The sequence below is a fragment of the Amblyomma mixtum genome, chromosome 4 (assembly GCF_055824585.1).
Source record: "Amblyomma mixtum isolate Tamu chromosome 4, ASM5582458v1, whole genome shotgun sequence".
Taxonomy (NCBI): Eukaryota; Metazoa; Arthropoda; class Arachnida; order Ixodida; family Ixodidae; genus Amblyomma; species Amblyomma mixtum.
In genome coordinates, this window is record NC_143015.1 from 105,691,587 (window position 1) to 105,829,599 (window position 138,013).

Here is a 138,013-nt window from a genome sequence, read left to right on the forward strand (position 1 = left end):
GAGCAGCGTCTCCGGCGGACGCAGTTTTGCTGCGACGCGCGTCTTTCCTTTCCTCTCTCTCCTTCCTCTGATCTTTTAACTCTCCTCTATCTGCACGTGGCAGCGGTGGTGGCTTGGCTCGAGCCAGTAGCAGGCCCGTGCAATTTCCTTTTCATCCTTCTCTCAGTCACAACAACACAACAACAGCTCTCCGGGCAGTCCCCTAGAGGGAAAGCTGGCAAGCCGTCTATGGGAGTTTGCATGGAGACCCCACGTGACCACTTCAGCCACCATGGGCGCTCAAAGCATCATGGGGCGGTGAGCTACTTGTTGCGGAACTGCAACTTTTGGCAAAAAATAATAGAAAAATTAAGCTGTTTGATAACTACAAACGTCATAACATTCAATATCTTGTCTAATGATTGCAACAAGCGAGCAGAAAAGCATTTAAGTGCAAAGTTTGCCCAAAATAAGAGACGACTCGCTCTCCGATTGGCCAAGTAATGAACACTATAAAAACTAATATTTCGTAATTAACAGGCGCACTTTTAAAAGTAAATATGTTTTCAGAAAAGATGTTGTTTAATGGCATTTCGGAAAAGTGAAATCTTTTATTGGCGTTGTGTGTCGTCGCGTTTTCACTACTATGGCTTTTGCACACTGCGCTCGCGCGAAAGTCGTCTGCGCACACACAAACAGCGTTTTCGGAATGAAACACCTCAGTAAAGCCACTCCGTGTTCCCGAAAAAAATACGACTGTTCCGCAACAAGTAGCTCACCGCCCCATGATGCTTTGGGCGTCCACGGTGGCTGAAGTGCAGCGCCGCCAGCTTTCCCTCTAGAAACTCTATGGGGCAGTCTGACACAGTAGGGTCATTTCTTTAACCTACACCAGCTACACCAGTGTAGCAAACGTCCAATACCTCCAATGAAGCTTTGCTACACTGGTGTAGCTGGTGTAGGTTAAAGAAATGACCCTAGTGTATCTGTTCTCGCTTCGGCGAGCGCGGCTTCGGCCGCTTATCTGTTTTTTGAGCAGCGTCCGCTCCGGCGGACGCAGTTGTTGCTGCGACGCGCGTCTTTCCTTTCCTCTCTCTCCTTCCTCTGATCTTTTAACTCTCCTCTATCTGCACGTGGCAGCGGTGGTGGCTTGGCTCGAGCCAGTAGCAGGCCCGTGCAATTTCCTTTTCATCCTTCTCTCAGTCACAACAACAGCTCACCGGGCACTTACGAGACGGCCAGGTGTTGGGATGCCGCCTAGAAGCAGGGCTGATTTGAACGAGAAGCGAAAGCTTCAGCGTGCCACAGAGACCGATGAAGAGCGGGATGAACGTCAACCAAGGAAAGCCATGTATTACCAAGCCTAGCCATCAATATGCTTCGCATCTGACTAGGCTTAACCTTAGCTAAGCCTCAGCCATTTTTTTAGCAGCTTTGCGTTGTTAGCCTTTGCGTGCTACCCTGCATATTGTGTATAGGCCAGATTTGTGTATCTGCAGTACCTATCTGCGTCTTGCAGTTTTTATCAGTGCTTTTGTATCAACCCCTTCCAAGTGGGTTGGGGGGGGGGCGCTCTGACGGTACACAATAAACTTCTCTTTGTGTGTTCAGTAGGCCAGGCCATAGGTCGCCACACTGATCATCATGATGATGCACACTGATCATCATGATGATGGCGCAAGGGCATCTACGGCCGAAGAGCGCCTTGACACAAGGTTTTTCTTTTACTCAAGGTGGGGTCAAAGACCCACTTCCCAAGCGTTTCACCCTGAATAAGCCGAGGATCAGGCCAGGAGAAAGCTTGTACCCCTGTATCACCGGTGGGTACCCGGCGGCACTGGGTATCGAACCCCGCTCCTCCCGCATGCAAGGAGGATGCTCAAACGACTAGGCCACTGCTGCGGTGGTCGGCACACTGCCTCATAAGTGCACTCAAGATTCGCCTCACTCACACCGACATCCGTGAGCACGTGCGAGTGGAGGGGGGTGTGGGCGGAGAAGAGTATGGGTGGAGAGTGGATTTGAGGCATGAGCTGCTAAAAAAATTTCATTTGCCTCTGTACGCATGCCAAGGTTACCGGATACATTGGCATTTACAAGAAGACATGATACTAAGCATGTATGATAAGCCAATTAAAGAGGTACTATAAACATCTTTAAGTCATTAAGAACCCCAGGTGGTCGAAATATCTGGAACCCTTCACTACGGCGTCCCTCATAGCCTGAGTCGCTTTGGGACGTTAAACCCCATAAACTAAACCAAACCTAAACATCTTTAAGTAACAGGAATTTCTCGTGGGCGATGCAAAACAGGATAGCATACATATTGACAGAAAAGAGTAAAGGAAATAATTTGACACGGAAAAAAAGACCTTAGCGCCAGTTTTCCCTCACTGGTTATGGTGCTCGGCTGCTGACCCGAAAGACGCGGGCACGATCCCGGCCGCCGCGGACGAATTTCGATGGAGGCGAAATTCTAGAGGTCCGTGTGTCGAAATTTCCGGAGCTCTTCACTACGGCGTCTCTCATAGCCGCTTTGGGACGTTAAATCCGATAAACTAAACCAAACCTAAAAAACAAAACAAGAGTATCGTTGTTTGCAGAAATGAATGGGCATGACCATTGCCGGAGAGTCTTCCGCAGCAAAGGAAAAGCGTTCCTCATACAAAAAAAAAAATTTCAGTGGCTTTAGGTGTGGTTAAGCCTGGATATACAAACGAAAAGCTTCAGTTACGCTTGGATTGACGTCATGGCTGTCGCAGTTCGCGCACAATGGACTGGGAGCACCACGTTAACTGTGGAGGCGTTCGGCCGTCCACACAATGCCTGTACGGAAGCGGAGGAGGAGCCGCACGTGTATTGAATACGGTGCTGTCTTAGAAGGTTGCTTTAGAGACATGTACTGTGGCGTCCATTCCTTTCGGGTGTACACCAAGATATGAGCGACAGTCATTTCATTTCCTTAAAACCAATTTTCATTTCATTTCATTTTCCTTAAGGTCCTTACGGCGCGGTTCAGGTATCCACCGAGATATGATAGAGACAGGCTTGGTTTCCTTTCCTTGAAACCAATTTTCTTTTCATTTTCCTTCCCTTTTACGGCGCGGTTCGGGTGTCCACCGATATGAGTGTTTCCTGGCGCACTATTTCTTTCTTTTATTTATTTTTTTTAACTTCTATTTTGTTTCTTTCATTTCTTTTTTATTCTCGTTTCCGTGCTTTTCATTTTTTTTACAGAGTCGGCGGCCACCTGCGCTGCGCGTGACGTCGCTCGGTTTCGCGCATGCGCCTAAGTGGCAAATCTGGCCTCCGGCTCGCACGAAGCGCGGTGTCGACTAGTCTAGTAAAGCTTTCCACTCCAAAACTGATCAGCTCCCGTCGGAAACGGCCGAGAATTGGCCACACAGCACGGCGTTGAAATTCTAGTTCACTATAGTTGAAAGCCACCAGCGACCGCGGCTGCGCCATAAACTAAACAGACCCGAAACAATTAACACACGAGCAAAACGGCCGCTGGGGAAGCGGCCGCGAGAGACGAAGCACGAAATGCCCTGCCCACGGAATCCCGCACTGCAACGTGCCGATCAGACTCCGGGAGCGGGCAGTTCGGACAGGTACGCGTATGTACATAAGAGAAGTTTATTTGGACTCTCGATCAAAAAATTCAGGGGGCACTTTGGCTCTCTAAAGTGCTGCAAGGCGAAAGCCTTTCCTGGCGCACTGTTTGTTTTTATTTACTTTTCTATTTTTCATATTTTTATTTTTGCTCCTTTTCTTGTTTTCTTGTTTTTTATTTTTATTTTAATATCTATTTTTATTTTGTTTTTATTTTTGATTATTTTCTTATTTTTATTCTTTTACTTTATTCCTTTTATTCATTTTATGAAACCTATGCATTCACTAGATGCGCCTTTATTCATGCTGGAACCTTGGGCCTTCGTGGCGGAGTGGTAGCGTTTCCTCTTCAAATGCCAAAGGCCCTGGTTCGATTCCCACCCTCGGCGCAGTTTCTTTTAAAGCAGTGACGCCGAAAGACGGACAAATCTGCCGACATTCCTGTCGACGCGTCTGTCGATATTCCTGCCGACGCGTCTGCTAACGACAGTATGAGGCATTAAAGGCTTTCGCCTTAAAAGGGACATCCGTCCCTCTACAAAAACAAAGATACACAGCCGCAACTGATGTCGCCCTATGCACACACACTCACAGGGAACGTAAGTGTACTCATGCCTGCGAAGATGTGAATGGTGAGTGGCTGCAAGCGAATGCGTGTAGTTGGTTGGTTTAGGAGGGATTTACGTCCCAAAGCGACTCCGGTTATGAGAGACACCATAGTGAAGGTCACTAAAAATTTCGATCACCTGGGGTTTTTTAACGCGCTCTGACATTGCACAGTACATGGGCCTCGAATTTGTTTTGTTGTTGTTAGTGGCTATTTATTGGTAACAAAAATTGAACAGATCTTGCAAGCCGCGGCGTCTGCCATCGAAACTTGAAGCACCCGAGCTGCGGCTATCGGGAATAAAATGAGAGGGAGAAGACAGACAGAAGGAAAGGAAAGGGGAGCGATAGAAGAAAGGATAGGGGTAGGGCAGCAGTAGGTTGGTCGGTTAGTTGGTTTTCGAGGAAAGGAAATGGCGCAGTATCTACCACACACATCTCGGCGGACACCCGAACCGCGCCGTAAGGGAAGGCAGGAAGGTGGGAGAGAAAGAAGAAAGAGAGAAGGAGGTGCCGTAGTGGAGGTCTCCAGAATAATTTCGACCACCTGGGGATCTTTAAAGGCCGATTCACACGACGGTCCGTTCGCCCGCGGCCCGCGCACTACGTGTTCATGCGTCATTTAGAGAGTTTTAGCTGAGCGTTTTTACGGCCAGCGGAGCGGAGCGGACGAGCGCGGACGCCACTGCGCATGCGCAGTGCGCTGGGGCGGCGAGCGCGTTTACGGCGCCCCGCTGGGAGGCCTTCCTCAGCGGAGCGCGCGAGCGTGCGTAAGCGCGCGCGGGCGTGTATGGGTATTCAAGATGGCGGCCGCCAGCACGACCGCTGGCAACGCTGTTTCGTCGGTTACGACCGCGGCGCAGGCCCGTTTGCAAGCCAAGAAGCCTCGCAAATGCTTTACTCCATATGAAGACATTTGTATTCTGCGGGAAGTAGCAGCAATGAGGCCTTTTGGCGACGAGATTAAATGGATATTAGTGATCACGAACCTGAAGAAAGTGATCAACAGAGACCTCACGCTGCGTGGTGTGAAGGACAGGGTTGATCTTCTTCTGGGATACTGGAGGCAACAGGATACGAAGAATTTGAAGAAGTAAGTTCTGTTTGCGTATACTGCTAAAACAGTTGTACACTATCGTTCACTTGTTTATGAGACGTGTGTATTTTGCCATATTCAGGTCGGGCACGGAAGAGGAATACGCGGAAAAGGAACAGATCCTGCAGGATTTGTCAGATTATGCCCGCACTGTTAACTATGAGCCCCGAATATTTCCGCGAAGCGGGGGCATTGTTGTTTAGCAGAAAGAGGCAGCAACTGGCAAGCAACTGCACTACCTCCGTGAAGAGGACCGCGATTGACGCGGGAACAAGTAGCAGTAATTCGGCGCAGGAAGAGGCTCCTTACTGCAGCGATTCTGCGGCGGTGGCTTCCCAGAGTTGCGTGTTAGGAGCAGTGGATGGTAAGTTTTGACATGTGTGGGTCCGTGTCGCGTGTTTGTGCTTTTGATCTTCGGCACGGAAATTAGAAAATGCATGCAGAACTTGGAACATGTTATGGGTGTTCTCGCGCTATGCGTTTCTACAAATGAACCACTGCAATACGAAATGTAACTAATAATGTAGAAAAAGAACGCACAAAAGGGTTAAGGTTTCTTATAATAGTTTTAAGTGTACTTCAGTTAATGCCTGATTAACAAGAGCTAACTTGCCCTCAATAAGTCAAAGCAATCATGTCAGCAGATTGAAGTTCTTATTTCAATAAATAATGTACACTGTAAAACCGATCCATGAAACTATCTCCTTTTCAACTGGTTACGCTACTAGACAAAGGCATGTTCCATATCAGCCGCGTAGTAACTGTTATATGTATTCCTTTTCTCCAAGAATGGTGACTGACTAGAATAACCTAAGTTACCTGAAGTGCTGCAGTCGTCACTATTATTTGCTTCCATCATTCGATGGCATGTAGGAAATGGATATTTTTCTTTTTATGCTTTAACTTGTCAATTTTTACTTGTTTTGTCATTGCACTGTCTGGTGTATTGTTATTTTTCCCCATCTCGTTAAAATTCCAAAATGTGGGATTTCAGTATCTACGAACAAATAAAATAATTCCTAGATTGTTACTACTGTAGATTGGCAAGATATTTAAAAGTAAAAATATATACCCCAATACTAATAGAAAGTAAGCCAGCTTAAGGCAGTGGTTCAGAAGGCGACATGTAATGATCATACTTACTATCAATCAACTTGGCGGCACCTTGTGCATTATCGATAGTGAAAAAAAGCGCACTGGAGCCTGAAATGCACATTTAGGGACAGCAGAGGACCCATGTGTTATTCAGAATGTTGGCCGCTTATACGCACGTTGACAACACGACACAGCAATGCAAGTGATTGTAATTATGGTATTGATTAGCCTTCAGTTTATTTACAAAGCATGAGAGGAGGAGGCTCAAAAGGACCTCCTGTACAGGATTTGATAAATAAAAAGTAACAACAACCCCTGCCTTTAATTATAAAAACTACATAAATGCTCAAAATACGCATTGATTAGAGCGAACAAGCAGGATCATTGTTTTAATTTAACCCTGAGAATACAGATAAAAATATATGCATGAACAAGAGCAGTGGTAATTTGATAAGCAAAACAAAGTCTGGATTGCAACAATAACAATGCAGTACTCAACATGAAATGCAATATAATACTGAGAAGGAAAATTATTATGACATCCGTAGATCTTATTCTCGACTGCTGAGGCTTGTAAAAATTAATAGTCAGATGTGAGTGTTTATTTTCACATGGATCCAGTTGCGGGAAAAGGTGCTATCGGACTGACTGCTATGTTTTTCTCTCTCTCCATTTTTTTTCTTTGTTGATGCATTAGAGTCACAATCTCCTGCTGCTCAGGCCCTCCTCAGCATATACAACCCAGATCCTCCAGTAACCCCATCTGCTGCTGCTTCTGATGGAGAGGTTGACCAGGAAGAGCAAGCTTCTCAATCAGCAAATGACCATCAGCCGCTGCCCCAAGTCTCTGCAGGACAGCCACACCAGCAGTCGACGACTGTGACTGGACAAGATCTGCGCCAACCTGCAGCTAGGCGACAACTCCTGCCTCTCATTACTACAGGCGAGATTTCAAGAACTGTTTATGCATTCACATGCGTAGTCAGTGTCAAAAATCTCTGGATAGCTAACAAGGAAATTTATAGACATTGCCTGCACATTGTTCAACAACTACAATAATTCCAGTACCACAGATTACTGGCATTAGTTTCTTTTTCCTCGGCACAAATGTAGTCTTGTCTTGGTGGATAGTAAGGAAGCAACCATATAGTTTGCTCACACATCCAGAGACATTTTTTCTGAACTCTGCAAGATAGAATGACGTCCACAGAGCTAAAAACACAAGCTTTAAAGCCGCCTTTAGTGTTTATGCATTTAGCACTGAAGAGACATTTCAAGAGAAACTCTGTTCTTTCTTTCTTTTCTCATATTTTCAGACACAGACAAAGAGGTGACTGGGGTAAAGGTGATGACAGAACACCTAACAAAAGCTCCAACCCCTTACACAATTTTTTTATAAAACAAGATAAGACAAAGTTTGGCCCATGGCTTATATATTGGCTAACAACAGAGAATTAGATGTTGCATAGCGACATGTCAACACTTGCAGATACACATTAAAAGAGCTATACACATTCGGAACATGATTGCAAGGCAATTACAGCATAACAACATCCAGTCATAGTTGAAAAGTCATAATGAAAAAAGAAAAAAAAGAGATTTCTAAATGTTCTACTCTTCTTGCTATGGGTTCTTTTTCCCATTTGTGTGCAAATTAGTACTTCAACATTGATTTCATAAAAATCAGTCAGCTTCAGTTGTGAAATGCCAATTCATTATGTTTTGTGGAAAAATGCAATGCTGACTTTTGTGCTTTAGTAGATGCTCTTACATGAATTATTTTTTTTATTCGAGAAGTTTTTCACAAGGCATAAGCTGAGAAAGGGGGAATGGAATTCAGGAGATAGAAAGTTAAAAGAAGGAGTAAAGTCCAGTTTCACAAAGGTTGTCGCAGAGGTATGAATTAAATTTAAAAATAGCCTTCTGTGCCTGTCTTTGCAGGAGGCAGAGGACCACAACATATGGGCCTCCAGCTGCTGACCATGCGTGAGACGCACGAATATGAAATACGCCTGAAGGAGATGGAAATTGAGAAAGAAAAGATGAAAATTGAAAATGCAAAAGTGGAAAATGAGGCACGGCGACTCGCTCTTGAGGAGCGGAAGCTGGATCTAGAAGAAAAAAAACACCAGCTTGAAGTCTCTCGCCATGAAAGAGAGCATGAAAAACTACTTGAAAGCCTTCAGAAAATGATCAACGCGCAAAGCCAAGCAATTTTTCACTTTTTGAATAAAAATATGTGACTCCTGTGCTAGGTGTTTGCGTTTAGTCTGTATTTTAGGATAAGGTTTTGCAAAAATTCAGAATATGTCTGGTTTGCTAGAACTACAGAGGAGTGAGGTAAGCTTCAAGATCTGGTGGATCAAGTCCGAAATATTGCGATACCTGGGCACTGTATAAACAGGTATGGCAGTTTGCAAGAAGAGCACTCGCTTTGTAGATTCGGGGCAAGTTCTGGAAGTACATCTTTCGGTTCTTCTTAAAGTCTACGAAAGCAAACAGCCCTGCAATTTTACCGAAACCCCACTCCACGGCCTGCCTCACACTACTCATAGCCTTATTAAATTCGCACTGCTCCGGAGTCAAGGATGCACCGCCATAGGGCTTGAGCAGAAGGGGCCGCAGTGGGTAGGCAGGGTCTCCATAAATGCAGTAATCATGCCCTTGAACAAGCTTTTCCAGTTTAGAGTACACTTTGCTGATCCCAAAGTTACCTGAAAGAGTAAAAAAATATAGTATTATATGAGTCAGCAGCACTTGGTTAGGACAGCTGGGCTCATTTGTTTTTGCTGAAGTTGGTTATTCACTCACCAGCATCATGCTTACTGCCGGGATATGACCCATCCAATTGGCAAATGATTCCATTGGGGCACATTATGGCTTGATACTTCAGGGCATGGAATCGTTTGTGGCCGCTGAAATAAAGTTTTTGGTCCCTTGAGGGTCGGCAAATTGCCCGTGCTGTGCCATCGATGAAAGCCCAGCAGTTCGTCAGAGGGGCTCCTTTGGAATGAATGGCCTGAAAGAACAAACAAGTGGGTTCAAAATTTCTACAAATTGATCTGTGATCCTAGTTATGATGTACAGCCCCGCCGTGCTGGCGCAGTGGTTAGGGCGCTCGACTAGTGTGCCTGAGGATGCGGGATCGAATCTCGGCCAAGGCGGCCGTTTTTCCTAGCCTGAGTAGGTTTCAAACCTAATTATGATGTATTAGCCACTTACCTGCGAGAATTTCTCCAGTGTGTCGATGTTGAGCCAGCTGTGATTATTTACGTCATCCAGCAAGTGAAAGAAACATTCGTCGATGTGCCGGAGAACTTGATTTGCCAAGGAGGACACCGTCGAACTGTGCCGCCCGAAAAGGTCCTCGAGATCCATTAACCGGTTTGGATAAGCCAGCCGTCTAAGCGTTATGCACAGAGCCTCGTCGCCAGGTACTGAAACCCTCTGCGGGGTTACCACGTGTTCGGGGATGCGCAAGGCCACCCTTAGTCGCCGCACATCATCCTTTTCAAAACGAAAATAGGTCCTGAAAACACCACTGTCCATCGCGTCAATGTTGAGAAGTCCACGTACGGAAAGTGGGTCACGGCGCGTCTGTCCAAACACTTCCAGGCACAACAAATCTTCTATCTCGGACCATTTAAGTCTCGACAGGAGTAGCGGATCTTGCAATATGCTTTTCGGCATCTTGGAAACGGATATAAGCAGAGCAGAAGCAACTAAAAAAGCGCGCGAAAGAACAACTGACCTGGCGGTTAGCACTTGGCTTCATTTTCGTAGCGTCGCAGTCGCAAACATTTTTTCTAACACAAATATTCCTCTACTGCATCCAAAACACCCCTATTTTAAACTAATATAGAGAAAACAAAAGAAAATTACATTTATTCCGCAGTTATAGCATAATAAAAACAAGCGCGACGCGTACTCATATTACGCTAGCTCCAATTCTGACCACGAGATGGCGCAACAGAGCGCGCCGATCTAGGGTGCCTCGATGCGCGCGCTCCTCCCGCCGCCGCCGTGCAGGGTGGAGACAACCGCGTCGTCTGCTACGACGTCCGCCATTAGGATGCCCGCTCCGTACGCAGCCAAGGGCGGCGAGCCAGCCAGTGTCACATTCACGGTTTTTGTAATTTCGCGACATCGGCTGTTATGAAGCCGTGGTGGAGGACATCGGAAATTTCGTCCACCTCAGGTTTTTATTAACATGCACCGATATCGACCTAGTACAAGGCACTGTGTTTTTCAGCTCTATCGAAACTCGGCCGCCGCGGCTGTGTCGCGCCCGTGCAGCCGAGCGCCATATACCGCCCAGCGAACACATCCGGGCCACTTTTAATGTTTCTTTGTAGTTTCAAACGTGATTTATAATTTTTGCGGAGCATTACTCGCTAATACTACAAAATAAACGACTTCTGGAACATTTTTGTGTTAAGCTTGAGTATACATATAGGCATGTTCTTTCATTTTACATTACACAATATAGTACTTTACGGCTATTTTATGCTCAGAAAAGCATTCCCATAGCTATTCTGAATTTCGTTTTCCTTTCTTTCGCGTTACTTTCGATATGCAGATGGAGATAAAGAAACTTTTTAATACATGCCAGATTACTTGGTGCTTCACACATATGGTTTCTATAGCATTAAATTTTGACTCACGCAGTCACGGACTATAAGCCCTGTTTAGCATATCTTATGCAGCAATATAATGTAAACTGCTCACTACTATAAATCAGATATCGATGCCGCTAAAATAAAGCAGCCACACGGTTTCTGAACAATGAAAAAAGAAACTGCATCCGATAATTAGCGATTTCCGATGTGATAGCTTGTTTATTTGGTCGGAAACCTTAAAATGTCAAAAACAAGCGCTACAACTCACTGCAAATTAACTGCAGCGCATGTCTTGCTTCCATGCCCATTGACTCTCGCAGCTTCGAGCTGACGCAGGTGAATGCGTAGCCGTACTCTTGCATAACTTGATATCAGTATGTTTGCCAGAGAATCCTTGTGTTGCTGACAGGCCTCCATAGTGAATCGTGTGTTCTTGTTTAAATATTCTGTGACAGCCTTTAGAGGGGACTTAAGGGTGAACAGATTGTCTGTCCAGGACGTGATTCCTTTAAAGTGCTCTTCGCAGGATTGAAGAAGGCTCATAACCGCACCACTCGGATAACACAAGTTCTCACCATCTTGGACGTACTCTTTCAGTGCAGTTAAATATGCATGCTCATGGTTCGTCGAGCCAAGCATTGCAGCCTTGCACTGCTCGCAGTTCGTTTTCTTCAAAATTCCTTTCACAACAAATCCGCCAATATGATGCAAAATACTGCACTCAATTGAAGTCAGTGCTTCAATGAACAGAATTTCCCCATCGTCAATTTCCTCTTCAACATCTCCAACGTACTCTTTTTTTCCTTGTGAAATCATATCAAGCAGGTACTCAGAATCATCCGTTTCATAGCTTGAGGTTGCTGGTGTGTGCAAAAACTGACTGACGCATACAAGTTTCAAAGCACATTTCATGTCATACGCGTTTGGAACGGGTTTCCTGTGACGCACAACAGAAAAAAGATTCTCCAGGCAGTCCTGTAGCAGTCTCCCGGTGAGAAAGAATTTGTAGCCATCCATTTTAAGCACAATATCTTGCAAACGAAGGACAACTGTTGTTGCAATCATGAGACCTGCCTGTGAGGGCTTCCACTGGGATGTGCTGCCCATCTGCATGCCTTGAATTGTGTCCACTGCCAGGCGCAACATGTGCAAGGCTTCATGGTACTTTGCCATATCTTGCCAACTAAGTGCAACTGACGGATGTCGTGAGGACATCAGTTTGTACCATTTTGCGATGAGCTCCAGGAACCATGCTGTGGTTTCAGCTTCTGGTTCGAGCACTTTCTCTCTTATTAGGCAACGAATGGCGGCTGGGGATTCCTTGAAGAACTGAACTGCTATGCCGACCTTCATTTTTGTGAAGTGGCCTTTGCTGACATGAGCTTCAGAAAGTTTGGGTGCAATTTTCAGCTCTTTGCTAGAGTCGTATTCTACGACAGCGCGCACGTGCTCCAGCTTGACTTTGTTTGAGGGTAAGCTATGTTGGCAGACAGTTGCATCGCTCAGCGTAAAGTCAATAGAGTTTAAAAGCTGACCTCGGATATTTTTTATCACGTGAGCCGCGTCCGCAGTGAAAAAGAGTTCCTTTCCCTGAAGCATCGGATGAGGGATTGAGCACACAGTGTTAGAATTCCTATGGCTAGAAAAACCTAACTCGCGCCACATAGCTCTGTTGGACGCTCCCATATCAGAGGTTACCACAAGCACTCTAAGAGAAATGTCAGCGCAAAGCTGCACGATTTCCAGAACAAAACTCTTAAGCAGACCCCCGTCGACAGAGCTTCCTGTAAAATGGTATGCGATTACCTGCTTCCACCTTGTGTTCAATCCTCCGACCATAAACACTAAGCAATGACATGCAGGTTCATCTGGAACTGCTGGAAATGTTTTCCCTCCAAACACAATGTCTTCAGCACGATCGAGGTCATACCCTTGTGCAATTTCCATTTCATCGAGATAAAGCACACAATCTTTTTCAATATCTTCCATGCCCTCTGCTTTTACTCTGAGAATGTCAATCACTTCAGTTAAGATTCCTGGTAGGAACTTGAGTCCCTGAAGACGACGGACAAGAGTCCTATTAGAAGGCAGTGGGTACCCAAGTCTTCTTAGGGTTTCGTAGCCTGAAGTTCCACTCGCAAATTTGATCTGAAGGGCTTGTTTAATTGTTTTGGACGACCAGGTGGAACCTTTGTTGCTGTTCCGAGACAGGGCTCGCATTTGGTCTTGATTTAGGAACTTCAGTTTTTTTCGTAACATTTCGCTGGCCTTTTCCATTTTTTGAAGCTTCCTTTTAATTGACTTATTTGTAGCACTTGTTTTGCTGTGAACTTCGCTAAGTTTCGCGTATTTTTTCTTCATGTCCTCTAGCTGTTTATTAAGTGTAGCACATGAGCTGTTACTGCACTTCTCTGCACGGGTTGCACGAAGTGCGCAGGCAACTTGCAGGGAATCATCTGTGGCGGGTATTGAAGTTTCTGGAATGGAACTTGGGCGAGGTGAGTTGTTCATCTGACTTTGAGCCGTCTTCCTGTCGTCACTGGGCAATGGCTGCAGTTCTTGATTTGCCGTGTGTGGCATATCAGCCATGTCGTTGACGTATTGGTCCTGAATTTCTGTTGATGTGGTATCAGAAGCACTCTGTTGATGCTGCAGAGTGCCCCTTTGCTCTGCTGCCGCAGGCACCCCTTGTAACCTTTCCTTTGGTGGCTTCCTGTGCTTAGGCATCGCTGAAAAAAGAGAGGCCACACATGCTGCAAATCAGATGGTGCATTATTTTATCATTACGAACGAGCATGCTCCAAGTCTTGCTACGTTTAGACATAAAATTAAATAAAATGCAAAATTGTCAGCATCATGCTTCTGGGCGGAAGGCGCGGCTGATTTACCTCCCTGTAAAAAATGAAAACGAGCTATTCTATTGACCGGAGGTATGAAGAGTCTTACTGTAATGTGAGCCGCCTAATTCTCTGAAGAAACATTTGTGTGAATTTTATGTTCGTGTTTTTGCACTTTATGCTTTTGTGTTTTGTTCTGAAATTGTTACCCCTCTTGCTAGGACCCTTCACTGGGTCTGCAGTATGATGAAAAAAAAAAAATAATCGCTCCACGTGAGTCTACAAATGGCCGGTCATTACAGTACTAAGTTAGAACAATCAGGCTAAGAATGAAAGAAGCAATAGGATTAGGAAAGAAGCGTTGCAAACTTTCGTTAATGTAGAAATATGTGGCTTATTATACCTCTGAAGGAAAAAAGCGTTGGCACAGCATTGGGCTTCAATTTTTTCCACCCGTCAGCCCTATTCTGCTCAAAGGCGCTTTCTTCAAAATGTGCCTGTAACACAGAAACATGCAATGATCAGACAAACTTATTAATGTTTAAATTGAGAGGGCTTCACACTAACATTCTAAACAGCTAAAAATAAGTAACACAAACAGGGATATGCCCAAACAGTTATAAGTGAAATTCAGGTGCTTGTTAAGATATACTAAGAAAGAGGCAAAAGACCGTCGACTTCTTTCTGAAAAAAAAAAAAAAAAACGGGGAGAGTGCGAGGAAATTATTGGACACTGAAGAGATGTGTGCTTCCCATGTTAAGATACTAAAGGTTCTTGCCTTTGCTGCTAGGTGGAACATGGGCAGTGAGCTAAGAAATTCCTTTAAAAATAAAACGTTGCACTCATATATGTGCGCGCAAGAAGGCAATGCTGTAAGTCAATCCTGGATTTTTCACGACTTCCCGCTTTCGATCATGCTGTCCACAAATTTTGTGGAGCTTCAATGAAACAGCTTTCTCTTTCGTCTGATCCTGTCATCACCATTAAGAAATTTCCGTTGTTAAAGGGCTCCGTAGTCATGAAATCCTCGTCACTCATCTCCAGTCAGATGTTCAGATAATTCACCGGTCATCGAATGGGGAAAGAAAAGCGAATGTCTAGACAAGCGTGATCACAAAACACATATCGATCACCAAGTTAAGCGTGCCTTTATACATGCAGTAACTACCAATTAGCCGTTAGTAAACTAGTCATAACGAGTCCTGACATGATTGTCATGGCCACACATGCGTCTTGCTTGGTCATACGCCTCATTTCTTTTTCTCTCTCACACACACACACACACACAAACGGGCGCGCGCACGCACGCACACCGTCTGAGTTGGACAGCGGCACAAGAATACAACGCCGAGAAAATTCCTCAAAGCGCTCTGTATGTCATAGCATAAAAGGTAACTTAGAGCTCCCCTTACGTTCCACTGCGCACAAAAAAGAAATTGCACAAGGATCCGGTAGCAAAGAGCGCACATCTTTACGCGCTCGCAGTACTACATGTACAACAAGAGATTATAAGAACTAAGCATGTCGTGTTGCCCAGAAATAAACGAGTTAAACACGCAAGCATATGCGCCAGATATCTAGGATACAAGACTGACAAACGCTACGGTATAAAGCATGCAAATGAAAGAATAACTACGAATACAGAAGAAGCATAACTTACGCTGCATACACACGAGCGGTCCGTGGGTTGCCACTTGTCGCGCTTGATTTTTACGAGCCAGAGAAGCCGTCTTTTCGGTTCTTTAGGGAACCGGTACATCTTCCACTCATTTCGTGAGTGGTTCGTGCACTGGGGCACGCAACACCCGGGCATTTTGTCCCAGAAAACGCCGCGCACGTGCCTCTCCCAAGCAGCCGCGGCGACGCGTGGGGAGCGAAATGGCCGCTGCCGCTCCGGAGGCGGCGTTCGCCCCTTCAAAGAATGGCACCACCCTCCAAGAGGGCGCGCGCATCGAGGCACCCTACGCCGATCTAGAGTCACTGAAAAAAAATTTTTCCAGTGACTCTACGCCGATCTTTTCCGCTCGGGCGGGTTCCGGACCCGCCGAGCTAAAAGTCTGTTCTCGCTCGACGCTCCGCTGGTGTATCCGCTGGGCCGCTCAGCGCCGCTGGCCGCAAACCCGCTCGGCTAAAAGTTGAGAGGCGCGCTATCAGTCTTCTTTAGCCCCTGGGGAGCTAGCGCATGGGCTAACGAAAACTGACAGCGCGCCTCTCAATGTGGTGACGAATTGTAGAGAAACCTGGGAAGCCCTGCAGCGGAGCGAGGCCCCTGCTTCACAGCAACAAGTCATCCGCCTGGCGGAAGAAGCCGCGAGGAATCAAGACCTCTTCGCCTGCTTCTAATCGCGGAGGTCCCGGCCCCCGTCACCAAGGCCTGCGTGCCGGGGACGGGGAGTAGGGGGCTTCCTTATCTGGCGGAAAATAAAGTTATCATCATCATCAGGCACGCTGTCAGCCAGCGGCCTGGTCAGCGTGCTTCTCAATTTGCTGACGCATGAACACGTAGTACGCGGGCCGCGGGCGAACGGACCGCCGTGTGAACCGGCCTTAACGTGCTAGAGCGCTGCACGGGCCTAAATCTGAGACCCAAGCCCGGCCCGGGCCCGAGACCTGAAGCCCGAGCCCGGCCCAGGCCCGCGGCTTCAAGCCCGGGCCCGGCCCAGGCCCGCTAAATTATGGCTCTAGCGAGCCCGGCCCGTGAATCCCGGAGTGAAGCCCAGCCCGGGCCCGGCCCGTTTCACAGTATCACTTGAGGTATACTGCTCACTCTGAGCAAGTAGACTGCTCCTAGACGGATAAGAAACTGGCCGACAAAGGTTCTGAAACCACAGTTTGGCTTACAGAAGGTTGGTTCTTTTTAACCAAGAAGGAAGTGATTAAGAGTTGTGCTCGCCAGGCCCATCCTTTGGACAGTGATCTCGTGTAGGTGCGCAAAGATAAACTCGGAAGTTCCGAGAGCCAAATAAAAAGGGCTGCATGCGCGCGTAATGGACTACTTTTCATTCCCACATGATTTTAATCAGTTATATTTTGGCGCCCACGAAGTATAAACATTAAAGCTGACTAGCAAGCAGTGGGATGACATTTTTTTTTAGTGAACGCGATCTCACAGGTTCAACTCATAGCCGAACTGGTCGCCTTTCAGCAGAAAAGAAAAGCTAAAAGGCTTGAGTATTTCACGGTGTGTGCTTGAGACTATAAGCATCCTAAACTAACATGCTCTTCTCGAATGCATTTCTAATAGTGTGCTGGTATGTTTTGGGATGACGAACGATCAATGGCCAATTAAGACCGGTTGAATTGTACTCTTACTGGTGTAGCAGAAGATAACGCGAACCACGTGATAACTTACAGGGCAACACTTGTCATGACAACCAGGCTGAAGAAGCGAGGAGGGATAGATGTGGAAATGAGCTTTACAAACTTTCGCGAGCTTTTGTGGCTAATATATTTACGAGACGTTCCAGTGAGCCGATCAAAAATAAAACCCAACGCGCTTTAGTTTGGAAATTTTTCGACATGAGAAAAATATAGCTATAAAATAAAAGCTATGTTCCAAGGGGAGTCAGGCTGTGAGAGACACCGAAGCAGAGGGCTCCGGATCATTTCGACCACCCGGGTTTCTTCAACGAGCCCTGATACTGCAAAGTACATGGCTGTCATGCTTGCCGCCTAAACGGAAATGCGGCCGCCGAGGCTAGGAGCAAACCTTGGTTCCCTGGCTCAGTAATCAAGCGCCTTGACCACTAAGCCACCATGGCATGAAAATAAGGAAATATATAAGTCAATGAATAAAGCTTAGTTTTTTTCTCCGCGCATACTATAACCCACAGCTCATCCGTGTCGCTGCTCCAATGCCGCAGTTGTGTACTTCACTCTGCAATAGTGAATGAATAGTCGGACACCAGCCGTTTCTGTACGGACCCAAGCCTGACTCGGGTACGCAGCTTTAAGCCCGAGCCCGCAACTTCAGGCCCGGCCCAGGCCCGGCAAAACAAATCATGTCCCGGCCCGGGCTTTCGGGCCGGCCCGAGCCCGTGCAGTGCACTATAACGTGCACTGACACGGCACAGCACACGGGTGCCTCTTGCGTTTCGCCTCCATCGAAACGCTGCCGCCGCGGTCGGGTTCGAACCCAGGTACTCCGGCTCGCTAGACGAGCGCCTTACCACTGAGCCACCGCGGCGGGTTACGGCAGCAGTATTCATGAATTTTCAGCCAGCGTCTTCGCTTCGGCCGACGCGGTTGTTGCGACGCGCGTCTCTTCTTTCACTCTTTCCTCTTATCTTTTAACTCTCCTCTATCTGCACGTGGCAGCGGTGGTGGGTCGGCTCGAGCCAGTCGGCAGGCCCGTGCACTTTCCTTTTCATCCTTTTCTCAGCCGCAACAACATCGCAATTTGACCGCCGTAGCCAAGATCAAACCCGCGTCTTTCGGGTAAGTGGATATTAGTTGCGAGTGGATGCTGTGGTGCAGACTGTGGCGAGTGGTTGAGTGGATTTGTGTGGCGAGTGAATTTGAGTAGCGAGTGGATGTGAGTAGCCACCATTGAAATATACTCCCACTCAATCGTGCTTTCGGGTACGCGGCGGTAGTGTCCACCTCCAAAAAGCCGTGCTTTCGCGCAATATTTCGTGCCTGCTAAACCGCCATCAATTTTTGAAGCGAACGCTTCACTACGCTAGCTGAAGCCAGTTTCGCCGTGGCCGCAAGTTTGACCTTCGAATGTCCTTCCGAAGGAAAGAAAAGATGCATAACTCCCCCCCCCCCCCCCCCCCCCCCTCCCCTGGGAGAGTGGACATCTTAGACGAGCTTTAAGCTACGAAAACGATGAAGAGCTTCGAAAGCAAAGGAAAGGCGCATATAACTGGCCCCCTGGGACAGTGGACACCCCAGTCGTGCTTTGAGCTACGTGACAGATGCGCGCTGCGTGCGTTGGCATTGAGCACGTTGTGACAGAAACGCGGCTCTGAAGCCATAGGCTGTCGGCGTTCATTTTTGATCACCTCTGGATCAGTCAAAACCCGCTCCCCAGAAACTGCTGAGGAAGCGGCGATAGCACTAGCTATAACTAGTAGTAATGCTGACCTGATCTTCAGCGATTCAAAAACAGCCATCCGAAATTTGGCGAGGGGCAGAATATCTATCACAGCGGCGCGATTGCTGAATCGGGCCACGGGGCGAGGGACTACGGAGGCGGAAATTGTCTGGGTACCTGCACACTCTGGGAACCCTGGGAACGAGACGGCGCACATGAATGCTCGAGGTTTCGTCAGCCGAGTAGGTGAGCCGGACGTCCCGGGAAGGTCCACGAGAGATCGGCTGGTATCCTTTCATGACATTAATAATCATTTTAGACTTGAGCGGAGGATTTACCCACCCCCGGACAAGCAATTGGTGAAGGCGCAGGAATGCGTCTCGCGACGATTGCAGACTAGATGTTTCTTCAACCCATACGTGTTGAGCAAAATCTACCCGGACATTCAGCCGGAGTGCAAATGGTGTCACGAATTGGCATCCTATGACCACATATTATGGAGCTGTAGCATAGCACCGCCACCGGCGGACATTATGAGTGATCCTTCCCTCGAGCAGTGGGAGGCCGTGTTGGCCAGCTCAGACCCGGTCGTCCAGACCAGGGCCGTGGAGTGGGCCACCCAGGTCGCCGTCAGCCATGGGTTGATGGTCATCTAACACGGAATCGTCCACACATGCTCTCTGATGAAAATAAAGTTTTTCCATCCATGGACTGCGATGATTTGCATAGCTGGCTCCCTGGGTCAGTGGACTCGTGAACCGCGCTTTGAGGTAAGTACGTGGGATGGTGAGAGAGAGATGACTGGATACGTTAGCGCTGACAGCGTGGTGGCAGACACGCGGCACTGCAGCAATAGGCCGCAGCATTCAACGAATGAGCAAACTCGCCATCAATCATTAACTGCCAGGGTGGCAGGGTGGGCGCGCTGCCCATCCAGTGTCCGGAACGCACTCAACGTTACAGACGCCAAGCCGCGTATAGTGGCCCGATAGGCCATAGCTTTCGCTCTCTAATACCCGCCGCGGTGGCTCAGTGGTTCGGGCGCTCGGCTAGAGCCGGAGTACCCGGGTTCGATCCCGACCACGGCGGCCTCATTTCGATGGAGGCGAAACGCAAGAGGCACCCGTGTGCTGTGCGATGTCAGTGCACGTTAAACATCCCCGGTGGTCGAAATTATTCCGGAGCCCTCCACCTTCCTCCCTTTCCTTACGGCGCGGTTCAGGTGTCCAATGAGATGCGAGACAGATACTACGTCATTTCCTTTCTTCAAGCACCAATTTTCTTTCGCTCTCTAACCAGGTTCAAGAGTAGTTGAACCGCATCTTACTTTTTTCAACATAACCAGTGCCAACTGTGTTCAAATTCAGATACGACGCCCTTTAGAAAGCAGTTCGTGCGCATCTTCCAAGCAAGGTTTCCGTTAAAGTAAGGACCAACAAAATACAACCATTATAAATGCCACACCAAACATTTGCTGACCGTATCTTTCCTGGTGCTTATGCTCCCGTAACCGGTATAAGTTCTGGTCGCACTGAATCACCAAAAGTTGCAAAAATCGAGCAATTTCTGAAAGTCATTTGGTCTCAGCCACTGGTGAAATGTCTTCAATTATAGTCAGCATTTCATAGGTCAGGAACGCAGGCAAAGACACCATTCTACTCAAGCGGAAGGTATCCACTGTTAATGCAGCTAGTGCGCGAGAGGCACTTTGTAGGGTTTGTAGCTGAACGAAAAGGGCCTTTCGCTAGGGAATGTTCTGAAACCTTCACTCCTGGAGTGTCCATTTTGCTCCTCTCAATCGCCCCCGGTCAGCTGACGGCGACTGCTCTGTCGGTACTTCGGCATAGACTGAATGGTAAGAAACTATATGGTACTTCGGGCTTCGGTCAGGGACTTAACTGTTATGTCGGGGGGAGTGGGGGAAGAGAAAGAACCGTGCAACCCGTGATATTTGCGTGGATTTACACCACTGACTAACTCTATGCAGGGCAGGAAGGACGAATGGATGACGAAAGCGTGGCTTTGACAAAGGGGAGGTTGGCAGATTGGTGGAGGAAGTCAAGGGAGGGGTGAATTTGGAGAGAAAATGATTGTCAGATGACATTTTAGAAGTGACAGAGAGAAATAAAAATTTTAACGAGTATTCATAGGCTAGGTGGCGCAAGCTGCCAGTCTATACAAAGGGTACAGTCATGATCAACTACCTATTTATCCATCCATCTATTCATCCACCCACATATCTATCCATCCATCCATTCATCGCGCATAACTTCAAATGCTTCAAACTTCAACCCTTCAACCGCTTGCTGCAGGATCGGCGCCGGTGATCCGGCGCCGCCGTGAATACGAAATGAGCAGCCGTCAAGCCGTCCGTGTAAGCGCCGAGAGAGTGGAAGACAAGACGAGTACCGACCATACTTGCGCCTAACGCGCGCAGTGTCCTTGAGTGAATTCTCTCTAGAAGTTTAGCTGAGTGTCGGTAGCTGCCTGGCACCTGTTCTCGCCATGCATTCCGTGTGTTTTCCACCGTACACTTCTGTACAATTTATTTCCAGTTCTGTAGACCCTCGTACTACAAATTGCTGCTGGAACATTGCATCGATATTACCTTTTGTAGCGTGAGCTACATTGGCCACAGTCTCACTGTACCAAAAAATGAGCCCTCATGACAGTGGACTTCCAAATAATTTGACGCATTTATTGTTGCAATATTAAAGTATAACAATTCAAGATACAAAAATAACTCGACAGCCAAAACCTGAAGCATTCTGCAAAACATGCTCTCAAGGCAGGCCGTCCCCCATACAAAAAAAAAAATCTTAAAAAGCCCCAAAAAATTCTTGTTCAAAGGCGTCCGTATCCAAGATGCGGCATGCCAAATGCACGGGCACGTTAATTCGTTCCATTCTAGACGACGAGAGACTGCAGTTTTTGTACAAGAACGAACTTCGTCACACAGTCGTATAACATTGTCTCCTCTCTTCTTTTAAACTCTCCCACTCTCCTCAAGGGTGGTGGTGGTGTTATTCGCATGCACTACACGATTGCAGCCAATGCGAATGGGGCAACTCCCACAGCTTCTCTGCCTCATTCGCCGACAAAGCACCAAGCAAATAATAATAAAAAAAAAGCATCTTCACTTCCTTCAGAGAGGAACTCGGCCAGAAACGCTCGTCGTTCTACTCCGAACGCATGTACACATACTTATTCACACGCACACACAATAACGCACACACTGGTATTCGCTCCCCTCCCTCTATTGCCACAGTACTGTTGCCACAGTACTGTTGCCACAGTACTGTTGCCACAGTACTATTGCCACAGTACTATTGCCACAGTGCTGTTGCCACAGTGCTGTTGCCACAGTACTATTGACACAGTACTGTTGCCACAGTGCTGTTGCCACAGTACTATTGACACAGTACTAGGGGGAGGCCTCTTTTGTTAAAACTCTTTGCAAGAAACCCTTTTGCCTGCCACTTGTAAAGTACACAACCGTACACTTCACATGCCCCGCACACATCGAAACGATGCAACAAATGGCTCAACAGAGAGAGAGAAAAACGGGGGGTGAGGGAACAGAAACTTGCAGCTCAGTTATAACGGCGCACACATATGCACATATAAAAGAAATTAAAGAACACTGTTATACGATGTCAACTCATACCTCCTTACATGACTGCGTCGGTGTGTTAGACCACATAAAGCCCAAGGCAAAACCGACTGGCACAACCACGAACAGGATGCAAAAGAGAAGGATTGCGTCATTTCACTAGTGCCCTTAATAACGTACGCACGTGTCAAGACAGGGCAGCGAAAAAGAAAAAAGTTTTCGTGTTCCAGAAGGCAGTACTTTATATTAGAGAAGGCTAAAAAAAAATTTTTTTCCCCCCCTACAATTTCTTACACACACGGAAAAACGGAGCACGTCGCAAAACCCACCACGTGCACACTATGTGTGGCGGTGGCAAGAAAGGCCAGTGTTGCTACGCTGCGATTGTCAGTGCCGCAGCAACCCAGACTCGGGGAGGAATGTCGCTCCGACGGACTCGTATGCTCCAAAAATGCGGAGCACCTCAACTGCAATTGCTTCGCGCTAGAGATAGTGAGACAAACGAAAAACTGACACACACACGCACATGCACACACACACACAGGCCCCGGAAAAACACGAGGCCATGACATGGCGACGCCGACGAAAATTCGTCGCAACAAAGACAAAAAGAAAAGGCACGATTTCATCACCGCTGCCGCACCTCGACGCTGTGCATAGTGAAGAATCGCGGAGGGGGAGGGGGGAGCATAGAGGAAGAAAGCTGGGCCGTTCGGTTCAAAAACATGGTTTGGCAAAAAGGGGGGTGGTGACTGCGCAGCTAAGTGGACGTTTACGCGACCAAGTCCCTGTGCTACTCTAGGGCTGTCCGTCTTCCGTCAACGATTCCTCGGGAAGGGAGATCGGGCTGTCGTCACCAGCGGCGCCTGGAACGGATGTCCGCTTGAACATGCGGCTCGTCGAACCACCGGTTGCGGCACCAGTCCGCCTGCAAAAGCGAGTTACGCCGGTCAGCTGCAACGCTTCAGAAATGGAAAACTGCAACTCAGCTAAAGGGATAGCTGTCCCAACTTGCACAATCAACAAACTTGCTTTCAGTGTTGGACAAATGTTCAGGGGAATCCCCCAAGGTGGAGCAGATTTGTAACATGGGAGTATTTACTCATTGGAATCCACCCGAGCGCAGTCAAACGGCTACAAAGGAAAGCTATACAGCTTTCTCAGAAACTTCGCATTTAAAGAAAAATTCGTCCTGGTCCGGGGTTTGAACTCACTACCACCGCTTCACCGGAGCAAACGCTCTACCAACTGAGCTAACCGGGACAGCAAGCTTATGGTAGGGCGAGAGCGAATTGATCAATAACTCGAAGTAGCAACAGTGTTGGTCAAATGTTTAGGGGGAATCCCCCAAGGTGTAGTAGATTTGTAATAAGGGAGTAATTACTTCAGCTAACAGTTCAGAAATTAACCAGTGTGGGATCGACCGGGCAGAAGCATACCTGCCCACAAATTGTGGTCGACCTTGTGCACATAGTAGCATGCTCTTAGTAGATTCCTGTTCACTGCACCGGTCAATCACCCTAAACAAAAACCACACAGTGCACAAAGGCAAAAAAGCCTCCTGAACATTATTTCTCGTATCGCACGTAATAAGCTAGACGCTCACCTCGAAATCTTAAATAATAATCTCGTAGCTTAAATACAACGATGTGTTAAATAAGTGACTCACTCCAGCCACTACAGCAAAACACTGCCACCAATCAAGTGCGCATGTACAAATTGGCGGGTAGCAGAAATGGGAGTGTGGCAGACAGGACAAGACAAGGGCAAAATGAAGGGACAGAGGGACAAGAAGTTTAAAATAATTTCAAAATAAAAAACAAATAAAAACACAAATGACAAAGCAAAAGAGACAGCCCGATCAGCACGGACAATGAGGGCACACACGACCCTGCAGCCAGTGGGGCAGTCACCTCAGCTTGCTGCGGGCGGCGTTCAGGTCACTCTGGAGCTTCTCGTTGGCCTCGAGCACTTCCTCGAGCTCGCGCTGGAGCTTGCGCCTCTGGGCCTTCTCCCGCGAGCACTCCTCCTCCACTTCGTCCAGCTGGCGCTTGAGGTTCTTCATCCGGTTATTCGTCTTCTCTCCCTGGTCGTAGGCAGAGACGGGGGACACAATTGGCACCAGGCCGCCAACATAAAATTCTTTGGCTACAGCTCCATTGCGCAAGCCACAAGGACCTCCCTCCCGCATTGCATTTCAACACTATACTTTATTTTTTATTATTACTGTTGGATACTTATTAGTGCAAAGGTTCTTAAGAGTTTTAAAGTTACTGTACAAGTACGTAGAGTTGTGTGTAGGTCTGCCGAGCTGAAACAGAAAAGTATCCAAGTTATGAGGGAAAGCTGCCTCTCTTGCATGCAGGAGGCGGACTTAATGCAGAGGTTAGAGCGAGTGCGGGCTCAATCCGCTTGCTTCTGGCTGCCGAACTTGCTTTATATTAGGCAAATTACTGCTGCATTGAATGACGCAGCGTGCTAGTAATGAGTCTGCTGCACCAAGGCCTACCTCGATGAGTTATGAACAGAATAGTCGCCATGTGGATGAGTGGCGCCATCTGTTGTAAACGCAACGAATCACAAATGTTTTCTTTCCAGCGATTGGTGCGCACTTTTGATAAAGTTGAGTGTTATTGATCAGAAAACATCGTTCTCAGTGAACATGTGCTCTGGGACAAAAAAAATGCCTCAAAAGCAGAACAGTAGGTGTACAAAGACGAATTTACTCTGAGCAAGAGTCTGGTGCTAAGCGATGTAAAGGAGTTGGCTTCTCTGCAATTCGTGGATGCTTTTCAACTATGTGTATGCGTTTGGCCAACAGAGTATCTTAACAGTAACTATCTTTTTAGCCTGAGTGACCAATGGCTTTCAAAAGCTGCTCAGGAACAACGCATTTCATGGCTTCCGTCCCTTCCTGCCTAAGGTGCATGAAAAAAAAATGAGCACACAGATGCAATGAGCCTCAAAAAAATGCCCAAATTAATTCAATAACTTTTAGCTGTAGAGTGAAACGGCCAGGTATAAGCAATTACGATATTGCTAAACGCAATATAAAGTGGATAAAGGAAATGCAGGAGTCTACAACACATGCGGATTTAGGTGTTTGAGAAACCGAAAAACCATATCAAGGAACCCAAGTGGAATAAGTCGTGCTGTGCCTAGCTTTTCAGTACCCATATTTCTTCAAGAAGTCAGTGTGATCAAAAGGTGGCAAAAAGACAGCTAGTTCGGACAGTGGCGTGGCATTCCATAGCACAAGAGTGATACCAACGACCGCATATTGCCGCATAGCCCCAACTCACAGCCCTCGCTGGCAAAAGAGAAAAGATTCCACATACAAGTCAACTAATGCATGGCAACACAGGCTAAGTCGTAACAAGCGCTTCGCTTCAGCATCCTGCATAAGGTCGCAACATCCTTACTGACTGACGCACAAAAACCGGGCCCTGGCGTACCTGTTCCTTGAACTGGTCGGCATGCCTCCGCTCATCGTCCACCTGCATCATGGCCTCCTTGAGGCGCTTCTCCAACTTCCGGATTGTCCGCATGGCAGCCTGCTTCTCCCTGCGAGAGGACAATGAGAATCATCACGTCTCTGATCAACACCCAGAGAACAACAACACCCAGAGAACAGAGACGAGAGCATCTTCGAGTGAGCTACCTGCAGTAAAGAACAACGCAGTAGGTGAAGAAAACATGCTGACTTACTGCTGACTCAGGCAGTGACAATCAGCTTTCCCCGATTAATGCGCTAAGCCGGTAACCTTAGGTCCTCAAGCAAGGAGAAGACCTAATGCTAGCACATCGTCGTCATGCAACGATAATTAAGCATCCCTATAATTTTTTTACTAACAGACTCTGAAAGTTCCCCTACAAAGCTATACTGCCCCCATGATTACACTGTGCACAAATCCAGGCTGCAAACTGCCTCAGCTAAGGCTTCACAGTAGCCAGAGGTTACCATCATTATCAGCCTGACTACGCCCATTCCAGGACAAAGGCCTCTCCCATATCTTTCTCTCTCCGATTAACCATGCCCCGTGCCAGCTGCAGCACATATAGTTCAGTTCTTCCTGACCATCTAATGCTAAAGGTCAGTCTTCTGAATAAGCAACTGTCAGTGTAACCAGTTTTCAAAGCGCAAATTAATCATCTATGCTCACTCAGACAACCAATTTTCACCACCTGAAGTGAGCAGGTGGGAGCTCAGTGTCTAAATCAATACCCTCGCATTAAAATTTTCTGCCCAGTCTACGAGTTCCTTCCAATCATTAGACCATGTCTCGTACAGAAACAAGGCAACCAAACTCAATTACTGCTCTCAAGCACCATTTGACTGCATTTGAGTGCAATTTAGCATACAACTACAAAAGCACAATGCAAAAGGCTACACATGCATTAAAGTACTTGACAAAGCAGTCCCATAATGAAAGAGAATGCCAGACAATGCATCATGAAAAAGTCACACATTGAATATTAACGCCATCATTTGGCTTTCAGACAAGAGCTCTAAAGTGAACAATTTCCTTTCAGAGAGCAGAATCACGTGAACTCGAAAAATCAGCTAGGCTGCTGAGTGGCATGAGTTTGCATTGTCCCTCACTGCTCCATTAGGATTGGACAACAGAATACAGTAGAACCCCGCTGTTACGTTCCTCACTGCTGCGTTTTCCCGGCTGTTACGTCGTTTTCTTCGGGTCCCGGCATAGCTTCCATAGGATCCAATGTATTGGGAACCCCGCTGTTACGTCGTAGCCGAGGAAACGATCCCGCATGATACATCGCAACCGGCTCCCGAACCCGCCCGGGCAATGCGCGCCAACCGGCATTTTGATTTTTGACGAGTCTTGGCCAGGCTTGGCTACGGAACTGGCTGCAAGAAGCCGCACGCGAGTTGGAGAGGCCGCCACTAGATGGCTATCTGCCTCGCACGCCGAAAGCCGCGATCTTTATCGTGGGAGGTGGTGAGGAGGAGGCGCACGGCTGCGGTCGCTTATCAGCGCGTCTTTTCTTTTACTCTTTCTTTTTATCTTTTAACTCTCCTCTATCTGCAAGTGACAGCGGTGGTGCACGCCGGTGGTGCACGCCGAACGCCGCGATCTTTATCGTGGGAGGTGGAGGCGCACGGCTGGGGTCGCTTATCAGCGCGTCTTTTCTTTCACTCTTTCTTTTTATCTTTTAACTCTCCTCTTATCTTCAAGTGACAGCGGTGGTGGCTCGACTGGAGCCAGTCGGCAGGGCTGGTGCAATTTCCTTTTCATCCTTCTCAGTCGCAACATCTTTATTGTGCTTTGATGGCGTGATAGCGTTGAGTAAGCGGAAGGGGCTTTCCCTTGAGGAAAAGCTGGACTTACTAAACGCAGTCGACAGGCAGCCAGGGCGGCTTACGCGGAGCAGCGCGCGAGCAGCCTACGAACATTTCAGTGCTTGACGCTGTGCACAACGTCGCTTCAGCGTGGACTGCAGTGAGCGCGTGAACTGCACAGCACTGCTGCGTGCGTGCGGTGTGGCCGCACCGCAAAGCGACGCTGACAGCAATGCGGCCTTTGCTATTGAGAAACGCGTTGTTCTTTCCAGCGAGCGAAAGAAACTGCAATCCACCATTCTCGATTTTTTAAAGTCCTAGGGTCAATTTGCGGAAATAAATTGTTTCAAGTCAAAGCTGCACTGTTTTCATTAATTTTCGGTGCTTTCCTCACTGTTGCGTTTTCCCGGCTGTTACGTTTTTTTTCCCCGGCCCGGTGAAAAACGTATGAACGGGGTTCTACTGTATTAATATTTCATTACATGATACTAAAACAGTGTACAACCACTCCAAACACCTGCCTCTGAACTCTTCCACAGATATTTGCTTCCCCCGCACTCCGCTTAACCCAGACTCCGCTTACCCCGAACCGCACTCCGCTTACCCCGAAACGCACTCCGCTTACCCCGAAACGCACTCCGCTTACCCCGAACCGCACTCCGCTTACCCCGAACTGCACTCCGCTTACCCCGAACCGCACTCCGCTTACCCCGAACCGCACTCCGCTTACCCCGAACCGAACTCTGCTTACTCCACGCTTACCCCAAACTGAACTCCACCACTTACACTGAACCGCACTCCGCTTACTCCAAACCAAACTTCGCTTACCCCAAACCAAACTTCACTCTCCCCAAACCAAACTTCACTCTCCCCAAACCAAACTTCACTCTCCCCAAACCAAACTTCACTCTCCCCAAAATATGCCTCCAAACGGCCCCTTTCAAAAGAAGAGGCCCCTGCACTCACTGCTCGGCCTGGTCGAGCTGCTCCTCGACCTGGGAGAGGCGCCCTTCCAGCTGGCTGGTGGCAGTGCGCAGCTTCGACTTGCACGAGGTCTCCACCTCCTGCAGCTTGGCCCGCAGCTCCTTGGTCTGCCGCTCCTGCACCAGCGCATTGTTCTCCAGCCGCTGCGACGTGGCCCGCTCTGCAGCCAGGTCGGCCGTCAGCTGATCCACCTGCACCACACACCACGGTGAGAAAAGGGCACACTTCCGGCAACAACAAGAAAAGGGACTGCAGACTTTTAGCATTCCACTCTGAAATTTTCCCTTTAATACCGTATACTAAAAAAAGTATGCAACGACACTTCAGGCCTGGAGGCAGCATCTGTAAACACTAACTTCAAAACCTGGATACGTAAAGCAAAGAACAGGTGTTTTGCAACATAACACCTCTCCTCTTATAATGCACCTCATATGCAGAGTGCCACGCCTATCCGGACACAAACAAAACCTCAGAACTGCAGCAATACTGGTCTAAGCAGAGCTTTCGAGCAAACCAGTAAGAACAGCTAAACAATGTCTCCTGGCAGTCTTTCATGTGTACAGACATTAAGCATCATCATCATCACCAGCCTGACTACGCACACTGCAGGGCAAAGGAATCCCTCCCGTGTCTCTCCAATTAACCCTGTCCTTTGCCAGTTGCGGCCACCATATCTCCACAATAATGTCTTGTCTTATGAGATGAGGCATTACGCATGTCTCTCAACTGGTAAAGTTGTCACTGAAGTCACAGGGGGCCCTCTCCCAAAAAAAGCAGCGCAGGCTGACGAAATTGCAGTACACAATGCTACTATGCCGTCAAATAGCGCGCAGTCGTGTTACACAGCCAACCTCTCACCTGAGCCTGGGCCTTGCGGATCTTATCGCTGAGGATTTCCCCATTGCTCTGTTCCTCCTCGAGCTCTTCCTCCATGGCGTGCATCTTCGCCTCCAGTTTCCTCTTGTCCTCCAGGAGCAGTGACCTGTTCCACAAAAAAAAATGAAAGTAGCAGTGTTGAGGTGCAAGCCCTGAGAGACAAACTACGGCTGGGGGCTTTCGCCAGCTTTGAGTTCCTGAACGTAATGTTTACCACTTTAACTGTAAAACGCCTCACGACCTCCAGGGTACAGTAAATGAAATGAAATTAGGCAGCCGTGTGCCACCGAATTCATTTCCGCACAGATGAATTTTAAAATGGACTGGCACTGCATGACCGGTGGTGGCAGATTTCAAGAGCACCCAATCTCTGGTCTAGGTGTCCTTCACACTTCAGGGCAGCCTGGTCAGTAATAGCAATGTCTTCGGACAGTGGGTAACGTAAAAGTATTCCTACTCATTTGCTACAGAGTGCGTCACTCACTCCAAAGAGAACCGCTATCCTAATAAAAGCCATATGGCAGGGGTTCCCAAACATCTCCCTCTTGGGTATCCTAATAGTGTTCAACAGATGCTGACGAACCCCATGTGTCCCAATGTCAGTCTCTTCCCGTTTAGCACGCATGAAAAAAAAAAAACATACAGGCGCACAGCCCCTCAATAAATTGCCACATTAAATAAGTAACGACTTATTAAGTAACAACTTATAGGCACTTACAGTACGGTTAGTACCAAAAATTACGAGGTAAAGGAAAGGTGCTGGTTGAGACATGCATGGATTTCAGTGCTCGGGGGCAAACCAAAACTTCCAAGGAACCCAAAGGTTCCGCGGAACACAATCTGAGAACCCTTGTCATATGGTAAAAACTGCATCGCATGTGGGCATCGCTGCAACTAACGCACTGCCTTTGCAATGCAATTATAATCAGTGACCTCCCCATCCAGTCAAACAAGCAGTTCGACAAACAGAGGAGCCGACATACTGTTTGGCAGCTGCGCTGGCAATCTCGTCCTGGAGCTCGTCACGCTCGCCCTCGGCGGCACGCCGCGCACGTTCGGCTGCAGCCAGGTCCTCCTGGAGCTGAGCAAGCTCGGCCTCGAGAAGCTTGGCCCGCTTCTCGGCCTCCTTGGCCTGCGCCTGCAGCTCTTCGCGAGAGCCCCGTGCCTCCTCGGCCTCCCGCTGCCAATCCTTGGCCTGCCCCTGCATCACCACAAAAGACCATCGCCACACTCGTCAGTACGGTAATGTCCCGAGCACACCCACGGCATGCTACGATACTTCCACAACATCTCATGACAAGACAAAGTTTCTCCTCTTGAGCTCAAAAGCTGGGCCCTGGATAGCGCAGAGACTGCTACACTAGATCAAGTGCCCGCTAAAGCTAGCACTTGAACAAACAATAAAGCCTACCCTGAACACGCTCGTCACAAAATTCCCCAGCAGTGCAAGAAAGCCTGACATGCGTGCTTGTGATGAATTAGCTAGCACATGCTGAGACATGTATTCTGCTTGGCCTGTAGAAGCAGAGAGACTGATAACTGCAGTAGTGCGAGGGAATGCTACAGCAATTATCATCATCGTCATTCTGACTAGGCCCACTGCAGGGCAAAGGCCTCTCACAAGTCTCTCCAATTAACCCTGTCCTTCGCCAGTTGCGGCCAACGTATCCTAGCAAACTTCTTAATCTCATCAGGCCACCTAATTTTCAATATTTCAGAGATACTGAACTGTAATGAAAGCAGTGCGCTTTTAGAGGTCTGGGCTCTTGTAGCCTGTCTATGAAGTCTGCATCAAGGAAAACTTCAATCTATTCTGCACTTGATGCAATTAGGCAAAAAAAATTTCAAGGGGGCACTTCGGTGATCTAAAGTGCGATGAAGCGTAAGCCTTTCCCGCAATGCTCTCCAGCATCCTTACGCTAGACAAGGAGAACTGCATATGCGTTGGCAGGAAGTCGGTGTAGCAAAGTGGTTAGCACGCTTGGCTATGGAACGGAAGGATTGCGGTTCGATTCTCGTCATCACAAGATTTTAGGATTTTTTTTCTGGTTAATGACTAGTTTAGTCATGACTTGCGACTAGTAATGAGTAGTTATCATTGTCACTTCAGATGTAACGGATGGACGGATGGCCGCGAGTATGAGCCATTAAAGGCTTCCGCCTTAAGATGGGTGCGCAGCTGACAGTCTTGTTGAAGCTGACCTCCAATCAACAACAGATGCCCCCAGCTGCATATACAGGCTGAAGCTGTCATCAACGTCGCAAACAGCGTGCACCAATCTTGCACTGCTACTGTTCCTCACCTGTAGCCTCTTCAGTTGCCGCACAGCCTCTTCCTTGGCCTTGTTCACCGACTCCATCTGGCGGTCGGCCTCCTGGAGGTCAGCCTCGAGCTTCTTGCGCAGCGTCAGCGCAGCCGACCGCTGCTTCCGCTCCTCGTCCAGCTCCGCCTCCAGGTCTCGCACCTTAGGAATGAGGAGGAACGGAGCATTTTTCAAACAGACACCTCGTGCAGCAGAGTTACTTCCCGACCGAGCACAAAACCAGCATATGCTCTTCATTTCTTTCCATCTCGCAGGTTAAACCAATTTGAGCGATTGCAGCAATACATTATAGTAATAGAGAGTGAAACGAGTTCTCAGGTCAAAGAATACAGCCAAACGATACAGCAATGCGCCAGGCAACTAACTCCACATTTTTTTTTTTTCATGAGCTCTAAGTGAGACGGTATGCTCAGAGCCGTCAACACATGCCTGTAAAATGCCGGCTGAATGTCGCTATACACTCACAGCCTTTGTTACGCAGAACTACATGATAAATGCACCTGGCATGGTTGTGAGGTGCAGAGAAACAGTAATCCAAACAGGAACGACACAAGCACAACTCAGCCACAGTGCAATGATTCCACCTTTTGCATCGCACCTTACTCCTTCTCCGTCCAGAATGTGCTCAGGCGAAGAGGCAACCATTTGAATTTTAAAAAAAAATATGCCACGATGAGAGCTGCAAGTCCTTACAGCGTATTTACTCACATAAAAGTCACACTCTGGTAATAAGCGTACCTGTTACATTGGTCATGCCGCTAAACACTTGGGAAAAAATTATGTTCGACCCAGTGTGCATTTCAGCCCACGTAATGAAAGTACCTCCCCAATTACCATCCACTTTTAGATCAAAACCTGCGTTCACTAGGAGAATAAATATGGCTGTGTTGAACAGCGGGAGCATCAAAGGAGGCAAGCATGCAAGTGGGACGGGAGAGAGGCGCCCACCTGCTTGGCGAGGGCCCTCCGCTTCTCCTCGGCCTGCTCGTCGCGTGCCTGCAGGTCACGCTCGTGCTGGGCCTTGAGCGCCTGCAGGGTGACGTCCAGCCGCAGCTTGGCGTCCTCAGCCAGCTGCAGCTCATCCTCCAGCTCCTCCAGGCGGGTCTTCTGGGCCGCCAGCTGGTTCTCCAGAGAGCGCTTGGCCTTCTCTAGATCATGCACCTGCGAGATGTTTGTCTCATTGATGGGTTTGTTTCCGTTTATGTTTGTTTCCGTTTACGCTTGTTCCCGTTTACGCTTGTTCCCGTTTATGCTTGTTCCCGTTTACGCTTGTTACACTTGTTTCCGCTTACGTTTGTTTCCGCTTACGCTTGTTTCCGCTTACGCTTGTTTCCGCTTACGCTTGTTTCCGCTTACGCTTGTTTCCGCTTACGTTTGTTTCCGCTTACGTTTGTTTCCGCTTACGTTTGTTTCCGCTTACGTTTGTTTCCGCTTACGTTTGTTCCCGCTTACGTTTGTTTCCTTAGTGTACAAAGCTCTCCCCTGTCCTTTCTTGCTGTCGCTCCCGTCTATACTTCTCCTCACTATCATCTCCCTTTCCCTTTCACTTCCGCCGGCTGCAGCTCGGGTGCTTAAGATATTAGATAGCAATTGCCGCGGCCGGCAACACTCTTTTGCTTCACTTTTTTATTTTTTTAAATAAACCACTACCACCAACACATTTGTTTCCGCTTACGCTTGTTTCCGTTTACGTTTGTTTCCGTTTACGTTTGTTTCCATTTACGTTTGTTTCCATTTACGTTTGTTTCCATTTACGTTTGTTTCCATTTACGTTTGTTTCCATTTACGTTTGTTTCCGTTTTCGTTCGTTTCCGTTTTCGTTTGTTTTCGTTTGTTCGATGCACCAAACACAGGCTTGGATCCAAAGCTGGACCTACAACCGAATTTTCTTCTAAAAGCAAGCCAAGGTGAAAGGGGATGCGTTGGGTGCAAAACTGCCCAAAGTTTTACTTGCGCTTGAAAACAAAATTTGGTTTACTGTAAGCTCACCTCCACATGCATGGCATAGGGGCTTCTTTTGTAAAGCACCTGAACTCTCTCTTTAGAACACTGGGTATGGGACATGACCAAAGTTAAAGCCGGAATTCGGAACAAAAGGCTCACACTAATTCAGCAATGCGATTGAAGAGAAGCTACAACCTGAATGTGTGAATATTCTAAAGATAATCATGCCAGCTTCTCTTCAAGCTTTCCCGTTTTTTATCACACTAGAGTTAACTTATCCTAACCTAGATCACAAATGAACAATCACAATGCAATCACATGTCGGAACATTAATAATGTGAGATTTAGATTCTAATGCCTGTGCTATATCTTCAAGAGAGAAACGGAAGACTTCATAAGCTTCACTGAACATGACAACCAATATGCCAGGTAAATAACTGCTGATACATGCAAAACACCAATACTAACAGCAAACTTCTGAGATAGAAGTAGTTGGCAGTGAGCAATCACATGCAATCTCCTCCTCTTGCCAGAAGGCAAAGAGAAGGAGCAACACCGCTGACAGCTTCACACCAGGCAACAAACTTACAGTAACTTTACAGTAAAGCAAACAAACTGCACTAAATAGTATGCCTTGGCGGTGCGCACGTGTATCTACTTGACACATTGTTTTGTTTGTGCCTTGCATGGTAAGCAACAGACAACACCTAGAAAGGACACACACACAGGGCGTGGCAAACTGTCCTGCTAGTCTCTGATACATGCTTTTTTCACACTAGCTGGCTAACGCAGTGATAAGCGCCGCCATTATTGCCATTGTTCACACAGTCCTGCTTACAGTCACACCAGTGCACGCACCCACCAACACCACAAGCAGTACCCCAGGGCCAGTAGCTGACACAGAACGATGCAACCGGAGGAGGAGGGCTCACGTTTCGGTCGGCGGTGCCCTGCGAGTTGACCAGGTCGTCCAGCTCCAGCTGGAGCTGCTTGCGCGACCGCTCCAGCTCCTCGAGGGTGTCGTTGCGCTCCTCCAGCTCCCGCGTCAGGGCCAGGATGCGCGTCTCCTTCTCGCGCCACTCCCGCTCGGCCGTGTCCCGCTCGGCAGCCAGCCGCTCCGAGACCGCCTTCTCCTCCGCCAGCAGCTGGTCAAACTTGCGCTGCTTCTTCTCCAGCTCCGACACCTGCACAACCAGTTCGGTGCGGTTAAAGTCACGGCACTGTTATTCCTTTCCTACAAAGAACCACATGAACAGTGCCACCTGAGCAGTGGCTCGGCTAAATGGGGGGGGGGGGGGGGGGGGGTATCTGAAACAACAGAGCACTGATAACTACAACATTGGAGAGTAAGCCAATAAAAATACAGGAAAATGCACCTTAAGCTGAGGAGACAGGACAGTCGCAGCTTGAGATAGTACCATTACAAGGACGTAACCAAGTGTTCATTCTTCCTGCTAAACAAATTACTCTGAACGCATTAAGTGAATTAGGAACTAGGTGCAATTGAGTGAGTGAGGGTGCAGAGTGGGTGAGGGAACAAACACAGGTTACTGGCACCTTAGTCAAAATCAAGAGGAAGAAATGGCTTGGGCAGGGCATTGAAGGGTAATGGAGTGGATTCCAAGAGAAGGCAAGCGTAGCAGGGGGTGCAAGTAAGTTAGGTGGGAGGATGTGATTAAGGAGCTTGTGGGGATATGGTGGCCGCAGCTGGCAAGGACAGGGTTAACTAGAGAGACATGGGAGAGACTTTTGCCCTGCAGTGGGCGCAGTCAGGCTGATGATGATGATCAGGGATTCTGTTAGCTATATAGAACACACACAAAAAAAATTATACCAAACTGAAACTATAGAAAGCACGAGGTGACTACGCTTCCCTTCGGTCTTGAATACCCGACAAAACTTTGCATACTGCACTGCTGTGAATGCTCACCTAGCTGTATGACTTACAAACGTCATCTAAATGCTAGATCAGCCTTTGTGCTCAATGTCATGCACTACAAATCTGTCAGCTTCTCTTCACAAAGCTACCTTTTAAGCTCGGTCTTTTGCGCTACCAATGGGGTCGTGAGGAAATCTGACAAGGCAGCAACAACTTGGCCCCCAATTCTGAAAAAACAGGTGGCCACTGCCGTACCTTGGCCCTCTGGTTCTCGAGGTCGACGGTGACGTCCTCCACCTCGGCCTGGAGCTTGCGCTTGGACTTGTCCAGCTTGTCGTTGAGGGCCTGCAGCTCCTGGATCTGGCGCTGCTGGGCCTCCAGGTCCTTCTGGAGGCGCTTGCGGGCGTCCTCGGCCTGGGCGGCCACCTCCCCCTCCTCCTCGGCCTTCTTCCGCAGCTCGGCCACCTGCTGGGTGAGGGTGGCGATCTGCTTCTCCAGGTTGCGCTTGGCCTCCTCCTCTTCCTCCACCTGCTCCTGGAGGGCCGTGCGCTCAGCCTCCAGCTGGCGCAGACGCGAGCTCAGGGCCAGCTTCTGCTTCGTCTCCTCCTGCAGCAGCTCCTGCACGGGGGGAGGGAATACAACTCGGTTACATTTCTGAAGATTTTTTTTCCCTTTTCAGGGGGAGAGAAGAAAGGTCCCGGAAGAAGTACAGACAAAAAATTGGTAGGGGTATAACGTAGTTAAGTTGAGTAGACATGCAAAAGCAAATGCTCATTCTTCAACTGGAGGGGGCACTTAAGGCCCATTCACACTTGCCCAAAAACCCACCAAGCAAAGCGGATTCGGCCGCTTTTGACACCGAGCGAGGCGGAAAGTGGCACGGTGAGGCCGATTAGTCCAGACCAACCGCGCGGCGACAAACATGGCCACGCCCATCGAAGCCGGACCTCTCGCTTTGGACTGAATTCTCGTTGTTGCTGCCCATCGAAGCCGGACCTCTCGCTTTGGACTGAATTCTCGTTGTTGCTGCCTTTTTCAGCGCATTCACTGGCCATAAATGGGGCACCGGTCTTTTGCTTCATCTCACCTCGCCTCTAAGAAAACGTGTAAGTGATAAGTTTGCTTTATTTCTTTATTCAGAGTGACAATTCTGTCCCTTCTAGGCTTAAGAGGAGAGTCTGTTTGTTGACAGTAATGGTTCCTGTCCTGACAACCAGATGGCGCCACTATATGTTGAGTTTATTTTTACATCTGTGCTTGCATACACTGGACTAAAAGTGGGAGTGCGCTTGCATTTAACGTACCTAAGCATGTATATGCTTATGGTGCGTAGACAGCGTAAATTTAAGCTCTTTTCACATTATATCTGTGTATGTCACCAGCAGCGACATGGTGTGGAAAAGCGAGAAACAGCAGCGGCACGGTGGTTCCGCCTCACCCGGGTGTCAACAGATGAGAACAGGTCCTAGTTTTTGTGGTGATTGAATCCGCTTCGCTCACCGGATTATTGGGCAAGTGTGAACGCACTTTTAAGCTCCGCATTAAGGGTGTAACATGAAATCTTTAGTGGGTTAATGCCCATATATGCAGAATTGGTCTTTCTCTAGTTAGCATTGACAGATGACGACGAGTCCTTATACCACTTACCAGCGCAGTGGCGCAGCAGTTAAGCGATGCGCCACTGCATTGGTGGGTGGCTGTTTCTATCCCAGCCACCCGTAGGGATTGTGCGACCCATGTTCATCTTCCCAAACTTCCTTTCACGCAGCTGGCGCGACGCTTCTTCGAAATTACCCGAGCTTGCCCGATTAACTCAGGCAAGCTCGGGTAGCAACTCTGGTTGCCAGGCGACGGCACAAGATCGCACATACGGGGACAAGATTCTTGGTTGGCGTTGCTGGTGAGCGTACAAGTGCTTTCGCACCAATGTAGAGAGCACACCTACCTGGACCTCGGCGTTCTGCGTCTCAAAGGCCTGCGCGCTCTTGACCGCCTGGGAGGCGCGTGACTCGAGCTCCTCGAGCGCCCCGTTGGCCTGGTCGAGGTCGCCCTGCAGGCGCTGGCAGCGCTCGGCAGCGTCACTGCGCGCCCGCTCCAGGTCGGCCAGCTTCACCGACAGCTCCTGCAGCTGGAACTCGAGGCCCTTGCGACGCCGGTCCGATTCTTGGCGGGCGGCACTGATGGCCTTGATCTCGTTGGCCATGTCCACATTCTCAGCCTCCAGGTTGCCCTTCTGCTTCTCCAGCGTTGCCTTGGCCTGTCGTTTTGAGAGAAGAAACGGCACAGTCAGCACAGCCATGGCTCGTGGAGCGGCATTCGCATTGTCGTGCACCATTTCCCGTCCCTGCAGATAAAAGCTGTCCCTTTTCGTGATCACAAAATGTTATGTCAACAGTCTTCGTTCTGGACGGCCAAGGCAAGTTGGACCTCTCGCAATGACAAGAGGTTGAACTGCCTTGGCACCGAACCTCTTGCACAACACTGAAGAGAAAAAAGAAAAGAGTGAAAGAAGGGTAAAGGAAAGAAATTAACGTAAAAATCCAGTGCCAGTTATTGGTGCTTGAGCAAATAAGGGGGCAAAAAATAGTTGAAACAGAACTATATTAGCATTAAAACTTTTAAACTGATCACAAAACAAAGAATAGTTCTGCAGATTGGGCTAGTTGGTGCAGATTCATAATGATGGTTCAACAGCGCAAACACACACAGACCAAGAAAGAGACAGCACTGGTGTGTGTGTCTTGTCTCTTTCTTGGTCTGTGTGTGTTGGCACTGTTGAACCATCATTAAAGAATGGTTCATTACTACAGCAAAATTTTGCAGATCAGTGCTTGAGCAGCCAAATGATCTGCACCATGATGCACAAGTCCTTGCTCCATTCCAGGAGACTGTAGGAATGATGCGGCATAAAACCACTCTAAGTTAAAGAAGAAATGGGCACCTTCTTGAGGTTGTCGAGGTTCTCGTTGAGCTCCTCCAGGGCCTGGGCGTGCTTCTGGCGCAGCTCGGCCACCTGCAGCTCGTGGCTCTGGGCCTCCTCGTCGAGGGAGCGCTTGAGGCCCACCACCTCCTGCTCACGCTGCTTCTGCAGCTCCCGCTGGGCGGCCGTCGTGTCCAGGGAGTCCAGCAGCTCGTTCTTCAGGGCCTCCAGCTCCTCGTTGAGGTCCCGCTTGAGCTTCTCGGACTTGGCGCGGGCCACCTTCTCGGCGTCCAGGTCCTCCTGCAGCTCGGCCAGCTGGGCCTCGAGCTCCCGGAAGGCCTTCTGGGCCTGGCCCTTGGCGGCCCCCTCGTCGTCGCAGCGCAGCAGGGCCTGGGCCAGCTCCTCGTCCCGCTTCTGCAGCTGCTGCTGCAGCTCCTCCACCTGGGCCTTCTTCTCGGCCAGCTGCTCCCGCGTGTCGTTGAGCTCCGTCTCCAGGCGCCGCTTGGCACGCTCCAGCTCCTGGCGCAGCTGCATTCGCGAGAGAGTGGACACAAATCAGTATGCGCCTCCTTCTACTCATTACTTAGGAAAGGTCCCCCAAGATGGAGCTGTAATACATACAAATTCTTTATACAAATTCACCTTAGTGTGAATTTGTAGAGAGAGACCAGACCTGACCCGACCAGACCGGACCCGACCAAACCAGACCTGACCTCTCCAAAGCAGACCTGACCAAAGCAGACCTGACCAGACCTGGCCTGACCAAAGCAGACCTGACCAGACCTGGCCTGACCAGACGTGGCCTGACCAGACCTGGCCTGACCAGACCTGGCCTGACCAGACCTGGCCTGACCAGACCTGGCCTGACCAGACCTGGCCTGACCAGACCTGGCCTGACCAGACCTGACCAATCCAGACCTGACCAGACCCGACCCGAAGAGACCTGACCAGACCTGACCTGACCGGACCTTTAATATTACTCTCGCAACTGCTTTTGATGAAGCGAAGAAAGAATTACTGATTACAAAAGAAAGCTGAGCAGATTTCCCTCATAGCCACATGGCTGGTATCAAGTAGATGTTAATGACCAATTGCATCACCCTAATAGTGAGGTCTAGTGCATAGGCTAGTTATGTAAAAAGGAACAAGGACAAACTAGACACAAACAACAAAACTGGTGCTCGAGGGTGCAACTGAAAAATTAAAATTAAAATCTGCGCCACATTAGTGATTGGCCAAGCATTAGTTTCACTGCAAGTTCAACACTGAAGCTGCTGGAGCAACTTACAGCATGATAGCAGCTCATAAGGGGAGCGAAGAATCCCTCAGAGAAATGAAAACCAGAACTTCAAATACAGGCAGCTTAAAGCCCCTTCTAAGGAGATTACTATAATAAGATTACTATATAAGAGATTACTATAACGCATCTCCACTGATGCCCAACACTAGATTCCTCCCTACCTCCAGCTAGTTCAATACTAAATGCATGCATGCGGCAGAGATGCTCAGATGTACTGGCTCACAAACTTAGCAGCAAAGCCGAGCAGATGAAAAAACAGCCACAGAGCAACACAAGATACTATGGCAACCAGGGCTATGCCACTATAGGTTCCAAGGCAGCAAAAAAAAAGGCAGTAACTTTTTTAACTGAAGGAAGGCCCTATTCAGTGCAGATCCCACCAGAAGAGATATCGAACCAGCATCATGTACCTGGTGCTCCCACTGTGAACCATCCTGTGGACTTGAGAAGCCGGCCAACCGACGAGCCTAGAAATGTGTCTTCTCCAGTGCCCGCCATTCCCCCCTGCTTTATATTGTCCTTCTAAGCTGCTCCGAGTTGATCTACACTTTGACGACGTAACAGCCAGTGCAACTAATGCGCAGCCATTGTCTCCACGTCTCATCTTTCAGCGCCGTTACCAAGTTGCTGAAACCATGCACCCACCAGTCTAACTCACCGCACCATGCAAGCCGTGACAGCTAGGCCAAAGGCATTCAATGCACTGCCAATAATGGTGCAACAGCCACATGCCATCAAGTTGACTTTCCACTAGATCTTAATGTTCCTTTACAAAAGCTTTGTGTACCTTAAACATCAACATGCAGTTCAAGACAGCAGATGGTAAGAGTGCCAAAGATGCCACGCGAATTGGAGCCCGAGACTTCCGACTAGTCTGCCAGGTTCAAACGATAGTTCCAACAAATGCATGGTCCCATTTCCTGCTCACGGCATCGCACGTCAGCATACTCAATGTTGTTACAACACCAGGCACTGTACAAATCTAAACCTACCCTAACATGCAATGCTGTTCCAGCCATACAACATCAGGAGCCTGCGCCTCTTTCCTATTCTATGTTTCCTTCCTGTTTCGTCCTATTTTTGGCGTACGACATTCTTTCAAGACGATGTACCAACCCGTCAAAAAGTTCTACTGCAACATCAGGAGCCCCTACAACCTACAACTCAGCCCATGTGCTTCCTAACAGTCAGAGTTCAAACATCCATACTCAAGAATGCCTACAGCTACTGCTGCTATGCTCTTTTTCCTATAGCTCCCATCCCAGAAATCCTCTCAAGGCTCACTTATGCAAGCGGTCTCTCTGGCTGCAACAGTTAATCCAAACGGGCTAGTTAATCCAAAACAGGGTTAATCCAAGTGGGCAATAGACACTGTGCAAATCTAAACCTACCCTAACAAGCAATGTTGTTGCAGCCATATGATATCAACAGCACCTACAAACTACAACACAGTCCATGTGCTTTCCAACCCTCAGAGTTCAAACATCCACTGCTACTATGTTCTTCTTGCTATAGCTCCCATCCCACAAATGCTCTCAAGGCTCACTTATGCATGCTGGTCTCTATGGCTGCAACAGTTAATCCGAACGGGCTAGTTAATCCAAGTGGGCTAGTTAATCCAAACAGGCTAGTTAATCCAATCGGGCTAGTTAATCCAAGCGGGCAAGCGTGCACTGGTCTCCCTCCCACCAGTTCAATCAACACCCTCTCCTCGGTGCACGTGCACGTACCTGCTGCTCCCGGCGCAGCCGCTCCTCGAGGTCGGCGATGGCGGCCTCCTGCTTGGCCTTGAGCTTGCCCAGGTGCTTGGCCTTCTCCTCCTCCTCGGCCAGGGCCTGGGCCAGCTCAGCCTGCCGCTCCTCCAGGGCCTTCTTCTCCTTGGCCGCCTTGCCACTGCTGTCCTCCATGACGGCGTACGCCTCCTCCAGCTTCTTGAGGCGCCCCTCCAGCGTGTACTTCTCTATCTGCAGCTTCTGCCTGGCGCCTTCCTCTTCCTCCAGCCTGGACAGAGGAGGGATATCTCAGAACGTTCCACCAATCCAGCTGAACACTGGCAATACAGTTTCTTTGGGCAGCAAGGGTTACAAAACACTATGTATACTAAGACTTCTTAATCCGGAGAAACTACTCATTTCATGCACCCAGGCCTGTCATAAAGCTCATTAGCATGGCACAGGCAAAAACATCATAATGGCATGTAACGAAACATAACTAAAAAACCAATTATGCAAGCTATTATTATTACTAATGAAATGAACAGTAGAATAGGCTACCAGGGGCCGAATCCACGAAAGAGTTCGCTTTGGAACGCGTTCGCTTTCTCTCTTGCCACCTTTGGTCGTGTGTCGTCACCGCTGGCGGTGACGTCACTTCAGGGAGGCGGGAACACGGATTTTGTTTACGTCACGAGACATGTCAATCAAGTAAAAGAGAACGCGTTCGGTCGCTGTGTGCGGAACTCTGAAAGTGGCGTTCGCTTCGGCGCGAGGAGAGACATGCGGTACCTCCCGCCGCCCCGCTGTTGTTCGCGGTGCTCAGCGAATGTGATCGGCGGCCCCATGCGGTCGCGCATGCATGACAATCCTTTCGACATGCCTAACGATGCTTTCCGAAGGCACTTCAGGCTGTCGAAGCTACTTGTACGCCAGCTATGCGAAGAGCTCAAACCCCACCTTGGACCAACGAGGAAAAGTGCGCTCACAACAGAGCGCAAAGTACTCTGCGCCCTACGGTTCTTAGCTACCGGGGGCTTCCAGGCGGCAGTCGGCAGCGAGGCAAATATACGGCTCCCGCAGTCATCTGTGAGCCGGACGATTTTGGCCGTCGCTCAGGCACGGAGCGGAGAAAAACTGGGGCACGGAGAAAAACTGGGTGTCGTTTCCTTCGACTCCCAAGGAGAAGTCCCGCGCCAAGGCAGAGTTTTTGGAGCGTGGTCTGATCCCCGGCGTCATCGGGTGCGTCGAGCTCACACGAAGGCTTCACCATGTAGGTATGTTACTCCATGAACTCAACGAGCACTTCACGCTGGCGCATCGAGACGTGCGGGCCCAGGCGACAACCTTTGTGCATTGACATGACGACTAGTGAAAATGTCAAGCTGACAAATGCTGACACGTGAAAAGTCTCCCGCGCAAGTTCAAAATGCTTATCGCCCTCTCGCGAACACAAAATAAAACAACACAATTGAGAGCGCCCTCTGGGGAACGCAAAAGAAAACAAACCAATCAAGCAGCATTGAAATCGTCTCCAAATAAAATCTATGCTTATTTTATAGGCTCTGAGTAATAAATTTGCAGTATTGTAGCCAAACGCATTCACTTAGAGGTTAAAAACGCAAGGAAGTTAGCATATGGCCCCTTAAAAATACAAGCAACCGAGATGGGACCGCCCAACAAAGCCGATTGGCTGTTGCCTGCCCCCTTGTCCTCTCGCAGTGCTCCTCCCACCGTTCTCCCGCCGATGTCAACGTCAAACTGACGTCACGGCAAAGCGAACGCGTTCCAAAGCGAACTCTTTCGTGGATTCGGCCCCAGATCTGCTACCCTCTTCGGCTGCTACATTCCTGTCATAAATGCAAACCAACCCATCAAATTCTCCATTTTACAACACAGTTACTCATGCATAACGCAGAGCCATTAACAAGCAATGTTTCAAGTTCAAGTTGTGCTGCTGACCTGGACGTGCTAACACCAATCCCTTTATAAAAAACGCAATCGCTTCTTAAATGTTTTGGATGCACGCCAAAATATGTCTGAAGATAAAGCTCCCGAATGCATCGAGCAAGCAACTGTCCAGACGCTAACGCTACCCCAAGTTAAGATGTTAGCAAGTTAACCTCGTCTTTTCCCTTTCCGAATTTTACGCAATCACTCGAAGTACCAACTGCGTGCTGCTTATGCGCTGGGATGGTGCGACACATGACCGGAGAGCGAGAGAGAGATTGATGGGTGAGTGGCCACTCAACTGTTCCTCGAGGTCCTGGATGGTGACCTGGAGCTTCTTCTTGTCCTGGAGCAGTGCCTGGCAGCGCTCCTCTTCCTCTTCCACGCGCCCTTCCAGGTCGTGCAGCACTTCCTCCAGCTCCTGCTTGCGCGTCGCCAGCCGCATCCTCATCTCCTCCGCCTCGGCACACAGCTCCGTCTCCGCCTGGAGCTGCTCCTGGAGCGTCACCTTCTCGTCTGTGGCCTGGCATCACAGGGGGACCGCCAAAGAGAAAAAGAGAGGCAGAGACGTCAGCCACCCAAAAAACAGAACAAAACCCAAATGCCTCAGCAAAGAACAACTGACCCATTCTAAATGCCCAAGGAGAGTGTCCCACTCAGCCCTTGATGGACCGAAGAATCAAAATCGTACACTGTCTTTCACTGGAGATTTCTCACTGCATGTTAAGGGAAATCCTTAGCTTCAATAAATAAAAGCAAACTTTGTGGTTTGGCCACCGCAGCACCATCATTCAAGAGGTATATTATATAGTGCCTTCGTTAACACATTCACTGCATTGTGGGTCACTTGTTGGTCAATTCTCACATACAAGCTATACAGCCACGGATGCCTAGTCACGCAATGAAGCGACTCATTAATTTAAAGAGCACACGTGCAAGGTCGCTACAGCCACCTGTTTGCTGCTCTCAGAAGCTAACTTCACCGGTGGCTCACAGGTGGGTCACAACGAACACAGATTAGGGCTCCGAAAACTGCTGTCGCATTGCATTGAACGTGATAAGTAAAACTAAGGGACGAAGCTGCTGACAAAGGAAGCAGAGTTATGACAACCTTTCATCTACCTTTAGACCACTGTAATAAGTGTTTTGGGCCAGCATTTCTGGTCATGCATTGTTGAGCCAGTTTGACAAATGACCCTTCGTGCACACCTTCTTCAACATAAAGGTAACACCAGACACTGCATTCAATCGCATGCAAAGCAAGCAGCCACCACCGTTCAACTCAATCCTGGTTAAGCCTCAAAGTTTACCACGCACTGCAAGACTCGAGACTGCAAGAGTCAAGTGTTGTCCCACTCAAGAAAAGCAAGTACTAGAAACTATGCGACAGCAATTGATAGGGTGCTCTTCTAGTTCCAAACATTAGTTTTGTCTCTTGAAGGCACACAAACGCGGTGACATTCAACCGCGCAGAGTAATAAACGAGTGCACCCACCTGCTGCAGGCACCGCTCGGCCTCCTTCAGTTCGCCCTGCATCTTCTCCATGCGGTCGCGCATCGCCTTCAGCTCATCCTCCTTGGCGTTGAGCTTCTCTTCCTGCTTGGTCACCTGCAGCAGGGGCTTCACCTGCACACAGAGGAGAATGCACACCATCAGGCCTGGACTGGGGCATGACCACAGGTACATAAAAATAATTCCGAGGTCCTTGAACTCCCACATCGGAAGTGCTAAATGAGACAAGCATACTATTTGGGGCATCCTTGAGACAAGGCGCCATCCAGCACAGGTTTAAGGTTCATGGGGAGTTCAACGTCCCAAAGTGACTCCGGCTATGAAGGGCTCCGGAAATTTCGACCACCTGGGGTTCTTCAATGTACACTGACATCGCACAGTACACGGGCCTCCAGAATTTCGCCTCCATGGAAATTCGACCACCGCTGCCGGGATCGAACCCACGTCTTTCGGGTCGGAAGCTGAGCGCCATAACCACTGAGCCACTACGGCGGCCCAACCCAGCACAGTTAAAGCACAAAAGAGTGTACCTAATCACACCAGCTATACACCGCTGGTACTAATCTCTTTCAACAAGCAGTTAAACATGAATGAAATGCCAAAGGTCTCTTCAATACTGAGCAGGCTTTTAGGCCGTCATGTCCTGCTTTCCACACGTTTCATATCTAGACTGATGGCGCATGCCTCGTCAGTGCCTGACGGGGGTTGCACATGAGATAGGTTTGGTTTGGTTTATTGGAGTTTACCATCCCAAAGCGACTCAGGCTATGAGGGACGCCGTAGTGAAGGGCTCTGGAAATGTCGACCACCTGGGGTTCTTTAACGTGCACTGACATCGCGCAGTACACGGGCCTCTAGAATTCCTCCTCCAAAGAAATTCAACCACCGCGGGCACACGAGATAGGGAGAGGTAGACGGAGTCGGGAAGAAAGCGCAGCTTGCCTTTGTGTACAGCCGCCACCAGGCCCAGTTGCGAAGCTTCAGGTAGGACGCACAGTTCCTCTGGATGATGCGGATGGCATTCAGCTGCTGCATCCTCTTCTGGTAGTTGCTGCAACGGGAGCAGAACCAGGAGCAGTGAGCTAGGCACGCACAGCCAAGGATCCAGTGGTACGGCTTAGCCTGAAGGAGCATCATGCTGTTCACACAGTTACCAGGGTCTGGCATTGTTTCCCCTTGTTATACCAGGTTTCACGCAATAAACACAACCAACACCCTAGATCTTTAAACTTTTCCAGAGTGCAAATCAATAATGGTCACACAGTATGTCACGCTACAGGTTAACATCCATTTCAGGAACCTAAGTCTCTAAATGCAGAGCGGCTGTTTACATGTCAAGCATGTAGACCTCAAGATGGCAATCCTGACATTGCAAAAGACATCTCAGCACAGAGACGTTCCGTGCCGTAACCGAGAATTCAGTGAGATAGACCAGAAATCCTTATAGCAGACCATTCTTCCATTAGAAGGCTTGAAAACTGTCAATTTGGAAACAGACAAATTTCAGTTCTTCATACTCCCCGAGACTGCTTAATAATTCCCTTTTCACCAAGATATTACCCCTCAAATTCCCCGAAAAAGGAAAAAAAAATTCCTCAAAATAGAACTTCACTGTCTCAGCAAGCGACTCAAAGAAGACATCACAAAGCATGGCCCAAATACTTTAAAGCCGCAGTTTGCTTGCTGGAAGAATGCTTTGTTGCAGCCCTACACGCATAAAAACTGATTACCGGCGTGCCAGGTTTCCCCGGCAGTAGGCCTGGAACTGGATGATGAGGTCCGAGATCTTCATGTCCCTCTCCTCCTCCAGCTGGGCCAGCACTCCGGCACGGAAGAAGATCTTGCTCTGCCCCACCCGGTACAGGTTGGGGTCCAGGTCCAGGGCTATGATCTGGGGGCAATAACAGAGTCGTCAGCAAAAGGGTACTTGTCCGGGCTAGTCATCCGGGCTAGTGTCCGGGCTAGTCGTCTGGGCTAGTGTCCAGGCTAGTCATCTGGGCTAGTGTCTTCGCTACTGTCTTGGCTAGCGTCTGGGCTAGTCATCAGAGCAGCTTGCAACAGCTAGCCCATGCCTCCTTAAAGAAACTACCCTAAGCATACTTTTTAAAGGGGAAGTTTTGTTTTATAGCTGCCCACATAAAAACGTAGCATGAAATAACTCCTACTGAAGAGCAACGGTTCAAAGAACACCACTTCTGAAAGCACAAAATCTAACACTCTAACACAATGCCCAAGGCCTTTCGTATTGTAGAAGGCGTAGAGCACAAAGTTCAACACCGCCTTCCTTGATAAACACTACTTTGAATTGTAAAATTACATGAGGACAGGGATGTACAACGTGAGTGACCGTGCACAATGTCCTGGCCACCACAAAGCTTGCAACTCATATGGTGCGAGACGTTCGCAATGAAGTACAGCTCACTTTGCGTTCCTTCTCTTAAGCACTGCATTCACAAGTTCACACTTGAAAACAACCACAATACCATGCTCACTTATCACCTTTATGCCCAACTAGGAGAAACTGAATCCCGCTACATTTCACGGCATAGATTGGGTCCAACAATGAATAACTACGCATCACACATCAGACACCAGTTGCCTCTGTATGCCCTCACAGGAATGAAGCTGTTCTAGCATGCATGCATGACAGCAACACACTAACACGATGCACCTATAAAAAAATAAAGAACTTTAAAATTCAATAACAAAACTCTCACCATTTTTTCGCAAGCCAGCTTGCCGTCCATGAAACCCTTCGGAATGGTGTTGGGAGTCAACAGTTCGTACCTGCAGCGAAAACACATGGATCCTGAGACTCCCATGAATGTAGTCGCTACTGAATTCAATTTGCAGATGAGCAATTTTATTGCAAAAATAAGAGGATGCCAGTTAAATCTTTGAATTTAAATGTTACACAATCTGATTCGCTGAAATGGCACATCATACTATCCTAGTGTTGCGAAGGAGTGCTGAGAAGCAAGTTCAATGTTCACCACCTAAAGAGGTACTAACCCTGTAATGCTCAGGCAATGAAAAAGTTATGAACTTCCAGGATCTTGTCCCTAAAGGTTCCTTCATTGCTTAGAGCAAGCAATAAAGCAATGCACTGCTTAGAGCATTGCTTGGAGATTCAAGTTGCTTAGAGCATAATTCAATTTATCCGATTTGGATGACTTCACAATGTCTAAGGATGATAAAACTGCACACAAATATATGAAGGTGCTTACATTCAATCAAGAGCAAAATTCCAAACTGTTCCTTCATCTGCTAATGCAGCATTAAGACCCTGTTTTAACTCTCATTATTTGTACTTTCGGTTCATTCAAACAGCTCAAAATTATGGTTGGCTGGCTATATTTTCAATGCATTTTAAATCCGCTTAATTCATACTGTGATTACTTTGAAATTCGGTTAATTCAAGCTTTCTGTCTGGCTCCAAAGCTCCTGGCGTGTGAAAGAGTGGCGACCGAGGTCGGATCAGTAACGTTAGCAGTGCTGAGAACTGAAAATCTGGCCCCTCCAACCGGTTAACTCCGACACGGACCAAAGGGGGGCCGTGTTGATCGGAGTCGCCCCGTCACCGCATAGTCTCGTTTTCCGAGCTTCACTACCTGCCCACAACAATTGTGGCTGCAAGGCCGTGCGCCCGCGAGCTAAGCCGAGCTGCGCCCCAGTTCAGACGCTAACTGGCACATCACTGGTCTTTTTTTTTTTTAAAGGCACCTCGTCGATTAGGCACTAACGTGCATTCCGCCCTCGTCTGTCCGCGTGATTCTGTGAGTCAATAATGCGTGCTCATTAAGAGCCGCTAGCTTTGAGATGAAGCCTCTTTACATGGACACCGCTAGAGCATCGCAACTGTGAAGGAGGCTGTAAAAGGCCTATTTTGGAGCAGTTCTGCTTCGATAATCCCAACGGTGGGCATGCAGTACACCATGACAAAATTTTTAAAAAATCACCACTGCCTGATGACCACAGCCTATTTTTTCATCAATTAAATTTGCTGCGGGCCTCAACTGTTCCTGGAAGTTTTTTGTTTCTTTTTTGTAGCCATTAGACTTTTCGATCTTCGGATGATAGGTACCTTTAGACCTTTCTCCAAGTGCTCTTGAGTAAACAAACATATCACTGCCTTTCACCCAAATTTTTATGTAGTAATAAAGCATTTAGCAACACTTCCACAGAGAAATAGATCCAAAATGCTTTCTGTACACATAGATATTGCTAAAGCAAATCACATTCAGTCTTGTATCATATTAATGTGCACTTATGATAAGCAAAAATCTCTGGTCGCATGATGTTTGAATTGACGACAGTCTACTTATTCACATTTCTACACTGTGTCCTGGGGGTTATATGGCTAAGATGCTAAAATAAGCAGCTAAAGGTGACCATACTGAAAAGTTATACAACAGCCGACTGTACCTTTGCCGGAACTCCTGGAAAGGAATTCGGTTCGGGAAGCCCTGACGACAGATTCGGATGCCCTCAAGCACTCCATTGCACCGGAGCTGATCGAGGACCAGGGGGGCATCGATCTTGCCAGCCTGAAATGGATGGGAACAAAATCTTGCAGTCAACAACCGATGCTCTTTGACAACATCCACAAAACCTACACCTACTCCCAAGCCCCTCTGTTTAAGATCTCATCTTTATCTATATGATGCATACGCTTAACTCTGTTTATAAATTACTGGCAAATCTCATCCTTTCTGCATGACAGGCGAGTGTCAACAACATTCGTAACACACATTAACAGAAGGCACAATGCTTGAGCAACTAGAGATCCTTTCATGTGGCACCACTGCTGTCAGCAGCGTTATGCGAATCCCGAATATGGCGGGAACAAGGCATGCTAGTGCACGTTCATGACATGAGCATCGGCTTTCTTAGCTAAACATGGCGTGCATTATCGATGCAATAAATTTATAGCTTTTACTGCTGCTGCTAACCGTCCTCCCATGCATATTTCACTACCTTGTTTATCTTCCAACACGAGCCATAAAAATCCTATGCAGCAATTTGTTCAGACTAACTTTTCATCCGACACCCAGCATGATGCCAAGCAGTAAAGCTGGCAGAATAAATGAATAAATGCACAGCCGAGAGTGACTGAATGAACAAGTCCAAGTGAGTGAGTGAGTGAGTGAGAGTGAATGAGAAGTGTGTTAATTAGAGAGAGTGAATGAGTGAGTGAGTGAGTGAGTGAGAGAGCGAGTGAGAGTGAATGAGAGTTAGTGAGTGAGAGTGAGTGAAAGAGTGAATGAGTGAGTGATAGTGAGTGAGTGAAAGAGTGAATGAGTGAGATTGAGTGAGTGATAGTGAGTGAGTGAATGAGTGATAGTGAGTGAGTGAATGAGTGAGAGTTATTGACATCGAATTAGTGAAAGTGAATGAGTGAGAGTGAATGAGTGAGTGAGGAAATGGACCCAGAAGAAATGACGAAGAAGACTCCGCACAGCTGCTCACCTTCTTCTCGTGGTTGGGAATGATGCAGCGGACAAAGTTGGGGTTGGTGTTGCGCAGGGTCACCATGAGCCGGGCCAGCTGGTCCTTGTAGAGCTGGCTGACGGTGCGGAACATGCCCTTGCGGGTGCGCGCCCCAAACTGGGTGTCGCCCATGGTGGCCGTGCCCATGCCTACGATTTCAGCTGCTCTCACCCGAACGCACGCACAACGAGGCATGCGGCACAGCGGTGGTGGTGGTGGCATGCCGGACAGAGGGGGAGAGGGGGAAGGGGGGAGGAGAGAAGGACGGTTAGAGGGCACCGCGCACAGTCATGGCACAGAGGAGCAGGCAAATGGTCACACACGGTAATGCGACGGGGACGAAACCAGCGAGAGTTGCACGTGTGGCGCATCGCATTACGCAGGTGACTGCAACGACAGACAGACTCGGTAAAAAGTGAAGGTGCCAATGCGGAATAACAGGCAAGCGAAGTTAATACCAAACTATCTTTGTATTGGTTGCCACTGCGACAGCTCAAACTGCACTGTACTCCGCTAGAAACTCCAGAGCAGTAACTTTTATTGAAAGAGTGTTGGTGTTCCTCCGAGTTCAAGCTTGCTGATCTGTTCAGTTAAGACATTTGTGGCAGAGATTACACTGCAGGACTGCTAGAAGAAGATAGTGACGAAGTAAAGATGGTGAGATTGGATCTTTATAAATTCCTCCAAAGGACAGAACACAAACTGTTGTCTGCAGTGCAGATGACCACAAATCTCTCACTGCAAAGCAGGTCTGCGCAGAAAGTGCTCTTTGGTATCCACATTGAGCTTTTGTCTTGCACCGTGCAGTACAATGCAAACTACAAGGCATGCCCTGCCTAACTAGATCTAGATCTACATTTGGCTACATCAGTATCAGCAAAAGTTGGTCACAAACTGCAAAATGGCTCACTAATATGACAGGCCATTAACTATATCAGGGCAGGGCGCCACTAAGCCAAAGGTGCTAATGAAAAGCACATTCACTGCAAAATGGCTCACTAATATGAAAGGCCATTAACTATATCAGGGCAGGGCGCCACTAAGCCAAAGGTGCTAATGACAAGCATATTCACTGCAAAATGGCTCACTAATATGAAAAGCCATTAATTAACTATATCAGGGAGGGGCGCCACTAAGCCAAAGGTGCTAATGACAAGCACATTCCCAACACTCTGAAGAGAACAAAGCCTAGCAATGTCGGCACTAAACTGGTCTAGAGGTAAGCGTGACAAACTGCAGCGCACCTTGAACAAACAGCGAGAAAACAATCAAACCTGGTCTTGCACTCCACGTGCACAGCTGACATGCTGCTCAGCCAAAGATTGCAATGCAAAAGGCAGTCTCAACACACAAGACGGCTGTGACACCAGGGCACCAGCATTCATTCTCCCACCCCAACACAAGCAGGCGCCCGAGGGGCAAAGAGCGTACCGTCCTTCCAGATCTGCACAATGAAGGGGTCCTGTGCGCTCTGCAGCAGCGAGACCACGTTCTCGTTGAGCGGGTCCATGTTCTTCATCAGCCACTGGTTGGCCAGGTAGTCCACCTGAAACGGAGGCAGCAACACATCGTCTCACACTGCACTGCTTAGTAAGGAGCGTGGCCCTCTAGAGTAAATGCACCTTGGCACAGCATCGCATCCAGCGTAGTGCACAGAGAAAAAAGGAACAACATATTCCTTCTCTTCGTACAACAGCAAGAAGAGATTCGCAGCTGTCTCAATTATACTTAGGAGCCAGCAGCCAAAGGAGCCAGCATGTCATTCAACCATCCTACAGGAAGAGGTACATGCAAACCTAAAATAATAAAGACTGCCGCAAGCGGCGCTGCTTGCAACAAGAGCTATCCCCGGAGGTTCTAACTTCTCGCCTTCACACTGGCTCCACCGAATCATTTGAACTGCACCAGTACACACTGTATGAGCAATCGGAAACTAGAGCAAAAAGGGGGCTGTGCGAGGTATGGAACGTTCCCCTCTTCACAACACCTAGCATGCTGATCAGAGCTACCAGCTGTCTTCTCTGTGGACAAACTATCTTGGTTGTAGCATTTAAGTTAGGCGCCAAAACCTGTCAAGTTTCCCTACGATTTATACTGTCAACAAGCAAAAAGAGGTAACGAAATAAAAGAATATAATGAGTGAATGACTGCAGGTTGCATGCATCAAAGCGACCCCTTACAGTCCTCGGACATTTCAGTCTATAAGAAGTGACTAGAGGCATGTGGTGCACACGGTAAAGGAGAAAACTGATCACATTGAGAAGGTAGCACCATACAACATCATTTTGTTCCGCAAGTTCGTGATTTCAGTGTTTTGCTCAACGCTGTATTTTGTAGAAAATAACCAGAAGCCAATTTTCACTGAATGGAGCAAACCAAAAGGTGCCGCACACTTGTTCCACAGACTGCAGAAGGCTCGTAAGGATCAAACACTCTGCAGCATCGCTTTTCCCTGCTCGAAATTCTGGGGCGCGCAACGCCCTTCGTACCGCGCAACACCCTTCGTACCGCGCAACGCCCTTCGTACCGCGCAACGCCCTTCGTACCGCTCACCTTGCCCGCATAGTGAAGGATGCTGAAGTCGGCCGTGCCCCGGAAGTCCGACTTGATGAACTTGGGGTGCTGGTTGTGCGAGGTGACCAGCTTTTCGGTGAAGGTCTTGTCCGTCGCCTTGGGGAACATGCACTCCTCGTCGAGCAGGGCCAGGATGCCCATGGGCTTCTCGATGAGGTCGATGGTCGGCTGCAGGTCGAGGCCAAAGTCGATGAACTTCCACTCGATGCCCTCGCGCCGGTACTCTTCCTGCTCCAGCACAAACATGGTGTGGTTGAAGAGCTGCTGCAGCTTCTCGTTGGTGTAGTTGATGCAGAGCTGCTCGAAGGAGTTCAGCTCGAAGATCTCAAAGCCAGCGATGTCGAGGATGCCGATGAAGGAGGCCCCCTGGCGCTTGGTGCGGTCCAGCGATCGGTTGATGCGGTTGACGAGCCAGCGGAACATGCGCTCGTAGCACGCCTTGGCAATGGCCTCAACGGCAAACTCAACCTGCGAGAGACCGGAAAGAGGCAGAGGTACACAGTGACTACCAGAGGTACCAAAGTGCCATACCTGATGAAGTGTTGGCTGCAATTATGTTTTGGCCAGTTGCACACTTCACTCAGTACGAAAATACTACAAAGCCAGAGAACCACACCTAAGGACAGCACCTTGCATTGACTAAAGGACTCACTGTAGTCAAATGCGCACTTCACTCAGCAGGAAAATACACTACAAAGCCAGAGAACCATGCCTAAGGACAGCACCTTGCATGAAAGATTTCATTCAACATATACACAAAAAACTCGTTTCTAGTAGCAAAATATAGTTCCTTATTATGCCTTTTTCTTTCCTCCCTCATTTGCATTACTGTTCCAAGTTTTTTAATTTTGTTTTTATAGTGCTTGCACTTGTACTTGAAAAATAAAAGCAAATGCCTCATCAACATGAAATCAAAGATTACTTCCCCAATGTGAAACATAACTTTTGCTCTGAATAAATTCTCTTTATTTCTTTAGAAGACTCGTTTAGAAATAACGATCAGAATGATTTTCGAATGTAAATTAAGATTACATGACATGTATACTCACACACTGGACAATTCCTCAAGACTAAGCAGGTGCACAGTCTTAAATGAGCTAGAGACTCCATGTCAACATCAAGATGTTTAAAAATGTTTAAAAGATGTTTGAAACTACAAGCTACCCAATGCATTGTTTCCAGTGAAGTGAAGATAGAATGGCCATGGACAAGTCCATCACACTTGCCTAAAATCAGTGCTAGTCATTGTCCTCAGCGTAACTAATTACTCATTCCAAAGTTGTCGTATCTTCAGAAACCACAGAACTGGCTGTCCTGACTTTGACACAAATAAAATGACCGAGAGTGTCGTGTGTCACCCCTGTGTGGCAAGTACAGACTCCCCAGAATAATATGGCAAGAAAAAAAAAACAATTAAAGATAGTATGTCCCTGCGTGTGTCACTATGCACAGGAAGAGCTAACCGACTCTGCAACAGTGAAAAGAAGTGCAGGGAGTGAAAGACAACCGACCTGCTCTTTGGTCTGGGCCTTGGTGACGTGGTCCCGGCCCACCTTGAGCCTGGGCCGCAGGAAGGCCTTGGTCATCTCGGTCACGTTGAGGCCCAGCAGGTGGCTCACCTTCTGGGCCACCGTGTTGTCTGGCAGGGTGGCCTGGTCCGAGTTGCGCTCCTGCCGGAACTCCATGTTGCCAAAGAGCAGCACCGCAGACACCACCCGGAAGATGCCTGCCAGGGGAACACAGACGTGTTCAGGGGAATTCCCCCAAGGTGGAGCAGATTTGAAACAGGACAGTAATGAGTGGTAATTAGGCAGTAACGAGTGGTAATTAGGCAGTAACGAGTGGTAATTAGGCAGTAACGAGTGGTGACTAGGCAGTAACGAGTGGTAACTAGGCAGTAACGAGTGGTAACTAGGCAGTAACGAGTGGTAACTAGGCAGTAGTTAGTGGTAACTAGACAGTAGTTAGTGGTGTACTGGAGTAGTTAGTGGTAATTAGACAGTAGTTAGTGGTAATTACAGTAGTTAGTCGTAATTAGACAGTAGTTAGTTGCAATTAAACAATTACAATTACCATTCCAATTGCAATTGCTCGTTATCATTCACCAAAGCACAGCCATTGGACCAGTACATTCAAGTTTTTGATCAATTAAATCTCGCTTTGCCACCCGCTAGCTGCCCCGGTCAGTTGAGTAGGTAGAGTAAGGACCCTTGTTGAATCCCTGGCAAGATTCTGTGGAAGCTGTATAGCTTCCATTGTATCCGCCGTATGTCTGCTCCTGGGTGGTTGCTAATGAGTAATTACCCTCTCGTGGTTAACTGGGTTTTAAAATGTCAAAGCGACACTGCTAGCTATCAGGCATGCTTTAATGAAGGCCTCTGTCTTGACCATCTTGACCATCTCGAACCTATAAACTCGTGCTCAACAGCGAAGCACCCCAGCCACTGAGCCACCAAGACTGGGGATGCCTGTTAAACACGGCAGCAGTAGCAGCGGTTCTCGGCACCGGCCAAAATGCATGACTGTCTTGTCAATTCTACTAAGTATACCGTCGGGCATGACAGTGGTTTGTAACATGTGAGCTTCAACTAAACTGCATCGCAGCACCAAGGTTGCAGCATTTGCTGACAATTAAGATCAAAACAAAAGAAACTGGCATGCCTGAAATGAACGAGGTCAGCTGTTATGACACCGCGACATAGATGTGCCATGCAGTTCAGTCAATGCTGGCATGGTATGTACCACTTTGCCCTAACTGTAAATGTCAGTAGGTTTTTGACTAAAAACGGGCATCTGCACCATGCTACGGAAGGTCATACTAGTTATAGTAAAAGAAAAGACAAAACATAGTTCAGTGCTGGCAGTGGACCACAGTGAGATTCATTGATGCACCTTGACCTCTTCACACAAGGCCTCACAAGAATTTATCACAATGCTTGCACAGCACACAAAAATATCAAACAAAGAAAAGAGAAGTCTGATAACTCTGCTCCGGACAGCACACTGCAAGGGCCTAAAGTTCCTCTCTCGTAACACGACCTCCCCGCAAGTGGCAGAGCAGAACTACTCACAGTTGAGGTCCTCCTGGTTCAGCCCCATGATGGTCATGGCCTTGACTGTGTTGCGGAACTCCTGGGCGTCGTCCACTCCCGGCACAGGCACGTGACCGTGGGTCAGGAACGTGTAGTTCTTCACGTCCTCCAGCAGGTACTCCTCTGTGCATGGGGGCGGGCGAAGCACCGAATGAGCATCAGGGAAGAATCCCTCACTCATCAAGCAACACACTCTGTTGCCCTACACAAGACTGCATATAAGGCCACAACTACAATGCTTACAGGAGGCAAAGCACTCTGGAGTCTCGTGTGGAGGCGAAGAGCATCATCAAGATGCTCTTCATAACCATCCAGTGTTCATCTGACTAATGTCAGTCGGGTTCACCCCACAGTCTTCATCTGACTATTATCAGTCGGGTTCATCCCGCAGTGTTCATCTGGCTAGTGTCAGTCGGGTTCACCCCACAGTGTTCATCTGACTAATATCAGTCGGGTTCACCCCGCAGTGTTCATCTGGCTACTGTCAGTCGGGTTCACCCCACAGTGTTCATCTGACTAATATCAGTCGGGTTCACCCCACAGTGTTCATCTGACTAATATCAGTCGGGTTCACCCCGCAGTGTTCATCTGGCTAGTGTCAGTCAGGTTCACCCCGCAGTGTTCATCTGGCTAGTGTCAGTCAGGTTCACCCCGCAGTGTTCATCTGGCTAGTGTCAGTCGGGTTCACCCCGCAGTGTTCATCCAGCTAGTGTCAGTCGGGTTCACCCCGCAGTGTTCATCCAGCTAGTGTCAGTCGGGTTCACCCCGCAGTGTTCATCCAGCTAGTGTCAGTCGGGTTCACCCCGCAGTGTTCATCCAGCTAGTGTCAGTCGGGTTCACCCCGCAGTGTTCACCTGGCTAGTGTCAGTCAGGTTCACCCCGCAGTGTTATCTGGCTGGTGTCAGTCAGGCCCGAGAAACTATTGCTAAGTTTGGAAGGCAAGGAGAATGCTGAAACAATTTTCAGTAATGCATAAAAAAACGGAAGGTGCAAGAAAGAGACCACACAGACACCATGTTTAAACTCTCTCTCATCCCCACCTACGTTGCAAGGTAAAAAAAAAATTACAGACTAGGTTACATGCATAGGAATAAAGACATCTTCTCAATCTCTAAGTTTACTCACACCTTCATAGAGCTGCGAGAACTACAATATACGGCAGTTGCAGCTTCCATGACTCGAGTTAGTGACCATGTGCATCATGATTACAGGTTTATGAAACAGAGCACACTGCTTTTTAAAAGACCTGTGCTCATGTGGCACACTGAAATCTTAGGCACACCTGCTGTAACAGCAGAGGCAGTTGTATGCATGTCTGAACATAAAACTGACACCTCTACAGACAAGCCCAGTGCAGTTGGCAGCAGTGCAACTTCAGTTGGCAGTACAACAGCAGCCAGAAAGAAGCAAACAATGGTACGCATAACTCACTCCTCTGCTCGGGCGTGGCTCCATGTAGGAGTTGATAGAAGACGTGGAAGCATCGCTCGTCCCGTGCTTGCCGGATGGCACGTGACTTTTCTAGCAAGTCTGATCGTCACTACAGTCAAGGAAGAAACAACTTGCCAAGAAAAGAAGGTCGGCACACTGCAGCCACTACTAGCACTATTATTAACTAACAGAGAACATGGGGCAGATTGCAGAAGGGCAGGTAAAAGTGAGTCACACACACACATCGTGTTATGCACACCTTTGCAAACATCTTTCTTTAACAAAGGTTAGTTAATCTAAACATCTGCGCAAAGCTTTGAAAGCTATCCACACACTTCCAGGCATAGTAAAAACTGTACTGGGTCATGGCAACACATTTGCATAAACCAAAAACCAACTACAGACAAGTAAACACAACAAGCTCTGAGCAAACATACTTTAAAACAAATTATCTTATCACTGCGAAGGGATACAAGTTTCGATGTTGGCACCAGCAATGAACCCAGAGGCATCGAAGTTTATCCTGATAAACTTGCCCTGTAAAAGACAAACAACGTTTAGATTTCCACGAAGCAATAAGTAATATAAAGGGAAGCTGATGCGAGGTTGACAAAGCGCATACAAACGCCCAAGAAATGCTGAAAGTGCCCAATGCAAAGCTAATACAAATAGAAAACCAACTTCTGCTTCACAGCTAGCAAGTCGTAAGCTATGGTTCCAAACTAGGCCCTGCAAACAGGAACTAGGAACGAAAAGCTGACCTAGTTGGTTGTTCATGTCATTATAGAAAGACTAGCGCTTCAGATGGGAACCAAGAGGTACAAAGAGATGGCACACATGTCGCGCCTCTCTTCTTGGTCCCAGTCTGAAGCGCTATAGACTTTTCGTAACATAACAAAAGAGGAAACTTGCACGACAACAAGTCCAACAAAGAGGGCCGATTCAAACAAACTTACAAATCTGGAGGAGTTGTCGTTCTTGACTGTCTTGGCATTGCCAAAGGCCTCGAGAATCGGGTTGGCCTGAAGCAGCTGCTGCTCGAGTTCGCCCTGCGAGTTTGCACGGCATACGACGACGTCACCCGACGTCATCGGCGCACACACATTTCTCACAAACGCACCGGCTGCAACAATCACAGCGACAAGCTGCACTCTCAAAAAGCACCACAAGGACGTAAGTGTAGACAAACAAGTGAAAAAGACTGCAAGACTGCACACATAAGACAAGCAGCGGGAAGCAGAAAAAAAAAACTGAACACCGTATGCTAAACAAGTTACCTGAATGAACAGATAAATCTCATGCACGCAATTCCCATGGAAACTTGGAGACAAATCCGATCCTTACATAGAGACAAGAAGAGAATGCAAATTAATTGAGCATAGGTTACATGCCAACTTAAAAAGAAACAATGCAATACCACAAGAGCAAACGTAAAAAAAAAAAATGAAAGCTACATCAAGCTGTTAAAAGTCTCAAAACATCTAATTGTGAGCTACCAGACTAAACACAAACTAATTAAGAAAAAGAAAAGCTGGACATGCCCGCCGTGTTGGGGTAGCTAACCTAACAAGTCTGCTAGTATAACTGCATGAATAAGAGCCAGCCACAGAGCTAACAAGTGGAGTTATGCAAAGGAAAGGCAAACCGCACATCAGCCGCTACCGCCTAAGCACATTTGTAGCAGCCCCGAGCTCCCTGCAAACTGTTTACGTACATACGCAAACAGTTTGCAAAGAGAAGGCTGCAAGCGACGGACGTGCTCCGAGAATGAGCAGCACTGTTGTACTTGCTCCTGCAAACATCCGCACATCCGGACAAGCCGTGCCGACAGGATGTGTACCGCTGCCTACAGTAGTACAAATAACTTCCAAGCCAGCGGAAAAGAAATATCCTTCATTGCATCTGCAACTACAGAGTCCCGGATATTACACATGATCAGGCCAGTGTTTAAAAGCCGCAGCACTTATCTCACTTAAGGCCAATTTAAACCACCAGAAATGCGGTGTCAGAGTAATGTGAGGATTAAAGAAAAGTAAAATATCTCAGAATGCTTTGGAATCGGCTCAGTTGTGCAATTTAACTAGCATACCCTCTTCTTTTATCTTTTCGAGCCAGTATAAACGACAGCAGCAACAAAAGATTTAAAGTAGCTCAGATGTTATGCAATGGAGCTTAGCATATACATGGTCTGTTCTGAAAGTAGTAGGACTCATTTTTTTAAACAAAATTTATTCAAGAGAATAGTACAAACGATTACAATTTTTCAAGGTAGCAGCACCCTTCCGCACCTACACGCTGCAGCCAATGAGTTTTACAGTTTTCGTACGCCTCCAGGAACGCCTGGACCGGAATGCTGTTTAGCTCCCTCGTCACGGCCTGTTGAACCACCTCTACCGATCCGTGATGTTTCCCCTCGAGCGTCGATTTTACTCTCGGGAATAGGAAAAAGTCTGGCGGGGCCAAGTCGAGACTGTAGGGGGGCTGAGGCAGCGTTGCCGCCTTGTGCTGGGCAAAAAAATCGGGGTCCTCATTCACATGAAGAAGATCCTACCGGTTGGCCTTTTCCTCCTCTGACAACACTCACGGCACCAACTTTGCGCACGCTTTCCTCATGGATAAGTTTTCTGTCACGATCTCAAAAACTTGGGTTTGAGGAATGCTGAAGTCATCAGCAACAATTCTGATACTCATTCTACAATCATTGTTAAGTAAATGTTTCACTCGCTACACATTTTCGTTGATCTTGCTGGTCGAATGGCGTCTAGAGCGGTCGTCTTCCTCCACTCTTTCCTTACCTTCTCGGAACAGCTTGTGCCACTCAAAAAACACCTGGTCTACCCATGGAAGCGTCACCGTAGGCCTCCTTAATCATGTTGTGAGTCTCTTCGCCCGTTTTACTAAGATTTACTCAAAATTTGATCGCGTATCGCTGATCCAGTAAACGCTCGATGATTCGGCGTGACGAGACGTTTCGACAAGGGTTCACAGTACAAGCGACCTCCTCTCTTCAACGGCCGAGAGCCGACTGCCGATTTTCCCCAGCATTCCCAATCTCCCCCTTCAACGATCCTGCAAGCGCAGACCACCTCTCGTCCGCCTGTTCTCCCAGGAAAAAACCAGTCCTACTACTTTCAGAACAGACCCTGTATGAAGCACATGTGTTAAAGTGAGTAACTGAATCCTTCTTCACTAACAACTCAAGTTAACAAAATGCTGTTCTTGCTAATAAAGGCTTTCATGGTCACAGCCAAGGCACCAGCCCACAAGGAACTGCCAGCACAATGACAACGGGCAGCCATGCCAGACACGTGGCAAACAAGAACAGACCGAGTACAGCACACGAGACAATGTCAGTCACCACACCATGCGAGCAATTTCCTTCCTCAAAGGGGTCCCTTTAAGGTAAGACAGTGCCACCCAACACAGACGGAAAGACAGCGTCTTCCGATGCAGACGCTAGTTTATACCCACCGCCAGACAGTCCTCAGGTTTGCAAGGCGAAGGCAAAGAGAAAAACAGCGACAATAAAAACCTCCAAAGCGGAAGCAATGCGCAAAGCCAAGGCAGCTGCAAAGACGTGAAGACGCTGCGCCCGTCACTTTCAAACACGTGCCCTGCTTCAGATTCTGCAGTCATGCAAAAGTGCTCTGCCCTCACTGCTGCCAGCAGCGCACCAAGGCACTGGAACGATTCCTCCCAAAACGCACTTGGATATAACATATGTCAAATTGAGTAGCAGCCTCTAGTGGTGAAAGTCATTTCGGTACAAGACTGAAATCATAAGCACTAGCTGCGATATAATTGGTTCTTGAGCTTTGGATTCACCACTATACTGAAAAAGCACTGCAATAAGCAGTAATGATTTGTGCTTCACATGCCTGTTGTTTCTGCCGATTGACGGCTGGCTGCACATGGGGTACATAACACTGCATACTCGTAGTCCCACCTCCCATGACAGTCTTAACCCAAAGTATTCATTTACTACTTGTACTACTTACTTACAGCTAGCTGTAGAAGTTTCGTTCTTGGTGATTTGCCTTCTCTTGTTTCAATGATACCTTGCTTCCGTAACCACAGTTCTTGCTCTCCCCTCTAACATCCCCCCTGCAACAATGCCTTTAGGCGACTTGAAGTACCATAATAAATTAATAAATAAAAAAAAACACCCACCTGCAGAGTTTCAATTTTCAACAAAATATGCTTCACTCTGTACCTCCACTGTAAGATAACTACCACAATTTATGTGCATTCTTGAGAACCTATCTGGCAGCTGTGAAGTAGTTTGTGTACAGTTTAGAGCTTTCTCCTCAATGCAGAAGCTCTTTCAGTAATGTTTCTATTAGATTCCATTAAACTGAACAGTGATTCACAAAGCACATTTCTAGCTTAGATATTTACAGGCAACATGAAAGAATGAGCCTGTCCATTTTCCAAGCGGGGCATAATGGCACCGGCATTACACAACTATTTTTGCATTCTGGCTGTGAACTTTGTTTTTTTAAGCCTTGCCCAAAAAGAAACATGTTGAAGACTACCGTATCTACCACAGCAAAAGATCTACCGCAGCAAAATGTTTTGATTTGATCGTGAGCAATGGAAAGACTTTCAGAGTATTTAGCTCTGTCTGGGTAGCAAAAACTTCCACCCATTCTGGTAGTAACACGTGAAGATTTTTACTCTTAACTGCAAACGGTGAGAACTTCAAGCACAACTCAATGCTTTCCGTGAAGATTTTTACTCTTAACTGCAAAATAACGAACAAAACAACACTGACACATGAAACACGAACGAAATTACTTCACTGAAATCGATCAAGTGGCTAACACAGCACAGATGCCTGCTCGACATTTTCGCGGAGAACTCTGAGCGGTTCTCACTTCAAGACAGAGGGCAACACAAGACGCGGAGCAAGGGTTCCAAATGAACAGCACAACGAACAACCCGCGGCTACTCGTCCCCGCGCGCTTCGGCGCCACCATGCTTAGGGCCCGTCAGCGGGAAAAGATAAATGCACACAAGAATCAAAAGGCGCCGTCGACCGCGCAACTCACCATGTTGAACACCGGTGGTTGGTAGTTCTGCAGAAAAGACGAGCAAGGGAGATGCGGTTAGCAAAGGCAGTGAAGAGATGAAAGATGAGGTGGAGGGGGAGAGGTGGGGAGAGAGGGGGGGGAGACTAGGAGCTTTGGATGAGGCCATGCCAAGTTTAGGGAGGGGGTGGGGGGGGGGGGGGGTTGGAAGGAGGGGTGATGGGATGATGGAGGGGTGGCAAACAGAGGTTAAATTCCCCACAGAGCATACACCACCAATGCCACAAGAGCACCACAACTCCGCATACGCACCGCACATGCGCACCATTCCACTACTACTACTACTACTACTTCTATTACTACTACTTCTACTACTACTACTACTACTACTACCACTAATGTGTACACAAGGAAATTGTCGGTGCGCTAGCAACTATATGAAGATGACCAATGGACTACAACGTATAAAGGAAACTGACACAGTTAAGGACTTTCTGGGACTGATTGTTATTTATTTATATATCAATTAAACCTCCACTGCCACTTGAACTCCAAACCTACTGTTCTCACTTAACAGCAGTACACCAACTAGACTCATTTACAATGTGCTACAAGGTGCTTTACAAGGTGCTTTTGAGCCTTTACAATTTCTTTGAAAAGTGTTGTTTGCACCTCGCCGCTTTAATGTATGTTTTTTTTTAACCTAGAGATATTGTAAACAAATTATTCATTCCAGCTAGCACTAACAAGCGGCCAAAACATTGCAGCTTTCCAGAAGACTACAATAGTCCGAAAAGCAATGCTTAATAACTCGTTTCTTAGGGACCTCACCCGATGCAACTTGCAACTTACGAGTGCACAAATCAGTGCAATGTGGTGATGCTTTTTCCATGCATTTCAGGTTGGACAATGCCTAAAATGCATATGCATAACAATGCATCACTTGCTAGGCAAGAGAGTGCTGTAGTCACGGTGTTCAGATACCGGTAAATTACTCAATACGCACATATGCAACTTACTTCTGAAACTCAAATTAGCCTCACATTGGCTCCCCGCCTTTTTCACGTGATTTCAAGCAGACCAGGCTTTTCCAAAATGCCACAACCACAGCCATATGCAGACCAAGGTCATGCCAAACACCAAGTCAGCACAGTTCAACCCAGCCAGTGCCAAACAAAGTTCCGCCCAAAGTTCACTGCCGACATGCATGGGACTACACTGCTACATGTTGCGCAGAGATGCAACATCCAAAAACTAGCATCTCAGCATTCTCTCAGAGTGCAGTGCATCGGAATAACATACGCCAAATAACTGTGCAAAAATAATGTCTAAATGGTAGCGGGGACATAAAATAAAACATCCAAGGAACACAGAAAAGAAGTCTGCCTCACAGGATCAGAAATCGCTACGTGTTCATGTTCCATACACTTTAAACTTCAATTACGTGCAAGTTCAATGCCACAATGTAAACTGCAAGGGCAGGATTGCTCAGCTTCCCTTGATATAAAAACACACAAGGTTTCATCGTTTTTTTCCAATCCTTTTCTCCAGAGAATAGGCTCTCTTTCGAGTGCAACACAGGCGATCGGGTGATTGAGAGAGTTGCTGCTACTTGTGAAATACCACCGACACTATCAACCACTTGAGAGGAGCACAGTTTCCTGTCACTGAGGGAACTCCAAGACTTAATCTACAATTGCCGGGGGTGCTCGGGACGAACTCTGTTCCTTGTCACGGCTACTGCAAACCCCCAGACACCCGAACAGCTAAACATGCTTCGCCTACAAAAAAGCAAAAAGTTTACGGGCACAAATGTCGACCCTTGGCCACTGTCAAAACAATGTTTAAAAAGGGGGGGGGGGCACAAAGCCAGATTCAGTCATGTAGTCATTTCATTACCAGAGCTAATGTCCACCTACCGCACGAGTCCCAAGCCACAGAGCTCAGCCCTTTCAAATATTTATGGATTCCTAGCATACTCATTTAAACATTATATTACTGTTGCATTTTGGTCATAGCTTACGTAAGATATATTTCTCTCCTCCATGGGCCTTTAGGGTAAGTAAATGAAAAAGAAAGATATCCAAACGTGTGTAATAAAACCTGCAACCATCATAAGCTGTAGCAGCTATCCGGCTATTGAAATAGCCAAACTGAAATAAATTTTCTGCACTGAATATAAGAACTTGCCAACGACAAAAGTTCAGTCTTAACATCTCCATAGCACGAACTCTTGTCATATGAACAAAGCCTATACAAAATATAGAAAAGAAACCTGTTCCTGGCACTGAACATGTTCAGACAATAAACCCTTTCCACACTCCTTTATGCACGAGGCAAATGAAGAGGCAGGCATGCGACCTCCCAGCCAGCAGTGTCAGAAAGTGGGTGCAAGGACTTGTGGAAACAAAAAAAAACAAAGAGCCCAGATGCACCAGCATGCACCAGGCACACCCACTAGCGTGCAGCCACGCCACCTCAGAACACCACCAGCCATCACCAGCCGGGTCACGGGGACTTACGTGAGGCACGGTGCCGGACTCCTTGACAGCGTGTGAACACACGATCGAAAACTGTAGTCGAGCCACCCGCATGGCCACACAAAAACCCTCTCGCACAACTCTCGCAAAGCTGTGTGCATGGCAGAAACGGAACTGGCATGAAAAGACTGGTGCAGCAAACTTTCAACAAATCCTTAACACAACCCCGATATGCTATGACCACAGGGGACACAAGTGTCCAGGACTGTTCACTTTCATAATGGAGCTGCGTGTATGCAGCAATCTGTTCTTAGCATTCGTTTTTGGTAAATACAGGTTGAACGTTAGCTGATCCTGTTATTTCTTTGCCAGTGTCCTCGTCGTTCATGCCAACTCCATTTCTACCATGTATCAACAAGCCAAACTTTCTAAGCTTCTTAAGGTCATACCCTCTTTCCGTCGGCTCACTGAGCAGTGTTAACATTGGTCGGGCCAAATTGAGATCTATTGATTTCGTTACGCAATCAGCCGCCACTACAACTGAACCACTCCGGTCACTTGCTCGGAGATTTTCCAGTCATTGCCTATTGGTTTGCGAAAACTTTCCAACACTTTTTCTTCTAGGCCTTTCGAACCTTCATTGGAAAACTCAAACTCGCTCTCAACTGTTGTTCCACCCACTATGGTAGCAATACCACAGTGGATATGAGAAAACTTCATGAAAGAATGATAATAAATGGCTTCTATGGTTTAGCCCCCTATGCAAAGGCACTTGACTCTGCATGAACGGAAAAAGTCGGCCAAGGTAGTTCACGAATGTACACACACGCTGCTCAGACTCACCGAGTGAATGGCAGAGGACGTCGACGACCGCGGCTTGGAAGACGCAACATAGGCCAGGTACTGAATGACTTTCTTTGTGTTCTCGGTCTTGCCGGCACCAGACTCGCCCCTGTAAATGAACACAGTGGGGCTCGGTTGTCAAGACTGTTCGCCATTGTGAACTCTCAGATAAGAGCCTAACTGTTTTGTTTACTTTATGTGAAAACCTTTCGTCTTTTGCCTATCAAATTTACATATGCTGGCCAAAAAATAAAAGGTGGGGGCTCTAGAGCCCAGCATCAAGCTCTTTCACCAGAGCCATTTTCTATTAAGCCTATTGCAGTAATATTTATTAAAAGTCTACCCCTGAAAAAGCCTGCATATCAATGGCTTTTTTTTTTAACACCCTAGGAACTTGGCATGCCTGGCTAGCCCAGGTGTCCAAAATGAATGAAAAGCGAAGTATTACAAACAGATAGAACGCATTTGCTTTCCTCAGTTGTTAAAAAAACGAAAAAATACAGGACACTCAATGAGCAAAGGAAACACAGAAGCCGCTTCTGCAACACTCCAGCCAATTCCGAAGCAGCAACTCTCACGGACAGCTGTTTCCCAGTTACAGCAAGTTTACAGATAAAAGGCCCAAGGAGGGAAGTGTAGCACACATGCATGCATGCAAACCAAAGTTCAATAACTTTCATAAGCTGTCTCATCACAACGCACCGATTAATTTGTCCCAAACTAACAATTTATGTGCTCTAAAGTGCGTCTCACTAGGCAACTTTTCTCTCACTACTTTATTTTTCCAGTGAATGTTAGCCATTGGTAACCCGGGTACTATATTTGTTACCTCTACCATGAATAGAAAGCATACTAAAAGAACAGCAGCTTTCTCTGCTCTTCAGAGCTGCTTCATGGCTATCAGACCCACGTAATCAAACATACCACCAATACCCTTGAAAAGCGAGAACCCTCGGAACACTTCCACACAAAGTGGACAACAGCACCAAGGCACCGGAAGCGAGGCAATTATATCGCGAGAATTTTAAGCTGCGCTCACACCTCGCATGGTATGCGCAAATGAAGAGGCATGGACAAAGTAAACAGCAAAACTCACGTGCACAGTATGGACTGGTCCTCTCGATCTGCAAGCAAAAAAAAAAAATGCAATGGTAAGATTGTCTGCTCAAGCAGTTCAAAAATGACTTAATCAGAATCTTCGAGGGCACGCGCAAATTTCGAAATTTGTGTTTACGCAACACCCATGGAGCAGGTAACTCCCAGCAGCTCTACAAAAGAAAAAGAAGCTGGTATTTATGACAACTCTGCAAGAAGGAAAATGAATGCTTCTGAAGGATAAAGCCTGCAGCTATAACCAGCTTTACACCTCTTAGAACACTTTGCCATCAGCTTGCCATCCCGGTTAGCTCAATTGGCAGAGTGACTGCTCCGGTGAAGCGGTGGTCCCGGGTTCGAACCCCGGACCAGGATGAATTTTTCTTTAACTACGAAGTTTCTGAGAAAGCTGTGTGGCTTTCCTTTGTCGCCGTATGGCTGCGCTCGGGTGGACGTCAATGAGTAATTACTCCCTTACTACAAATTTATTCCACCTTGGGGGATTCCCCTAAACTTTTGACCACCACCGCACCTTGTTACAAACACCACAAACAAAAGCACAATAGCAGGACAATGTACACACACCACTAAGTGCACAGCAGGTTTCATTTTCCCACCAAGGTCTAGCTTAGGCAACACAAAACTGCACAAACCCGGACCCCTACACATACAAAATGCACGAAATCCTCAGCAAAGGCACAAACAGCCCTTCTTTCAATGCCATCCCCAACCCGTCATGCCCATATAGCGAAGTGACACTGTGTCAGCACCCATGTTGAGCCAGAGTAAGGACAATGATGGCCCCCCACCCACCCCTGCCACGTGTACCAAAACACAATACACGAGTTGCCCCGATGTCGCATTCCAGCAGCCAGTGATGCGTGCACGAACGTACGTGCAGTGGCAGCACGCACGACTGCTGAACCAAAACGGCCGTCTCTGCAAATGTACGCACAAGCTAGGGCCGAAGAGTGGGTAACCTTGTGGGCCACAGTGATGGGAGCCGCGAGATAGCTGGTACAAAAGGTAGGTACAACTCACACTCACAGCGCTGAACTTACAATTAAAGGTCCACTAAAGAGCTCGTCTTTTTACCACGGGAACTCTATCTACACGCACCGAGCATTCTTAGAAACTTGGGAAGTATTGTCCTGTGCGGCCAATTTCCCTATTAAATCAAATAAACGCCCCGGCTCCCGCCTTTTTTTTTTAACACCTCCGAAAGTAGGAGGAGTCAATCAACGCCTGCAGTGCCTTTAGCCAGTCGCGTGGTGGCTTTGCTTTTGCTTGTATTTTGGTTTTTAAGCATGAAATGCTTTTAGCTCCTGTTGCCGGCAGTGTGGTGACGTCACGCCGAGACCGAGAGCCAACATCCGGGCAATGAATTCCACTCATCCAGGCACTGAAACGAGAGCATCCGGGCACCGTACGACATTTAACGAGATTTAACGAGACTCTCTAAGCCCTCCTACAGGACCCGCATACAGCGCCGGTAGCTTCACGCCTAGCGGGTCGTAGGGTTCCTCCCTTCCTGTACGTTGAGGTTCGTGTGTCCACCGAGATGACAGAGAATTACTGCGCCATTTCCTTTCCTCAAAAAGCGTTGCGTTCAAAGGGCAAGGCATCGCGCCGAACGGGTGGTGGCGTTCCATGGACTGCCTGGCAGCGCTACACGCTGTCGCGTTTCACTCCTAAAGGTGAAGCTTAAGCATCATTAATTAGCAGTTAATTTGTATTTAGTCATTAATCAGTAATTAGTCACTAATTAGTATTTTGTCATTACTTCGTCATCAATTATGTGTGATGTAATTTAGTGGTGACGTCACCAGTGTCACATAGGCAAAGTGGTGCAGGAAAACACTCGCCTCTACGCACTTTTATAGACAGTTTCGAACGCGCTGCATATACATTCTTGTCAGGCCTGCGTCTCTTCGTGTCCGCGTGCGCTTCTGCATCGTCCTGCACTTCGTGCTTACTCTACTCTCGGTTACGGGAGAGGCAGAGATTTTTAGGTCTCCATGAATAAATAGTTTCAGTTGCAGACAATACAGACGCAAGGCTCACGGAAATAAAATTATGCATGGACTCTGCTTTATGTATCACTCCATCGATGGGTGAGTGGCAAGCAGTCTCGCAACTGGATGAAAGGCACTCCAAGAGTCGGATGACTCCTCCTAGCTTCGGAGGAGAGTTTAAAAAAAAAAAGAAGGCGGGATCCGGGATGTTTAATTCAATTTAATAGGAAAATCAGTCGCACAGGACTATAATTCGAAGTTTCTAAGAATGCTTGGAGCCTGTAGATCGAGTTCCTGCGGTAAAAAGACGAGCTCAGAATCCTCTGTAGTGCACATTTACGGTTTATTAAGAGTATGCACAGTACAAGTACCCATGCTGACATTTTCAAGGCAATGAGCCCCTAGGGCAATGGTGTCAGGTTTCCACATTTTTTTTCACCTCCACATTTTGTTCTGTTTCAGGTTCCGTCTTTCTTGATTTCAGGATGCCAGTAATCTGACAGGTTCCCTTCTTCCTCCTTCAGCTTATACCACCTACTTATGGTGTCACAGTTTCTAACGAGTGTCCTCCACTTCCTTTCCTGAGCTGGCTCCACTGAAAACTACTCCTATTTGCTCCTAATTAACTTCACTTGAAAGTTCAATGCTGCATGTGACAGTCAATCAGGCTTTTGTACCAGTCTCTGCACTTTATCCTTTTTTTCTGCGCCAGTGCGCACGAGGCCAATACTGAGGGAACAACTTTCTTTTCACTGCATACAGACTTTACAGACACTCGCATCCTTCATCTTCATTCAATATTATACAACTACCACCCGTGCTCCCTTACTATCTCTCACATCTCTTCATTCCTTCACTTTTCTTAACCGGCCTTTTCCAAGGTCGGCTGACTTCCTACCTTCCACTTCCCTTTCTGTGCTTTATGTTCCCCCCACTCCCCTTCGTGACTACAATGCCTGTTCTAAACACTCACTACCAGCATTATCACAGAACTCCATTACTGAAAACACTTGCATCCATGTGTAGAGTAGGCACTGCCAATGACACGGCTGGGTGGTGTCACAAGGTGGACCCAGCCTCTGTGAGCCTAGGAGTACATGCATTTGTAGGTTAAGGGGGTAGTTCTACTGTTCCTCCCCTTAACCTACAAATGCATGTACTCCTAGGCTCACAGAGGCTGGGTCCACCTTGTGACACCACCCAGCCGTGTCATTGGCAGTGCCTACTCTACACATGGATGCAAGTGTTTTCAGTAATGGAGTTCTGTGATAATGCTGGTAGTGAGTGTTTAGAACAGGCATTTGTAGGTTAAGGGGAGGAACAGTAGAACTATCCCCTTAACCTACAAATGCATGCACTCCTAGGCTCACAGAGGCTGGGTCCACCTTGTGACCACCCAGCCGTGTCATTGGCAGTGCCTACTCTACACATGGATGCAAGAGTTTTCAGTAATGGAGTTCTGTGATAGTACTGGTAGTGAGTGTTTAGAACAGGCATTGTAGGTTAAGGGGAGGAACAGTACAACTATCGAGAAATTCTAGAGGCCCGTGTGCTCTGCGATGTCAGTGCATGTTAAAGAACCCCCAGGTGGTCAAAATTTCCGGAGCCCTGCACTACGGCGTCTCTCATAGCCTTAGTACAACTATCTCATAACCAAAAGTACAACTATCACCCCCCCTCCCATCCCTTTCTTTTTTGAGCTGGAACCTTATCTTGCATGGCAGGCTCAATGCCTCTTCTGCCTCAAAGCACGCTCCTCCTGTCTCAGTGCACAATCGCTGTCACATCCTCTGTGCGACAAGAGGGCTGCGCCCTTTTCCCACTTCCTTCCTCCGGGGCCGCACACACCTCGAGGCGGGCCCAGCTGCCAGATTGTGCGGGGCAGCAGCAGCAGGAGTCAATCAAGATGGCTCCAGCGCAGGAACAAGCGCAACAAAACAAAAAAGAGAAGCATGGGCGTCCGGGAAATCAACTTCCTGCCGCCATCCTGCACACCTCCCAAGCGGAAAGGTTGTACCAAGGGGAGCTTTCATGAGGGGCTTACTGTGCGCGCATGACACTTCCCTTTTGGTTGCCAGCTATGCAGTACTGCACAAATTTTTGCTTTCTGTCACACCGACAACTAGGAGTTGTCACATATACCCGAGTCAGAATAGACTCTACCAAATTAGCGCCGTATATTACGCTTGTGTGCGCAACTGCAACTGCAATCTGCGTATACAGGAGTCAGTGATGTATAACAGCGCTGATGGGTGTTTGGCTGAAACACTGAAAGTAATTTGTTTAAGGGAGGCGTAGCGCGAAAAAAGACAGACGAGAGAGACACAAGACACAGGACCAGCGCTAATTCATGTGTCTCTCTCGTCCCTGTCTTTTTTCGCGCTACGCCTCCCTTAAACATGCTTTACCAACTGGCTCAGAACACCACTTTGCTCAACTGAAAGTAAAGTCCAGCTCTCTTGGTTCTCACTTTTCTTGTGTGTATAGGACCACATTACGTTTTATCGCCTACAATGTACGCACCACAAAGAGGCAGGGATGCACATGACGCTGAAAGAAACACGCCTTATGGACAGCTTTAGCAAGGAAACCCATAACCCTTGCTCCTCAATCAGAGCACAAGATTGCAACCAGAGAGCATTTTCAACAAGCAACAACAGTCATGGCTCATTGTAAGCTGCTGCTTACACTGTAAGTCGCCAGCAAATCTGAATACAAGCATACAGAGCTCATAGTTCGGTTTCAAATGTCCTCTCACATCCCATAAAAAGCACAATCCACGAAAGATCTACACTTTAGAGGTCTAGACTCTATAAACAGAACAACGCCATAGAGCATTCATTTCAAAATATGCTGCTACCTCGGTGGTTGCAGTGGTAAAGGTTGATTGTTACCCATGACCCACAAGGCTGTTCGGATGCAACAAATTTCTGGCTACGTGCTTCTTTTTTTCAAATGATACACAGGACATTAGTACTATGCGAAATAATCCTATGCCTGATAAATAATTTATAACTGAATTTGTTCTCTCATGTTTTGAATGTACTTCCAAAATCAGAACAGTGGCTGCGATGCCAAAGTTGCCGTCGGGTCATGTGAGCCATAAATAAACCGACGCATAATCGCCATTTCAATACTTTACCTGAAAGTCTTACGCCAGCCTGCGTCAGGAGCCAAAGCGCCAACGAATGGAGAAGCCGCAATACTATCCTTTTTGTATGGCTCCTATCATCTGAATTGAACTCTTGACATTACAGCTGCTCAAACTGAGATCAAGACAATATGACTGAGGAAATGAAGTTATAGAATTTTCTAAAGGGTCCTGGCAAACTGCATGTGGCGATTTATGTTTACTAATTAATGTCTTGCACATCATGAACAAAACACGGAACCAAAATTCGGTGTCTATACTCCATTAACCTCAGCGGGGATCTACATTTGCCACAGTATACTTAGCAGAGTCTGCAAGAAACCACCCTAAGCACAGCACTTTGACACAGGACAGCAATAAGCAGCCAGGCCCCCACCTTGCAGCATGCTGCGGTAGGACCCGTCGGTGACGGCAAAGATGTGGGGAGGCACTTCATGGCGTTTCTTGCCCTTGAACAGCTCGATCACCTTCTCAGTGTAGATGGGCAGCTTCTTGTACGGGTTGACTACGACGCAGAAGAGGCCAGAGTACGTCTGCAACGGAGGAGAGGAGGGGGGGGACAGGTCAGCCAGATCAATTAAGCAGGGCCTAAAAGGAACGTCTCAGAACAGGACGAAAACGTCGCAAATGCTGCGATCAATAGCAAGTTTGGAATTGCAAACGCTGCAATCAATGCCAAGTTTGGTTTGGTTTATGGGGTTTAACGTCCCAAAGCAACTCGGGCTATGAGGGATGCCGTAGTGGAGGGCTCCGGAAATTTCGACTACCTGGGGTCATGCACAGACATCGCACAGTACACGGGCCTCTAGAATTTTGCCTTCATCGAAATTCAACCGCCGCAGCCGGGATCCAACCCGCGTCTTTCGGGTCAGCAGCCCAGCGCCGTAACCACTGATCCACCGCACTGGGGCCAATGGCAAGTTTGGAATTGCCAGAAAAAGTGAACATGGATACTTTATGTTTTACTTTTCAATAGAATGCAACAAAAAGCTGACAACTCCTAAAGGCGGCTTTCCCAAAAAACAAGCTTCTAAGGCAACTCACGGTCTTGTGAGTAAAAACTAACTTTGCCTTTCTCAAACAGCGGTGCGTGAAAACCAGATGTGCAGCAGTTAATGAGAAATGTGCTCTCATTAAAAAAAAAAAAACATCCGTGATAAACAAAAAAGTAGTCTGCCAACTAAATTTATTTTGTTCGCCTTGTGAATAAAGAGAAAATGTCCCAATCTCCAAAAACAAGTACATAAACTACAGGAACAATGCTCAGTCAAAGGTACCACACACACCTCTTAATAAAAAAAAAAACCAAAAAAGTTGCAATTAGGAACAAGACATGACAGGCAATTATACTTGTCAAGCATTATCTTTGGGTGACACGCATGAAAGAAGGGTTTTCATGTTTCCATCCGTGTTATCAACCTACATGCAATACTTGAAATTCCCCTGTCACTGGCCTCTGCCCATCAGCCGGCTGAACCCGAACAAGTTTTTAAAGCCATCTGGTTTGGGATTCTACAATCTGTAGTCCAGATGTTTTCTACAAGCTCCGAGGTGCCACGCAGTACCAGGAAAAAATACCTACCAACCAAACGACACGAAGTAAATGGAGGAGCAAATGATGGAAGCAAATAGAAGGGATATGCAGCCAAGGCTCAAAAAGAATGGACCATAATTGCCTTTACTGACTTCTTGAAAGTGCACAGCTTTCGCTGCACCTTTTATGGCACAGAAATTTGGACACATCCAGTAAAATTTGGGCCAAACACAAAACTTTCCTCCAGCATGAAATAAGATCAGTTCACTGGGGTAACTGACTACGCCCAAATTCATGCATTCTATTCCTGTTCTCAATGAAATACAAATTATTTTCCATATTTCAAACGCGATGATGCAGTGCCACAGATCTAGTCTCCCAACAACCTGAAGAGCTTAACCAAGCTCACAAAGCACTAACCGGCATGGTACAGTGTACAAGGTTCAACATCCTGAAACTGCACACACCAATAATGGATGCCATAGCGGAGGACTCCAGTATAACTCTGACCAGATGGGGCTCTATGAAATGCACTGACATCGCGCAGCGCATATTTACACTCAAAGGAATAAGCACGACAAATTTTTTGTTGTGTGCTTTTTTTTTCTAACAGTTCGTAAGACATCATTACACATTGACTGCCATGTGGAATTCACCTGCAGCTGCTAAATAAATTAATTGAATTTTTTGTCTCACAAGTTCCTGATTTAACGGCCATGACATGTTCCCATCACATAAAAGTGTGTAATTCAGGTCCCATGAAGCATAAAAAAAGAGCAATGCCATGCAATCAATCCTTGCTTCCATTACTGCTCTTATGCCAGCCTGCACCAAGAGCTGGAATGACAACAAACGAAGCAGCAGCTTCAAGCGCCCTGTGAAGTCGAAACTGAACTTCGTTGTCACAACAGCCACTCAGCCATTGCAGCCGAAACTGAAGCAATACGAAAGACGTAATTCAACTGCAATTTATTTACGGCTGCAGAACGATTCCACGTGACAATCTATGCTCACTGATGTCTAGCACGTTAACGTATCACAGGACACACAACCATCTAGTGCATCAGTACAAAGGCAAGCCACACAACCAAAATTATGTTCCTGTACTCCTTTTATCCGGGCACGTGTGCTGGCATGTGATCCAATCACACTTTTATTGTGCCCTCATTGGCTGACTCAGCCCCCTCTGTCTCTGGCCGGGAAGACAAAGTGTGCAGATGCATGTGTCAGCAAAAGCCCCCCCCCCCCCCCCCTCCCCCCAGGCAACGCCTGCCGTATTCCCGTACACTCGGCAAGCACGCCGGCAGGCCAGCTGCCTCTCATTCTTCGCCCGCGAGACAATCGAGCGGGACCGCGAGAAACGAACCCTTCGAGCAGGAACACCTCGGTCGAGCGGCGGCGACGCCGGGAAACAACAAAGCGGGTCGCACAAGGAGGCAATAAAAACGGGCCACAAAGAACAGCTCCCCCCCCCCCCCCTTCAGTCAACGCACAATAAGACATCAAGTTCACTCGCGCCTTGCTTCGTGCTTCCTCCCTACCTCCCTGCCGAACGTCGTGACGTCACAAGGCTGAGCTGAGCCGCCCCCCTCTCCCCCTTTCCAGTGAAAGAGCTAGGTAAGCCAAACAAAACTGTGTGAGAGAGAGAGAGAGACTGAGAAAGGACCAGGGACACCTTGAGCAGCCGGCCACTGCTCCTCTCCGCGTTCCTAGTGACGTCATCAGACACCAAGGAGCGTGCACCGCAAAACGCTGAATGCTCAGTTTCCTCCTCCGCCCCCTCCTCGTACTTCCCTCTCAGCCATAAGAGAAGCGGCTGGCGAAGGTCCGAGGCGCATAAAAACGACGCCACCCACGAACAGCGGGGCACGGCGTTGCGAGAGCGGACTTTGCAAGCAGCGGCCGGGCGCGATGTCGCGATAAACCGCGTCAGGTATACGCCGCGCGCAATACGGGCGATGACGACGGCGGTCACTGCGGGGGACTCCGGAACTTTCCTTTGCGGGGAGAAAGACTACAGTTTCGTTATTTACACGTTTCATCTAAGTTTTATTTAAAATAAACATTGTATTTCTTGCTTATATTGGTCTTATTTTGCAGTCTTCGAAGGTGTATTAATACATACCAAAATTTATTCCTAATTGGCATCTTTACCTTTATAAAAGAGATAAAAGCTTTACAAAAGCTGCCTGAGGAAGTAGTGTCCATATTATCAAATGATTCATTTTCTTCCATGCTGTGACATTTTTTACGTATAATAATTCCGTGTTCTGTCTATCTCAATGTTATCTTTTTTTTGTAACCGCCTGCACGCGGTGGCATTTCTATACTTTCTTTTTCAACCCCCCAATGTAATGCCAGACAATGGCGCTGTGGGTAGGATAAGTAAATAAATAGATAAATAAATAAAGAAGAAGAGGGAAGGCAGGGCTGATAACCAGAGGGGTGTTCCGGTTGGCTACCCTGCACTGGGGAAGAGGGATGAGGGTAATGAAAAGGGAAGGAGAGAGGGGGTGAGGGGCACAGTCACAACCGGTCCCTGAAGCCAGTGGCTCACAGGAAGCAGCATTATTAAAAATGAACAAACGAGGAGTGACCGGTTTCATTGAAAAGTCTGCGCATAGTTCATTTCGAAATTTCCGGAGCCCTTCACTACGGCGTCTCTCATAGCCTGAGTCGCCTTGTGACGTAAAACCCCAATAAACCAACCAACCAATTCTGCTAAACATGCTCATGAATATGGGGACCAGACAATTAACTACTTTTATTCGGACATGATACTGATTTAGGTGTTACCAAAAAGAAATGTTTTACGACCGGCTACGAAGCCAACTACCGCAGCCCCACTGGGCTTTACATTACTGACGTTCTAGAGTTGAAGGAAGCGTTTGTCAGAAATCTAATCTGAGTGCAAGCAGTTAGAAACGCCCCACCCCCCCTCCCCCCTGGAGAAATGATGGGGAGAGGCGACAACCCACCCCCCACCTTCCTATTCCGGAGTCCCCCCCCCCCCCTCCCCCATTCGACAAGGGAAATCGTGACGCACGCAGTAAAAGGAAATGGGGTTCAATACATGTCCAAGAAAGGAATCTGCACTTCTCTGACGTCACGCGCCTTGCCCAGTTGATCATATCATGGCAGGGATTTAGAACACAAGGCTCAAGAAGTGACGGCCACCCTTTGACGACATATCAAAGCCATCGTTTCGCTGCTGAGAGACTGAAACGGCATTAGAGAAGACATTCAATAAAAAATAACGATCGAATACCGAACGTCTTACGCATCACTGCAAAGAAGGAAACACACAACCAAAATTTTTAGACACTGATGGTGCCAAAGTGTCAGTTCGAGTAAACCAAACCTCCACGGTGTCTAGCGACGTAGACGCAGGCTGATAATCCCAAGGTCACGCGCGCCGGTCGCCACAGCCGCACTGTAATCATGACTATGAAGGTGGGGTGGGGGGGTTTAATTAGCACCCGAGCTAGCGGTCGCAATAAATCCGGAGCCGTCTATACTACACCCTTCCCTCACAGCTGTGTGCGGCTTCGGGGACGTTAAACCTCACAAACCAACAAACCAGGTTCGAACCGACCAGCAGAGCCCGTTGCGTCGCCACTATACGGCCCTCGAGACGCGAGCCTGACGTAGAGCAGGCGGCGACGCCGGCGGAGGTGACGAAAGCGCGCCGGCACCACGGTACGGTGCGCCCGAGTGATTTCTTTGCGCGGAGGAGACCTAACTGACCGGCGCGGAACCGCTCGACGACGCTCTCTCTCCACCAGCGGCGGGAAGAGACGCGAACCTCTTCGGGATGTTTGAAGAGGAGAGGAAAGTCCGCGACGAATAATAAATTTATTATTAATAATAAATAATAATAAGTTTATTAAATTAATCAAACGCCACTAAATGCAAAATAATATGTGAAATCCTTCAGCAGCTGTGCACTGACCATCTGACACAGTGTTAGTTTACCTAATAAATACAGCCCCTTTTTGTGTCCGAGCAGTAATATTAACGCTAAAAATTATTGTATGTTTCATCTATCGTGCGCAAGCGAAGTCAGCCTTTGTCATTTTTGTTGCTCGGCTATGATCAGGTTTTATGGAATGTGTGAGCCCGCTTCTCTTTTTTTTGCTCTATAATGCATTGAATGTTTGATTTGTAAAGTGTTCATTTTTTTTTTCTCCCGTTGCACTGTACTGCAAACTGTACATGCAAACTGCAAACTGAGGCCTCGTCAGGCACTACAGCCTTTTGCCTCAGCTCCCTCTTTCTTGAAAAGGAAGAAATAAAGGAAATCTTGAAATCTTGACAGGCAGCGAAAAATCGTTGATTCATCGAAGTCGCTTATTACGAACTTCCGGCTTGCACGAACTCAAGATTTTAAGAGCGCCAAAGGAGACAGAATGAATATTTTTTAAAAGCAAAGGAACTGGCCGGGACGTTGATCGGGTTTGGGCACTTTCAGATGCAGTAGTAGGGTTTAAAAAGTTCAGTTTACAAGACTATAGTAGAGTAAGGGGTGGCAGCTCTAAGAGCGAACCATTGTTTAGTACGAGAAACGCAGCAGCGGAAGACCTCCGAATTAAATTCGGCGCACTCGGTGGCACCTCGGTAAGAAGAGGAGTTTTTCGCAAAACGAATCGTATACAGTCGGCAACTAATTTTTTTTTTTTTCTATCTCAGCAGTCCAAGCATACTTGAGTGTGCAGTGACCGTCACGCAGAATTGTTCCGCGACAGAGAGTAGTCCGCTGTTACCTATACACAAAAACCTAACCACCAGACGGAATTATAAGCACCAGAATTTTGACATCTCTGGCTTGTTTGTGACTGGCTAGAGGAGTAATACACGACGTAGCGGGCGATAGCTCATTGTTACTAACCGACTTCTGTTTGTTTTTACGTTGTATCCTACTATAGTCTACTATGAAGCGAAGATCAAATTTTTAGTAGAGCTGGTACCAGCAAAAAAAAAATGGACGCCCATATTTCGGCGGCCATGCCTACTCTGTCTATGCGTTGGGGCAAGCAGAGAGGTATCATCAGGTGGCATAAAGCGATCGAAGGAAGATGAAAACAGCTTTCCGAACGAACAAAACTCTACAACAACCGATCGAGCACCATCATATCACTCGTTCCGAAGCTTCGCCGACCAGCCACTCAAGTTCACTGATCTTCAAATCCCCACATGTAAGGCAAGTAAGCAACGAGCCTGCCCTACTTCTTCAACGGTACCTGGTATTTAAAGTCGATCGCTAATTCCAAAACCGAGTGCGGATCGGCTACTCGCCGCCGACGAACAGCAACCCCGAAGACACGACCGGCGCCAAGAAAAAACAAAAAACAAAGAGCGGCCCGAACCAAGAGGTCGGGACCAAACGTTGCGCCAGGCAGCATGACGTAAGTGTGAAGAAAGCAAGCACAAAAACGAACGCAGGACATAAAGATCGCCCAACGAACGGCGCAAGCGCAGCATTGGTCATCGTCACTAGGAATGCAGGAAAGAAATAAAAAAGAAAAAATGGTGAAGGGTCGGAGAAGGGAAAGTGAGGAGGGAAGAGGGGGTGGTGGAAGGGGAGCGTTTGAAATAAAAATAAAAATAATCGAGAGAAATTCGACGGGACACTTTGGCGCAAGAGGCTGCTCTCAGCACACCCTCACCCCCGAACCACCGCAAGCTCCGCGCATCTCTTCCCGTGTCCTCACCGAATGAAACCCTCTCCTCCTCTACGGCGCCTTTCATCAACGCTTTCAGACGAGAGGAGAAGATTGGCAGCAGCATGGAGGAAAACGGCGGCAGCAGCAGCGACGGAGCAGCCTTGATCCCAAACAGTGGCGCGCTTTCATACCCCGCACATACGCGCAGTGTTGCGCGTATGTGCGGCCGAGCGGACGGCGCGTGCAGGCATGACGAAACTGCGAGACGCGCCTCCTCCTCGGCTCTCCAGAGTCTTTTTTTATTTGTCTTTCGGAAGGCGCTAGATGATATCGTCGCCACTTCGCGCCTCTCGCGCGCGCCGACGACGACCGAGCTTGCGCAAATCCGAGAGTGACCCCGTCCGCTCTCTCTCTATAGGAGCAACGGCTTGGAAGAGAATACAACAGAAAGAAGAGGCAGGATCGAGAATGACTGCACTCGAGATAAAAGACGAGAACAATGCACTCTGCGGGTTGTGGACGGTATATACCACACATCGACAGGGCGGGGCAGTTATATAAGCGCGCACGGGTATATAGGCGTGACACTGTTGAGAGTTTTAGCTTGCATCTCTATGCGGAGACAAATACGCGAAAAAAATTTACGCACACGGCGTTTTTGAGGTGAATCAAGAGACAGACTACGCATAGGCAACGACCATTGAGGCTAACAAGGAAGGCCACCGTACAAGTGAATTCGAAAGGTGGGGGCGGGGCCAAGGCCGAATCCCCCCCTTTCCCCAAGTTCAATGTAAAAAAACCATATTGAAAACCCCTAACCCCCTCTCCCCCCCCCCCCCCCCCCCAAGTAACTCGGGTAAGTTCGGGTTAGTTCGGAGGAGCGTCGCGAAAGCTGCAGCCAATGGCAGAGAGCTCGGCTAAGTTCGGAGAAGCGTCGCGCCGGCTGCAGCCAATGGGAGGAGGGCGTCGCGCCAGCTGCCGCCGAGTGGAGAGAGGGTGTGAAGATGAAGAGAAGAAACACGGTTGCTTGCACACGCAGATGGCAGAAAAAATAGGCGAAGAATGAACGCCTGCTTTCGCACGTCACTCCAACTACGGTGACATTCCAACACTTTTTCCTTTTTTTTTTTTTGAACAAAGTAACTCCGATAAATGCGCAGTGAAGATACGACCGCCACACCCAGGAGCCGCATGTAAATAGGAGCACGGCGGACCACGCGACGACCGCGGGAGTTACCTGCTCCCGGGAAATAGAGGGGGCACTCAAGGTAACAGGTTCGACTCTCCTGGCCCCGAATAAGGAAATGTGCCGAATAAGAAAAGGACTGCAGCCGCAGTAAGAGGTGTTGCCCGCGCTGGCGCAAAGCCGCAAACGTGATGAGAGCACTCCAAAGATAACGCCAGCGGTTCCTTCTAAGCACGCCACTACTCACACCATAAAAGGCTGCAACGCTGGGAAACTTCTACCCCGCGAAGGAATTTACCGGCGACCGGGAAAAAGCGTGGCAATGCAAAGCCCTCAACTTGCACACTTTTCTATCAGCACAGGAAACCGGCAAGATTCCTGGCGAGAGCACCTGTTCAAAGGGTCACTGAGGGCAAATAGCAGTGTGGCCTGTATCGATAAACACTCTAAACAAAAAAGAGTAAAAAAGGATTGGTTTTGGTTGTGTGGGGTTTAACGTCCCAAAGCGACTAAGGCTATGAGAGACGCCGTAGTGGAGGGCTCCGGAAATTTCGACCACCTGGGGTTCTTTAGCGTGCACTAACATCGCACAGCACACGGGCCTCTAGAATTTCTCCTCCAAAGAAATTCTAGCCGCCGCGGCCGGGATCGAACCCGCGTCTTTCGGGCCAGCAGCCGAGCACCATAGCCACTGAGCCACCGCGGCGGCAGTAAAAAAAAAAAAAAGGAGTAAACTGTCCTTCAACGCACACCCTTTTATGAAAGGGAGTGTGCTAGAGGTCAACTTACTCATTTTTCACTCCCACATAGGAGCATTCGTGTTTGCAGTGCAGGGTACCGCGTTGTAATCAGAGACCACTGCGCGCCGAAAACGGAGGCTTCGTGAGCTAGAAAAAAGAAAAGAAAAAAAAGGAATACAGGTGTCGCCACCCCCCGGACGATTTCCTAAGCAGAAAATGGAAGCGTCGACTCCAAATTCGTTACTTTCTCCATCGTCAGGTCATTTTTTTTTTTTTCAGCTCGTATCCCGGAGGCCACGCTACACCACCATTCACTTCGAAAAACGGAGGCAACCAATCCTTTTTCGGTAAGGATCGACGCCGCGAATTTGAATCGATTGGCGGGAAGATTTTTAAATCAATTTTCCCGGACGACAAAAGACGTCGCCGGACAAACGCCCATGTAGCCAGAAAGAGACAAACTATAGCTGGCGTCTCCGCTTGGCAAGACGTTCTTCTCTTTGCTCAGGCGTCTCCGCCGCTCATTCACGCGAGGCGCAGGCGGGCGAAGTCGGATGGGCCAGCGCGGCTCCTCGCGCGGCGGCGGCGAACTCTGACGTAATGCGCCGCACACCTGCTGCTCCCCTCTGGTTTCGCGCATGCGCACTATCGGCCTCCCAGGCTCACGGCGAAATGCTCGACTGGGTAGCGTAGTGTAGCTCTCGCTACGAAAACCGGATTTAGCTGTCCTCAGTGGTCACCTTTATGTGAATGCGACAGAAGTCGACTCCGGTCCACTTCGGGAAGGAGAGCTATACTCCTCGGGGTACCGATTTCGATGTGGATGGGACAATGACCTTCAATGCCTCACAAGGTCAAACTGAACTGCGTGGTGGTATGGCCCAAGCTATCGTAGTATGACCACGTGATCATATAGCTGACCACTGGGTACCTGACCTTGACATTTGATTTGAGAAAGTGGAGACCATGTTTAACCGATCTTTCACTCGTATAACTAGGTTCAAGCCACGTCGAACCCCAGCCATTTTCGAAGAAAAAGTGCCAAAACGTTGACAGATAAAACAGAACGAGTCACGCCATTCCTTCTCAAAAACCTGCTCGTTGTCTCGAAAAATCGACCGAGGTCGCATTCCGTCGAATTCATATAAACGCGACTAGTCCCTACCTACCTACTACAGCTTTAAGCATCAACGTTTCCGTACTTCTCTGCCAGAAAGGCGGATCTCCAAAGCGGCCGTAAATCATGTCCTAAAATACAGAGAGAGCGGAGACGGTTGCTAAGGGAACCGGGCTGCAGCTGTGGGCGAGGCGTCGCAAAAGCAGATCCGCTTTCCATATCTAGAGGCGGCCGGGGGGGCACAACACAGCGTCGGCGCAGCTTTCATATGCCAGAAGCCCACTGTATGCGAGCACACGAGCGCGGGAAAGAAATAGTGACCCCCATTTACACGCTCGTAATTTTTCGCCCCGCATCGTTCCGTGTACTGTTCCTTCGCTTTCCTTCTACCTTGCTCCCCGAGACTTGTTCGCCTGTCATTGAAGTACTATACTATACACGAAATCGATTGATCGACTGACTGAGAATATCCATTGGCTTTATGTATTCGTTTTCATCTAACTTTCTGCCGCCCCACGCTACGCTTGCCTGCTCTTGGAATCCACTCCGTTACCCTTAAAGACCAGCGGTTATCTTCCCTTCGTATTACATGCCCTGCCCAAGCCCACTTCCTCTTGATTTCGACTGGGATGTCATTAACCCGCGTTTGTTCGCTCACCCAAACTGCCCGCTTTCGATCTCTTGACGTTACACCTATTATTTTTTCTTTCCATAGCTCGCCGCGTTGTCCTTAACTTAAGCTGGACCCTTTTTATTGGCCTCCCCGTTTTTGCCCCATAGGTGAGTACCGGTAAGATACAATTCACAAGGGTGGAAAGTTGGGCGAGTCGGTAAAGATGATCCATGATATGTAACGCTAACAGGACGAAGGGCAAAGAAAGGACAACACAACAACAGAAGAGAGGACAACAATCGTTTGTGTAGTGTGCCCTTTCTTTCTCAATCATGTTCGCGCTACATATCATGGATCATCGGTAAGATACACCTGTTGTATACTTTTCGCTTGAATATATTTCTCTTGAGGGCGAATGAGATTAAGTTTGCGGGAATACGGCGGCCGCAGCAGCTAAAGGACAGGGTTAATTGGTTTGGTTTATGGGTGTTTAACGTCCCAAAGTGACTCAGGCTAAGAGGGACGCCGTAGTGAAGGGCTCCGGAAATTTCGACCATCCATGGGGTTCTTTAACGTGCACTGACATCGCACAGTACACGGGCCTCTAGAATTTCACCTCCATCGAAATTAGACTGCAGCGGCCGGGATCGAACCCGCGTCTTTCGGGTCAGCAGCAGAGCGCCACACCCACTCGGCCACGGCGGCGGCTAGGGCATGGTAGAGACCTGTGCTCTGTAGTGAGCGTAGTCGGGCGGATGACGATTCATTTCCATGAGTCAAGGCAACAGGCTAATAAAATGAAAATTGGTTTTCCAGGAAAGGAAATGCGCAGTGATTGTCTCGCAACTCGGTGGCACCCAAACAAGGGAAGGGAGGAAGGTGGGAGTGAACGACGAAAAAGAGAAAGAAAGGTGCCGTAGTGGAGGGCTCTGAATCTAATCTATTTTTCGGCCGATTTCGGCGGGTGCTGTCCCAAAGATTTTTTTTTTTTCGAAAAACTCAGATTTTTGGAGTTTTAGCGATACACAATATTCCGCGTGTTTTATTTATTCGGTTGGAGGGTTTCCGTAACAGTCTTCTATAGTCGGATACAACTTAAAGGTGCACTGAAGAGGAATCCGAACTTGTCTTTTTGCCGCGGGAACTCGATCTACACGTTCCGAGCTTTCTTAGAAACTGCGATTTACTGCCCTGTGTGGCCGATTTCCCCAATTAAATCGAATTAACGTCAGGCTCCCGCCTTTTTTTTTTTTTTTGAATTCTGCCTCGTACGGTGGGCGGAGTCGACCAACGCGTGGAGCGCCTTTCACCCAATCCCGTGGCGGCTTGCCGCTCTGCCATCGGCGGAGTAATACGTAATAGTCCGTAGTAGCAAATAGTCCGCGCGTATTTTTATTTCTTCGGGCTTATTTTGCGGCTATATTATCTGCGAATGAAACTATTTATTCATGGAAACCTAAAAAACAAAATAAAGCGAAAGCAAAGTCTCCACGGGACTGGGTGAAAGGCGCTCCACGCGTTGGTCGACTCCGCCCACCGTACGAGGCAGAATTAAAAAAAAAAAGGCGGGAGCCGGACGTTAATTCGTTTTAATTGGGGAAATCGGCCACACAGGGCAATAAGTCACTGTTTCTAAGAATGCTAGGAACGTGTGGATCGAGTTCCCGCGGCAAAAAGACATGTTCAGAATCCTCTTCAGTGCACCTTTAAGTCTGCAGAGAAGCTGCGCCCACATTCAAGACCGGCGCACAGAATTCCTCCACGACAAAAAAAATAGTAGTCCGTAGTTAAAACTTGTTCCCTAAACAAGAAGCCAACCACAAGAAAACCACATTCTAAAATTTTGATACCTGGCTTATTTTATATAGTCTAACACTAATGAATTGATTTCGTTTACTAGTGCGATCGGCCAGTGGAGTAATACAGTGCGCCGCGGACCCAGGTCCACTGTTAGCGACTGCTGTATTATTTAAGTTGCATCCTACTACAGCACAAAACACATGCGCCGCACTGCCGCTAAAAAAAAAAAAAAACTTTAAAAAACTATCCAGCTGCAAAAACATAACGTGGGTCTTTACAACTGGACTATAATATATACAATCGTTTCCCAACGTTTGCTCCCGCAGCTGTAGCACGGTCCTTTGTTATAAGAGCACCGAACTGCGCAACTTTTCCGCCACTGTGCATATTTGGCCCGTGTCCTTTTACTTATCGGACATAAAGAACTATAGCATTTGGCTATTGATGCGTCATAACTGTTACATCGAGAGTTTTCATTTCAGTTTATGTTTCACTGGACTGTTTTGTCTTTGAGTATACGAGTCTTGGATAATTTTGTGTCACGCGATCGTATCACACACTCATAACCTTACCCCATCTCCCCCCTCCCCCCAAAGAAAAAAAGAAACCTTCTTGCAGGTCGTCACCTTGAGACTGCGCTCACTTCATAAGGCCAGCCCCCAAAACCGCATCAGCGACAAGGATGGGATCCGTCAACCAGCGGGAACCCATCAGTCGTCATGCAGCGAGGATGATCATAGCCACGTTTTCTTTTTTGTTTTTTTACATCAAACAAAAATACACCGTTTTGAATTCCTCGAACCACGCTGAAGAGGCGTCAAAAAATTTAAATTAACAGAACAAGAAAAAAACACGAGGAACGCCAATCCACACCTACAGTGTGTGTAAATGCGCACCATTCTTTGATTACACAAAATTGTTGTCTTTTCACAGTGACAAGACTACGAGAGAAGTCGCCGAAGCACTCCACATCACCAGAAAATCGAATGGTTGCGTTATAGCAAAACTTCTTTAGTTCTGTGAACGAAAGAAATGACATTGATGCACAAAGGGTGGTACAACTGGTGCGAATATTGTGGCATTTTGCACTTTTTATCTGAACTTCGATGTATGACTGTGCTCATGTGTGCCCATTTTTGTATGTATATATTCACATTTTCCTTCAAATAAATTTAGATGCAAGTTCAGCGCCGTGTGTGCCTCCTCTCTCTGGTCCTGTTGTCTAGCGCTGCTCGAATTTTCTCGTCACCAAGCCTACACCCCGCTGAGCTGCGAGCCCGTGTTCTCCACACCCAATTAATTAAGACCCACTTCCTGCCTCGAAAACATGGACAACAGGCTGCCGCCCATATATGCCCACAGATTGAAACGGGGGGCTACTTCATTAAACATGAATGCTGATGGGAGAAGTCAGCCGTATCAGCGCTCGACAGGTGCACGCACAGAGAGGGGGGGAGAGGATGACCGAGTGCCCGCGAAACCACGACAACGACTGATAAAACGACGCGGCCGCGTGACATTTACACGTCACCCGCGTGAAGTAGCAGCTGAAGCGGCGGCAGCACGCACACGTCGCAACACCGTGGCCCGCTCCGATAGCAGCGAGTCGGCACAATTCGATTGATCGCCCCGCTTCGCGAGGCAGCCGCGTATCTTGTATCAGCGCTCCATATACGCCGCCCGTATCGGCGACGAGCACGGATATATCAATACGGAGGGAGGGGGGGGGGGGGGGGGGGAGGTACGAAGAATATCACGCGCACGCAGACCCGTACACGACGACGGGGGCAACATGGGGCGAGTGACGAGAAGCGCCGAAGGGTGGTAAACCACGAAACGGGCCACGCAATATCACATATCACCTCCTCACAACGTTCGATTCCGATCCGCACTTGATCGCGTTACAAAATTAGAGATCACTGATACGAAAGCATTGACGCCTCCTCAGCACTGGTTGGTTGGTTATTGGGGTTTAACGTCCCAAAGCAACTCAGGCTATGAGGACGCCGTAGTGAAGGGTTCCGGATGATTTCGACCAACCGGGGTTCTTTAACGTGCACTGCCATCGCACAGCACACGGGCCTCTAGAACTTCGCCTCCATCGAAATTCAGCCGCCGCGGCCGGGATCGAACCCGCGTCTTTCGGGCCAGCAGCCGAGCGCCGTAACTACTGAGCCACCGCGGCGGGGCCCTCGGCACTCGTCGCCTCTTTTCTTATTGTTTGTCAATTAATTTCACTGCTGAATTAACGTAATTATCTTATGCTTTAATTAAAGTTCGATTCATTTAATCTGATTATACCTTCTTTCATCTCAACCACTTTGTTTTGCTTTTTCAAATATGGCGCCGTGGTTGCTTTCCCGTCAGCTCACTATATCCCTGTCCAGCCTATTACACCGTCCAATGGTTTTTGCTGATAATTAATCAATTTACGCAAATGAAATTTTATTCGATTAATTATCACTCATAAAATACATTTCGATTCATTTCAAACTATATCTTCACTCTTTTGGCTATTTTCGCACTATTTTGCCGTCCACGGCTGTTTTCCCCTCCACTCACTACATAGACGCCCGGGCTATTTTGACGTTTTTTACATTTTTGGCTTTAGACCACGGACCAGACACGCCTCCCAAACATAGGAGGGTCTCCATACGTTCTTTCTGCTCCCTTACCCGCCGTTATCGTCGTCAATGGCGCACCACCGCCCCCCTCGTCAGTGAGATAACGGACGAAGAATAAATATAGGCCATTAGCAAACCTGCGAGGGCTGCCGAGTACCAACCACATCGTCGAGCCACGTTTACATGAACGAGGCAGGAATCGACTCGAGTCCACTTTCTGAAGAAAATGGCAAAAACACCGAGGAAGAGTAGAGAACGAGTCGCATGTTTCCTTCTCAAAACCCGCTCCTTCTCACTAAAAAAATCAACTCGATCGAGCCGCATTCTGTCGCATTCATGTAAACGCGGCTACAACGAAGAAACGATGCGAAAAAAACGGAGGACACTTAACGCTACTTACACGCTTTTAATCAGAAAGCATTGTTTTTTTTCTTTATTTCCTCTCTACATATTTTTTTTTTAATTTTCTCTTCCTTTCTAATGACGCCTCCTTCATTAGCATACGGATACACCAGGTCCACCTCGGTTCGCCAAGAAGCAACGCGATTTCGTGTCGTATGGGTTGCATCCTCGTCTCGCAGTCTTGAAGTCCTCGGTTCAATTAACCGTTTCTTCGGGAGAAGTTTATTTTTTTTTTTCTTTTATACTACGCTGACGTCATAATCATCATCATCACCACTGCTGTTGGTCAACGTCGAAGCCTGGTGCCGTTGCTGATGAGGCGTATATATAACGCTTTCGCATCGAAATATGACGAGGCACGGACGGAAGATTACACGGCCGTTCTACCCGCGTCTGTCGCCGTCCTCGTCTTTCAAAGTCCCGTTTCTTGACTACGCGACCCGCAGCCAACTCGCCCAATGGCACACCCTATAGTACGAACACCACTACGTCACCGCAGTTTGTGAAAACGGTCGTGCTGGGGCGATACTTGCTCCGCTGGATCTTATACCTGACCAGAGAACTCCGTTTCCAGCGAAGCAAGCCTGTTTTTCATCATCACGCGTCCACTGAGGGACGAAGGCCTCTGCCGTATTCCTTCAATAACCCCTTCTTGTTGTACCGGCTGTGGCCGTCTTATACTACTCTCACTCGCCCACCTATCTACAGCGCCCCTGTCTTCCACTGAAATCCATTGCATTACTCGAAGGGACCATCTTTTACCATCCCTTTGCATTCCATGTCCTGCCGATGTCCATTTCTTCCTCTCGATTTCCGCTTCTTGAGCAGAGTCCTCAATTTAAGCGCGACCTTTTCTCTTTTAAGCTCCAAGTGGTTTATTGGTTTATTGGGGTTTAACGTCCCAAAGCGACTGAGGCTACGAGGGACGCCGTAGTGGAGGGCTCCGGAAATTTCGACCACCTGGGGTTCTTTAACGTGCACTGACATTGCACAGCACACTGGGCCTCTAGAATTTCGCCTTCATCGAAGTTCGGCCGCCGCGGCCGGGATCGAACCCGCGTCTTTCGGGTCAGCAGCCGAGTGCCGTAACCACCGAGCCACCGCTGCGGGGTTTTTAAGCTCCAAGTGTCTGCCCCACGGATGACCATCGATGAGATGCACCTATCGTATATTTCCCCTCTACAAGGACAGTGGTAAGCTCGTATCCACGCTCCTCGCCATTCGAACGCGGTAATGAACCGACACAGGCCGACTCGAATTCGTCAAATAGCGACGGGGACGGATACGCTCTGTCACACGCAGCATACCATGTGTCCCACCTCGCCGCCCGATTCCCCCCTTCCCCCCTTCTGGTGTAGAGAAGATGGGTAATACGACGTCGCCGCAGGCGGAGACGGACGCGACGAGTGACACGGATGCGACCGCGACAGTGCTGCATAGCGGCATCCTCTCACACAACGGGTTTCCTCCTCTTGCTAGCGCACGCATGACACGTGCACCGAAGGTGGGTCGGATTGCCATCCGCCAGCGGGGGACAGACAGTCGCCGCCGAAAGAAAGCCGCCACACCCGCACAGCAAACGGCGAGGCCCCGGCGACGACGGGGAAAGGCCTCGCTTGAAACGAACGGGTGTGTCTGGGTGGCACGTACACTGTACACAGGCCCGGGTAATGAGAAAGGGAACGCTAGGCTGTGAGGCAACCGAAGGTCAACCCCCCCCCCCCCCCCCCCCCTCTACGCGTACGAGCTAAAAGCAACCACGATGAGACAACGCATCCCTTTGCACCACCGGTACGACGTCTTCACATCGTGTTCAAAGCCACCGACGACTGCCACACTGTCTGCTAACTGAAAAAAAAAAAAAAAAAAAAGATAAGAAAGTGACCTTTCAACTCTTATTCTTAAAGCACGTGGTTTTCCTCCGGTAGAATGACCCCCTATGATGTTCCTTGCACGTAACACGCAGAACATGTGTAGCTCCCTATCAAACTGTCTCTCTGCCTAAAAGTACAGTTTTTGTCAAAAGTAACCAGGCTGCACGGTTTGCTTCTAGCTCGTACAGTGGAGCCCTTGTGGCGTTCCTAAAGATCAAAAGGTGTTGGACGGTGAGAAGACCCCCAGTCCTTGCATTTAACGACCATTTCAGCTTCAGGGAAGCTGTAAGGGCGCCACTGTACGAGCTGGATGCAAATCATGCAGCCCGGTTACTTTTGACAAAGACTGTACATATCTTTCCCTACGCCCTCATCCCGCGCAGCTGGGAAATAATCGGTACCGTCCCTCCTCGCGCACTGCGCGCCTCGGCTCTTCGCTGGAGCAAAACCGCCGGAACACGTACGTACATTCCACATTTCAACGGCAATAATGATAACACTACGTTACAGCGATACAGCGCTCAGAAGAGGCAAACGGCCTGCAGTGCCGATCGAGTGAACTTTTCCGACCTTCGCTCGAAAGTGTATCGAAAATTCCACAACTGCTGTGCGTAGAAAACAAAAAAAAAATTTCTACAGGCCATATCCTTCCTACGCCGGCGGGCACCGACACACCCTCCCTCTATGCAGTCTCTTTCCGGCGTGCAATCTGTACAGGCCGCCAGAAAAAAAAAAAAAAACACGCACGGAGGAAAGAAAATAAAAAGAATGTCAAGGCAGGAAAGTAGATGTAGTGCAGCGCCCCGCTACACGGCGCGCATGGCTAAACAAATAAAAAAAACGACAACGCCAAAAGAAGAAAGGAAAAACAAAAAGACCGCGCAGTGGTCTGTATTTCATTCAGCTGAGCTCGTTGCAGATTCCACGCGCGCGCACAAACGAAATGGAATGGTGGAATAGAACAAATAAAAATAAAAAGCGAAAACGGGGCCAGCCGGCGCAAAGCAGCTCATGAAAGCATATACATGGGCACGACTATTCCGGTTGCAAATGCGATTCTAAATTAAGAAAGCACGAGGCACTCGGGTCCTCCTTAGAGCTGAGCAAAAGATTGGTTCATTGGCGCTGAACAAAAATATAGTTCAAAATCTTACCGCCGTAGGTCAAATAGCTCTTCTCTATGACCTTTTTCTCTGTGCTGTGTGCTGCGGGTGTCTACACTCTAAAACACAAAATAGGCCTATGTGGGAGTTAAAAGGAAGTAAACTCATACAGCACACTCATCTGGATATTTTATGAAGGTTTGGTTGGGTTGGTTTAGAGGGGTTTAAGTCCCAAAACGTCTCAAAACAACCCAAAAACGTCTCGTCTCAAAACGTCTCAGGACGTCTCAAAAAAATCTCGAAACGTCTTACAGGGGCGCCGTAGTGAAGGGCTCCGGAAATTTCGACCACCTGCCTTTAAAAAAGGGAGTAAGGTGTAATCTAACGCACTCCCTTTTATAAGAAGTACGCTAGAGGAAATCTCACGCCATTTTACCCCCTTCTGTTGAGTGTACGCCTTCGGAAATATGCAACAACGTCTTATATGAGGCACATTACATACCGTCGGCAGAATACATTTTGCAATCAAGCCTACCGAAAATCACGCGGTGAAGCGCGACAAACGTGGAAATAACTTGGCCGCCGGTAAGGCGACTACGCGGGAGCACGACCACACAACTCTCCGACTACCAGGGGCACTTGGGGGCACACATACATGCCTTTACCAAAAGTAACCGGGCAACAGTGGCTTGTTTCTCAGCAGCGCAGCGAAGCACTTATCGCAGCCTTTAAGCTCTGAATCTCTGTGAACTAAGGTGAACCCCTGCCCTCACGTTTCGACACCTTTCGTGGCTTTAGGGGTGCCGTAAAGGCTCCCCTATTCGGTTGAGAAGCAAAAACCTGTTGCTCGGTTACTTTTGGCGAAGGAGGTATACAAGCCATGTTCATGCGAGCGACAAACACACTGTATACGTATACGTACTACACGTGTAGGCAATTAGCATGGGTACAATTCACAGTCAGCATGGAGGAACCCGACACCGCTTATTCCAAACGAGAGGAGAGAAGCGAGAGATAGAGAAAGAGTTCGTGCAGGCAGCTCTGTGAATGAAGCGCATCCGCCTCGTTCTTTCCTCTTGTTCCGTTCGCCCGAAAGTCGACTATTCGGCGCGAGGCAGCAGCAGCTCGGTATAAATAGGTACAGCGGCGCAATGTAACGCCCAGCACACGAGGCAGCGCAGGGCCCGGGGCTTTTGCAGACTACACGTGCCACGCACATTGCGTTGTAGTACACTGTGGCATACGAGCAGTATACTACTCGACACAGCGTGTTGTCATATGAGCTCGTCGCCCACGGTGCATTCCACGTAAAAGTGTAACGTCAGTCGGGCGGGGAGGCACAAAGCGTTCATATGTTGCTGACGCGGCATTATACGTGTACGTGTAACTACGTGGCTGAGAGAGACGGACACACTCGTCAGCGAATGGAACGATCTGTCCTCGCGTCTTTTTCGCACCGCGCGTTAAAATGGGTTTGATTTAAATAAAGGGACCGCATGCACTGACGCATTTCAGGGAGCTAGCCGTTTTGTATACTTGACTGACGACCGTCGCAGCGACGGAGAAGTGGTACAGGCGCGCGCTGAGTAGAGCTGTCCGTGACAAAACGTACGCTCGGAAGTCTGTCACGAGCATGGACCGGAGCAAACAGTCTAGACCGGGAGCAAGTTTTGCAACGGGCAGGCCTGTTCAACGTGCGCTTTGGACCCACAGCATGTGGTGTGGTCCGGAGCCCACAGACCGCCGCATACTGTCCACCGCATACTGTCCACCGCATACATTCCAGAGCTCGCACGGACCCAACTCGGGCGCCAATAATTCCTATAGGAAGGACGGACCCAAGCACCAGAAGATATACAGACATCTTCACAAGCCTCTAGGCTAGCCCGGGAAACAGGGCTTCCGGGATCTCCTGACCAAAACACATAACAGACTCGACAGAAGACTCAGACGCCGGAGCTACCCGGACTCCCGCACCTAAGCCTCGCACACTTCCTTTTCCCAACAACCGGTCGCAGTCAGCCTAGGTGCTATTTGCTCAGCATCCACTTCATTTTCCGAACAAACTGACTGTTCATTTCCCCATCACACCACTGCAGAGTGGTTCCACCAGTTCTGAAAGGCACTAAATGCGCTCAAATGTTCCGACTTCGCGTCAAGTTGAGATCTGTCACATGGCCGAGCTGGTCGCTAGCCATGCGACGCAAGCGCCGATTATTTGGTTTCAACGGCGCTCAAGGCCAGCCTCACCAAAGAGATCAATGGCTAGAGCTCCGTGGTTAGCAGCAGATGCGGGGTCAAAGACCAGCTTTCTCCAACAGACACCAGACCTGCCGCATAAGGGACGGAGACCACTAGGCCACCACTGCAGTCGCGACGATAGCATAGTTCGCAACACGCACGATCGTTAGTGCCTGAGTGTACTGGGAAGGGGAGGGGAGGGGGGGGGGGGGGGTTCGAATGAGCGTATGTCGCATACCGGAGCGCTCCGGGCGAAAGCCAAAAGAGGACGCATAAAACGACTACACGTGCGTTGCTCGGCGCACGTGACACTCGTCGAACGAGCCAGTGACCGACCGGCCGACCTTTGCTCCCCGCGCCGTCTCCCAAGAAGGCAATAAAACAGACCACTCGGGGAAATTCATAGCACGGCACAGACCGATGGAATCGAGCAGACACGCGCTGTGACGATCGCCGCACGTCGACGAGGCCATCGTCCACGAATACAACGATAAATTTCGGGAAGGCGGCGGGGCCGAACGGGCGATGGGATCGCAACATTAACATCGGGCTCGAAACCAGAAGTACAGCCTGCGGCGCGAATTAGTCGCAGACTTTGGTGAACGGCTTCGACGACAGTTCGAGGTGCGCGCGTGACCAGTTTCGGCGTATAAAATTCAACGACGGCTCCAGGTTATACAGGGAAGGGTTAAATCGAGTAGACGAGAGAAAGCATGTCTAGCCTGATTAGCTGATGGTTCTGCTTTGCTGGGTAGCCGGCACGTCTGACAACGATAATAGACTGAGGTTTAAACTGTACGTGATAGAGGTTAAGTTGATATGATCTGTTCGGGCCACAGATGGAACTTGACACACGATGTGCAAATTGCAATGCGCAGCGCGAGAGTGTAATGCGCAGTTTAACACGACGCCTGATCAGCTGCGGCGATAGCACAGTGCTCTCGTGCAGTGGCCGGCGAAGCTGATCTGTTCGCGCCACCACGGGTTCGAATCCCAGTCACGGCAATATCTTATTTATTCAAGGCCAAGGCTTTAGCGATGAATCGGCTTTTGTAGCTTTGGTCGTGAAGTACAGAGCTTTCGCTCTATAAGTTTGACGGCGGACCGCGGCGACCTCGGCATGCAGACTCTACAAATCGCACGAGTCCGCAAGTGCAGAGCGGACGACTTCTACCCGGCTCTCGGATGCAGGGCACAGGCGAATGCTTACATAAAAGGATATTTCGAGCAATCAAGACGGCCCGCGAAGCGTTTGAAATAAATCGCGTTCTAGAAAAACATCGCAGCCCATGCCGCGTGAGCATCGGTTCTATCGGCCTTCCCAGTAATCTTGCGACGCGCGTCGAACGGGCGCAAGCTACTCTAGACCGCCTCGTCGTTGCCGCGTGTACCGGTCACAACGGCCGAGCTGCCAGAAAAACTTTCACCCGCGTCGCGAGATGCGCACAGCGTGGAAAGGGCCGAATCGATGAACCTCGCCGGCGAGCGCCAAAGAGAGGGGGACACAAACAGAACGGAGACGGAGGAAGACCTCGAGCTGGCGGCGCCGCCGCCGCCGGCTGACTCACTCCACAGTCCTACTACGCGCAGCATCACCACACGTGGCACAAGCCGCCAGGGGGTGAGCATAAACGAAACGGCGGGCGCCTGGCACCGACGGCGTCAGCGGTGCATGCGAATGCACAATATAACTGGGAGGAGGAGGAAGGGGGAGGGGGGGGATTCAGAGTGTACGCCCCCCTACTGCGCGAAAAGCACACAGACACAACCAGTACGTGTATGTATAATACACACGCAACCGTGTAGATACACGCCGCTACACACTGCCTCGGAAAGCAGCTCTCTCTCTCTCAATCTGTCCCTCCCCCTCCGGGGTTCAATACGCAGTCGCGCGAGGCCTCGCGGGAACCGGAGGAGCACAGATACACAGGTAAATAACAAGGCGTTCCCGCCAAGACGGAGGCAGCCAGAGCGTACGTACGAAACGTAATTGAAGCCGCCTCGGGCGCCGCGCTGGGAGTATACCGCGAAAGCAATCGGCCGTTTCGCGCGCGCCCTTGAAATGAGAGACTGCGGGAACAACAACGGCGCGGACGCCGGTTCGGCGTTCCACGCACGACGATCGGTAGCTGCTTTAATGAAAAATGCCGCCACGTATTTCGAGACGCCTTGCAACAGCGAAAGCGTTCTATATCTGTATGAATCGGTTGTAGCGAAATGGTGGCTATAACGAAAAAAAAAAAAACTTGCGGTAATTCAAGCACGACTTCCCTTCCGCAAGCGCAGACACGGAACTCGCAGCGTGCATCGATTCAGAAATGCAGGGAGGAGAGATGTCGGCGCAAACACGGATAATAAAAGCCATCCACCATTTAGACACCGCAATAAAACGGGTGAAGAAAAAAAAAACCTATCCGCGTGGCCCGGATCTCGACCGTCCCCGCGCACATCACATCACCACTTCCGGCAACTTGTAAACAAAGGAACAGCTGTAAGAGGCCCGAGGCAGAGACAGAATAGACAGCAGCTCGCGAGGACAGAATCCGCCGTATTCGCGTTTCAAAAAGCAGCAAAAAGCACGAGCAGGAGCAGTCGACAGAAGCGACGACGACGACTCGATTCGAACGGAGCCACGGCGGCGAAGAATATGGAGGACGAGTACGACGTATAGCAGGGTACGGACAACCGAGGAGCACAGTCCTTCCCTCTCCCCACTCCATCCTCCTCCCCCGCCCAGCAGCTGGCGCAATCCGTCATCTGCCCGCGTTTACACGCACTCTCTCGTCCATAGCCGCGGCGTTTGGAGGTCCCCCCTGAGAAACAAACCACGCAAGCCCCAAAACAAAGAGAAATACAACAAACAAAAAGACGACCACCAAGTAGCACAAAAGGCGCAGAAATCCGCGGGAGCGCTTCCGGGAATAGCTCTCACCCCCTCTCCCCCACGCAGCGAGGAACCATCACACCATACCCCCTTCGACGCGAGACCAGATGCGCCGCTGTCGGCGGTTTGCCCCGCTCTGCTTTTCAAACAGGGTCCGACCTGTCATCGCCGAAAAAGAGCCCAGAGAAACGGATTACGTAAACTACGGGCAAAAAAGAACACGAGCGGCGGTTCCTGCGCGTCAGGGGAAAGCGAAGGGAAAGAAAAAAAAAGAGGGGGTTAGGAGGGGGCTGAAATGCGGACGAGGCGAAAATTTTCGACCCGCTCACCACGCGGGAGTCGGCGGTTCCTACACGTTCGCTGTTGTTCCCGTTTCGCCCGTTGGTTCGAACCGGAGCATCCGTTCCTGAGAGGAAACGAATCACGACTCGCACATCCTCCACAGCGTTCTGCCGTGCCCTGTCGGACAAGCCAGTGACGACACGCTACCTCACACTGTATACGTACACAGAGACACCCGCCTGACTGAGAAACAGCGCATAGCGCAGTCGGATTTCTAGAGAAGGATGGGGAAAAACCGCGTGCCGACTGGCTTCTCTGGGGATGAGTCAGAACCGACCAAGTGACGCCGCATCGAAATGGGCACACCACAGCTCATTCATCGATTCGTGCAATGTCGTCGCGTACATCTAGACGCGCACTCTAAGTAGGGCAAAAACAAGCCGGAGCCATCGACGAAGACACACTCACGGATGCTCTCGGCCGTTACAAGCGAGGAAAAATCGGGCGTGGAGGGACTCACAGTGGCGGGAAAAATAAAAACAAAGAAAAGAGCCAGGCGTAAAGGGAAAGGCCACGCGAAAGCGCCAACCTGGTACCAATCTGGCGAACGAGAATCATGCGCTGACTAAGTACACACGCTTCGCAAAGCCACGTCACTGCTCCGCAGATGACTCGCCGAGACTTGCGTACTTTACCCGGGAGCGTTTTGAGCACAGATTGCGGTTACGCGTCGTAAACTATGCACGAAACGCGCGCGCGGTGACTTCATTTTCACATCGGTCCTCTGCCTTCGAAGAGGGGAACTTCGCACACGTGACGGGCATTTCCGACAGTGTTTTGCACTGTATACCTGCCACACGGTTCGAAAGTGGAGCGCGGGGGCCAAACACTGAACGGCGAGAGTAAATGGAATAGGAGACTGTAGAGTTCATCGCTCAGTGATCGAGCCAACGACTACGAACATGACCCCAGGCACTGATGATACACACGTCTATTTCAGCGCAGTTCGCAGGGGAAGCAATTACACCCTTTCCTTTTTCGCACGTTAGCTCTTCATGGCAGGATGTAGGATGAAAGCGAGACTGAAAGAATGCTGAGAGTAGGGTGCACTGGGGCCTATTCTAAAGACGAAGTAATGACGGTGCAGCCCTCGTTATAAAACACGTCCCAGCACTGTGCAACGTCGGTGTTGTAAAGAATCCAAGGCGTTTCAAAATTAATCCGAAGCCCACCACTAATTACAGCGCCTCTCAAAGCCGATATCAGTGCGGGACTTTTAACCGCGGTATACCACACACCATACCATTAACACTCCTATGCCACACACACCATACCATTAACATTACTATACCTCACACACCATACCATCACCATTACTAGACCACATGGCGGTCGAATTTCGATGGAAGCGAAATTCTAGAGGCCCGTGTACTGTGCCATGTCAGTGCAAATTAAAGACCCCCTGGTGGTCGAAATTTCCGGAGCCCTTCACTACGGCGTCCCTCATAGCCTGAGTTGCTTTGGGACGTTGGACCCCCATAAACCATTACTATACCACACACCATACCACTGCCGTTACTATACCGCACACCATACCATTTCCGTTAATATACCGCACACCATACCATTTCTGTTACTATACCGCACACCATACCACACACTACACCACACACCATACCATTACTATAACCTACCATTCCATATACTAGTTATTATCCGCGCAGCGAAACAGTCCCGGCGAAACGCGGTCGCCAAGGGCACGACAAATCCGACGCACACGCGCGCGCTATTAGGGGCGAAAAAAAACCGCGCCGTTCCATCGGCGTCGTCCACAATCGGGCGGGCTGCGAGAGAGGGCCGCAGACCGAAAAGCGAGGCGACGGCAGCGCGCCGCGTTTAGTCGGTGAAGGCCTTCCTCCCTCTCCGTCCGGCGAACCGCAGCCTTGACCCGGACTCCGTATGCGCGTGCCCATACTCCCATACCACTCAGTGCCCCTCGGTCTCGATTAAGAATAACCGTGCAGTGCGCAGTAGAAGAAGGCTGGCCTTGATAGCTGCACAGCCAGCGAGTCCGAGCGGGGCAAAGAATTCGCAGCACAGCTGCAAAGTTCGCCACGCGGTATACTACACTGCGAGTGCTTTCCAAAGTGAGCCACTCCGCGGGCAACAAGTACAACAGTCGTGCTTGTAACATGTGGCGCGAGAACAGTGTGTGTGTTATAGCCACGTTGTAACTTGGCAGGCTCTGCTACTCGCATAATGCTGCACAGTTCTTCAGCGGGTATGTACGTAGACGGAGTGTATACATATACACCCCCCCCCCTCTACTACTGCTGCTGCTGCTGGCGACGGCAAGTAATCCGAACGTACGAGAAGGGAGAGCGTACGCGTTCGTCCGTCGTGTGTCCCCCTGCTTTGCGTCAAATGCGAGACAGGATGACGCGGCCCCCTCCATGGAGCCGGAAACGAGGCGCGCGTGCCAAAGGGGGGGGGGGGGGGGGGGGGCGGTGTGATATGCATACGAACTAGGATAATACGCAAGGCGAAAAATATTCCACCCTCTCAGACACACACTGACACGTAAGTACATAATACGGGGCCGGATACGAAAGGTAGAATGTCATTCGCATATAGCGAGTGCGCGCACTTCGCGGGATTGGACACGCTGGAAACGATGAGTTGCGAGAGCTGCTCACTACGGTTGAAAGTGCGTAAAACACATACGCACACTCACGTTCCGACGGGAAATGTGACGTGGCAGAGCATTTCACGCTGCAAACGTTGCAGATCAGCAGGTGAACTCTGATCTCTCACCAGCAAGTGGACTCTGATCTCTCACCACCAAGTGGACTCTGATCTCTCACCACCAAGTGGACTCTGATCTCTCACCACCAAGTGGACTCTGATCTCTCACCACCAAGTGGACTCTGATCTCTCACCACCAAGTGGACTCTGATCTCTCACCACCAAGTGGACTCTGATCTCTCACCACCAAGTGGACTCTGATCTCTCACCACCAAGTGGACTCTGATCTCTCACCACCAAGTGGACTCTGATCTCTCACCACCAAGTGGACTCTGATCTCTCACCACCAAGTGGACTCTGATCTCTCACCACCAAGTGGACTCTGATCTCTCACCACCAAGTGGACTCTGATCTCTCACCACCAAGTGGACTCTGATCTCTCACCACCAAGTGGACTCTGATCTCTCACCACCAAGTGGACTCTGATCTCTCACCACCAAGTGGACTCTGATCTCTCACCACCAAGTGGACTCTGATCTCTCACCACCAAGTGGACTCTGATCTCTCACCACCAAGTGGACTCTGATCTCTCACCACCAAGTGGACTCTGATCTCTCACCACCAAGTGGACTCTGATCTCTCACCACCAAGTGGACTCTGATCTCTCACCACCAAGTGGACTCTGATCTCTCACCACCAAGTGGACTCTGATCTCTCACCACCAAGTGGACTCTGATCTCTCACCACCAAGTGGACTCTGATCTCTCACCACCAGGTGAACTCTGATCTCCAGGTGAACTCTGATCTCCAGGTGAACTCTGATCTCCAGGTGAACTCTCATCTCTCACCACCAGGTGAACTCTCATCTCTCACCACCAGGTGAACTCTCATCTCTCACCACCAGGTGAACTCTCATCTCTCACCACCAGGTGAACTCTCATCTCTCACCACCAGGTGAACTCTCATCTCTCACCACCAGGTGAACTCTCATCTCTCACCACCAGGTGAACTCTCATCTCTCACCACCAGGTGGACTCTCATCTCTCACCACCAGGTGGACTCTCATCTCTCACCACCAGGTGGACTCTCATCTCTCACCACCAGGTGGACTCTCATCTCTCACCACCAGGTGGACTCTCATCTCTCACCAGCAAGTGGACTCTGATCTCTCACCAGCAAGTGGACTCTGATCTCTCACCAGCAAGTGGACTCTGATCTCTCACCAGCAAGTGGACTCTGATCTCTCACCAGCAAGTGGACTCTGATCTCTCACCAGCAAGTGGACTCTGATCTCTCACCAGCAAGTGGACTCTGATCTCTCACCAGCAAGTGGACTCTGATCTCTCACCAGCAAGTGGACTCTGATCTCTCACCAGCAAGTGGACTCTGATCTCTCACCAGCAAGTGGACTCTGATCTCTCACCAGCAAGTGGACTCTGATCTCTCACCAGCAAGTGGACTCTGATCTCTCACCAGCAAGTGGACTCTGATCTCTCACCAGCAAGTGGACTCTGATCTCTCACCACCAGGTGAACTCTGATCTCTCACCACCAGGTGAACTCTGATCTCTCACCACCAGGTGAACTCTGATCTCTCACCACCAGGTGAACTCTGATCTCTCACCACCAGGTGAACTCTGATCTCTCACCACCAGGTGAACTCTGATCTCTCACCACCAGGTGAACTCTGATCTCTCACCACCAGGTGAACTCTGATCTCTCACCACCAGGTGAACTCTGATCTCTCACCACCAGGTGAACTCTGATCTCTCACCACCAGGTGAACTCTGATCTCTCACCACCAGGTGAACTCTGATCTCTCACCACCAGGTGAACTCTGATCTCTCACCACCAGGTGAACTCTGATCTCTCACCACCAGGTGAACTCTGATCTCTCACCACCAGGTGAACTCTGATCTCTCACCACCAGGTGAACTCTGATCTCTCACCACCAGGTGAACTCTGATCTCTCACCACCAGGTGAACTCTGATCTCTCACCACCAGGTGAACTCTGATCTCTCACCACCAGGTGAACTCTGATCTCTCACCAGCAAGTGGACTCTGATCTCTCACCAGCAAGTGGACTCTGATCTCTCACCAGCAAGTGGACTCTGAGCAAGTGGACTCTGATCTCTCTTTAGCGGATCGTTCTTTGGTAGGTAGACCGATATCCTTCTTTGGCAAGTGGACCGAGATCCTTCCCAGACACTTGACTGGCTTGGTTTTATGGGGGTTTAACCTCCCAAAGCGACTCGGGCTATGAGGGACGCCATAGCGGAGTGCCCTGGATAATTTCGATCCCTCGGGGCTCTTAAACGAGCACTAACATCGCACAGTACACGGGCCTCTACCGTTTCGCCCCCATCGAAATGCGACCACCGCGGCCGGGATCGAACCCGCGTCTTTCGGGTCAGCAGCCGAGCACCATAACCACTGAGCCACCGCGGCGGCCCTAGGCAGGTGAACTGAGGTGAACCAAGATCCTTCAGAACTTGAGCAGAGCCCCGTTGGCTTTCATCGCAACTGTGCGTCCTTGAGTGCCTAAAAATCACCTCCCATGAATGATGGCAATGGCACACTCATTTTTCAAGCGCGCGAATCAAGTCTGGAACTGACGCCACACCTCTCACAAACGCCGCACTACAAGCATTCCACTCACATTCTTACCACACAACTGTAACCGAAATCCTTCGCTCAAAACAGTTAACCCTTTCGCCGCTGTGGAAGCCAAAAATGATGCTGCGTGTGCAGGGGGGGGGGGGGGGGCCTTCGAAATTCCACGTTACGCACGCACACTTCGCCCGGAATGTGCACTAACACAGAGCGAGGCAGTTTATAACACGAGGAGAAGCACGGCGGAAGAACGCTCAAGGAGGGGGTTTATTTTAAGGTGGCCTTCTCCACCCCCCCCCAACCACCTTTCTATCTCCTCCGTCATCAAGGATCTGCCCTGCCGAGTGTTGTCGCACACGTCGGCCGCCGAGACAGTGACACATTGCCCGGCGCGTCGCCTTCTCCACTAGAACACAAGTGGACAACAAAAAACTGCGAGGACACTTTGGCAACTGAAAGAGAGGACACTATGCCGTGACGACTTCCGGTGGACGTAAGGTCACACCATTACCGTGGCTATATCGATACCCAAATTATGCATCTTAAGGGGATCTGAGGCGTTAATTACGCTTAATTACACATTTTTCCATCTAATTTGACACAAATCCGACATTTTTCCGACCATTCGGTGACAATTTTCACTATGCCGTGACGACTTCCAGTGAATGTGACGTCACACCGGTCCCGTGGATATATCGACGTACGTGCTATTTCGATATTTTTACTGTAATTAACTAATTAACATACAGTCATCTAATGTGGCTTCTAGGTTCATTTTTTCCTCCTATGTATGAAGCAACCATTGGTTTTCTTCTATCTTTTCTAGTTCCCAAGTTATACGCGGGTGACACGCTTTGTCAGCGGACGACAGTATGAGCCATTAAAGGCTTTCGCCTTAAAATCGAAAGCGCGCTGAGAGCAGTTATCCGCTGTAACGAGTGTTTCGTTATAGCGAGGACCACCTTGGCCGCAAATACAAGGCAGACGGAGACAGAGAGAGGGGGGGGGGGAGAGGTTTCGATGTCGATCGCAGGAGGCCGGTATGCGCACGCAACCCGTCCGAGGGCCGTGAGGCGGCCGCGATGACATTTTAATGGCTCCACCTTGTTTGATGCCGAGCGTGCGGCAGGAAAGAAAAGCAAAGAATGTGCGTCGAGAGAAAAAGGTGGCCACACCAACGCTGCAGTTGTGGACGAGCACTGCGTGCCACTGCATTGCTCATCGCTTCATGGTGGACACAAGGATGCAATGGCAGGTTCCTTTTTTATGCGAAGCATACTACTTAGCTACCACTTCAGCCCTTCACCGTGGTTGTGCGCCTCCAAATCACGTGATACATGACGTCACACCACGTGACACGATGACGTCACGACAGTGGAGAAACGGGGGCCCACCTCGCGCCGTCGCTGTGGTTGTGCGCCTCCAAATCACGTGGTACATGACGTCACAACACGTGACACGATGACGTCACGACAGTGCAGAAACGGGGGCCCACCTCGCGCCGTCGCTGTGGTTGTGCGCCTCCAAATTACGCGACACGATGATGCTTCGCATTCTCCAGGCTTAACCAAGTTAAGCCGCAGCCATTTTTTTTTGGGGGGGGGGGGGGGTGGGGGGGGGGACAAGAGGTGGTGTCTGCATCAGCTGGCCCACAAATTCAACTTTCGTGGGCCATACACTGATCACGTTGGTGTCTACATGGGGGAAGTCTACAGCTTCCTTCGTTACAAAATGTTTCCTCACAGCCAGTGTTACCCGCAAACCCGCACAGACACCGGCAACACGCTGGGAGAGGTCACGACGGCCAGGGAGGGATGGAATGCCGCCCGCGGCGGACACATTTCGACGGAGGTGAAACGTAAAAGGCGCCCGCGTGCTGTGCGATGTCAGCGCACGTTGAAGAACGCCAGGGGAATCAAATTAATCCGGCGCTCGCCACTATGGCATGGCGCAATGTGCGAGTGTCCCTTTGGAACGTTAGAGCCCACATACCATAACCCTACGACGGATCGGGCCACACGAACTCAATACCATCATCATCAGCCTGACTACGCCCACTGCATGGTAAAGGCCTCTCCCATGTCTCTCCAATTAACCCTGTCCTGCGCCAGCTGCTGCTACGTTTGCCTTATCTTGGAATCCCCTCCGTTACCCTTAAGGACCAGCGGTTATCTACATGACCTGCCGAAGCCCACTGCTTCCTCTTGATTTCAACTAGGATGTCATTAACCCGCGTTTGTTCCCTCACCCACTCTGCCCGCTTCCGATCTCTTAACGTTACACCTATCATTTTTCTTTCCATAGCTCGCTGCGTTGTCCTTAACCTAAGCAGAACCCTCTTTGTTAGCCTCCATGTTTCTGCCCCATAGGTGAGTACCGGTAGGATACAGCTGTTGTATGCTTATCTCTCGAGGGATATTGGTAAACTGCCATTCATGATCTGAGAGAACCTGCCATGTGCGCTCTACCCCATTCTTACTCTTCTAGTTATTTCCCTCTCATGATCCGGATCTGCGGTCACTACCTGCCCTAAGTAGACATATTCTCTTACTACTTCCAGCACCTGGCTACCAACTGCGAACTGCTGTTCCCCTGCTAGGCTGTTGAACATTACTTTGGTTTTCTGCATGTTAATTTTTAGCCCCACCGTTCTGCTCTGCCTGTCTAATTCATTGATCATACTTTGCAGTTCAAGTCCTGAGTGACTTAACGAGGCAATGCCATCAGCGAATCGCAAATTAATCAGGTATTCTCCATTGACTCTTATCCCCAGCTCTTCCCATTTCAGGCCCCGCAATACCTCCTCAATACCTCCCGCGCCCAAGTTCACGCGCCCGATCAGGGTGGGGCAGTTATCGTGTCTTTCTTTTTCGCGTAACCGCAAACTCATAATCCAGACATAGTGCACTCGCACGTTTTACAGCGTCAGCCGCTAAAGGCCTATTGTGCGGCGATCGCACCGTTCGCCCCCTACATTACGTCATCACGTGACCATTATCGGTAACGTCATCGCCGGTCATGTGACGACACCCCGTCACCAGTTGGACGACCCTTAAGGCGGAGCTTATTCATTTATTATTTTAAATACCCTCAGGGCCATACGGCATTATAGAGGGGAGTGGTTATACAAAGTAACAAAACATAGAAATAAGAGCATAGTTTTACAGAAGGTTGCTAGTTATACAATGTTAGCTAATGAATCCTTGAAATAAACGATGATCACTAATCAGTGCAAGTGGAAGCTGATTCCACTAGTCGGATGTCCGTCGGAAACGTCCGCTCCAATTCTTTTCTTCACCGTTATATCCCCTTCCCACCCTGGAGTCCTCCCAGCCTCGCCCGTTCCGTCCAAGGGTCACGTCACGCGCAGGAACCCCCGCGGCGGCCCGGCGGGCGCCGCCGGCCACTTCCGCTGGACCCGACTGTATGCATCGATCAATCAATCTGTTTATGCACTCATCTGCCGCAGCGACGAGGCAATCCGCGTGACGTCATTTCCGGAGGCCCCTGAAACACACCGGCACGGCACGCTAACGGCGCCCAGGCGCCTGAGTCAGACTTCGGCGCGGCGAGACCGCAGACGGACCTGTATGACGACGTTGCCTTCGCGGTGGATCCCGCACCGACGTGCAATCACCGGCCAAGCGCACGCACTTCACCGAGGGACGGCATTGCGTTTAAAGGGGCCCACAAGGCGGTATCGGACAAACAACGGCGCAGAGATATAGTAGTAGTAGACGCGTCAAGTGCCTTATCGCCGCCCCGGAGACGCAAGAGGCCAGATTAGGGAGAACCTCCGGTCACGGCAAAGACCCCACCCAGGCTTCCACGTACACACACACACACCCAAGGTAGAGAGAAGGGGAGGTGTCGTCCAACGCTCCATCCACGGCGGCCTTTGAGACGTACCGCTAAGCGCTCCCTGCCAACCACTCGAGCTGGCTTTTTAAAAGAGACGGAACTTTTTCGCGACGTAGATAGTACCTAGATGTCCGGTGGGGTCTGTCCTCCAAGCAGGCAATCCAGAGGGGCAAAGCAAAGAAGGGGGAGGATGGCATCGGAGCCGATGACCACACACGCACATTCCTCTCCCTTGACACACACTCTCCTCACGCCTTTTATTATTAAGGCTATCATAGCCCAGGATCAGGGGGTACGGGCTGAAGAGCAAGAAGGAGAGGCACAAGTACGACAGGTCAGGTACTCGAGGCTCGCGCTTGCACTAGAAGCGAGCAATGGCATCTCCTTCCTCTTGAGAGGCTACCGGTGCACACAGGGTCAGTGGATAAAAAAGGCATTCGCAGGAGCAGCGTTTTTGCTTATCTTATACACCTGGACCGCACGTCTGGCCTGCGCCAGGATTTCGACCCTTGCACGAAAAAGAGAATGAAGGTCCTGCAAAACAGCGGTGCTCACAGTGATACTGTACTTATTTAATGGGATTTTAGTGAAAGGTCTGTAGACACCAAATTTTAGCTTTTGTGTTTTCTTCTTTCAAACGGTGCGTTAGACTGACATACACGAAACACCCCGTGGTATTCGCCTAAGACCGCTAAATAATTTATAATTGGTTTTCTTCTTGACACTGTTTTCAGTTTCACGAACCAAATGACCACTGTGACGTGCAGTTCAACTTTAGGTCATGTGAGGCACAAAAACAGAGACTGCAATATAACCGTTGATACGTCCTTTGTTGTAATTCTACCTCCTCAAGTAGGCTGTTTTAAGTGCTGTAGTGAGTTAAAACAACATATCAGCGTTTATATCGCAGTTTTTTTCGTGCCTCACGTGACTTAAGTTCAACTGCACGTCATAGCCGTCGTTCGTATGATGAAACCGAAACCAAAAACAGTATGATAGAAGAAATTCAATCAAATCACTCACCGACCACAGGCAAATACCACGTGGTGATCCATGTATCCTATTTATTTATTTATTTAAACATACTGCAGGCCCTCTTCAGGTCCATGCCGGAGAGTTTACAAAGCATTCTTGTGGTAAAGAAAGTATGTATACACACACACACAAATGAAGGGAGATAAACATCAAAGTCACAGTTCCGAATAAAAATGGACTTGCACTCTAAAGCATTTTCTGGCAATTTATTCCAACAGGAAATGGCAGTAGGAAACAGGGAGTACTTGTGGATATTTACATGACTAACTGGTTGAAAACTATTTCACTGTGATTGGTTCTAGTTGAATGTTTCAGAGGAGGGTGCAAGTGTAGTGAATTAGATAATCTGACATGGCCCTGATACAGAAGGTACAAAAACTTCAATCTAGGGATGATTCTATCATCTGACAGTGTAAATTTCCTCTAATGAATAGATTGGTAGCGCTAGTTTGTCTAGAGTAATCTGAGCCAACGAACTGTACTGCTCATTTCCGGATGTGCTCTACTTTGTTAAGGTTTTTTGATAGGGGCTCCAGACCAGATCTGCACATTCTAAGTTGGGTCTGATAAGTGTTTTACATGCACTAAGTAAGCTCAATATGAGCAGGTGTGTTATATAGTTTTCTCTGCAAATAATTTAGTTTACCTACAGCCTTACATCAAATGGAACCCTACATCAATGGATTTGATGTAGGGTTCCCAATGAAGGTTAGATGTCAGAGTGAGCCCCAGATACTTCACCTAATCGTATTTTTTAACCTGTCAGTCACCAAGCATGTATGTAAAACCTACAGGCTGCTTCCTATATGTGAATGTGATGTTCTTGGTCTTACCCGCATTTAATTGCATTCCCCAAATCCCATACCAATTATGGATTGACTTCAGGGAATCGTTAAGGAGAATTTTGTCTAAAACATCATTTGAAGGAAGAAAACCAATAAAATTAGGTGTCTATAGTCTTTTAAGAGATGGAATAGAAGGGTGAGAGGCATTTACCGAACTGTTCTGCAGCCCACTATGGAAGTATGCAGGCAGGCCAATATATCTCAAATTATGCCTCACATGCAAGCACAGCATCACAATTACTTGTCCATAAAGAATGGGTCGTAACACGCCCTACTCACATACTGCCCATGCCTTTGTGCACAGAAAAAAAAAATCAAGTTTTTGCGTGGCAAAGCATAACGCATGATAACGGAAAGGGCGGAGTGGCACGGCGATTGTTTCCCCCCTACTGTTTCTAATCTACACGCAGAAAAAAAATTGCCAACGAAAGATCCGTGACAGTCAGCCATGAACATTTGCGAATAGACATCCAGCAGAGAACGATCCGCTACAGCGACATGTCAAGTATTCTGTTGGTGCAAGAAAATTCACTTCATAAGCGGCTCTTTCCCATACAATTGGTATAGGCATATGGGGGTTTCACATCCCGAAGCGACTCTGGCTATGAGGGACGCCGTAGTGAAGGGCTTCGGAAATTTCGACCACCCCAGGATCTTTAACATGCATTGACATCGCACAGTACACCAGCCTCTAGAACTTCGTCTCCGCCAAAATTTGACTGCCATGGCCAAGATCAAACCCGCATCTTTCGGGTCAGCAGCCGAGCGCCACAACCACACATACAACTAATTCTTTTTTAGAATGCTTTGCACCCCCCCCCCCCCCCCTATGTGGGCTGGAGGTTTCTGACGAGCTATTTTCACTTCCAAGTCATTCCCTCTTGAACACCTTCACCCATAGGTCTCCCTCCACATCTGTCTTGCCACCTCTTCTTAGGCTGCTCTATGGGTGTCCTCCTAGCAAATTCAAGTTTCATCACCTCCTTCCCAATGTACTTGCTGCCTACTCTCGTAACATGCGCAAATTATCACAGCCTTAGGACCTTCTTGGAATTCTTGCAACATATGTGCCTTCGAACACAACCCTCGTATATAGCTGCTCCGTACTCTAGTCACATTCATCTCAGCACCTTGAATCCTGGCACACATTTCCGAGACTTTTCGCGTGCTCGCTTTCCTTTGTATCACTTCAATACCACCTTTAAAATAAATTCTGCAAGCTGGCGAGTCACTGAACTTAGATCTCAAAGGCTATGTCACTTTAAATCTATCGATACACTGACACATTTCTTACACGCTGAAGTGGAGGGCCTGCAGGCAGGAGACCCCACTCCCTCGCCTCTTCACAAGCACAGCAAACTCTGTATACGCCTTCACGAAAACCAAAAGAAACAGAACACTTGGGATTTAAACCAGCAACTTCGGATTCAGAAGCCGGACGCCCCACAACCAGCAAACAGTTACTGTAATGTGTCATGGTGTGCTTCCCCAAGACGCAAATATGCAGTAAGCGATCTGATTACCTTATTCATCTTCTACGCTACCCGTTGCAAAGACTAACCCACTGCGGGACTGCGCAGCCCATATTATTCAACGGACACTGGAGAACTACATAGGGGAGTGTTCTAGGCGTGCCACGAACGAGAAAAAAGAAAAAAATTCGGAGCAAAGCAGAGCAACGTCAAAATAGAACCCTACACCGCGTTTAGTAATCGCAACACGGCGCTATCCTTGCAACAGTTATTTGTTTTTACACGTTGCTGGATTCCTCTGGTGCTATCCACGCCCTCCCAACTCCCCCCTACGACGACGAGGCCGGAAACCGTCCCAGACGCTATCAGATAGCCGAGATTCCGCGCTTCGTTTCAACAGTCCCTGCTGGCTGTTAGGGCCTGCTACTTTGTATTACCCCATTCAGCCACAATTATTTATTTAGAGAGAGCGGTGTTCCCACCCATTCAAATGAGTTATGTTCCCGCTCTTTCAAGCGAGTCAGTATGTAATTTATGTTTGGTCCCTGTATGTCCATGTCATGATTCAACACTGCTTTCACAGTCTCAGTTACATTTCTTTTTCACATATGAAGAAGTTATATGGCCAAATTAGCACATTTTTAAGTTTTAAGAGCTTGGGCTTGCAAAACAACGTAAATGAAAACACTAGTCTGAGCCATACTAGAGCTACCGTAAAACAGGAGATTTCCACATTAAAAAAAACGCTTTTTTTATTTTGCGTTCATTTTGCAAGCCTCGGTTATGTTTCTACAAACAATTTTTCACGTTTCAGCACAACTCATCGCATCCACCTATGTGGGTGCTGTCCAAAACAGCCTAGCAAACTCTCTAACCGGACCACATAGCACATTTTCGTAACATAGTTTCATTTCCTGCACGATTACCGATGCACCAGTGAGCAATGACGCTTTGTCTTCGTGCGGATCCATTTTGTTCCGACTGCGACGTGCTTCCCCACACACTTGGTGTTATTTTTCTTTGTTTCTTTCACCTTATGCTTGAAGCTAATTTTGCTTACTTTTTTTTTTGTTTCAGCACCCCTCCCCAATACTTCTCGCACTCCCTGAGGGTAAGAAAAATTGATAAATGACACACACTAGACTTCTTTTTTGCAGACACACCTACTCTAACTTATTTTTAAATTTATTAGCACTTCAAAACTTAAAAATACAACGTCAAGAAAAGAACCATACTTTAGGAACATGAAAAACAAACTTGAGCAGGGTGTACTACTGGGCAAGTCTGTTTAACATACTCAAATATGCAGCACTGGCAGGCTACGGACGAAGAGGGGACGTGACACACAGTTTTGCTGAACTATCAACTTTAATGTCAAAGGGAGATGATCCGCACGTTTTATACAGTGACCCAGAAATAATTCTGCACGTGTATCAAATATACCGGCTGCATATTTGAGTATCAAAAATAAAACTGCTGCTCCCACTGTTACTATCCGAACTAACCATCGACTGCAAAGCCTTCCCTTTTAAGATCGCGCCCACGAGTATGCGTGGATCCTCGATTACCCTTCAGCGAAAGTCCATTCTTCGCTACGCTGTTACTACCACTCGCAACAATGTAAGAGCAGAGAGCTTCGTTCATTTTCGTTCGCGCGAAGAACCGGCGAAATCGAAACGGCGCTGCGCGCCAAAACGGGTCCGCTACCAAGCCGCCCACAAGGAAGTCCAGTACCGAACTCAAGCGAGCGTGCCGGGTTTTTTTTTTTTTTTGCTTTGTTTTTATCCTCGCACCGCGCTTTTCAATCCTGCGCCGCTGGCGGGCAGAGACGATTAGCAGGGAGGGCGTGGGGGAACTCTCTCGAACGGAAAACTTTCGAAAGCCGCGCGGGCGTGCTTCAAACGAACGACCATCCCCGCGCCACAACTCTTTTCAGAAGCGAGCATAGGTACTACGGTTATGCATGAGGACCGAGTGGGTTGGGTTTCGTGAGGCCGCTGACGCAACTACATATCCGCGAGCCAGACTGAATTACAGACCAAACAAAGCAAGACTTTCAATCGCGCTGACTCATTCCTCGACTACGGTTTCAAGGATCCCTCTCCAGTCGCACACGGACGACACAGGAACCCCAGAAACAGCGTCCTACAGGTCGTCTTCACAGACCGCTCCCACCAAGCCAACGCCCGCTTACTGCGACCTCAAAACTTTAACCAATCAGAAATCAACACGACTAGAAAAGAAAAAACAAAGCAGAGTTCACATGGTACTTTCCACTTCTCGGATGACGAATACGACAGGTTATCGATTTATTGACCGGCTCATTAAACTTTTTGGGCCGCAAAAACAAGCCACAGCGCAATTCCGTCGAAACAAACGCAGGTGTGCGCTGGCAAGCGATGCCTCGATCGTTTCTCGAGCAATCACGGCTCGTGTTTAGTGCACTATTTCGACTTATTTTTATTTCCGAAAGAGATAGCAAGCAACAAAAACGCAGCGGGGGCGCGTCAGAGCACTAGGCAATTTCAAATTACTCCGAATTCTTCCCCCGCCCGTTCGTCAAACCCGAAGGGTCAAACACTCCTGATGGGGTCGTCTGCTTTGAAGTCGCAGTCGCCATTTTGTATTTTTGAGGTAGTACACAAACCCGGCGCGCTTTGCTTTCAAAGCGGTCGCCCACCGACGCCCTATGTGTCAAACGCAGCACTGAAGACGGAAAAGAAGTTGAACAGCGTCCAAGAGGTCGCAAAACAAATCGCTCGGCGCTCCGTACGGGAAAGCAAATGAAAAAAAGAAAGCCCACACGAAAGACAGGAAGGTGCACCACTGAAAAGACCCGGAGGGAGGAAAAATAAAAAGCGCAAAAAAAATGTAGCGCCCCGAGGGCAGAGGTATAGCGTGGATGGAATTTCGCGAATGCCGCTATCGCAATCCGCGCTGTGATCCGGCCTCAAACAGAGGCGACTCCAGACTGCTCCATTTTATCGAATGCCTCCAGGCTGGGTTCCTTTGCTTCCAGCCTCCTTCCCATCCGATTCCTTCTGACTTTTTATTTCGTTCGCGTTATCACCGGCATTTTATTTCGCTTCCAGGGCGAGACTTTGAAGGGACAAGCCGTCTCGAAAGCCACGCCCACTGGTTAAAACGGCTCAAGCTTCTGGTGCGAAAAGCCGAACACGACGCACTCGTGTGGAGATGCAAGTTTGTCGACTAGAACGAAACGAGCGTTTCATTTTATTTTTTCCCTTTTGTCAACGCGCCAAAACGGAGCGAGCGGCAACCCCTCCCACCACCCTCAAAACACATGTGCGAGACATCAAACTCTGGAGAGATCCGTCCCTTTCCCGAGCACAGCGAAGTGTGAGTCACCGTAGACAAGAGAGCCAGCGATGATCCTTCGTTGGGTTTTTTTTTCAAACGAAGGCCTCGTTACTGAAGCATCAAGCGTTGTTTCAAAAGAACGAAAGACGGATCACTACTAGACCCAGCGCAACGGGCACGATCACCGCAATTAACTTGTTACACCTGGGGAGCCTGTTATCTTTTAATCAGGTTAGAGATCGGGGGAGCAACGCTGCGCACTCCTACATGCCACACATAGCAAAACATGAGCTCGCTCCAAACGAACTCGTTACAACGACGTCCCTTGGAAACGAACGGGGTAGTCGTACGAATAGGCGCAAGGTATGCATAGACAGCATGCTGCACCGAAACGCACGTGGAAGACCGATCGAACATATTTCTTTTCGTCGACATGAGAGGAAACAGCACCACGCCCAGTCCGAAAAAAAGCACACACACAACGAAATATCAGCACGCAGAATACGACTCGGACTCTTGGAACAACGAGATCGGATACGACGGTATTCTCAGCGATGGTCCAAGGAACCTCGGGCCAAGCGAACGACTGTAGAAGACTCCACGCGCAGGATCATGCAACCACGCCGGCAAGCCAACCGACAAGTGAAAGGCGTCAGTACGAACAAAATAAAAGAGCGGGGCAGGTCCCCACGTCGAGCTTTTCCGAAGTAAACGCAGGATAACACCGAAAGATGAAAAAAAATAACAGCCACGTTTTCGAACGACGTCGAATCGCGCACCGGCCCAACACGCGTCCGCCGCCGCACACTCGACCGAGCGTGAAAAAACGTTTCGCCGTACCGAAAGAGAAGAATGCGTGGAAGGCAGCGCAGAGGAAGTCGGCGGAAAGCAAAAAGATTATCGCTACGCGCGCGCGCACACATACACTCACATACGCGCCGGCGGATGTCATGCAACTAGTGGCACCGGCGGCCAAAAACGAACTTCCCCCCGCCACCTCAAGCAAGCGCGAAAAAAAAAACGCCGGCACGACGGCCGATCCGCGGTTCTCGCCCGTGCAGTCGTCGTCGTAGGGCTAAGCGCAGATCGGCGATCGCGCTCACAACAGCTGAGGACGCGCACAGGGGACGGTAAACTCGGCCGGACAACAGAAACTTCCGAAATCTTGAGCAGACGCCGTCCGTGAAACGACTAGGCCTAACGACGGCGGGAGCTAAGGCAGGGGGGAAGGGCTCGGATAGGTGTGGCGGTTCGCCCCAACAAAAGGGGCGCCCGCTCGCGACTGCTTTCTACGCTTTTTTACTTTCTCTTTATTTTTGCTTGCTGCCGCCGTCGCCGCTTTGCTTTCGTACAGCGAGAAGGAGGGGCAGGGAGGGAAGAAGGTAAGGTGGTGGTAGTGGGGGTGGCTACTCACGTAAATGAGGCCCGAATAGTAGCGGTCCTTGATGTTGTGCAGCACCGATGCCTCGTTGAGGCAGGTCAGTTCGGCCATGTCCTCAACCTTGTTGAATTTCGGAGGGTTCATCTTCTGCACATCGTCCTTGCTCACGAGAAAGCGCTTGCCCGTCTCGAGCACCTCGACTTCGAGCTCGTCGCCGCGCTCGCCTTTCACGCTGGCGGCGACGAAGCCCTGCGACTCGTGCGGCACCCAGATAAGTTTCTTGGCCGTCCATTCCGCCTGCTTGGTCGGGTCGTAAACGTCGCTCTTGTCCACGACCAGGTACTTCAATTCGGGACTGTTGAACGCATCCAGTTCAACAGGGTCCGCCATGTTGGCTGGCCGCTGGAGACCGGCTCGAAGAGAGCGACGCTCGCGAAGTCGCCCCGCACGGCACGACGCTGGTGGTGGTGGACGGGATGCTCACGCCGGGGCCCAGGCCGACGACATGTAAATCCAGCCGGGGAGGACGTCACCGAGAAGCGCACACCGCAGGGTTCAGAACCAACGTGACATGCCCGGCACCGCTAAAGTAGCACGGCTGTCACACGGGCGGCGCGCTCACACACACACGCACGCACAACAGTCAACCGCCGCCGCTCGCCGATAGAACCTCGGGCAGCGCACAAACGCACGCACACCGCAAGCAGACGAACAAACCACCTCTCAAAAATGTCACGTGACGCACCCACGTGACGTGGGTCACGTGGCAAGTTATCAACCAACCGCGGAGCGCAGCGGGAGCCTGCAGCGCCCACAGCGGCGCCGCTCGGCTACGAAAAAACGCGACTGGGATGCGCACTGACTCACTGAAAGGTATACAAACTAGACCACAACGACGATTCGTTCGCTCGCAACGTGCTGGCAACCGAGCGTTTGATTCGCGTCACGTTCCCTGTATATAGAGGAAAGAATTTCATGAGTTTCCTCTTCGTTTTCATTTCCAAAAATGGAGTAAAGAATGCCCACGCTGCCCCCGGGGCTGGCCGCAGGAGTAATGATGAAAACGAGGAGTCCTCGCTCGTGTAATAACCCGTTCTTTCGAGGGCGTGTACCTCACTAAGCGTTGTTTTCGTTTGACAGAGAGCCCGTTCGTGCTATGGCAGTGACAAATTACGGAAGCAGCAACGGGCTACCGCGCGTGCCATTTTCTTTTCACCTGCCCTGGAGCCTCCGGGCGTTTTCGTCGTCTGCTACAGAAACGGCGGCGCCACTGCTCTCTGTCGTCTGCTCGTAAAAAATGGCGGCAGGCACCGGCGGAAAAGGCCGCGCCATACTAAACCTGCTTGAATGCGAGAAGCGACATGTCGCACATGCTTTGCATGCCCAGTTTTCCCGTTGTTTCTGCTGCTCTTAATCACGCGATTATAAATCCTCCCCTCGGGTGCCTCCCACCGCCCGGCGGAATTCTTCGAAGGAGAGCGTTGCAGCGGCGGTCGGATATGCCGCGCGCTTAGGCGATAAAAAAACCGGAACGCGCGTCGTGGCCGGGCAGGCCGAGCAGCAGCTAGCAGCGGTGACGTCAGAGACTGACGCGAGGCTACACGTTTTCTCTCTCTAGCTGTCGTTTCTGTTCTGTGCATTCTTCTTGCTCGCTTCTTCTTCCCTGGCCGCGTCTCTTCTGTCTTTTTCCCGTTTCGACAAACTGTGGGGCAAAAAGAAAGAAGAATGCGGGTGTCACGTGGCGCGTATAGGAATGCATCGACGACTGGCTCAGGTCCTGTCGCCCGCAAAAGCTTTCTCGCCCGTCGACACAGGCGTGGAGCTCTCACAGTTTCCGCTGCTGCTTATGCTGCTACGTAACCTACCGCTGAGTAGTGTACAGGTCGCGGGATCGCGCGCATTCCAGCGCCGCTTATATATCCGCGACGACGAAGCGCGGCTAGACTCGTTTCGGAGCCCCTCGCGCGTTGACCGCGGCGTGCACGTGCTAAAAGAAAATGCGAAAAGAAAGCTCTTAGCTAAGCCCCCATCGCATCATTATTCTGGCCGCGTATCCATGCAAATACGGAAGAACGCCGACTTTTCAGGGGTGAAGGGAGGAATCGTCTGCCAGCGAGATGCGTTATTCGTCTGCTTGCAAGACCCGCGGTCGTTTGCATGGCAGTCCTTTTTTTGTTGTTGTTGTTGGCGTAGTGAAATAGGGAATGACAACGCCCCTTGCCTGGCGACGTGACAGCATTTAGTTTTCACGTTAGCATAAGTATGAGGGACAGTTGTCGGTCCACATGTATAACCTGCTTTCTTCTGCTCTTTTATTTTGACTCTACTCTTACTAAGTTCCAGACCATCAAAATGTATAATTGTCTGCATAAGACAGCCAATCTGTTTTGTTGAAAGCAGACAATCACTCAAGTGACGTTTCCTCTTGAATCAACAAAAGTTACGGATCTTATATTACAATGTCCTAGCACTAACGCGTGTGTTACCTTTTAAAACAGACGATGAGCTCAGAAACAAAAGAAAATTATATTAACGCTCGTGTCCACGAGAGGATTCGTGCTGCAGCCGAATAAAAAATTAACAAAGTATAGAAAAAAACGTCCGTTTTTGACAGCATGCTTTGTAATTTCCTGTGGCTGACCTGTGCAGTTGTTCTTTTACTACAAGGGACACTAACCATCTAGATAGATGACCTCATCTTCGCTTGTCGCGTTGGTCAGCCGTTCTTTTGATTCGAGCTGTTTAATCCCGCAGATAGAACTGATGAAACGAAGTGATAAAAAGGCGCAGTCACAAAACAAAAAGCACGGGAGTAAATTGGGTTACTCGTACTCAGCAAATGGCCAGAGACAAAAGTCATTGACTGTCCTGTACAGCTTCTCTCTTCGTGTCTCGTTCTCGTTTTTTTTTCTTTTTACGGTAGTAAGCGAAACACAAGACAAGGCGTTGCCTTGTGTGGCGCTGTCTTATTACCCAGAAATATCCACCAACTAGCCCAGCTACAAGTTTTACTATTTTTATTCTTCGCCATTGGCCAAGCTGACTAAAAAACGATCGTTATACCCACCTAAATGATTCATCATGAGTGCTGCATTTAAAATTTTGCAAAACAGGAGATTTATTCTACAGCTCCTTAGCCTTTAACATAAAAAAAGTTACTCAGGAGCTCTTAGAGAGAAAAACATTCTTCGCTCAGTGTGCATATGATTACGAAACCTCGCTTATGAAAGGTTGCGACATATATATATATGTCCGTCCACGACTATAATCATGCCTGTCTTAAATTTCCCAAAGCAGGAAATTAATTCTGTGCTCTTCAGTCGTTAACACAATAACAGTTTTCCTAGAGCTCTTTCTGCGCGGAGCCAGCTTTGCTGAGTGAAGCCGTATTATCCATACACTTCGATTCTATGCTTCTTTATATTGCAGGCAATGAGCATACAATTCACTAGCCATGACTAAACCAAAGCCTTGTTCCCCGATAGCGATTTATTTATTTATTTATTTATTGAATGAATGAATGAATGAATGAATGAATGAATGAATGAATGAATGAATGAATGAATGAATGAATGAATGAATGAATGAATGAATGAATGAATGAATGAATGAAATGTGGGCTTTTTTGAGTGCCAGAACATCACTGTATTCTGAGAGGCACACCGTAGTGGAGGGCTCCGTGTTAGCCAGTTCTTTACACTGCGAGCGAATGTCAGCCCTGGGTCGTCATTATCGCCTATATCAAATATGCGGCCACCGCGGCCAGCGCATCGGACCAGCAAAACTGGCATGATTCATCGAGCGATCATTGACATTCACGGATATGTACATGCATATTCTAATTAGAAGCTGCTGCATTAATATCGCGTCGAGCACCGTTGATATATCTTTAAAGAGTCGACAGAAAGTCTGGTACAGTTCAGCGCTGACCAGAACTCCTTGAATTTGCGTTAAGTGGACTCTCAACAGCTGGAACTCGAAGAGAATCGAAAATTTTTGTTCGAATTTTGTGGAGTTGGAATTAATTGGAGTTAGTGTATATTGAGGAAACAACCAAATGTGTGAGTTCGGTTACAAAATAAAAGGCGAATAAACCGAATCCGAATAAATTAGAGACGACTGTACTTCTGTTTAGTTCGAAAACACGAAAGCAGATGGGGACAAATTAAAAGAAAAAAGGAAGAGTGGTAGAGTTTTAACGTAGTGAAACCAACTCAAGTCAAGCATTATCGGACAAATATTTTGAATATTGGAATATTGTAAGCTACTGTAATGGAAATATTGGCCGTAATGGTCCATTCTTCCGATGCGTCGCAAAATCGTTTTTTTTTTTTTACTTTTCCCATCACTGGCATCGAACAGTTAAGACTGACATACCAAACCAATGGGGAAAGTATTTGACGATAGCAAAAACGTTGATAGCAAAAGAAAATGCAAGGCATCGCGAGGGGAGATCGGCTGTTATATAGATCGTTATAGTGAAATCTTCAAATATATGAAAAAAATACGTTCATAAACTCTTTCCCGCAGAAAAAAAATGCTTTCCTCCAAAATTGCTGGGTATGAGAAGAGCAAAAGCATGTGCTCATTGTTCGCCTCTTCTTTCAGGCATCGGCATGTGCACGCAACCGCATTTCTCTCGCCCTTCATATTCACACCCTCTTTCCACTCGGCTACAGTTGGCGCGACGACCTCCTCCCATTGGCTGCAGCTTGCGCGACGCCTCTCCGAACAAACCCGAGCTTACCCGAGTTACTCCGAGTCTTCATACGAGATTCTTGGTAGGGTTTGACCCCGTTAAGTAGTTCTTTCGCACTAAAATAGGTGAGAAGGGAAAGAAGACGCTGGCAGCAGCCATAGATGCCAACCCAATGGCCACTGGATCTACCTTGGACGTCCCATAGACGTCCTAAACGTCTGCAGGACGTCCATTGGGAAGCGCCCACCAAACAACAAGTCAAACACTCCGCGCGCACGGCATGGGGTTCGATCGCTTCTGCGTGTCACAAAACAAGGCCGAAGGCCCCATAAGTAATGAGGAAAAGAAATACGACGAGCAAACAAGAGGCGCTGCTTCAGGCGAGCGCCTCATTTGAGCTGACGCGACCATGCGTCGACTGTCGGACGAACGGGAGCGCCACGAGCGAGAGATCACGTTTCGCCGCCGAACGATGCTTCTGCAGGTCTTGTTTGCATCAAGGATACACACTGCTTCCTCTTCTTGAGTCTCTCTCTCTCTCGTCCCCTCACTTTTCTTTCTTTTTTCTGCTGCTGCTGCAGCTGCTCTTCATGTGACGACACCCGCTTTGCAAAATAGCAGCTCGGGTGACTCGATACCGGAGCTGTCACGTGCTTTCAATGACAAATGATCCGTGTGGCTCAGTTTTCTAGTTTTTTTTTGTGATGTTTTATTCTAATTAGGGCCCTCAATCCCCTCGTAAACACAGCCTTTGTGAGCCTCTGCGGCAGATGTTGGAACTGATAATCATGGAGTCTTTCGTGTTTTATATATGCAGGATTTTCAGCGCACACATTAAAAAATTCCTGAAAATAGCCAGTTCGAAATAGAAAGAAAATGTTTTTATGAACAAACTATCATCTATGTCAATATATATAACTATATCTTAAATATAGGCAGGCGATTGACTAAATTAAGTAATAAATTTCAAATTAGTACAGTCAGGCGGCTAGTGCCAATAGGGAGTTCGAAGTTATGGACAAGACGGTGACGTAACGGTTTATGAGACGAAAAAAATTTTTCCCTAAAGTCTGCAACGCGAGGAAATCCAGAGCTTTTTTTCAGCACTAAACTGAAGCTGAACGCATCAGACGCGCAGGAACCTTGGTATAAAATGTGACGACCAAGGATAACCTCCTTGGTGACGACCGGTGACTGTGTGTTACGATGACTATGGCGCCAAATTCGAACTGCCTGCTTCATTGTCACATGCATTAATTGCTGTGCTCAGATCGTGAGGCTCCATGATGACGGGAATAAAGTTCATTCATTCATTCATTCATTCATTCATTCATTCATTCATTCATTCATTCATTCATTCATTCATTCATTCATTCATTCATTTTCTTTTTCTCTGTCGTTCTCAAAAATGACGACCACGCAGGTGGCGACGACTATCCTTTTCCTTGAACCAAGCGGCAGAGCGAAAGATCGCGTAACGCGGTAATATATATATATATATATATATATATATATATATATATATATATATATATATATATATATATATATAGCGGATATCAAATTCTTCAAGGCAACTGATTAAATATATAGTAAGGTTGGGGAAGTCACACTGAAAAACATCACATTTATTCAACGTTTCGGAACGTTGAATAAATTTAAGTTTTTCAGTGTTACTTCCCCAACCTTACTATACACATATATATACAGCATGACGTGCTTGACTGCTTATAAAGTATATAGAGAAATATACGTTCCGTTAGAGGAAATATCGGTCCTCCGATCTAAACGTCGAGTCCAATGAAATTTTTTTCTTTAACGAAGCATATACTTCGCTATATATATAGCAAACTACACACACCAACACGTGTGTGTGTGTGTGTGTGTGTGTGTGCGCGTGTGTGTGTGTGTGTGTGTGTGTGTGTGTGTGTGTGTGTGTGTGTGTGTGTGTGTGTGTGTGTGTGTGTGTGTGTGTGTGTGTGTGTGTGTGTGTGTGTGTGTGTGTGTGTGCGCGCGTGCGCGTGCGCGCGCGCGCGCGTAGTTTTGCCATGAGATAAATCCCAGTTCTAATCAAACAACGTGGTTTGAAATTCCTGAACTCTGTTTATATACATTTTTAATATAAGGCTCGTTCGTTTGTGACTGTTCTACGGTTTCCGCCTTCGCAAAACCTGCGCGCACCCATCGTGACGTCAAAAGCTGCGGTGGTGGCGCACCTGGTGGCCGAGCCGGCGTAAGACAGGTAACACAGGAGACCACTAGCAGTGCAATATCAGATTAGCACGATTATGATGATAATAAATTTTAGGTTACCAGCAGTGATTCTTGAAATCATATCACTAACCGGTATCGATGCCGCTGAGCTCGACCATGAGTAGATATGACGTCTCACATCATCATCAGCCTGACTACGCCCATTGCAGGGCAAAGGCCTCTCCCATGTCTCTGCAATTAACCCTGTCCTTTGCCAGTTGTGGCCACCGTATCCCCACAAACACCGTAATCTCATCGGCCCACCTAACACTGCACAGCACACTGGCATATTTGGCATTTCATCTCCATAAAAATGGAGGCTGCCGCACATGGTTGGGAATATATGACCATGTAATATTGTGTTCAGTAACAGAGTGACACACCCAACTGCGCAAGTTTTATATTCATTAGGTGCAGCAGATAACGATAACGTCACTATGTAGGTATACTCAAGCAGTGAGTTGTAAATTGCTAGGTTGGTTTTTGAGGAAAGGAAATGGCGCAGTATCTGTCTCACATATCTCGGCGGACACCTGAACCGCGCCGTAAGGGTAGGGAAGAAGATGGGAGTGAAAGAGAGAGAAAGAGGTGCCGTAGTGGAGGTCTCCGGAATAATGTAGACCGCCTGCACTGACATCGCACAGCACAGGGGCGCCTTTTGCGTTTCGCCTCCATCGAAACGCGGCCGCCGCGGTCGGGTTCGAACCCGGGTACTCCGGCTCGGTTGAAGCGGCTTTTTTATTTTTCGACAGTGCTATAATACTGCTACTATACACGAAATTAGCTCTGTTACTTGCGCATAATAAATATGATAGCGATGGCAATGTTTACTGCTCCTTTCCTATGACGTAGCATGTTTACTCCATGAAAACAAGTACTCATGGCTTGAAAGTTATGCGGGCAGCGCCAGCCAAGCTAAGTATTAGGACTTATTCTGTCGATTGAAAAGGGAAGATGGTGAACATGTTCCGCTCATTAATTTCTGGCGTGTTATATAAGCTTCTCTGTATTGTACGAGTTATGCTAAAAGCAAGCGCTCGTTTAGAAAGCGACAAACTGAAGTGCGCGGGTCGCCAAACGGACAATGACCTCCTTTGAGCGTCGCAGTTTGAAAACAAGCTCTCGCTACTTGGTAGGACGCCAAGATTTTTGTCAGACGCGGTTGAATGGTTTCTGAGCACACCGCGATCAGAAATAGCGGATAACACACACAAAACCACGTGATCCCGGTGATATATGGGTTCAGATATATTAGAAGTTCGTCTTCCGATAACCACCCTGCATCGTTTTACGTCCGGGCTAAGCCGAAAGCGTGTAGTTCTGGCTTTTCTGTTATTTACTTTTGCCTCCTTGAAGGAAGCTTTGCTTTAATGTTGGTTGCTAGCACTGGGTCATGGTCTGCGGCTTCCTGTGTTGCTCCGCTGGCGAGTCACAGCAGGAAATGAAATCAGTCTTGTAACGTTTGACTATAATAAACAAGACACACATCAAAATCCTAGAGCTTTTAATTTTTTGTTTTGATTAACTTCTTGTTTAGGTAACAACAAAAATTTTTTTTTAACAACGGGCTACTTTTTTTCTTGAAGGAATTCCATGCGGTGGTCCTGATTGTGGGCGAAGCTTAACTCCAGACTTAAGTTCTGTGCGACTGTAGCACTGTTTCCATAACCGTGAGAACAACCTATTCATTTTTATCAGCGCATCGGAAGTGCTCATAAAAACACGCGTAAGGTTAAATGTAAGCTCTGTCAATTCATTAACAAGCTAGGAGCATGCAATTCGATTTTGTAACACTTTTGCAGCGGAATCGATGAAAAGAATAATGCATCAAACCTCCGTTTCTGCAAGCGCCACATTAATGCGTCCTTATTTTGAAACAATGTGATCAATTTGAAGCGTAATTTCTGATAGCCGGTTCCGAGACACGCGGTGACAAGGGGCAGTCGATAAGTCGTCGCTTTTTTGCGTTGTCTGCGGGCTGCGTCGTCTGCTACAGTTCGAAACCGGCGTCTATTTAAGCCGCGCCATCTCTGGAAGAAAAGCAAAACTACCACACGCGGTCACCGCGGGCATGACATTGCAAGGAAAATAAATTATGTATATGCAGTTCATAGCAATATAACTCTAACTTGGTCACACAAAAACATTAAATATAAATGTAATGGAGTGCGCAGGTGAAGGAAGACCCCGTTATTACTTTTTGAAGTTGTTCGTGCTCACCACAAGGCGGCAGCACTAGTACAAATCTTCATAGTTCTTGCGCGAAACAAGAAAAGAAGGGACAGGGACAGTCGCAGGTTCAGATCATGGAGGAAACTTCAGACGGCAGAAGCTGCATATTTGAACAGTTCGCGTTTTAGAAGAGAAGTTGTAAGCAGTTACTTGCTTTACTCGGTGTTTTTGCCGGAAACCCAGCGTGAGGCACCTCACCAGACATGGAGGAATTAAGCGAGAAAGGAGGTTGCTACATATCCCCCAATCCCGAAGTAGGAAATGCTACTGTGGAGGCTACTCCAAACTACAACTCTCCCTACACCACTGTCTTAAGCCATGTGCACCCGGACAGGTTTAAACCGGTGTGCAGCAAATGTGGCGGCAAAGCCAACGTAGACCACATCTTCTGGGACTGTCCAACAGATACCCCATCATAGTTTCAGAGGCTCGCGCACCCGGGCCCATGGGAGACCTTGCTGCTCATCTCCGACCTGGAAACGCAAGTACAGGGCATGACAAGAACCCAAGAGGTCACCGCCAGTCTCCACACTACGACCATCTAGCAATATCAACTAACCCACCTCCTGCGGACGTCCTGCGGATGTTCAGAATGTCTGCAGGACGTCCAGTGGACGTTCAGTGCCCATCAGGAAACAGAAAAGCACAACGAATAGGCGGCACCGAAAACTTTACATAGTGTCACATTTTTGCTTTGTTCAAACGCTGTTTCAATTTTAATATTTTTTTCACGTTTCTGTAATGTTACAAATAAAACCTTTCATTAAGATAGCATAACATATTTAAACAACATAACGTAATTTTATCAACCATGGCAAAGCAAATCCGGCTGAGCATGTAGGCCCGCCAGTCGTGAAGGTACACAAACTAATCAATACGTTTCAAGGACCATAAAAACGAGCGAAACACTTGAGCCAAGCAATAAAACGCAACATCGACATCATGCACTCACCTCGGAATAGATATACCATGGAGTCAAGCTCATATAACGATTACTGAGGGGTGTCCCATGAGTGACAGTGGTGATTGGGTAATAAACAAAGCTTTGTGAGAATTACAATGGAGCTGTGCATGCAATTTATGGCAGACTCAATCTAAGAGGTTCAAGTTGCTGCTAAGTACTGCTATTTAATCAACATGTTTACTTTAAGAACTGTTGGAAGAAGCTCTGGGATCCTGTGCTTGAATTATATTCCTAATGCGTTGTTATATACTTTTTTATGCAAATATTAAAACAGCGTTTAGAAGACTGAAATAACACATTGTTTATTTGGAACGTTACACCAATATTTATGATACAACAAATAACACGATTTGTTAATTTTGAACACTATCGCATTTAAAAGTCAGCATTTAGTATTAATCTAATGTTTTCGATGTAACAGTTATAAATTAATTTTAACATTAATGTTACTGAAACTTAATATCTCTATAACATTATCATAATGTTCAATGCTACCTGGGTGATCCTCCTTGCTCCCGCTATTCTTTTTTCGTCAGAAAATCTTGAAGGAATCTATTATGCAAATATGACTGTCCCCTCTATGGCTGCCCATAAATCCGCGCTCCTTTGAAGGAAGTGAAAAGCATCAGTTTCAAAGAAGAAAAAAAAGATTTCTTTGTTTAAGCCGTTATTAAGCACAAAACATGAACATATGACGTCAATTCCCCATGACAAGTTGTTTGTTTGTTTTTGTATGTATGTTTGTGAAAGACGCTCAGTGAAGACGACACGAAGACATCGAACAGCTCATGACCCCTAAGCACGGAGGAACCGCAAAAGATGTGCGGCAAAATTATTCTAAAATACTGCGCAAGGCCGGAAAAGGGGTCCGAAAAAATTCGTTGCCACAGAAGAGCCTCTACAACAAAGTATAGTGCGCAAGAACTCCGAACACCGCAATTAATTCGATCCCTTCTTCCTCCTGCTTCCTTCCCCTCCGCTTCGCGGTAGAAAAATATTTATGCACAGTAATTCAGCCGCATAGTTTCTCTTCCAGGATACTTAAACGGACACTGTGGACAAATAGAAATTGGCCTACACCGATATAATATCGCATTCTAAGCACACAGACCAATCTCACAATAGTTTCTATAAGCTAGAAAGGACTAAAAAAAACGAAATACATGTGTCGCCACCAACGGCCGGTTTCGCAAGTAAAATGGATGCGTCAATATCGATTTTTCTGCGCGGATCCCAGAAGCAATGCTGTACCACTGTTCACTTCAAACGGTGATCACGGAGTCCGTCTTGGTTTATACGTCATGAGTTTGACTCTACTTGCGGGAAGGTTTTTCAATTGAGTTTTTTCTCTCGCCAATAAATGCGCATATATTTCTGCCAGGCAAACGTCAGCATAGCCAACAAGAGCAAGAGGTTCAGTTTTTACCATAGTGAACTAGAATACATTCTAGTTCACTATAGTTTTTACTGAGAACACTAACTGGATGGAGCCCTCCTCAGTGTCCAGTTAAGACGTTACGTTAAACTCTTCTGGCGCTGGGCTTTTGGAATGATGATGTTACAGCGGTCAAATATGGCGGGCAAAAACGAATGGCATGCGAAAGAGACAGAGGGTTCTCACTCCATTTTTGTACTGCACGCAGTGACGCAGTAATAGGAGCAGTGAAAAGATTTCCCATTTTCACGTAATGTCTTTACGGGCGTGTAGTTGTCATTGCCTCCGGCGATCTTTACAGCTCGTTCATGTGATCGCCGTTAGGCTGCAGGCAACGTCCTTAGTTGGTTGCAGACATCCACCTCCTACTCATTATCAAGGAACCTCTTCCTGATAAACGAACACATATGATTTGGATAAATTTAAACATCCTGCATGTAGGCACACGTACCCGCCAACATAAGCTTCTGAAACAGAGGTATTTAGCGAAGAAAGCCGATTTCCTGGCTAATTTTTTCCTAATTCATTTAAGTAATTTTTCACTTTGTTTACTTTTAATTTCGCTGCATCCTGGGCGCAATGTTTCAGATTTATCGCCCCACTGTAAATTTCGTACACTAGAAATTAGGATGCTTAAATCTTCGACATCCTGCGTGCAAAAGGTGCCAACGTGTTTTAAAAATTAATATTGCATTCCGTAATCTTTCGAATCCAGCTGTGCTTGCTTTAGCGTAAATAACAACAAATACTGCAACTGTGCGTAGACGTGTTTTTCAGTGGCGGACAACACTTTGAGGGATGCGAGTTCACTGAGAAAAAATAATATTCCTGCGTGGCGTTAAGAACAGTTTTTGATGACTAATTTGTGCTCATTATGGCTGTCTGATGAAGTGTATTTTTTATTGGACCGTTTGCCAACAACACTGCTATCGACCCAAAATATTTGTATCTATTGACTTGTACTTTCAAAATAAAGGTTGCTTTTGATTTGAGTTGATTTGATTTGAAGCTGTTCAATTAAAACAATTGAAGTCCGAGAGGCTGTTCATGTGCTCCATTCTCTGGATTAATACCAGCTCACTGACTTAACGAGGCAACTCAGAAATATATATATATATATACGAGGTGTCCCAGCTAAATGTAACCAAGCTTTTAAAAAACACGAGGTGTCCTAGCCGTCTGAAACCAAATGAGGGTTGTTTAGAGTCGCGTGACCTAGTCTGCAGTATTTTTTCGTTCTTCAAGGTTGATTAATTAGTAAAGCTTCATTAATTAACTTTTTAATTATTGACTTGAGGAACAAAGTGTCAATCGAAAAGTTGTAGATCGCTTTGAGAAACAGCTTACTGAGACATTTGCAGCAAAGTAATATTTACGTAAAGTAGTTTTTTTTACCGGCCTTTAACCATAACCCGCACAATAAGAAAAGGCTTCCACATGACAGCTGTGCCACTTCAACGTTCCAAGACGCATCTTAAAGAATAAAATCGATTTTTTCTGAAGTCCTCTCCTCGATGAGACTTTGGGTGCACATTGGGGCAGAGAAGTGAGCGAGCAGCTGGTCACGTGACAACTTTCTTTTAAAGCTAATAAATGAAGCTACGTAAATCGTAACTTGTCGGAAACAGCACTGCTAGCGGTTTTTCGAGGTGATCTAAAACTTTTGCATTGACACTTTCTTCCTGAAGTCAATAATAAAAAGTTAGCTAATTAAACTTCACTAATTAACGAACTTTGAAGAGCGAAAAAAATACTCAAGACTAGGCCACGCGACTATGAACAACCCTGAGTTGGTTTCACTGGACTAGGACACTTTGCCTTTTTTAAAGTTTGGTTACATTTAGCTGGGACACCCGGTATATATATATATATATATATATATTTCCCAGTCAATCCGTCCGCATCCTGCAAACTTCTTCCCATGGCTGTACACACCTCGGGTAATCAATCGTTCCTCGTAACAAGGTATATATATATGGCCACTTTCTCGCTATCGCAGCTAAGGAGCTCGACGCATGCACGCGTTTTCCAATCATAACCGTTGGCGCCGTTCCAAACGAGTACAGGCGGCGGTTAACCTTGTCGTGTCGTCGGTGGCGGGTCGAAAGGCGTCTCCTTATAAGGAGGTCGGTGGAGCAGCCGACACAGCAATGACCGCGCCCGCGCGCTCGGCAAACAATTGCCGATGACGCGCCAATGCGGACGTGCGGCGGCGGCAGCAGGGACTACGCGAGAGACATGGCCTCCGAGATCATCGACAGGATGAGTCATGAGTGTAGCGCGGTTCTGCCGAAAGGCGGCTGCTGCTCTCTTCATCCGGCTGCAACTCTTCCGCGACCGTCTGCTTTGCAACCGCATTACCAGTGCCGGAGGGCTAGCGGAGATTAAAGCAGTGCACGTGCTACGTACGCCGGAAAATGTTTATGCGAGGGTCGAGGACGCGACGTCAGCGTGCTGGAATTTCGGTGCGTTCGGAGTCGCTGTGATGGGTAATTCACTTACCTGATTTGGTATGGGGGGTATTCAGAGCCGGATGCAGTGAGAGGAACGCAGTAATCTGTCAGCTATGTACAGATGTACAGACGTGGTTAAAAGTTTACGGGAGGATAGTTCCCGGGAAAACATCTATTTCTGCGGGGTCAAGTAAACCAGGCGAATAAATAAATAAAAAAATAACTAAAGGGGACATTTAAGCTTCGCTTTAAGGGTAGCGTTAATTGGTTAACGCCCATACATGCAGGATTGGTCAGATGCCGATCCCGGGGAGTCTTCATACCACTGCTGGCGCAGTGGTGCAGCGGTTAAGCGATGCACTAATGAATCACAATTACTAGTGGCACTTACTTAGCGCAACTGTAGTTAGTTTGTTTCAAAATAAGCATATTGAATCAACCAATATAACTAATTTTTGAACAGTCGGACATTAGTGGAAAGTTCCTCTACAACACTTGGCTGAAACAAACACTACACGAACACTTAGTTAAAACACGCACAGGTGGATTCAATATTAAAGGGAAGACATTATCCTTATTCAACCATTTATTACGCCATAAGCATGACTGGAAAGCAGATTGTTCCCTTTCTTGTAAATTGTTTTTCTCCAAGGATAATGTCCATAGGACGCTTTCCACTCATTTTGGTTTACGGGGTTTAACTTTCCAGGGCAAATCAGGCTATGAGGGACGCCGTAGTGGAGGGCTCCGAATAACTCCGACCACTTGGGTGTTCTCTAACGTGCACTGTTACCGCACAGTACACGGGCCTCTAGCATTTCGCCTGAATTGAAATGTGACCGCAGCGGGTGGGATCGAACCCGCGTCTTTCAGTTCGAGGGTCAAACGTCGAGGCCTCGACCCACCGGCTTTTTCAGGATTGCTAGTGAAGCAGTGGTTTCGCGATGAAAACAAATTTATACACAGGAGCCGCCTGACCTTACAGAGCCTAGAGTACATGCACAGATCACTTTCAAGGGGTATTTCTTAACTAATCTCATCAGCCACGAGGAGAACCGTTATCAAACAACCCCGCCTTCTTTTTTTTTTTCCGTACCCCCTGTCACGGTCAAGAATTGTTATGAGAGGAACCATATTTATTTACCGCAATAAACATGGCTGGCTGACGCATTGTGGTTGTCTTTTTCGGATTAAATGCAAATTTTCATTAGCTCCCTTACTGTTTGATCTCGATTGCTATACAAAATGTTTTTGTGGGTAACCAATGGCCTACATTTTTTTTTCTTTTTCTGACAATCGCGGCAAGAGTGATTTAAGGCGATCACGCTGACGAACGCTGATGCAACGGCAGGTTTTGTTGCGGAAGCAGCACTACGCTAGGTGTGAGCGATTTCGCGGAGCCCTGGAGAACCCCAACTTCGCATGTGCGAGGAGCGAATGTGAGACAGTTACTACGTAATTTCCTTTCCTCAAATACAATTTTCACTTTCTTCATTACGGCCCCTGTTTCGCGCAGGCGGACACCACTCATCTCGACCTCTGCTATATCTGGCATTCAAATTGGCTAAAATTTTTACCTGCTTATTATAACACAGCAAAGCCCGCTGTGCCAGTAGAGAACGACGTCGACCTCAAAACGTCCTGCCCCGTTTTTAAAGGGAGACTGAATAAAAATCTGGTAATATTGAGAAAACGCCAGATTTTCATTCGTAAGATACGATTACCCACTGAGTGTGTATACAGTCATCATTCCGGTTATTTTAAGCGGATGGCTGTACTTTTTTTTACATTTTGTGAGCGGTCGCCGAGCCGCATTGAACGCGCGCTCTGGCGGGCATGACGAGCTGGCAGGCATGACGTCACACCTCCAGGGGCATGGCTCTTTCCTCCCCGCGCCCCTTGCACATTTAGGGGTGCAATGTTCCGGGGGAGCGGCTCATCTGGGATCACGCCCGTTTCCTGAATTTTTCGAATACTATCAGCACATCCCAGCCGGCAAGAAGGTCCATCTCGTTGTGGAGAGGAGTATGGGCGCTCCTTTGCCTAATTCGAGTAAGTTTTGACAAGAGGTGTGTGTGCGCGAAGGCAAGACAACCGCTGGTTCTTAAGGGTAACGGAGTGGATTCCAAGAGAAGGCAAACGTAGCAGGGGACGGCAGAAAGTTAGGTGGGCGGATGAGATTAAGAAGTCTGCGGGAGTACGCTGGCCGCAATTGGCGAAGGACAGGGTTAATTGGAGAGACATGGGAGAGGCCTTTGCCCTGCAGTGGGCGTAGTCAGGCTAATGATGATGATGATGAAGAAATGCAATTCTGTTCCGATTTGAGATTAGCCATGCGATGCCGCCACCCTTTCACCGTCCAGAAGCTGCCACTCTCCCCCAACCCGCCCACTTGCACCCTACCGAACCATTGCCCACCTACACCTTTCAGAAGGCCCTGCCCACCACCCATCCCACCCTCCAAATGCCTCCACTCATGAGAAGCCCATGCAGCACTGCAACATAAAAGCAACAGCGGAATAGAACTCAAAGCCACAACAGGAAGGCGATCATTGCAGCAGCGAAATGTACTACCAGTACTGCTAAAACAACTGTCGCATCACCTCGTATGAATGAATGTGCATTTTTTGCTGTTTTTTTGCAAATGTTTAAATTGGCTGGATGATGGATGGCTGGAGTTGGAAGTCAGGCTGATGATGATGATGATGTGTGGGTAGACCGCGAGCTATACCCACACGCACCTCCACGAAAGTTTCCCCGCGAACACCAAGGAATCGTCTACACATCTGAAAATATATATCGCCAGTCCATTGATATGTTAAGCTAACGCTGTGTTTATGGAGCTATTTCTGAGATTTTCGCTCAAAACGTGTAAACAGGCGACCTCCAGCAGCAGCCCTTGAAAAATTCTGCATTTTAAGAAACTGTGTCTTTTGGCATACCGCTAAATGTGTGCGATAGCATAGAGAAAGGTGAACGGTTAAAGTCATTTCAAGGCTTGGTACAAATGAATCCGGAAGCATACACTACGACCCCTCTTTCTCTTTATCCCTCCTTTCATTCCCTTCTTCACCCATTCTTTCCTTCACTGTGCAGTTCAGGCATCGTTGTTCATAGGTCCATTGAGAGTGCGACTGCTACTTTCCTTACGAAACTGCCCTTTGCATTTTTATCTTTTGTGATGATAACAACGTCCTGTAATAAGAAACACGGGCGACAAGGCAGACAAATGGGACGCGTTGGTGTGATACACAAAGGTTATTTAGTTCCGTGCAATAGGAGACACGCATAGTGCAGATGCAGACGAACACTTGGTACGTTCCTCAATCTGCTTCCGAGTCCGTGGTTTCCTGATGAAGAAATGCAATTCTGTTCCGATTTGAGATTAGCCATGCGATGCCGCCACCCTTTCACCGTCCAGAAGCTGCCACTCTCCACCAACCCGCCCACTTGCACCCTACCGAACCATTGCCCACCTACACCTTTCAGAAGGCCCTGCCCACCACCCATCCCACCCTCCAAATGCCTCCACTCATGAGAAGCCCATGCAGCACTGCAACATAAAAGCAACAGCGGAATAGAACTCAAAGCCACAACAGGAAGGCGATCATTGCAGCAGTGAAATGTACTACCAGTACTGCTAAAACAACTGTCGCATCACCTCGTATGAATGAATGTGCATTTTTTGCTGTTTTTTTGCAAATGTTTAATATATATCGCCAGTCCATTGATATGTTAAGCTAACGCTGTGTTTACAGAGCTATTTCTGCGATTTTCGCTCAAAACGTGTAAACAGGCGACCTCTAGCAGCAGCCCTTGAAAAATTCTGCATTTTAAGAAACTGTGTCTTTTGGCATACCGCTAAATGTGTGCGATAGCATAGAGAAAGGTGAACGGTTAAAGTCATTTCAAGGCTTGGTACAAATGAATCCGGAAGCATACAGTATACGACCCCTCTTTCTCTTTATCCCTCCTTTCATTCCCTTCTTCACCCATTCTTTCCTTCACGGTGTAGCCTTTCTCTAAACATGCCATTTATTCTTTCAGATACTGCGTGTCATGCGTCACTTAGATCTATCGCGGCTCGACTGCGCTATACTGCGCCAATCTTTTAAATTCAAGCATGGTGCGAAACCTTTCGAAGTTCTGCCCAAAATCCCTGGTGGCGCCATCTTTCGCACTTTTTATGCACCAGCTAAAGAGGCTTGAGATCAGACAAACCCGCATGTGATAGTATTCCTATGCCGGCACTAAACAATGCCCCGACGTGACTGGATCATCAAAATATGCCACGTTGTTACGCTGGGCTGTCCAAAGCACCTAAGAATACCAGCAGTGAAATAAAAAAAAAGGCGGAGTCAAATGGAACTGCCAACAAGAGGGGCTTACATATATGTTGTGGCGTAAATGTAGGGTTTATGTGAGGCTGCAGTTTTTTTTCTTTTTAATGCGATGTTGATTGCCTCAGGACATAAAACGGTACGCAATGATAAATGAGGATGCCTAAATAAATGAGTAAAGGTTCGCTGATCTAATGAAATCGAGCAGTGAACGATGATGAGGTCCTTGTGTCCAAGCGGCGTATGAAGCACTGTTGTCGGGCGAAAGACCCGCTGCCGCCAGGTGCAGTTGATCCGCTCGCGAGGTTAGTGGTGGAAGGGGAAAAAAAAGGCGAGAATTTTAGAAAAAAACTTTTTTCCTCTTCTTTTCCCGACGGATGGAATACACGAAAAAAAAAGGTACATTGTGGAGAGGGCCTGTAAATAAGGTACTGAACAATTATTCCAGTGAACATTGAAACTGTGATAGACGACTGCATCAAACGAGAAAAAAAAAGCAGGATGAAGTGTGCTTAGTTTAGAATTATGCTTAACTTCCAATATAATTCGGGGCAGAGGCATTACACCAAGCTTACCCGCCAGTTGGCTAAGGAAGGCCTAAACGACACATGTTGCGCGATTCTGTTCTACACGAGAACGCGGCAACAAGAGATGAAAATTTAAAAACAAGATTTTTAATCAGCTGCTGCTCCCTCACTAAAAGCTGTCTTCCCCAAGAAAAAAAGAAAACGGAGCGTCCAGATCACTCTGGTCTTAACATTACAGCACTTACTTTTGAAAAAAAAAAATGCCGTAAGTGCCAATCATGGTGATGATAAAGATACGAAGTGTGATAGAATCAAAATACTCTATTGCATTGCAAACTTGGCAGACACCACGTCAGAGTTCTTCATATTTTTTTTTTACGAATTTTGCTAGGTTTGTCTCATCACTCTGCCACATATATGACTGCCGAAGGGCACCCGCTTTGAGAGTAAAATTGACGGCGCTTGAATGCAAGCCTATATGAAAAAAAGTTGGAGGCTTATCAAGGTTAAGCCCAGTGGATGCGAAGCAGCCTTCGTTTTGCATTCTTATTATTAACGTCCTTAGCGTTTGGAGGCATCTTGACCGCATACACGCCCGGCGCAAAGACGCTGGCGCGGTTGCGGGCACAGAGACTGACGCGACGGCGGGCGCGCGCCGCTTATTCCCTGGCGTGACGTCACATATCACGTGATGCAGCGATGCAGCGATGGTGGCGCCGCCGCCGCGTCGTGCGCGACGGCGCGAACCGAAGCGTGGAGGCCTCCGCCGGGCGACGTCCGACGGCGCGATATGAGGCCCCATCTGCAGCCGGCGTGACGTCATCACGTGACGTCACATCATGTGATCTCACTTCAAGGTCAATGGTGGCCACCGTCGGGCGTCGCGCGAAGGCCCGAAACCTGCGTTAATATGCTTCGCATAAAATCGAAGACTTCGAGCCAGTGCCGTTTCATGGCAACAAAGTTGTTCCAGAGATGTATATCGTTTGCGGTAGCGCGTCATCAAGCACATTCTTCATGATCATCGTCATCAGCCTGGCTACTCCCACTGCATGGCAAAGGCCTCTCCCATGTATCTCCAACTAACCCTGTCCTTTGCCAGCTCCGGCCACCCTATCCCGCAAACTCCTTAGTCTCATCCGCCCACCTAACTTTCTGCCGCCCCGTGTTACATTTGCGCGTACATGGCACGCCATTCGATATATGGAGCGACCGGCGGAACATATACGCTACTTTCCTATACTGTCACGCAGGATTTTCAAAGGAATAATCTGTGTGTTCAGTGTCGCCAACAATTCGTAATATCCGGCTCTATATATTCAGGCTGGATTGTGACATAGACAGCTAGACAGCTAAAGTCGGATACTACTTAAGTCTGCAGTGAAGCTCCGCCCACATTCAGCCTTCGCACAGAATTCCTCCACGACAAAAAAAGTAGTCCGCTGCTTAAAGGGACACTGAGGAGAGCACTATTAATATATCTTTTATAGCAAAATCCGATAGTTCGGCATGTCATGGCTTTGTTGCCACTTGGCCGGCAGCGAAAAATGCATTTATTTCTAAGAAATTTGGATTCGAAGTTGAAAAGGTTTTTCCCGCCGCTGTGATTCAAACTTGGGATTCGGCTATGACGACAGAGGACTAAGTGACGTGAAACATGACGTGACATGACGTGATGCAGACTCCGTGATTTCTGGCGGCCAGCAGTGCGGCCTAGCAGCAGCCGAAAAGAAAGCTACCGCCGGCCGCACGTTGAAGGCATCTATCGGCTATTGCGGCCGTCGCTACAGTCGCTTCGCTTACGTTTGCACCGGCGTTTTGCGAGCGTTACGATGGATCTCGTTCTCGAAGTCGTCAACGAAGTTCTCGCAAATAGACACCTTTAGCATACCGTGTACCTTGATACCGCTAGCGGAATACCGGGAGCCCGCCTAACGCCGGCGAGCAGGCGCTGATTGGTCCCGATGCTTCAGGCGAGCGCGTAGCTGCCCGGCACGTGGCGCCATCTGGCGACGTCAAGGAGATTTGCGCATGCATTGGCTGCGCCTCAGTGATTTGTGCTTCTCGTGTCCTAGCGTTGCTAGAACCATTGGTTCTAGCAACACTGTTTTGTTATATGACGTCATGACGCTTGTACTTGCGAGTTTGGCCTGTGGCGGCGATACCTGTATTTTGGTTCTTGCTCTTTTCTACGTTACAAGAGCTTTGTTGTCAGTATGAGTGGCGTTTTTGTAATCAGGAGCTGGTATTCTGTCGATACAAGCCAACTTCAATTTCTCCTCAGTGTCCCTTTAAAACGTTTCTTGTTACGTAAAAAAAGAAGCTTATTACAAGAAAAAAATTATGAGCTATAGAATTTCGGCGCGGATTGTTTGATATAGTCAAACATTAAAAAGCTGATTTTGTTTACTGTTGCCACTGGCCAGCAAAGTAATACAAGACGCTGCAAACCGCGGCCCAGTGTTAGCGACTGCTGTTTTTTTTTTTAAGTTGTATCCTACTATAGAACACAAGAAACACAGATAGAAAGACAGAAACACGAGAAACATATCTCGTTCGAGAAATCTCAGCGCGCTTCAGGGCGAAGTTCCTTGCAGGTGGTCGGCATAAAAACGCAAGGTCTGGTGCCTATCGCAGCCTCGCCACACATTTCAAATGACGTAATGAGCCGGGGATATTTACGATTTGACTGCGCCCCGGAGGCGCGACGTTTGTAGCCTCGCGTAACTGTTATGACTTCGAGCTGTTCCACCGTTACCGCCGTGCGACTCCCTGCAAGCAATACCATAATCACCGCTGCGCTTCGTTATTGTTCCTCGCCTAGGCGAGGCTCGCATTGATAGGCTTAAAGGGGCACCGCGATGATTTCCTCGGTGCCAGTTAATATCATTAAATAGATTCATCATGCTTTCCAGAGACCAGAGCAAAAAGAATTATTGAAATCGTAGAATGCAAACGAAAGTTATTCCACTCTGAAAATTCGAAATGAGAAGCTCAGACGAAAACGCACTTCACTCACCCATTTCACTCACCCAGTACCTAGATTGGGCGCTACCAATCAGAACCGCGCCTGGCGCACACGCAGCGGAAGCGTCCATGCAGTTGTTGCTTTGTCGGGGCTGTAGACACCCGCGCATTTTGACGGCGTCTTCCCCCCGTGTACGCGACGCCGTACTCAGGGCAGGGGTGACTAACAACAAAGGAAGCTCCCCGAAGTTTCTTTTTTAGTCGGACTGGAAGGCAGTGGGCAGTAGCCCTCCTCCCCCCCAAACTCGACTCCGGTCTCCTGTCCGGCCTTTCTTGTCGACTGGCTTTTTTTTTTCGCTGCCGTCTTGGTATGGTCACGGCCGGTCTCGACGCGCGCGCTTTCTGGTTTGAGCCAAGGTTTTTTGAACAGCGCTGGCTGCCACGAAGGTTTGAAGCGGAATGGAAAGTGTCGCCCCTAGCTGCATTCTTGTTAGTTTTTATTCGCTTTCCCTGTTTCTTTCCAGTTTTTGTGGCATGCGAAAAGCTTTCAGTACTCAGAGACATAATATTTTGGATTCATTTCGCAAGTATAAAGGAACAATATGCAAACTGGACGCACAACCAATGAGAAAGGCAGCGCCCTATCTGGATGCCTCCTCATTTCCGCTGCCGCAAATGGCCGCCGCGTTGCGACACCATCGGCTCGAAACAAGCATCTCTAGCTAAGATTAAAATATCAAATATTATGATTTCGGTGATCTCATTGCGCGTTCGGGACTCACAATGTCCCTTACTCTGCATACAAAGAATAAAGACCCCATGCTTTATCTACGTCGCAGGGCACCTTTAAAGCGACAACAAAACAAGCGGAAGGACGATTGTGCGCGACGCTTCGACACGAAACCAGCGACAGCTCGCTAAATGTTGCGCCAGACGTTCCGCCTCCGCCGCGTAGATTGAATTCGTGGGTGATAGAGGTACTTTAATGGGGCCCCACTTTGGGCGCCAAATATATGACGCGTTCGCAAAGGCAATAGAATAAAGTGCCTGCCGTCTGCTTCTCCCGTGTCTCTATATTGCTTCGTTTGTCTTTTTTTTACAGCGAAGCTGTTAGCGGCTCATTCCAGTCGTGAGCGCCGGTGTAACACATCACGTGACCAGAGCGGCTCACGTGACCAGTACGTCACCGTCACTTGACTGGCAACGAGGAGCCGTCCGAGCGCACACAGCAGAGGTGTTACTGGAGTGTCTTTATTGGGTGGCAAAATGTGAATGGAGATAAATACTGCGCTGAAAAAGCATAATCGTCGAGACATTTCTTTTGCGATGGCAGACGGCATGAGTACCACGTAACCTTGACAGAAAAATCACAAGAAGTGAGGAGGCGTTGACTGCCGTCGTAGTTTGGGAACATTGATGTGTATAAGATTCCACTCTGTCGATAAACACAACGAGCCATTGTTATTAGTATCTCTTCGGAGGATCTACTCAGTAAGTTTCGTGCTCCAGGCAAACGAATTCGCCCAGTGATCTGACCGCGTCACGTGGTACTGGTCGACCAATGAGTGATGAGGGGCGCTGTCACGCCCTCACTGGCGACTTAATTAGGAAACCTGAAAGTCATTGCGATTAACGTAAACTCTAGCACACATTTAGGTCAACCTATAATAAACAACGTTTGCTGCATGTGAACTCGATTACTGCTTGATGAAATGAGTCCGGTAAAGTGAAGCAAGCCAGTCGTCCACGACGGCATGACCTCAAAGCTAGAGACAAAAGGTCATGTACCGAACCGGTTCGTGGGCACTCCTCGTCGCCTCACAATTTAAATACCCTCGAGGAATAGAGATGGCACCGACGTTCAGTACGACCCTGCCACAATGAGTTCAGCAGAGCTGTCCCTTGGTCGCATGTAAGGACGCTCGATCTGTATTCCGTCAGCGCTTATGTCCCAACAAGTCTTGTATACTCGTAAGTGCAAAACTACAGTAGCACGTTGATCACAACAAACACGAAGTTAACAAAGCTTCACAAACTTATATCGAAATCATGGTACCAAGAACGTGCTGCCACAAGACCCACTGTCGTCTGCAAAGCCCGTGTCCAAAGTTAGGTGCTGCCTATGAAGTTGGTAGCACAGTGCATCCAGTTAATATCCAAGCCACGGTCAAATCTGAATGTAGTGATCGTGAATCCATGCTATCTTCTCATATACGCTCAGCCACGATATATCCGCGCCGGCAGGTGCGACGCTTTGGCACGAATTTCGCTCGCAGACGACACCACTCAGTGCGGCAGGGCAGCAGGTGGCGCCACATGTGCTGTTTTTTTTTACTTTTTTCTTTACAGTTTGATCTAATGGCGAGAGAAAAAAAATGAAGCAGAGTGCGCGACTTCTAG

At 48.3% G+C, this 138,013-nt stretch overlaps 2 protein-coding genes across 4 annotated transcripts; both read right to left on the reverse strand.

Annotated features, from left to right (window-relative positions):
- Nucleotides 1-8,716: 8,716 nt before the first annotated feature.
- On the reverse strand, nucleotides 8,717-10,257 carry LOC149347712 (uncharacterized). The gene is made up of 3 exons (XM_089585652.1): nucleotides 9,614-10,257; nucleotides 9,203-9,410; nucleotides 8,717-9,105 (listed from the first exon to the last, which is right to left on the reverse strand). Exons 1-3 carry the CDS (start codon nucleotides 10,079-10,081, stop codon nucleotides 8,717-8,719), a joined length of 1,065 nt encoding a protein of 354 aa, XP_089441778.1. The 5' UTR covers nucleotides 10,082-10,257.
- Nucleotides 10,258-21,563: 11,306 nt separating this feature from the next.
- On the reverse strand, nucleotides 21,564-114,443 carry zip (myosin heavy chain 10). Of its 3 annotated transcripts, none has more exons than XM_089587376.1 (32): nucleotides 113,777-114,443; nucleotides 72,784-72,940; nucleotides 67,243-67,270; nucleotides 66,147-66,255; nucleotides 62,845-62,871; nucleotides 58,750-58,842; nucleotides 58,267-58,330; nucleotides 57,794-57,892; nucleotides 56,342-56,485; nucleotides 54,782-54,996; nucleotides 53,250-53,738; nucleotides 52,128-52,242; nucleotides 50,676-50,845; nucleotides 49,632-49,753; nucleotides 47,924-47,993; nucleotides 46,937-47,097; nucleotides 46,149-46,257; nucleotides 45,189-45,320; nucleotides 43,996-44,216; nucleotides 41,762-42,032; nucleotides 38,753-39,259; nucleotides 37,757-38,068; nucleotides 36,067-36,429; nucleotides 34,865-35,116; nucleotides 32,937-33,149; nucleotides 31,968-32,129; nucleotides 30,648-30,865; nucleotides 29,647-29,770; nucleotides 28,771-28,979; nucleotides 25,955-26,063; nucleotides 24,413-24,585; nucleotides 21,564-23,427 (listed from the first exon to the last, which is right to left on the reverse strand). In XM_089587376.1, the coding sequence occupies exons 1-32, from the start codon at nucleotides 114,131-114,133 to the stop codon at nucleotides 23,298-23,300; spliced, it is 5,925 nt and encodes a 1,974-aa protein (XP_089443502.1). In that variant the 5' UTR covers nucleotides 114,134-114,443; the 3' UTR covers nucleotides 21,564-23,297. The 3 variants fall into 3 exon arrangements, with proteins under 3 accessions (XP_089443502.1, XP_089443501.1, XP_089443503.1); XM_089587375.1 differs by having other exon boundaries at nucleotides 50,676-50,857; nucleotides 113,777-114,442; XM_089587377.1 differs by lacking the exon at nucleotides 62,845-62,871 and having other exon boundaries at nucleotides 50,676-50,857.
- Nucleotides 114,444-138,013: the final 23,570 nt, after the last annotated feature.

Coding starts and splice junctions, on each gene's coding strand:
- LOC149347712 (XM_089585652.1), bottom strand. CDS start 10,081: ATGCCGAAAAGCATATTGCAAGATCCGCTACTCCTGTCGAGACTTAAA. Junction 9,411..9,613: donor CACTGGAGAAATTCTCGCAG/GTAAGTGGCTAA, acceptor TTGTTCTTTCAG/GCCATTCATTCCAAAGGAGC. Junction 9,106..9,202: donor CGGCAGTAAGCATGATGCTG/GTGAGTGAATAA, acceptor TTACTCTTTCAG/GTAACTTTGGGATCAGCAAA.
- zip (XM_089587375.1), bottom strand. CDS start 114,133: ATGGCGGACCCTGTTGAACTGGATGCGTTCAACAGTCCCGAATTGAAG. Junction 47,994..49,631: donor TTCCAGGAGTTCCGGCAAAG/GTACAGTCGGCT, acceptor TTTTCGCTGCAG/GTACGAACTGTTGACTCCCA. Junction 47,098..47,923: donor AGCTGGCTTGCGAAAAAATG/GTGAGAGTTTTG, acceptor TATTGCCCCCAG/ATCATAGCCCTGGACCTGGA.